General features: G+C 43.1%; 4 protein-coding genes across 9 annotated transcripts; 1 reads left to right on the plus strand and 3 right to left on the minus strand.

The window, feature by feature from the left end:
* The first annotated feature begins 26,746 nt into the window (after positions 1 to 26,746).
* On the plus strand, positions 26,747 to 90,281 carry tns2a (tensin 2a). 6 transcript variants are annotated; one of them, XM_085261245.1, is made up of 28 exons: positions 26,747 to 27,521; positions 46,433 to 46,538; positions 46,685 to 46,722; positions 66,433 to 66,471; positions 66,880 to 66,921; positions 68,337 to 68,386; positions 68,697 to 68,880; positions 69,179 to 69,229; positions 69,316 to 69,438; positions 71,558 to 71,622; positions 73,029 to 73,112; positions 74,750 to 74,862; positions 75,589 to 75,649; positions 76,007 to 76,082; positions 76,407 to 76,536; positions 78,738 to 78,803; positions 79,046 to 79,162; positions 79,340 to 80,911; positions 81,135 to 81,300; positions 82,066 to 83,186; positions 83,273 to 83,404; positions 83,509 to 83,604; positions 83,700 to 83,777; positions 83,887 to 83,964; positions 85,532 to 85,700; positions 85,786 to 85,854; positions 86,147 to 86,176; positions 86,487 to 90,281. In XM_085261245.1, exons 1-28 carry the CDS (start codon positions 27,396 to 27,398, stop codon positions 86,623 to 86,625), a joined length of 5,121 nt encoding a protein of 1,706 aa, XP_085117371.1. In that variant the 5' UTR covers positions 26,747 to 27,395; the 3' UTR covers positions 86,626 to 90,281. The 6 variants fall into 6 exon arrangements, with proteins under 6 accessions (XP_085117371.1, XP_085117372.1, XP_085117373.1 ...); XM_085261248.1 differs by lacking the exon at positions 26,747 to 27,521 and adding an exon at positions 36,029 to 36,164; XM_085261249.1 differs by lacking the exon at positions 26,747 to 27,521 and adding an exon at positions 36,177 to 36,193.
* A 2,869-nt stretch (positions 90,282 to 93,150) lies between these two features.
* Positions 93,151 to 103,395, minus strand: LOC146550515 (transmembrane protein 106C-like). Its single transcript, XM_085260034.1, has 7 exons — positions 102,692 to 103,395; positions 100,967 to 101,030; positions 100,676 to 100,835; positions 97,755 to 97,895; positions 96,348 to 96,397; positions 96,191 to 96,244; positions 93,151 to 93,491 (listed from the first exon to the last, which is right to left on the minus strand). The coding sequence occupies exons 1-7, from the start codon at positions 102,903 to 102,905 to the stop codon at positions 93,326 to 93,328; spliced, it is 849 nt and encodes a 282-aa protein (XP_085116160.1). The 5' UTR covers positions 102,906 to 103,395; the 3' UTR covers positions 93,151 to 93,325.
* A 118-nt stretch (positions 103,396 to 103,513) lies between these two features.
* On the minus strand, positions 103,514 to 106,215 carry LOC146550516 (PTB domain-containing engulfment adapter protein 1). The gene is made up of 7 exons (XM_085260035.1): positions 106,148 to 106,215; positions 105,972 to 106,047; positions 105,677 to 105,748; positions 104,604 to 104,702; positions 104,361 to 104,498; positions 104,117 to 104,221; positions 103,514 to 103,980 (listed from the first exon to the last, which is right to left on the minus strand). Exons 2-7 carry the CDS (start codon positions 106,014 to 106,016, stop codon positions 103,915 to 103,917), a joined length of 525 nt encoding a protein of 174 aa, XP_085116161.1. The 5' UTR covers positions 106,017 to 106,047; positions 106,148 to 106,215; the 3' UTR covers positions 103,514 to 103,914.
* Positions 106,216 to 107,103: 888 nt separating this feature from the next.
* On the minus strand, positions 107,104 to 114,515 carry sars1 (seryl-tRNA synthetase 1). The gene is made up of 11 exons (XM_085260261.1): positions 114,293 to 114,515; positions 113,264 to 113,334; positions 113,063 to 113,143; positions 112,803 to 112,961; positions 111,716 to 111,859; positions 111,435 to 111,590; positions 110,889 to 111,110; positions 110,590 to 110,719; positions 109,033 to 109,190; positions 108,706 to 108,835; positions 107,104 to 108,001 (listed from the first exon to the last, which is right to left on the minus strand). The coding sequence occupies exons 1-11, from the start codon at positions 114,426 to 114,428 to the stop codon at positions 107,835 to 107,837; spliced, it is 1,554 nt and encodes a 517-aa protein (XP_085116387.1). The 5' UTR covers positions 114,429 to 114,515; the 3' UTR covers positions 107,104 to 107,834.
* Between the last annotated feature and the right edge of the window lie 10,694 nt (positions 114,516 to 125,209).

Below are 125,209 nucleotides of genomic sequence, written 5' to 3' on the forward strand. Positions count from 1 at the left end.
CTACCTCAACCTCAACAGGCTGGAGGAACTGCAAGGAGGGAGCAACAGTTCATATTCCCCTGCAACCTTGATCATTGGAATATTGAATAGTTCTTTTGAATAAATGGTTTTGAACTGGTGGTTTGTTTAGAAACCACCAGTTTCCAGGTTTGTTCTCACAGGTTTACAACTGTTAAAATGGTTTGTTTTCACAATATGATCAGTTTTACATTTTAAAAACTACATGGTCAGTTTGCCCCAAGATGGCTCAGTTTACCCACTGACTAGGTTCAATTTACCCCTAATCTGGGGCAAGTTGAGCCAAAGGAGCATTTTTTTTTAATAGGTCATTATTTTGGGCAGCGTCATCAGACATAGATTCTGATCATTACATTTGAAAGGAGACATCCTGAAATAAAGGAATATGTTATCATTCTATTTCTGTGTCATTTTTTTCTCACATCCAGGGCAACATGAGTAAAAAGTGGCTCATCTTACCTCACTCTCCCCTACGTGTTTTGGAGTTTGCACGTGTTTTGGAGTTTGCATGTGTTCTTTAGTTTGCAAGTGTTTTGGAGTTTGCATGTGTTTTGGAGTTTGCAAGTGTTTTGGAGTTTGTACGTGCTTTGTCTCTAGGGGCCACCGTAAAAAAGAGATTTCTACTATATCTGTGCTGTTGATGCCTTTTGAAAGCATTCCTAATAGCATCTATCAAGTAATATGCCTTGCTCAATGGTTCATGGAAGTATTAACAGTTTTGGTAACTGACTTTGTAAATTGAAATTCTACAGACTTACACTAGTAAACGCTTGTGCTACACGCAGAAGACAGGTATAGTCAGCTCAGTATCCAGTGGAAAGTTTTCTCTTTGGCATCCACAGATGCAACAGCTCATAACTAAATGGTGCAGAGGTGAATCCACCTAAGCAGCACTTGTACGATTGCCCCCCCCCCCCCCCCCGCCTCTAAGTTGTCAGCAGTGTGCACGGTCTCCGCGCACAGAAAACCTGCACTGCGCAAAAAAAAAAAAATCTAACCTTGATCGAAATTAAAATAAATACATAACAATTGATTCTGTGCTGCTTTGTAGTGTGAGTCAGTGACAGTGATGGGATTTCCGGTTCTTTTTAGAGACCCGGCTCTTTCGGCTCCGAACCGGCTCTTCAGGTTGTTTTGTTGCTTTAATTAATTTATTATTAACAATAATATAAAATTATGCACAAAAGGAATTACTAATGTAAAAAAAGTGGTTTTATTTATATATGTTTATATATAAATATATGTGGTGGCCCCAGAGACAAAGCACGTACAAACTCCAAAACACATTTCTAGCGTTAACTGAATTTCCAAAACAGAGCTACCTAGATCACTTAAATTACACAATTGAAAGCATGAAAGCATATGTGTATTGTTTGTGTATTTATACACAAGCACTCATATATTTAAATAATTTTTTTTAAAAAGTTCATTTACCTGTTACTACCACACACCAAATCCGGTCGTTGGTACTTGCTGGCTTGTGTAGCCACTAGGTAACAAAAGCTCAATACTGCGCCCTAGCATCCTGGAGAACTTCTGTTGTGTTTTGTACGTGTTTTAGAGTTTGTACGTGTTTTGGAGTTTGTACGTGTTTTGTCTCTATGGGCCACCGTAACTGTACTTTTATTTATTCACTCCACATAAAATGTAATAAATAAATCATATAATACAAAAACCAACTAGTCAAAGTTCAACTTTTAACTATTTAAATTTTCAGCTTTTTCCTTTTAAACAAATTTAATGTGAAACAACACAAAACACTGCAAACCACAACACAATTAAATATAAATTACAATATGAAAACAAAAAGAACATGCATATTCTCTGTCATATGGGCCCGCATGAATAAACTTTCTGAATCCTTTATCATCCGCAACTGAAAATAGTTGTGGATGATTACTATACCTTTCTAATGTGATATTGTTGTTCCTGGCTCTCTTTCTCTCCCTCTCCCTCCTGCTCTGTTCCTGTGCTACTGCCAGTGTAACTACCACCCCTCCCCCCTCTGCCCAGCACAAGGCTGGCATGCGGAGTGAAGCAGAAAAAAAGTGCGAGAGAGAGGGTGAGAGAAAGAAAAGAAAAAAAAACCCACGGCTTGCGATAAGGAGCCGGCTTGCGCACACAAAAAAATTCTAACCTGAATTTAAATTAAAGTAAATATGTTAACAATTCTGCTTTGCAATGTTAGTCAGTAAGTGACTGGCTGCTCCCATATGGGATTACAACGATGCCACCTTATCCCATAGTCCAGCCAATGATGCGATTCACATTCGTATATACGCAGCTAATCAACGTCGTTGACAGGCTATGACAGCGTCCTCATGTGCCGACACCGGTGTTTTAGCTAGCAAAGTGGCGTGGCTGATGTGGAGTGAAGCCACGTTAATGACAACGTGTACAACCATTGGAGATGTGAGCAGGACAGACGGAAAACGCGTGGACTTTATACCAGTTTTTAAATTGTGTTGATAGGTCACATAAAACCAGAGTTGTGATAAAAAAAGAAAGAAGTGTACAATGTTTGGTTTTCTTCTTCCTTCCGAAAACGGTAAAAATGGTGTTTTATAAGGAAAACGCTCCTACGCGCTGTGAGCAAAGACAAAACCAAAACACCCACCCTTTCCTATTGGTCGAAAAATGTACCATGTCAATCAATCAAAACATGGTATTTAGTTGTTAAGAAACGGGAGGAAGTTTTAGAAGTGATGGCGGTTTTGAGATGTGAGTGATTTGGGACGTTTAGCGCAAATATTGTGTAGTTAGTGTGTAGTGTAGTCAATAGTTTTGTTTTGTGTGTCAGAACTAAATGTTACAGGTGTTACAGGAGTGATACATCTCCTGTTGTCAGGCCTGCAGGTATCAGGCTGTTGTTCTCCTTTATCTCATAGTGGACAGAAATTTTTTTTTTTTTTAGTGGCACAAATAATTTGTGTGGCATCAAATTTGATGCAGAACAGCTGATTGTTCTGTAAATAGTTTGAAATGTTTGTTTAAAAAAAACCTTGGCAGCATTTTAGGTAAACAGCTGCAAAAAACTTTGTTGTATGCAAAACTCTGTAACTTTTTTGAAGAAGTAACTATATAATTAATTGCCCAGCATTGGTCTTTATATACTGTATTTTGCAGGCGTGACTACAGTGCACATGTCTGCTGTTGCTCACAGTGGTCCAAGGGATCGCTCAGGGAGTTTGTGTTTTCGCTCAGACACATGAAAAATTAGAGGGAACATTGGTCAGGAGTATCAGAACAGTTGAAACGCATTTTTTCTAAACACCGCGTCTCTCTGGCTTTTAAACCCCAAAACACGCTGCGCCAAAAATTGGTCCACTCCAAGGATCGGGTCCCCCGACACAAACAGAGTAACATAGTGTACGCCGTTAAGTGCCAGGAGGATTGCCAGGATTTATACATCGGGGTGAGTGTGCGCACCGCGGATGACGTCAGTGCGCACACTGTGTCTGAGGAGGATGTGCGGAAGTGCTTCAGGAAGGTGAACGCACGCAAAGCTACTGGTCCGGACGGGATTCCCGGCCGCGTCCTCAGGTCATGCGCGGCTCAGCTGGCTGGAGTGTTCACGCACATCTTCAACCTTTCCCTCTCTCTGTCTGTAGTCCCAGCCTGCTTCAAAATGGCCACCATCGTCCCTGTACCCAAATCCTCCACCATCTCCTCATTGAACGACTGGTGACCTGTAGCCCTGACCCCCATCGTAAGCAAATGCTTCGAGAAGCTGGTCAGGGACTTCATCTGCTCTGCACTACCCGACTCACTGGACCCTCTACAGTTTGCATACCGCCACAACAGGTCCACTGATGATGCCATAGCCCTGACACTACACACTGCCCTGTCACACCTGGAGAAGAGAGACACGTATGTGAGGATGCTGTTTGTAGATTACAGCTCAGCATTCAATACCATCGTTCCCTCGAAGCTGGACAGGAAACTGCAGGATCTAGGACTGAGCAGCTTCCTCTGCAGCTGGATCCTTAGCTTCCTGTCTGACAGACGCCAGGCGGTCAGACTGGGCAGCATCACCTCATCCCCCATCACACTGAACACTGGTGCTCCACAGGGGTGTGTACTGAGCCCTCTCCTGTACTCACTCTACACCTACGACTGCACGGCCACTAACAGCTCCAACATCATTGTGAAGTTTGCGGACGACACTACAGTGGTGGGTCTTATCACCAACGGTGATGAGACGGCTTACAGGGAGGAGGTCAGCGCCCTGACCCACTGGTGTCAAGACAACCATCTCACCCTCAACGTCGCAAAGACAAAGGAGTTGATAGTGGACTTCCGGAGGTGCAGAGAAGTACACACCCCCATCACCATCAACGGCGCTGCTGTGGAGAGAGTGAGCAGCTTCCGGTTCCTTGGAGTACATCTGGCTGAGGATCTTACGTGGTCAGTACACACAAACAAAACAGTGAAGAAGGCGCAGCAGCGCCTCTTCTTTCTCAGGAGACTGAAAAGATTCGGCATGAGCCCCCGCATCCTCAGGACCTTCTATCACTGTGCCATTGAGAGCATCCTCACTGGATGCATCACCACCTGGTATGGCAACAGCACCGCCTACAACTGCAAAGCTCTCCAGCGAGTAGTGCGGTGCTCTGAACGGATAATTGGAGGTGAGCTTCCCTCCCTCCAAGACATCTACAGGAAGCGCTGCCTGAGGAAAGCGGGGAGGATCATCAAGGACTCCAGTCACCCCAGCCATAAACTGTTCAGACTGCTTCCATCAGGAAGGAGGTTCTGCAGCATCCGGTCCCGTACCAGCAGACTGAGAGACAGCTTTTTCCATCAGGCCATCAGACTGCTGAACACGTCATAGACACCTCAGCTTCACTACTGGAACTTCAACATTATGCACTCCACACTGTATATAAATGCCACTTGTTTTGCACATATTCAACTCTGTATATTTTATATATTTTATTATTATTTTTTTTTTTTTTTTTTAACTATTTAATTTGTAAAAGTGTGTATACACACACACACACACACACACGTAGGAAAATATTTAGTATACACATCCAGAAATGCATACACTATTATATATTGTACATATATTTATTAGTTTCAGGTTGGCCATTCTTGTATTTTGCTCGTTTGTGTTGTTGTGTTTGCACATCTCTGTTGCTTGTGGGGCTCACACACAAGAATTTCACTCGCATGTGCTGTGCCAGTGTGCCTGCACATGTGATGTGACAATAAAAGTGATTTGATTTGATTTGATTTGATTTGATTTGAACCTCTGGCAAAGCAGATGGCACAACACAGAAGAGCTACCTCGTCAGGCCAGGACTCTGCAGTCTATTTACACCTACAGGCCAGTGGACACTCTTTCAATGATGAGGATGTTTGAGTGCGGAGTCAAGGAGGCCATTTACGTGAAAAGGGAAAGACCATCTCTAAATTGAGGAGGGGGCCTAAGGGTACATCTTTCACCATCTTACAATGCTGTCATTGCAACCATTCCCCAACTCTCTGTGAATGGTACTCATGGCCATTGATCGGCAGGCTTTGATTAGTGGTTGTTGATCAATGGTCATGAGAATTTGCATATTAATGATCAGCGAACTGACCTCCCAGCCCATTGTTCCTTCACTGGGCTGGTTTCAGTCATTATGCAAATGTACTGTTTACAAGACTGGGGAAACCTGCAGTCAGCTGAGACTGAAGAAGTCACTTAGATGAGTGTTGAAATGTTTCTCCCACAGAATCAACTTTTGGGGATCAAGAATACATGATTCATCACATCATCACTTTTTCCATTGCTCTCTGGTTCAGTTTTGATGCTCACGTGCCCATTGGTCACGCTTTCAGTGGTCGACATGGGTCAACATGGACACCCTGATTGGTCTATGGCTATGCAGCCCCATTACTAAACAGGCACAATGTCAGTATGTGACTGAAAATTGTAGACAGGAGAATTTTTGCAGCTTGTATTTGTAAGAGTTTTCCTTAAATGAGTCACGCAAATGTGAATTACAAAGTCTGTGGCATGTAATTTAGTGCAACAAAACACCAAAAAATCATGTCTTATGACTGTTGTGGCTGTGATAGTTGTTTATTTTAGGAGGTGGCAATGTTATCAGAACGAGTATGTAATCAGCACTTTGGGTGGATAAGAACTCAACAGGTAGTAGTTTTTATCACAGCAGTGTGGTGTTCACAGTTCAGCTGTGCGTTTAACAGGCTGATGTTGTGGCGGACCACCAGGTGGCTCCACTCACACCCAAGTTGAAGGGAAGTGTTGGGGTGGAGATTTTGGCGCTCACTATATGTGAAGTTCTGAGAGTCAGTTAATAAAGTTGGAGTGAGACACAGAGACCTCTCCTGTCGTTATTACATACCTCCACATTGGTGACCCCTTTAGCAAACATGCTAAGGCTCGACGACGAAGCCAGCTCCAGCCTGGAAGCATCGGCTGCCGCCGGACTTTCACCTCCGCCGATGGCTGCGTTTGCTGTGGCGCTTAAATTGCCGGATTTTTGGCTTCACGATCCTCCTTCATGGTTCGTGCACGTAGAAGCTCAGTTTGCTCTTCGTGGAGTTTCAGCCGACGATACTAAATACCACCATGTGGTGGCCTCACTTGACCCGCTGTCAACCCGCCGCGTGATGACTCTCCTCCGGGACCCCCCAGCCCAAGGCAAGTACACCACCCTCAAGGCGCTGCTGCTGCGGCGTTACTCCCTCTCTGATGCTGAGCGAGCTGAGAAACTCCTTTCCCTCGCGGGCCTGGGCGACGGCACCGCTCTCGAGCTCTTCGAGAGCATGCTGTCCTTGCTGGGCGCGGATGATGGAGGATTTCTCTTCACCCACCTCTTTCTCCGACAGCTGCCGGCTCCAGTGCGCGCTGGCCTTGCCAACTCCCCGCTATTGGCCACGAAGGATTACCGCTCCCTTGCGGAAGAGGCGGATCGCATCCTCCTGGCTACCAGGACTTTCGGCGTCCAGGCGATTGTTCAGGACTCACCAGCGTGTTCCCCCGCCACCTCACCGATGCTCCAGGGGCCCTCCGACTCGTCCACGGTGGCTGCACGCTGCACGGCGGCACCGCGGAAAGGGGCTTTGTTTTGATCACCAGCGTTTTGGAGCAAAGGCACGGCGCTGTCTCCCGCCTTGCAGTTTCCAGACCCAGGGAAACGGGCATGTCAGCGCTCTGTAGCAGCCGCGACCGCTGGCAACAAGGAAAGGCTGGTTTTCTTAGAGGACTCACGCTCGGGGAGGCGTTTCCTGGTGGACTCCGGCTCACAGAAGAGCCTTCTTCCCCCGGCTGGCTCGGACAGGCTAGCTGAGGGCTGCGGGCCATTGCTAACAGCGGCTAATGGCTCTCCCATCAAAACCTTCGGTGAAAGGTTGGTGACTGTTTGCTTTCACGACCGTGACTTTCAGTGGAACTTTGTTGTTGCTGCTAGCTCTGTGCCTATAATAGGCGCTGATTTTCTTTGTGCTCACGGACTGCTGGTTGATGTTGCTAACAGACGTTTAATTGATGCTGTGTCATTTTCCTCATTACCCTGTTTGACTCGGGGTGCTCAGCCCGTGGTGCATGCTAACTCAGTAGATTCGGGTGACGTTTTTCAGTGTTTGCTTTCTGAGTTTCCCTCACTCTCTGTCCCCACTTTCTCGAGCACGGTGACGAAGCATGGGGTGGAGCATTACATAACTACAGTAGGGCCTCCGGTGTGCGCGCGCCGCCTCGACCCTGCCAAACTGGCTGTCGCTCGGGAAGAATTTGCCACCATGGAGCGTCTGGGCATCGTGCAGCGTTCGAACAGTGCCTGGGCTTCTCCGTTACGCATGGTGCCTAAATCTGATGGTCGGTGGCGACCTTGTGGGGATTTCCGCCGTCTTAATAATGTCACAGAGAACGATCACTATCCCATTCCCCACATCCAAGATTTTTCCGCCCATCTTGCGGGGACCTCGGTTTTTTCGAAGATCGATTTGTTACGGGGATATCACCAGGTTCCCGTGCGCGCGGAGGATGTCCCCAAAACCGCCGTAATTACACCTTTCGGCCTTTTCGAGTTTCTGCGCATGCCGTTTGGCCTGAAAGGGGCCGCCCAAACCTTCCAGCGGTTGATGGACTCGGTCTTGCGCGGGGGCTGCCCTTTGTTTTTGTATATCTTGATGATATACTGGTGGCCAGCAGCTCGAAGGAGCAGCACATGTTCCATCTGCGGCAGGTTTTTCAGCGTTTGGCGGAGCATGGACTGATTATTAATCCGTCTAAATGCCAGTTTGGGTTGCCCGTTCTCGATTTTCTTGGGCACCGTATTTCCGCCGAGGGCGCGGTTCCGTTGCCTGACAAAGTCCGAGCTGTTTCGGAATTTCCACGTCCCACGAATGTTAAGGCACTGCAGGAATTTTTGGGGATGGTGAATTTTTACAACCGTTTTCTCCCCAGAGCGGCACATCTGCTGAAGCCCCTTTATGGGGCGTTAAAAGGTAAGAAAGCTAATGACTCCGTTGACTGGTTTCCGGAAAGCATCCAAGCGTTTTCTGATGCTAAGTCAGCGTTAGCTAATGCTGCCCTTCTGGTCCACCCATCCCCCTCAGCACCGATTGCGTTGACCACCGATGCGTCGGACATAGCGGTGGGTGCGGTGCTGGAACAGCGGATCTCGGGTGTCTGGCAACCGCTCGCCTTTTTCAGCCGTACGCTACGTGACAGCGAACGCAATTACAGCGTTTTTGACAGGGAGCTACTGGCGCTCCACCTGGCGACTCGTCATTTCCGTTTTTTTCTCGAGGGTCGTCACTTTACCATATACATGGACCACAAGCCCTTGACGTTTGCCATGTCCAAGGTTTCTGATCCATGGAGTGCACGCCAGCAGCGCCAGTTGGCAGCCATTTCTGAGTTTACCACGGGCATTCGGCACGTGGCTGGTAAATCCAATCATGTGGCTGACTGTTTGTCCCGTGCGCTGGTTTCTCCCGTCTTTCTCGGCATAGACTACTCCGCCATGGCTGCCGATCAGAGCGATAACCCGGACATCCTCGCCCCAGACGGGCCTCATACTAGAGGACAGACCCGTGCAGGACGGTGGTCCCCTCCTCGTCTGTGACGTTTCCACCGGCCGCCCTCGCCCAGTGGTTCCCGCTTCCTGGCGTCGTCAAGTTTTTGACTCGGTACATGCTCTCTCTCATCCAGGGGTCCGGGCCTCTGTTAAACTGGTCAGCTCTAAATTTGTTTGGCCAGGCCTTCGCAAATCTGTTAAGGAATGGGCGTCGGCGTGCATCCCCTGCCAGCGTGCGAAGGTTCATAAACACACCAAGGCGCCCCTGGAGCCGTTCTTCATACCCGGCAAACGTTTCGATCATGTGCATGTCGATCTGGTGGGTCCTCTGCCGCAGTCACACGGTTTTACGCACGGTTTGACTGTTGTTGACCGGACCACCAGGTGGCCGGAGGCGGTCCCCCTGGTGTCCACTACCGCAGCAGTGGTGGCCAAGGCGTTTTTGTCAAGCTGGGTCTCGCGTTTCGGCCCACCCGCGGACATTACGTCAGACAGAGGCCCCCAGTTCATTTCCGAGCTTTGGTCGGCCATGGCTGATGGACTGGGGGCTAAAGTCCACCGCACAACCGCATACAACATACGGTCGCTTAAGGCTGCTTTTCGCGCCTCCTTAAAGGATGGCAATTGGGTTGACCTCCTCCCGTGGGTTTTGCTTGGGCTGCGCTCTGCGGTTAAGGAGGATCTCGGCGCTTCCCCAGCTGAGCTAGTGTTTGGTCAGCCCCTCCGCGTGCCTGGAGAATTCTTGCCCGAAAATCCTCCTCCCTGCTTCGATCCATCGGTGCTATCTCTCAATCCGCTGTTGCACTCGCTTCGGGTTCCTGGTCCGGTGCACCATTGCGTGCCTGACACCTTTGTTCCAAAGACTTTAGAGACTGCTAAGTTTGTTTTTGTCAGGCACGATGCCCACAGGACACCGCTGCGGCCGTTGTATGACGGCCCATTCAGGGTTATTGAACCGGGCCAGAAACATTTTGTTTTGGATTTTGGGGGTCGAAGGGAGACTGTGTGTGTTGACAGACTTAAACTTGCACATGTTCTTCCGGACAGTAATGTAGTGCCGGCCCAGGCCCCTCGCCGTGGCCGCCCTCCTTCGATGGGGTTGACAGACTCTGGTTTTCCCCCCAGGACTACCCCCGGACCACCGGCGTTTGAGCCTCCTCCTGCCTTTCCTGCTCGCCTTCACCAGCCTCGTTCACAGGATGGACCTTCCTCTGCCTGTTCTCTCCCTCCCAGGTTCAGTCGTTCGGGTCGTTTGCTTAGACCCAGGGTCCTGGACTGAATAGAGACCTAACTGTGTGTTCGGGGGGGGGTATGTGTGGCGGACCACCAGGTGGCTCCACTCACACCCAAGTTGAAGGGAAGTGTTGGGGTGGAGATTTTGGCGCTCACTATATGTGAAGTTCTGAGAGTCAGTTAATAAAGTTGGAGTGAGACACAGAGACCTCTCCTGTCGTTATTACATACCTCCACAATGTTAAGAATTTGAAATATATCAGTGATTTATGGCATCAAATGGAAAATGCTGTTATAATTAGCATTAACATAATCTGCAGCAGTTTATTATACTGGTTTTTTTTATGGATGGTCACTACGAATTATGGGATGGCATTTTCTCCTTTCCTTTCAAAAAGGATAGTCTTAGTGTATTTTATTGTAAAGGGGCAGTAAACACAGCATTATAACAGTATTTGGAGAATTGGAACAGAGACTTCTGGGTCACTTCTGTCAAGCAGAATGGAATACCGAACTCTACCCATAATCGTTTACTGATATTACACACTGGAAATACCAGTGTAATACTGGTACAGCTCTCCCACGTGCTGTGGCAGAGTTGGCTTGCTAAGGCTGGGGTGATTGTTGGCCTATTCTGTACAGCGCGGTGGGTCTGGGAGGATAACTGCTGCTCCCTGTTGAAGTTGTCAGCGTGTGGACTTGTGATTTGTGGCACAGCTGGCCCTGTTCTTGAACTGTGTGTTTTATCCCTTTGCAAGTGGAATGCTGGACTGTTTTATTCCTCAACTTTTATGTGACAAATGTAGCTGGGATTGTTTCCCACTGATCTTAGTAATGTGAGTAATAAATTATATTGTAGAATTTTTATTGGTTGTCATTTTTTTTCTGGGACTGTTGGTCAGACCTAGAATCTGTGTGTTACAACAGCCTTCATGGCTTGTCCACACCCATGAGTTTAGTATTTGAACCAAAAAACAAAACAAAACCATGGGTGGCATTAGCTCCTGGTTTACTATGTGGTAAGAAGAGATGCAACACTGGAGAATAAAATCCCCTTCCACATTACGCCTTATGGTCAGGCGTACCACTTAACTTCAATATTTCATAATGAAACAGCACAACACGCCATCAACCATATAAACAAATATATAAAATGTTTGCTTTGGTCACAAATATTACAATTATGGTTTCTAGTATTTCTTGTAAGGGACCTATAAAATATCATGAACCTTTTTCTTTTTTCTTTCATTGAGCTGAGACAGCCTGCTGGTGCTTCTGCAGAACCATGCATGGATCAAGCCAAGTACAAGACTGGATCATTTGTTTCTGATGTTGTTTGCATTGCAGACTAATTCAGCTCCTAACCCATTATGCAGAGACGAGAGACTATTAAAATAAAACAGGAAGCCTAAACACTGAGATGGAGACTCAGACACAAACCTGACAGACCAAAGTAAACACAAAGACAAAAATTGATGAAACATGGGAGACCGAACAGAAACAGAGACTACGCACAGGGAACATAGGAGGAAAGGAAAACCCTGAGAATAACTAACAAAGAAAAAACTATGACTATTAAATATGAACGAAAATTTGCAATGTCTGAGTTCAACCACAAGACGGAGCAAGATACTTTCTTACAAAACAGCTGCAAAGGACAAACTTTCATCCATCCATACATCCATCGCTTCCACTGGAGCCTATCCCAGCTGTCATAGGGCGAGAGGCAGGGTACACCCTGGACAGGTCGCCAGTCTGACGCAGGGCTAACACACAGAGACAGACAACCATTTATGCTCACATTCACTCCCATATTCACGCCTATGGGCAATTTAGATTAATCAAATAACCTATCCCCACAAACTGCATGTCAACCACAAGAGGGAGCAAGAGACTTTCTTACAAAACAACTGCAAAGGATAAACTACATTTCAGTTCAGTTCAATTCACTTTTATTTATATAGCGCCAAATCACAGCATCAGTTGCCTCAAGGTACTTTATATTATAAGATAAAGACCCTACAATATCACAGAGAACACCCTAACAATTACACAGCCCTCTATGAGCAAGCAGTTGGCGACAGTGGGAAGGAAAAACCTTTAACAGGAAGAAAACCTCACATTGTAATTAGTCCTTTTTTCTTTTTTTTTTGAAAATCCCAGTTCAAAGATGTTTTATAAACAATTATTAGCATGATTAAAAAAAAATAACATGTTGGCCCCGGTGCATTTAGTTATTTCGCCCTACACCGAGTTGCACATTCAGTGTTCCCCAATCAATACCAATGGGAAAAGCACATCACACATGGGAATTTACAAAATTCATCTTAATCACCTCAACATGAAGCTGTTTTGGAGTGACGTGGGTTAACCAAAATGGATGTAAGGAATTTATTACTTACTCGTCCTCTGAAGGAAAAGGGTGACCACATACGCCAGTCATCTTGTGAAAGCCTATTGAAACCTTCAAAAATGAGGGAAACCACAGCCAGCTGGGACTTTTGCATGATACCAAGATATTCAGTGCTTGTTGAACCGCATCATACAAGTCAAGAAGATGGTTTGGGGGGTATGGGATCCTGCACAGTTAGACGGCAGACTTTTAAATTCCCGGGCAATTTGTCTGCCACAGTACTCTTTGTTTTCACTGGGACAACCATCCCCACGTTTTCCTAGTTTCCTTTCTGTTTCCCATGTTGTGGCCAAACCCCTGGAGGCACAGCGTTAACACATCCCAGGCTCTCATCTCCCAAAATAGAAATGCCATTGTAACTTCTTTTTTATTTAATTTTTTTATTATTAAAAGAAGAAGAGTTAATCAGCATTCATTTCCCCTCAGATTTAGGCTTTGATTTATGTCCCTGTATTACAGGGACATATTTCTCAGCTACATCTGAGGAATTTGAGGGGATAGTTGGGGAGCTGTGGAACTTTTGGTATGTGTTCGAGATATGCTTTGAAGTTAGGATTTTTTGTTTTGATGACCTACCATCATAGTTGGATTTAATCTGAGCACATTAGTGGGATGCTCGAGGCTCATCATCCAGGAAATCTTGAGCATTTGGGCTTTTTTGTGGCTGGAAATCTCTTTATTCATGTGAAGGGGGAAAAATGGAAACCAATATTGGTTTCATATATTTGATCCTCTATCACTTTTAATTAAATAATTATTCCTAAAATTTCCTAGTTTTTACTATAGCTGCTGAATTGACGTTAATATAACCATGATTAAACTTCTGTCTTCTTTTGTGTTTCCAAGTTGAAGATGAATGAGGGAGAGTCCTGAGCTAACAGGCTATGTTTTTGAGGAACCTGACGATAAACTCCATGACCCTAAATAAGCGGAAGACAATGATGGATGTATTGTTTTAGCCAAAAAAGCAGAAATACTTGAACACCTGATAAACTGTGGCTCCAGCCTACTCGGCTGTACGTCTTTCTTTTAAAGTGCGTTGATATCCGACCTCCTCCCCAACCTGCCTGCATGTGCATGTTGCCAGAAAAGAGGCTGTGCGACTGCTGATGAGATCACACCACTGTGCGGTTGAATGTGTGTATTTGTGTGTGGTGGGGCTTATTACCACAAAAGATTCAGCGGTTTTGTGAACTCATACTTGAAACTCATATTCTGGGATTGAGAAAAAGGCCCATTCTTGGAAGAAAAAAGAAAAAGACCCACCCCGGCCTGATTCATTCTTAACTGAGTAATGTCATAGCAGTTTTTCTAGTTTTCTAGAAAACTAGAAAAACTGAGGACTGCGACAAACACAGTCTAAATGTGTGGTGGTGGTGTGAGTATGGGCTCTATCACAAAATGGCTTTCTGTCTCACCTCTGTAAACAGCTTTCCTCTTTATGGGCTGGGTCAGTCATTTCAAGCCATACTGGGGGAAAAATGGGTATATTTTGTAAATCTTGGTCACACTATGTTTCAAATGAAGGCATACCTATGCTATGAAACTGCATGCACACTGGATTAAAACTTCTCATTCACAAGTCTTTAGCCAATGACTGTGTAGCTTCACAATTCAATCCACCCCGCCCTGTCACATCCAGTTTTTTGCAGCCAAGATGGTGACAAAGTACTCATCTCGAGACTTCAAATCCAGACTTCAGTAACCAACAGTGATGTCACTGTAGCTGTGTAATATATGTATATGTATATAAAATGTGTTAATAACTATATATATAAAAAAAAAAAAAAACACCCAGCACGCCCCTGCGGGCGGTTTATCCTTCAAGCTCGGGTCCTCTACCAGAGGCCTGGGAGCTTGAGGGTCCTGCACAGTATCTTAGCTGTTCCCAGGACTGCGCTCTTCTGGACAGAGATCTCCGATGTTATTCCCGGGATCTGCTGGAGCCACTCGCCTAGCTTGGGAGTCACCGCACCTAGTGCTCCGATTACCACGGGGACCACCGTCACCTTCACCCTCCACATCCTCTCGAGCTCTTCTCTGAGCCCTTGGTATTTCTCCAGCTTCTCGTGTTCCTTCTTCCTGATATTGCTGTCATTCGGAACCGCTACATCGATCACTACGGCTGTCTTCTTCTGTTTGTCTACCACCACTATGTCCGGTTGGTTAGCCACCACCATTTTGTCCGTCTGTATCTGGAAGTCCCACAGGATCTTAGCTCGGTCATTCTCCACCACCCTTGGGGGCATCTCCCATTTTGACCTCGGGACTTCCAGGTTGTACTCGGCACAGATGTTCCTGTACACTATGACGGCCACTTGGTTATGGCGTTCCATGTATGCCTTGCCTGCTAGCATCTTGCACCCTGCTGTTATGTGCTGGATTGTCTCTGGGGCATCTTTACACAGCCTGCACCTGGGGTCTTGCCTGGTGTGATAGACCCCAGCCTCTATGGATCTTGTGCTCAGAGCTTGTTCTTGTGCTGCCATGATTAGTGCCTCTGTGCTGTCTTTCAGTCCAGCTTTGTCCAGCCACTGGTAGGATTTCTGGATATCAGCCACCTCCTCTATCTGCCGGTGGTACATACCGTGCAGGGGCCTGTCCTTCCATGATGGTTCCTCGTCTCCCTCCTCTTTCTTGGGTTTCTGCTGCCTGAGGTATTCACTGAGCACTCGGTCAGTTGGGGCCATCTTCCCAATGTATTCTTGGATGTTCCTTGTCTCATCCTGGACTGTGGTGCTGACACTCACCAGTCCCCGGCCCCCTTCCTTCCGCTTAGCGTACAGCCTCAGGGTGCTGGACTTGGGGTGAAACCCTCCATGCATGGTAAGGAGCTTTCTTGTCTTTATGTCAGTGGCTTCTATCTCCTCCTTTGGCCAGCCTATTACCCCAGCAGGGTACCTGATCACGGGCAGGGCGTACGTGCTGATGGCCCGGATCTTGTTCTTACCATTCAGCTGACTCCTCAGGACTTGCCTGACCCTCTGCAGGTACTTGGCGGTTGCAGCTTTTCTAGCGGCCTCTTCATGGTTCCCATTCGCCTGCGGGATCCCCAAGTACTTGTAACTGTCCTCTATGTCTGCAATGTTGCCTTCTGGTAGTTCAATCCCCTCAGTTCTGACTACCTTCCCTCTCTTTGATACCATCCGACTACACTTCTCCAGTCCGAACGACATTCCAATGTCATTGCTGTATAGCCTGGTAGTGTGGATCAGTGAATCGATGTCTCGTTCACTCTTGGCATACAGCTTGATGTCATCCATGTACAGGAGGTGGCTGACAACTGCTCCGTTCCGTAGTCGGTATCCGTAGCCAGCCTTGTTAATGATCTCACTGAGGGGGTTCAGGCCTATGCAGAACAGCAGTGGGGACAGAGCATCTCCTTGGTAGATCCCGCACTTGATGGTGACTTGTGCTATGGGCTTGGAGTTGGTTACGCCAGGGGGACCGCCTCCTCTTGTGTTGTACGCCACATCCCCATTGAGTTCCTGATGAAGGCTCTTAGGGTCCCATTGATCTTGTACAATTCTAGGGATTCCAGTATCCAGCTGTGGGGCATTGAGTCATAGGCCTTCTTGTAATCAATCCAGGCAGTGCACAGGTTGGTCAGTCTGGTCTTGTAGTCTCGGCTGACTGTTCTGTCTACCAGTAGCTGGTGTTTTGCGCCTCTGGTATTCTTGCCAATTCCTTTCTGTGTCCTGCTCATGTATTGACCCATGTGCCTGTTCATCTTAGCCGATATGATGCCTGACAGGAGCTTCCATGTAGTACTGAGGCAGGTTATTGGTCGGTAGTTGGAGGGGACCGGTCCCTTCTTGTGGTCCTTGGGGATCAGGACCGTCCGACCTTCGGTTAGCCATTCCGGGTGTCTCTCGTTAACTAGCAGCTGGTTCATTTGTGCTGCCAGGCGCTCGTGGAGTGCAGTCAGCTTCTTTAGCCAGTAGGCGTGAACCATGTCGGGCCCTGGTGCTGTCCAACTCTTCATACTGGAGACCCTTTCTTGGATATCTGCCACTGGGATGGTTACTGGACCCTGTTCAGGGAGGTCGCTGTGGTCTGCCCTCAGATCCACTAGCCACTGAGCATTGCCGTTATGGGTTGCGTCCTTCTCCCATATGCCCTTCCAGTATTGCTCCGTCTCCAGCCTTGGTGGTGCTGTTCTCTTATTGTTCCCTTGCCACTGAGAGTACACCTTTGCTGGTTCTGTGGAGAACAGCTGGTTTATTCTCCTGCCTTCTATCTCTCTGGTGTACCTCCTCAAGCGGCTGGCCAAGGCTGTGAGTCTTTGCTTGGCAGTTTCCAAGGCCTCAGGTATGGACAGCTTGCTGTATTTCTTATGCACCTTCTTTGTCGCACCTTTCTGCAACTCCGTTAGTTGGCTAACCTCCCTCCGTGCTACTTTGATCTTGTCCTCTAGCCTCCTTCTCCATGGAGGGTACTGCCCCTTGTGGCTGTTCAACTTGTAGCCAAGCATCTCACTGATCACTGCTGCCGTATTGTAGATCAGCTTGTTAGTGTCGGTAATCGTGGTTGTAGGTATTGTCCGTAGTGCTGCATTAACATCATCTAGCAGACCTTCTGTGGGTACTTCACGTAATCTTGGTAACCGGCTACGGGGGATCCAGGTTTCAAGCTTGGCCATGATCCTATTTTTCAGGTCAGTTCCTCTCGCACTCAACGGTCCTTCATGTACCCAATCTCGGGTGGGGGTGATGATATCTCCCCCCTGACCTGGCATCCTGACTCCTCCTTGCCGTAGCATTTGTGTTGTACCTCGTCAATCTCTAGCTGTGAGAGCAGTCCCTTCTTTCGAATGTTGGAACACTGAGCTACTAGTTGTTTCGCCGTCATTGTGGATGTTGGGTATATGTATATATATATATATATATATATATATATATATATATATATATATATATATATATATATATATATATATATATACCAGCTACTGGTAGACAGAACAATCAGCCGAGACTGCAAGACCAGACTGACCAACCTGTACACTGCCTGGATTGATTACAAGAAGGCCTATGACTCAATGCCCCACAGCTGGATACTGGAATGCCTAGAATTGTACAAGATCAATGGGACCCTAAGAGCCTTCATCAGGAACTCAATGGGGATGTGGCGTACAACACTAGAGGCCAACTCCAAGCCCATAGCACAAGTCACCATCAAGTGCGGGATCTACCAAGGAGATGCTCTGTCCCCACTTCTGTTCTGCATAGGCCTGAACCCCCTCAGTGAGATCATTAACAAGGCTGGCTACGGATACCGACTACGGAACGGAGCAGTTGTCAGCCACCTCCTGTACATGGATGACATCAAGCTGTATGCCAAGAGTGAACGAGACATCGATTCACTGATCCACACTACCAGGCTATACAGCAATGACATTGGAATGTCGTTCGGACTGGAGAAGTGTAGTCGGATGGTATCAAAGAGAGGGAAGGTAGTCAGAACTGAGGGGATTGAACTACCAGAAGGCAACATTGCAGACATAGAGGACAGTTACAAGTACTTGGGGATCCCGCAGGCGAATGGGAACCATGAAGAGGCCGCTAGAAAAGCTGCAACCGCCAAGTACCTGCAGAGGGTCAGGCAAGTCCTGAGGAGTCAGCTGAATGGTAAGAACAAGATCCGGGCCATCAGCACGTACGCCCTGCCCGTGATCAGGTACCCTGCTGGGGTAATAGGCTGGCCAAAGGAGGAGATAGAAGCCACTGACATAAAGACAAGAAAGCTCCTTACCATGCATGGAGGGTTTCACCCCAAGTCCAGCACCCTGAGGCTGTACGCTAAGCGGAAGGAAGGGGGCCGGGGACTGGTGAGTGTCAGCACCACAGTCCAGGATGAGACAAGGAACATCCAAGAATACATTGGGAAGATGGCCCCAACTGACCGAGTGCTCAGTGAATACCTCAGGCAGCAGAAACCCAAGAAAGAGGAGGGAGACGAGGAACCATCATGGAAGGACAGGCCCCTGCACGGTATGTACCACCGGCAGATAGAGGAGGTGGCTGATATCCAGAAATCCTACCAGTGGCTGGACAAAGCTGGACTGAAAGACAGCACAGAGGCACTAATCATGGCAGCACAAGAACAAGCTCTGAGCACAAGATCCATAGAGGCTGGGGTCTATCACACCAGGCAAGACCCCAGGTGCAGGCTGTGTAAAGATGCCCCAGAGACAATCCAGCACATAACAGCAGGGTGCAAGATGCTAGCAGGCAAGGCATACATGGAACGCCATAACCAAGTGGCCGTCATAGTGTACAGGAACATCTGTGCCGAGTACAACCTGGAAGTCCCGAGGTCAAAATGGGAGATGCCCCCAAGGGTGGTGGAGAATGACCGAGCTAAGATCCTGTGGGACTTCCAGATACAGACGGACAAAATGGTGGTGGCTAACCAACCGGACATAGTGGTGGTAGACAAACAGAAGAAGACAGCCGTAGTGATCGATGTAGCGGTTCCGAATGACAGCAATATCAGGAAGAAGGAACACGAGAAGCTGGAGAAATACCAAGGGCTCAGAGAAGAGCTCGAGAGGATGTGGAGGGTGAAGGTGACGGTGGTCCCCGTGGTAATCGGAGCACTAGGTGCGGTGACTCCCAAGCTAGGCGAGTGGCTCCAGCAGATCCCGGGAATAACATCGGAGATCTCTGTCCAGAAGAGCGCAGTCCTGGGAACAGCTAAGATACTGCGCAGGACCCTCAAGCTCCCAGGCCTCTGGTAGAGGACCCGAGCTTGAAGGATAAACCGCCCGCAGGGGCGTGCTGGGTGTTATACATATATATATATATATATATATATATATATATATATATATATATATATATATATATATATATATATATATATATATATATATATACACACATTTTTTAGCCAGTGACCCTCCTGAGAGCTGCAGTTTGAAGCATTTAATGTTTATACAAGAGGCCAGTTTTTAGAGGCGCTCCTGTTGTCTTTAAGCCCAATGATTTATGCTGCCCAGACAAGAGAATGCAGCACTGGAATGATTTTCTGTCTGCAGGACCAGCCACAAACTATGAACATGTCACTTGTCCATCCTGGCTTTCCTTTTTGTTTCCTCTCCATCTTTTCCATGATGACTAAGCTAGGCGTCTTTCAAACTCAGACACTCTCTTTCCGGCTTTTGTATTTGTTGTGCGCTCATTGTAAAATTTGACGTCAATTACAGAGATCAAGGCAAATCTTTCTGACCTTGCAACATGAGCAAACGTTAAAATGCAAAGCTCGCCTAAGCTAAAGTTTTCAGTTTTGCACAGTTTCTCTGTACGTAGGCTCTGTAGGCTTTCTGTAGGCTTCTTTTTCATTTCGTTCCTGTTCATGAGCCTGTGGTGTTAAGTTGGCACAATGCCACAGAGGGCAGCCAAGGTGTGAAACGTTCATCCTGCCTAGCTTGAACCCATTATTCTGTCTTGTGCTGATTGTCTAACTTTTTGTCCTAAACCTATTTAAACCCTCTTTAGTTTTACCAAAAACATTTGGTGAGAATTAAGTGTGATTTAAAGGATAAGACTGGCAGCACTGTACAGTTTTCATATTGTCAGCAAATCCAAGAAAAAGCTAAAACAAACAATTCCCTACATCTCTTAATACTTCTCACCTGCCTACTAATGGTTCTTATAAAAGATGGGAGCCATTTTTCATTTTTCTGCAAGTGCATAATCTTTTAATGCTCAGTAATTGTTCTAAAACAGCAGGGCGCTGTGTTTTCAGCAAATAAGAAGAATAAGGAGAAACTCTTTTTAAGGGGGTGTAGGTTAGTTTTGGCAGTGGACATTAACATTTCTTTGTAACAGCAAAGGGACTGGAATTTATACAGGGCTAATCTATCGCTACACCTCTTTCCTTAACCAATATTCAATCAGGTTACACAGAGCTCTTTACTATAAACTTGGATCGGTCAGAGAGAAACTGTTCACAGCTACAGATAATTTATTGATTGACCATAACACACACAGCAGATGTTCAAAGGGTAGTTTTATTGCTGGCTTTGGACTTGTAATGGGTTTTGATGCTGATGTGAAAACTAAAAGGATGCTACCCTGCAATTTTGGTTAGCCAGTGATATTGGGCCAGAGTTATCTAATAAACACTTTTGCCAAGTGGTTGTAAAAAAAACAAATAAATTGATAAACAAACCTATTAAAAAGTGTATCAGTGCTAGGAAAAGACCCAAAACATTCACTTTGCAGCCCAGATGAATTCAGGTTTTATCTGGGCTGCTTCTGGGACTTGCATGCCAGTTACTGGCAAGTGCTTTGTGGGCCAGATGTGGCCCAGAAGTCATGAGCTTGGCTTAACCTGGGTAACAGGTTAGATGTGGCCGTACTGCTATAACACACCTGAGATTTTCCCATGTAAGATGGACTTGCGGCTGAGCTGAGGCAGAAATACCCTGAGGAAACCAGTCAAGTCCGGTTGTGGACCAAAAAAAAAAAAAACTACAAATATGGACTACACTTTGTCCAAACACAAAGTGGAGGTGATCTGAATTGGGCCCAAGTGCCTGTAAGTGACATTGCAATAGTCTTCCTTTGATTTCAGTGGTGTGGTGTGGATGTCTGGATGGGATCTCAAAGCTTAACCAGTGCACACACCCTTGGCACAGATGTCCTTGGTTAGCCTGTGGCCTGACTAACATGTTATTGCTGTGTACATTTATCATACACACACAGTGTAGCTGTGGAACAGTCCAAGACTGACCCACAAAAACAGATTCTTGAAGAGGCCAGGGAGAGGGCGAGAGAGAATCATTTAGCACAAGAGAATGATCGTGTGCACACACTTCTATTTCACAACTTCCAGAAAAACAAACTACTGGAGATGACGAATGTCATCAACTTTAACGTTTCAGTAAACACCGTGATGTCTATGAAGCCTTCGGGTAGTATAATACGTGACATCATCACAACTGTGGCTATTTCTGTACTCCTTTGTTACTTCAGCTTTTGTTTCCTCACATTACAATCCCTTCTTTTTCCTGCTGCCTCTCTGTGGAGTCGGTTGATCATGCCTTTCTGAATTTGCTGACTTCTTGGGATCCATTCTTTTTAAATATGGTTCTGTTATTATTTCTGGTGATTTTAACATTCATGTCTGTTGTATGGATGACCAATTGGCTAACGATTTTCTAGCACTAACTGCTTCTTTTAATCTTACCCAGTGGGTGAATGAGCCTACCCATGTTAAGGGCCACACCCTTGATTTGGTTTTTTCATACGATGTGGATATATGTATTAAGGAAATTAGAAACACTGGACTTTCCGACCATTCTCCGGTTATTTTCGATCTTGACCTTGGCAACACCGGATCACGCTTTGAGGCTCCTCTTTGCCCTACGCGTACTGTGAATGCTGATACTCTGTTGAAATTTTCTAATTCTTTTGTGAACTTTTCATTTACTACGTCAGATTGTCTTACCCCACATACGCTTGAGAATTTCGCCAATACTCTATTAACTACATGTTCCTCTATCCTTGACATTGTAGCACCGATCAAAATGAAACGCCCCAGAACCTACTCACAATGTTGGTTAAATGATTCTGTTCGCGCCTTACGACGTATGTGTCGACGGGATGAGAGGAGGTGGAGGAAAGATAATCTCCAGTCATCATATGACATTTTATGCATTAGCCGCTCGAAGTTTCAATCAGCTGCCAGAGCGGCTAAAGCAGCTTTCCTATCTAAAATTATCACCACCAATGGAAACAACCCTCGAATTTTATTCAAAATTTTCAACTCTGTGGTCAACCCCTGCCCCTCTATGCCTCTGCCGTGCTCCCCGGGCCTTTGTGAAAAATTTTCAAGTTATTTTTTGGATAAAGTCGCATCTCTTAAATCTACCCTTCCTTTGGTGACCGACCGTATGCCCACCCCTGATTGTTCTACTACTTTTTGTCAATTTGAACCTGTTTCTCTCTCTACTCTGAAGCATCTAATTGAGAAACTGAACAATACTAATCTTGTACATGATGCTCTTCCATCCCGTATAGTCAAGGATTGTTTTAGTGCAATTGGACCTTGTCTATTGTCCATATTGAACTCCTCCTTGCTGTCCGGCTATGTACCATCAGCTCTTAAACATGCTATAATCCAACCTGTTCTTAAAAAAAGTAATCTCGATCAAAATGATTATGCCAATTATAGGCCGATTTCCAAACTTCCCTTCGTGGCTAAAATTCTTGAGAAGGTGGTTCTGCTTCAACTTCAGACCTACCTAGATGAGAATAACATTAATGATAAATATCAATCAGCCTTTAAACAACACCACAGCACTGAATCAGCACTGCTCCGAGTTTTTAATGACCTTTTACTAATGGCTGACAATGGACGCCCCTCTGTCCTAGTGCTATTGGATCTTTCATCGGCATTTGACATGGTTGACCATAACATACTATTGGCGAGACTAGAGCACACTGTAGGCATCAAGGGCGCTGCCTTGGATTGGTTTAAATCTTACCTCTCCGATCGGCTCTCTTCGGTTCACTTGGCCACCTCCTCCTCCTCCGCTGTACCTGTTTGCTGTGGTGTCCCCCAGGGATCTGTGTTAGGCCCTACCCTGTTCTCACTGTATATGCTTCCTTTAAGTGTCATTTTTGAGAAATACCACATTGCCTTTCACTATTATGCCGATGACATCCAGATCTATTTTGAGCTGAATGATGATCTAGCTATGTCCGTGAGTAACTTTCGAGAGTGCATGTGTGAGGTCAAGCAATGGCTTCTGGCAAATTTTCTTATCCTTAACGATAAGAAAACTGAAATTATGATCTTTGGCAGTGACGCTCTTCGTGCCAAACTTCATGATGCTTTTGGTTTTCTCACTAGTTCTTTCCCTGACACTGTTAGGAATTTGGGTGTGCTACTCGACAGCTCATTTAAACTTGATAAACAAGTATCTGCTGTCGTCAGATCTAGTTTCTACCAACTTCGCCTTATTTCCAAGGCCAAACACTACATCCCGCACAATGACCTGGAAAAGCTTATCCATGCCTTTGTAACGTCAAGACTAGATTACTGTAATTCACTTTATTATGGTCTCCACTCTACCCTTTTACATAGATTACAGACAGTCCAGAATGCCGCTGCACGCATTCTAACTAAAACTAAGAAGTTTGCTCACATCACTCCCGTCCTTGCTGATTTGCACTGGTTGCCTGTGAAATTTCGTATTCAATTTAAAATTCTGTTGTTTACTTTTAAAATTACTAATAACACAGGGCCAAGTTATCTTAAGGAACTCTTAAATTCATATCTTCCTACGAGGGCCTTAAGATCTTCCTCACAGTCATTGTTGGTTCAGCCCAGATCTCGCTTGAAGTCTAGAGGTGATCGAGCGTTTGCTCTAGCTGCACCTGAGCTGTGGAACAATCTCCCGATTGGCATCCGGGCGTCTGATTCTATTCAATCTTTTAAATCACGGCTTAAAACATATTTGTTTGAACTTGCTTTTTCTACTAGTTAAATTCTCGCCTCGCTTCTAGTGAGTTATTCTATTAATGTGTCTGGTTGTTTTGCGTTGTCCTGCGCTGTCAATGTTTTCTATCACTGTGTTTGATGGTACAGCTTTACTCTGCTATAGCTGTGTGCTATAGTTTATTCTTATTAGTGGTCTTTACCTGTGGACATAATCTCACACTTATATGACTCTGACGTTATAGTGCTAATTATTTTTATTATTTTATTGTTGCGTTGTCTATGTTCTCTATCACTGTGTATGATGGTACAGTTCTACTTTGCTATAGCTGTGTGCTATAGATTATTCCTATTAGTGGTTTTTACCTGTGAACATAATCCCACACTTATATGACTCCGATGTTTTAGTGTAAATCATTTTATTGTTTTATTGTTTTATGTAAAGCACTTTGGCATGCCCCTGGCTTTTAATGTGCTCTATAAATAAAGATTGTTGTTGTTGTTGTTTCTCGACTCTTCTTGAAGATAGTAGCGAGCTCAGTCATCCTATCACTCTGTCTGTCCCCTCCTTAACAAACCTCCATCCAGAAATCTGTCATTTATCTTAATCACTGATCCAGACTGAGAGTGATTCCCGCCAAGTACACTTACAAGTGCCAAGTATTCTGCAGTGGATGGCGGCCATGTTTTTGCCAGAAAGCCCGGGCTTTCGGCTTCTTTTAGTACCATATTTTCTGTAATCAGATGATTATTTTTGTGGTGGGGGTGTGGGGGCTTTTAAATTAGCCGTAAATAATGGCTCACTCTGAAAACTACTGTGTCCTTCCCCATATTTTCCAGATGCAAAACTAGCCGGACCTCACTTGATTAGAAGGAGTTAATTTCACGGCATGTAAAACCAGGAGGGGGCTTGTTGTAAACACTGTCTACAGCCTGAGCTCATGTCTGAAACATTGCCTTGAAAGACATACATAAAGAGGAGGGGATAGAGTAAGAAAGGGTTGGGGTCAACTGGAAGGGGGACTAATGCACAAGGCTTGGGGGAGGGATGGATCAATCGTAGGGTACAGGAAGGGAGGAAAAGAAGGACACCTGGTAGGTTTCTCAGCCAAAGTACCTCCAACTAAAAAAAAATGGCTCACTAGTAGTTTTAGTGTGAAGAGAGAGGCAAGGGAGACAATGAAAGAAAGAAGAAAACAAAATGAGAGGAATGGGGGGTGGGAGGAGGGGGTGTAAAAGAGTCATTACAAAATTGGGAGGAGCGAAGGGGCTTTTGGAGGAGCATCAAGAATTTGCCTTTTAAGGGGCACTGTCTCACTCTTCCAAGCCTTGCGCAGCAGCCAAAAAGGGAGAAGAAATAAACAACAGCAAAGAGACTGCGAGGAAAAAAGAAACACGAGGAATCCTAAGATCTTTCACACACCAGCCACATTAAAAAGGCACAGGAGCACATTGTGCTTGGAGTTTTCTTCTTTATCCATAACTTATGCAGTAAATGGGGAGAGTCCAACACATGACTGTTTTTGTTACTACAGTTATAAGATGTTCGTTAAACTCATCACCTACAGGGAATCATTAAGTCACTGTTTTCAGGAAAGGACGCCACACGGATACACTGAATGCATGTGTGTGTGTGTGTGTGTGTGTGTGTGTGTGTGTGTGTGTGTGTGTGTGTGTGTGTGTGCGTGTGTGCGTGCGTGCGTGTGTGTGTGTGTGTGTGTGTGTGTGTATACGTGCAAAAGAAGATTGTGAGCCGCAGCTTTCTTGGGAGACTACAGGACACAAAAGCCAAGATAAATATAATTTAGTAAAAAGCACATCCACCTGCTTTTGTGAGAGGCAGTTTTAAGTTTAGACAATCTGATTGGCTAAATACTATAAAGTTCAAACCTTCTGGCCAGGTCACATTTTTCACACTTTGAAGGCGTGTTGGAGAGTGCAAACGTGCTTGTAAAGTTATAATTAAGGCTCAGGGTAGGGTAAAGGTAAGGCCTTAGCCGTGAGAATATACTCATGTCAATAAATGTTCTCACAAAAGTAGAAAACGTGTGTGTGTGTATTGGTCCCCTTCCCCCTATACAGAGGGGAGCAGGTAGTCACTGTAGGGGGAAACCACAGACAGCAACGATCTCAGTGATGTCAAGCTCAGCATGGTTGTTAAGGTAGGTGAAGAAAAACAGGCAAAGATGCAAAGATTTTTCTAGTAATATGAGTAAGATGATGGCATAATATATCTGACATCCCTTCATTTAGTTGGTTTGCATTATGTGGGAAAAGCAATGTTGCCTCACAGTTTCAACAGACAGGGTCCTGCATCATAAACAAGGAAAGGCTCAGTCTAACAAAAGCTAAGAGCACTCTGAATCACTACATTGCACAGCAGCATCCTGACAGCTGCCCTCACTGTTGAGAGGGTTTTTCTTACTTGTTTTCTGGACAATACCAACAATGTGCTGCACAGGCTAAGGAGAGTCTGTCTGTATCTGGGAGCAGGAAACAGAGGGGAGCTAAGAAGGAGAGATGGGTGGGGGTAAGAACAGAGAGGTAATTGTATATGTAAGAGTGAGGCAACACTGGCAGAAGAGGTAGAAGAAGGAGGAATGGGAGTAAGAAGGAAGGGAGAGACGTGTTCTTGGGATGGGAGGACTGCAAAACAACAAGAGGGAAAAAACAAGAGGAAAGAAGAGGCATAAGGAAAAAACAGAGGAGCTTCACAAGATGGGAAGATGAAACATTGAGTCTTCATATCTGAACAGTGATCAAGAGTGAGAGCACAGAGCAGAGGGATGTGAAGAGTGTGATTGAGTGGCACAAAGAAATAGGGTGAAAAATTGGAGGCCTAGGTGTGCTCAAGAAAGTTGAGTGGTTGCAACTGCGTGTGGGAAACAAAGAGGAGCAGTGAGAGGGGGCGGAGGCAGGAAAAATGGGGAGTCCACAAGCAGCAGGACAGAGTTGGAGAGAGAGGTGTTTTTAAAGTGAGCAGAGAGGGGCAGAGTGTATCCTTCCCTCTGTCCCCGGAGCAGGGCTGATCAAGAGCCAGGAAAAGGGGAAGGGCCTCCGTCTCCTCCTCTCCAGCTGACAAAAACAGCTGCCCAGGAACCCAGGGAGCCTGGAGCCTGTTTAGAGGACGAGGGGACGAGGACACGGAGAGAAAGTGGAGGAGGTGGAGGAAGGACAGAAGGAAGAGAGAGTGAGAGGAGGTGAAAAACAACCCCAAGTCCAGGTCCCTGTCCACCTATATGGGTTGCGTCCTGAGTTCAGACTGGTGCGGGGAGGAAGAGGTGCAACCGGTGCCAGTGGTCAGAAACTCATCTCTGAAAAGGAGCCTGGAGAGGAGTGAGAGTGGCAGGATGAGACTTACAAAGGTCAGTGTGGTGATGTTCATGAAACTGTACATAAATCTCTGTGAGCATGCCCTTCCTAGATCATATACAAGACGTCAGGTGTCACAATGCAGAGATTTCTGACTACGGTAGCTTGGTTCTAGTCTGTTTCTTATTCCCACCATGGTCTAGACTAAAATGTCTTATTACTTCAATATTTATTTGATACAAATATCCATGGCCATCTGAGGATGAATCTTAACGTCCATTACATTTCTAACTTAAAATTAGGTTAGGTTTCTACTTATCCACTAAAGTATCCCAACAAATGTTGCTAAATCACGGTTTCCATTTTGACCCAGACTAAAATATATCAAATGTTAAATATTTATCTTATTCTTTTAAGGATGAATCCTAACATCCCTGAAAAACGACAGGCCCTTTCTTCTGTCACTAATATTAGGATCATACTAAACAGGTTCTGTAATCATTTTGATTAGCCCCTTACTTTTCAATAGGAGGGCATTCATGAGCAAAAACCTGCCTACTGTAGCTAATAATATAGCAGCCTACCTCAGCTATATGCTGAACTTGTGCTAATGAGAAAATATTAAACTGCCTATAGTGACAGGTTCACATTACACCTGCTAAACATCAGCATACTGTCATTTCACCATGCACCAGTTAGCATGTAGCTTTAGTGCAGACACATAGAACCATGGCCTCTTTACCTTTTTTACACACACATAACATGTTTTTCTGATCACAGAAACAACAAAACAGCATAAAATCATCATTATTATTATTAGTATGCCGATTTAATAATTTTAGCATCCTACTGCAGTTCCCTCTCAGAACAGCACAAGGGCTCTTCACTTGTTATACTTTTAAAACCCACTGGCAAGCAGAGGGGTCAAAGGTCAATGTGAACTGCAACGTTAGTGTTGCACCACAGTGAAATGTTTGTTGATTGAGTCACAGACACGTGCTGATCCAAAGATAGGAAAAGTGGCTGTTTATATTGGTTCCCTACAAGGAGGCTCTGTATGTGTGTGTGTGTGTGTGTGTGTGTGTGTGTGTGTGTGTGTGTGTGTGTGTGTGTGTGTGTGTGTGTGACTTGTCTTAAAAGATGATGAGGATGACACTGGCATCTTCAAGCTGTGCAGCTACAATAGCACTTTTGTGATAGCCTCCACTGCTTGGGAGTTACCATCATGTAAACAGAGGCAGGCTAGCTGGCTGTAGGGGGGGGGATCTTAAAGGGCCACAGAGAAGCTTGATCTCTGATCACTAGTTCATATCATGCTGGGGCTCGTGCAGATTCAAACACTTGTTTACAGTGCCCAAGTCTGCTGGGTTGCATGCATCCATCCCCTTTTGTTTTGCATCTGTGCATGTGTGTACAAGCTTTTGGTCCCAGTGGCTCCATATCACATGCTGAGCAGTGTGGGAATGTGGAGCCCTCTGGATTACGTCATCCTGCTGTGACTGACCCCACTGCATGGGTGTGGGAACAAGCTAGATCCCAATTATCCAAGGAGTAGGAGGATGTAGTTGCCTTATCTATTTTTATGGTCTATTTTTTTTTTATATATATAAACTTGTTTTTCACTTCTTGGGGACTTTCAGATTTGAACTAGCATCCATGTGACGGGTACTGCAGTCCAGATGCAACTATGTGTGAGAGCCTGACGAATATAAATGAGGTTTTAATGCCTTTATACTCTGGCAAGAATCACGCATATACATTCCTAAGCAAACCCATGCCAAGTACTTACTGGAAACACTTAGCAACAAAAAATATTATGGTCCACATGTAGTTCTCAGATTCTCATTCACTTGTGCTCAGAATGCTCCAAAAATACTCGACAGAGCCAAATTGACCTCCTCGTCCAGCGATTATTGGACAGTTGCAGATCTTGAGAGTAGCTCAGCGTCAATAAACAACATTCTAAAGATGATTTGTTGAACTAAACAACTCCTGGCAGCGAGAGTCAGCAGTACATGTGGTTCTCTTTAGAAAAAAAGCAAAGCAGCAAGCACTGTTGTTGTGTGATGATCCTGAGCAGCATGATTTCCATATAATAAAATTACCTTTCTGAGTTGTCTCATAGTGTGTTGTGATTGCATGCTAGAGCATACTGGTGCTGAAAGTTAAATGTCTTATTATCTTGGCAGGTGTCTTGATAAAGATGTGTTTAATTTACCCACAGGCACAGCCAAGGGACAGAGTCTGAGAGTCATTAATGAAATCAGTTGGGAGTTAAATCTAATATGACATGTACTCTGTGTCAGCTTCCTTTGACAAAGAAGGGGAAAAGCAGGGTTTCTTTGAGCCACGTTAGCAGCATGACTACAAACCAACAGTCTGTCAGCTACTTTGGTCCACAGTGAAATATTTCAGTTTGGTGTTGAACAGTGCATTTAGATGACATATCATGTTACTTCCTCTTGCAATACAATAGCTAATGCACAGGCATCGTTATCACATATATTTTACATATACTGGCAATTTAGTAGTATTTTTTAATTCTTCAGTTAATGTGATACAACATAAAGTTGCTTTATTGTGAAACCTCTTTTATTGAGGACAATATCATCAGTATTGTTTCTTTAGTTAGTCTATGATTCCTACCCTTCATTTCAGTACCTTTTGCAGGGATTCAAGGGAATTCTGTTGTCAATGTTCATGGTTCCTGGAGAGTGATTCCTAATGACTTGGTGGTCCTCTGACTTTTCCCCTAGCTACACCAGCAGGCCAAGTTTCCCACTGATGTAGCCAAATATCATTTTAGGTTCTGAGTGAAACCAAGCAGACACAAATACTCAGGAAGTAACTGTAATGACAGTGACGTATCCGTGTTCACAGGGTCCTGTCTTCCCCGGTGCAGTATTTACCTTCCTAAACACAACAATTTCATATTAGGTCAAAACAAAGCTGAGGAACATGTTGTTCAGGTTCCACTTATATGACATAAATGACACAACCTTCAGAATGTAGGAATGATTTTTCATATAATTCGGTGTTATTTACAGTTAGGTCCATAAATATTTGGACAGACACTTTTTTTTTTCAAATTGCTGTTCTGTACATTACCACAATCAATGTTAATTGAAACAACTCCGATAGAGTTGAGTTGCAGACTTTCAGCTTTAATTCAGTGGGTTGAACAAAACAATTGCATTAACACAATCCTTTCATTTCAGGGGCTCAAAAGTAATTGGACAAATTAAATAACTGAAAATAAAATCTTCATTTCTAACACTTGGTTGAAAACCCTTTATTTGCAATGACAGCCTTATTTCTTGAACTCATGGACATCACCAGATCCCTTGTTTCCTCCTTTTTAACGCTCTGCTGTTTAGTGTTCACCAAGTGAAATGTAGCTCAATTGGGTTAAGATCAGGCGACTGACTTGGCCATTCATGAATATTCCACTGCTCTGCTTTAATGAATTCCTTGGTTGCATTGGCTGTGTGCTTTGGGTCATTGTCTATCTGTATTAGGAAACGCCCCCCAATCAATCTGAGTGTATTAAGCTGGATTTGAGCAGACAGTATCTCTCTGAACACCTCAGAATTCATTTGGCTGCTTCTGGCTGTTGTGAAAGAGTTTCTCTTCAAAATGGAAATGATTCTGCGATCATCCCCACTGTTATCTTCCGTGGGTGTCCAGGTCTTTTTCCATTGCTGAAGTTCACCAGTGCTTTCTCAGGATGTACCAAACTGTATATTTTAACACTCCTGATATTGTAGCAGTTTCTCGAATGGGTTTTTTCTGTTTTTGCAGCTTAAGGATGGTTCGCTTCACCTGCAAGGAGAGCTCCTTTTACCGCATGTTGTATATTCACAGCAATATCTTCCAAATGCAACCACCACACGTAAAATCAACTCCAGGCCTTTTATCTGCTTAATTCATAATGACATAACAAAGGAGCTGCCCACACCTGCCCATGAAATAGCCTTTGAGTCCAATGTCCAATTACCTTTGGTCCCCTTAAAAAGAGGGTGGAACATGTTAAGGAGCTGAAACCCCAAAACCCTTCATCCAATTTAGATGTGGATACCCTCAAATGAAAGCTGAGAGTCTACACATTATGTCCATGTCCAACAGCCAAAAGGTAAATACCCTATAATAACAGAGAGAAAACCTCAATAATCAGACAACGCCCCCATGACTAAGCACTCAGTGAGATCCATCCATTTTCTCCCGCTTATCCTATTCAGGATTCTGGGAATTCTGAAGCCTATCCCAGCTGCAATAGCACAAAGGTGGGGGCAGCCTGGACAGGTTGCCAGTCTGTCACAAGGCTAACACAGAGAGACAGACAGCAATTCATACCTACAGCTAATTTAGAATCACCATTTAACTTAACCACTAACTGCATGTCTTTGGACTGTGGGAGGAAACCAGAGTACCTAGAGAGAACCCACACAGACATAGGGAGAATATGCAAACTCCACACAAAAAGACCCTGGATTAAAACCCAGGACTTTCTTGTTGTGAGGCAACAGTCCTAACCACCACACCACTGTGCTGGTTCCACAAAGAAGTGGCCTAAAGGCTGAAGTCTGCCTCCATTCTGCAGTTAAATATCCTAAGAACCACGAGTAAGCCAGCAGTCTGAGAGCAAAGGGCTCTGTTGGGGTAATATGGTACTATGAGGTCTTTAAGATTAGGTCTGATCATTCAAGACCTTATATGTGAGGTAAAGGAGTTTAAATTTAATTCTGCATTTATAACGGAGTAAATGATAAGAAGCCATTGTGTCATCTGGCTTCATGGATAGATTAAGCTGAGTATCATCTGCATAGCACTAAAATTTCATGCGATTCCTTCTAATGATAGTTCTTAGGGGAAACATGTTTAATTTATATAGAATTGTTCCTAGCACTAAACCCTGTGGAACTCCACAATTAACCTTGGATTTAACAAATGGAGTCTATTAAATAGATATGATTCAAACCACTGCAGCGCAGTCCACTGTTAGATTATTTACCTGCATATGATCAGTTAGCTATTTTAAAACTAGACTTTCACAATATTTGAAATAAAAGGAAGATTGAAGACTGGCCTGTAGGCTAATTAGCTAAAACAGCTTGGTTGACGGCTTTTTCTCCCCCTGATGGGACAGAGTATGTAATCCATTCTGCTTGTTTGTGTATTTGTTAGCAGTCTGACATCAACAGGTTTCAAGATATATCATGTTCACATTTTATGTGATGGTAGATACCAATAACAGCTTGGGATGATGGGCCAAGGTCGAAGTTATAAGGAAGGAGATTCAGAAGGAGTCGTGCTCTCTGAGTGCTCTTGTTAAGTAATAGTTTCATTACTAGATGTACAATTGTTCTTAAGAACAAGTTTTATTCATCTGTGACTGATTTCCCAGTCAGTCCTATGTTCAGTTCTTGTAGTTTATTTTGTCAGTCCCAGTGTCTTTGTTGGACTCCCTGTTTGAGCTATTGTTTCCTGCGCACATTTTATTGCGGTATCTTGGTTTCACCTTTTTTATTAAATAAACCATTTTTTCATTCAGTTTCTCTGTATGCATTTGGGTCCTCTTTTGGATTCTTGACAGAAGTACTCCATCTGACATGTAACAAAAAGTAGCTTTTTGAAATGGTGCAACTCAACCCACAAGGTCAAATGAAGTGTATCAAATGAAGTTCATATTGTGCAATTACAGAGGGGCAATGGTGCAAATATGAAACTGCCTATTTTGGAAGATTGTAAAAACAATCAGATATAACCCTCGCAGTTGAGAGTGAGTAATTTAATTTGTTTTTTTCAGCCAGACTGGGGGGAGGGGGGTCAACTTCTGAGAAAAAAATGCAATCACACTATTTTTATTCTTGTGTGTGTTGTTGGCTGTTGAAGTACTGTATATATAAACCTGGCATTGCAACAACACTTTTATATGTATTTGTGTAGCTTCCCTATAATTTCTCATGAGCAACAAAGTTTAGATTGGCCATGACCAATACAGAGGCTGTGAGCCACAGGCATTCACTACAAACACACACCCAACAGGGGAAGGAACAATGACTGGTTGGGGTTAAATATAGACACCCCCCAAACCCAGAATAGACTGGAAAAGAATAGAGGAGAAATAGAATTGTCACACTCCTGCCTTTAAGGAAAAAGGTAAGTTCCTGTGTAAAGTCCGGGCTCAGGGGGTGGCTGTCGTAGACTAGATTGCTGTGGCTTGCAAACAATGATCTGTCCCAAACTCTGCGCAGGCTTTGAGGAATGCCTTTTTGTGTGTATGTGTGCGCGCGTGTTTGTGCATAGTGGTCATGCAGATGAAAGCTGATGGAGGGAAAATGGGAAAGACATAAACCATTTCCTCCCTCAGTAAGTCCCCAACAAATCCCAACACCACCCTTTAAAGAAACACCTCCCAGCAAAGTATGCACAAAATATTTTCTTAGCTTCCACACAAAAATGTTGATGCCCGACTCTCGGGTAAGTTCCACAAATGTCTAAGCAGCTCTGGCTGACAGATAGGATTTTATTGAATTCATCAACGCAATAAATGCAAACACGTGCTCTTTCGAGTCTTCGGGATCTCTGTGTCTCGCTCTTTAGCTCCTTCAACAGCTGCACCTTATCAGGCCTTGGCTTAGCACTGTCTTACACAATCCATCGTCTTGCCACACAGCCCCCATTTTCTAGCCTCCTCCTCCCTTCATTTCCTCTTGCCTGGGCTCCCCCGTTTGTCTCGTTTGCCTCCGAGTATGATCAAGCCTCTAAAATTCTGTCCTTCTGCAGGTCAAACGAACGCGTGCAGCACCTTGCATTAAAAGCTTGCTGATTTGTTTGAGTGTTTGCCAGAAATGTTAGAATTCACCTCTTCTGTTTCATCCCCCTCTTTTCTCCTCTCCATCTTTTCCCCCAACATGACCCTCCCCCCCCACTTTGCCCGACCCCTCATTCCAATCCCAAGCACCAGTTTCCTGTCTCTCATGATCCCTCGACATTTTGTTAGTCTACCTTTTTTCACCTCACTGCTTTGTTCTTCACTTCTTATTCCATCTCCTCCTCTTTCCCTCCTCACCTCCCTCCAAAGAGAGGGAGCTGAAAATCTATCAAATATTTAAACTTTGCAAGAACCCCCACTAAAAAAAACCAATCCTCACTTTCTATTATGAAATTCTTGGAATATGAGCTAATAGAATTGGCCGCACTACTGCACGTGCTGTTTAGTTGGTGATTGTGTAGGTAGGTGGGTGACTGGAGGGGTTGTAGCACATGTCATGACTCACAGTTGGATTCTGCACTGATTGGTAGGGATATACTGCACAGCCTTAATACCTGAATGTCATTCTAACATATATGGAAGCGACTACAGGACTGAGGCAGCGGGCAGACATGATGCTGTTTGGATTTGCAGTCTCAGGCAGGAGAATATTATGGATTACAGTTTAGGGCAGAGGAATCCACATATAAGAATATATGGGCATGTATGGGGTGTAATCCAGAAAGTTGGTTGTTTTCCTGTTTTAAATAGATTTAGAACCACACAAAACCAGACTTCGGTCTCCTTTTGAGGTTTAATACAAAAAACAAGCCAAAAACAACAAAAAGAAAACACACAAAGAGAAAGAAAGCTTGAATAAGAAGCTCAAATACTGAAACAAAAGACACCCTGCGTTTTCTCAGCTGCAAACACGTTATGTTCATAAAATACCTGGAAAAGAAGCTGGCTCACCTGCTGTATTTCTTTTGTTTGGCCACTAGGTGCCGCTACTAACACACGAGTTACTGTTTAGCAGCTGAGTCGATACTGGTGCGCAGGGAGGTTTAGTGTGGGGCACAGGGGTGCTGACCACAGACACATTTCAAGTCAAGAAAGAAACTTTTAAACAGTAGGCTGGGTTGGATTTGTTTTTAGAAAGAAAAAAAGATTGATAAGAACGTTTTTGCACAATGCATATCCGCGTGTTTACATTGCAAAGAAAGGTCAAACTGGCGAAATGCTGATCTGTGTATTTATTGCTAAAATAACCCTCAGGATATGAAAAGGTTGACAGCACAACCACAACTTTAGGTCCAAGTAAAGTGCAGGAAATGTGACAGTTATTAAGCTGGAAGAGCTAAAAATACAAAGAGCCAAGGCTTGCAAAAATACTGCTGCAACACTCGCGTATGTGTCAGAAATACTCGATTAGATTTAAACCCTTTCAACTGCACACATTTACAACCGTACTGATGTAAACTGTGTGTAGATGATATTCATTTTTGTCTCCATTCATGTTCTGCTTGTTTACATGCTTGTTATTAATCAAACGTATTAATGCCTTAATAATCAGTAAATATGCACTATTTGATCAAATAAACAGCTTGAATTGTAATTTGCGGTCTGGATTAAACACCTCAATCACTCCAGAGCTTCTAATGGAAATATTAATATGCTTAATTCAGCCAATCGGGAGTTAGGATCTTTACGCTCCCCTCCAGAAACCGACCAATCAGCGGGGGTTACAAATTCCAGTAATAGTACTCCACACACGCTTTCCCCCGCTTTGCAGCTCCACCCCGCAGTTCCAGCTCTGGAGAGGGTGGACCGGAGTAAAGAAAACAAGTTATCTCATAGTCCCAGGCCATGTTATTGATGGCCTTCCTGAGAATGAGGGGCAGCCTTTAAGCCTGCGGATATGATTAGCGGGAAAATGAGCAAGGTAAGAGGAGAAGGTCTACTAAAGCCCTGGTAAGAAAGTTTCGAGGGTCTGATCTAGTCTGTCTTGGCTCATCGATCTCCTGATGATTTAATAGTCAGTATCTGCAGTGTAAGTGTGCGCGGAGGAGTTTTGGGTGGGTGTATGATGCTGGGTTTTCATGCACATGTGTTGGCTGAGCAGTTGCGCACTTTTGACAATTTGACTGGCTTAGATGTAAAATTACGTTAACTTTCGTCTGTAGACTGTTTTATTTTTATTTATGTGTTTTTTTTTTAGAAAGTCGGTAACTAATAAGTTTGTGGGATTCATTAAGAGTTTCAATACACCTTTGACATACCTATCTGCGCGTGCTCTCTGACAGTCACATGTTCGCTAATGTTTTTAGCTATTGAGTCAACATTGAAGTTTCAGTGATTTCGGGGACTTTGTGCTTTTCTCAGGGAAGTTTCTTGATGTGTCGCACTTCATTAAACGGACATAAAATGGTCTTGAATAGGGTCATGTGACGCATTTAGTCCCCCCCCCCCCCCCCCCCCCCCACCCCACATAGCCCCACCGCTTCTGCGTCAGCGCCAGCCAGGAATTATTCGGGGCCCGTGGCTCAAGGGTTGGGAGTTCGTCTTGTAATCGGAAGGTTGCCAGTTCGAGCCCCGGCTGTGTCCTTGGGCAAGACACTTCACACGTTGCCTACTGGTGTTGGTCAGAGGGCCCAGTAGTTTCCAGTTCCATCCACAATCTGTAGAACATAAAGCTGTCTTTCCTTACAGCAGTGATTTCCTTACACTGTACAGTCCCTTACAGTGCAACTGGTATTGTTGCGGCAAGACTGCCACCCTTGCTGGTCCGGTGTCCACCTCTGAGAATGGGAACTGTACTACTACAGCAGCTCCAAAGAAATGGCACCGTCAGCACTGTAGAAGTCTTAAGGGTTAGCAATATCTAAGAGTCTGCACACATAAATAGCCGGGGAATACCTGATCTTGAGTATACGTGATGCTTTTTTAAAAGCAATGTACATTTTCGTTTCATTTGAAAAGCTGTCCCATACTTTCCCAACTTTCTTGGGTAAACAGGACAAACCGGAAACAACACAATTCCAAAAAAACAACAAAACAAACAACAAAAATTGGTTTAAGTGTTGTTGTTGTCATTTTGGTTAAAAAACTAGCTTGAACTTTTCTTCAGCCTGTGTTTTTCAGTGTCTGCTCCCTGCTTGATGTGCGCTCCATACACCAATGCATGTCCCAGTGTGGACATGCAATTTTGATTGTCGTTTTACAGCTGCAGAGTTATACTGTCCTGTTCAACCATGTGCGCCGTTGAGTTTTGAAGTTAAATGAAATCAGTATTTAAAGTATTTGAAGGTTTACTTTCTAAACGTGAACTAGTTAAAAGAATTTGAGGAAAGCACATAGATTTTATTAAAAATGAATTCCCAGTGTATTCCCAGCTGTGTCAACATAAATTGGCCAAGAACAACAGCTGGAAATGCAACTGGGACCTTCAGTCTGACTTTCCTTTTGCTTGTTTTTCTTCATTCATGACTCACAAAATGACTGTTTTACAATGATTTCTATCCAGTGGAATATACCGTCTTTATTTTAATAAAAACTAATTTCTTGTATTCACACTGGAGTAGGCTTAAATCACTCAGGCGAATATAATTTGCCGCTTTCAGTCTCGTGGCAATGAGCCAATGCGGAGCCTATGCATGTGTGTTTGCAGGGATGCTGTGAACAAAAATCTGTCACACAGGCTTCATCGTGCAAACTCAAAAGCAAGGTATAGTGTGCACACAGGTGATTGATGATTGTTCATACAATTAGCTTTGGCTCCACATCGTGATTCCTGCTTGTCAGAGTTCCTATCTTCCTTTGCAACATGAGGGAAACAGCCACGCATTAATAACAAGATAACATTGTGCGACCTTTCCTTTGGTCACTTTTCTCCTGTGTGAACTATATTCGGTGCAGATAAGTGGAAGTCGGGCTGCATTTCGATCAGATCAGAGAGGAAGCTGGTGATTTAAAAAAAAACGTTCCAGCATTCTGGAAAAACTTGAGTAGCTTGTTCAAATAACTGTCTCGGTGTAAGCATGTAAGCCGGCTGCTCTAGTGGAGATGTTCAGTGACCAGCAGTACAGTGCTGTGGTTGTTTTCAGTGTACAGCAGCTATACTATATTTATAATTACTGGGTGTAACTGAGAAGCTTGAAGGCCCAGGAACGACACATTCTGTGTGCTTGCGGCACCTCCTGGCCACTGCCAAGTCAAGAGGTTGAAACAGAAGCTGTTTCACGTTCCCCTGGATATAAAGCCGCAGTAACAGCTAGTCACTCACACCTGGAAAATTCTTCACCGTAAACACAGGATGAATCTAAGTGACTCCTTTATACTCTAGCAGATGTTGCAACAGGGATTCTTAAACAAGTGTCAGATCTGGAACTACGGCAGCATACTTTACATCCCTTAATGTCGTGCACTGGCTGAGGCCACATCGCAGTACAAGGGTAACATTTTTATTTAGCAAATGCAACAAAGGGTGTTGGTGGTTTTGCTGCAATAAGACCTTTCTGTGTTTGTGTGTACGCTTGCAGCAGGAGTTCCACAAGAGAACGGAAGTGTATCATGGCAGCATGTTGACATCACCTCTGGAACAGGGAGTCACTCTGTTCCCTCCACTGCCTGTCCCACCCTTCGGACACATGCATGCACACACGCGCTTATAACACATGCAGGCTTTGATGCCAACAAATAAGAAGCAGGAACTCAGATACCCATGAGATGTTCTCAGTAGAGGGTTGGATTTAGGTTTACAGTTAGTCACAAACCGACCATTAAGCCGTGTGATCTGGTGCATAAAATGAACATAATGTAAATACTAGATGCCCACAATTGAACAAATTTGGGTTATTGTGTTTTGTAAGGTAAACTCATAATCTGATAGACCATAAAGAGAGGTACAGTCCATCCAGAAAACTTTACTTGTTTCACATTTTGTCTTGTTATAGTCTTATTACAAAATGGATTATATTTGTTTTTCACCTCAAACCCCCCCCCCCCCCCAAAAAAAAATAAATAAATATGCATTTGCTTGAAATTCTTGAAAATGTATTAAAAATGAAAACAAAAACAACATGCACATAAGTAATCATAGTGTTTGCTCAGTACTTTGTTGAAGCACCTTTGGCAGCTATTACAGGCTCATTATTTTTGAGTAAGATGCTACAAGCTTGATCCCAATATTTTGGGGCAGTTTCTACAATTCTTCCTTGCAGAATCTCTGAAGATCCACCAGGCTGGATGAGCAGTCATTTTCAGATCTCTCCAGAGATGTTCAGTCATATTCAAGTCTGGGCTCTGGGACATTCACAGAGCGGTCCCAAAGCATTTCCTTTGTTTCTTGACTGCGTCCTTAGGGTAGTCGTCCTATTGGAAGATGAACCTTTGCCCCAGACCAAGGAACGGAGCACTCTGGAGCAGGTTGCTATCAATGATGTCTTTGTGCATTGCTGCATTCATCTTTCCCTCAACTTTGACTAGTCTCCCAGGTCCTGCTGCTGAAAACCATCCTCACAGCATGATGCTGCGACCACCACGCTTCACTGTAGGGACGGTATTGGTCAGATGATGAATAGTCCCTGGTTTCCTGCAGACATAATGCTTGGCATTGAGGCCAAAGAGTTCAACCTTTGATTCATCAGACCAGAGAATTTTGGTTCTCATGGTCTGAGAGTCCTTCACGTGGCTTTGGGCAAACTCCCGGTAGGCTGTCGTGTGCCTTTTACTGAGGAGTGGTGTCTGTCTGGCCTCTCTACCATACAGGCCCGATTGGTGGAGTGCAGCAGAAATGGTTGTCCTGTGGAGGAAGCATCTGGTTCTTGGTCACCTTGCGTTCTATCTCGATCACTCAAAAATTGGCAGCATGGCCAGTTCTTGGAAGAGACCAAACTTCTTCCATTTATGCATGATGAAGGCCACTCTGCCTTTCAAAATCATGTCCAATTAACCAAATTTGACAGATTGACTCCAACCAAGTTGTAGAAAATATGTGAAAGATGATCAGTAAAAATAGGATGTACCTAAGTTCAACTATGAGTGTCATGGCAAAGGCTGTGATTTTCAAGTAAGAATATTCACTTTGTCATTATGGGGTATTGTGTGTATAATTCTAAGTTGAAAAATGAACTTATTTGAGTTTCCAGATAGACTCTAGATGCTGAGAACTGTTTTTATTAGTATTGAGCATCAAGCCTGAATTCCTTGTTTAAAGACCCTTCCATTTGAGTCGACTGTAAATCACCAAATTAAATTTTAAATTTACACTCCTCCTTCAAAAACAACACTAAATATTAAAAATGGTTGCCTCTACTTTTTGTTTTTTGTTTCTCTAGGTCGTAGATTTTCTAAACCTGTTAACTCCCCTGCTCTAAGTCACTATAACAACACCAAATTATCTGGTGATGCTATAGTTGGCTTTCTTTTACAGTCTTTTTATATAGTCCCAGTTATTAATTGATTTGCAAGTATGGCAAAATTAATGATGAACATTCATTTTTGTAGCTCATTAGAAAAGCAGTTTAAATCAATGAATGTGTTGTTGGGGTTGGTGAATACAGTCCAGGAACCAATCTAAGTCTATCAGATTAAAATCACTGATGTACAAGTAATACTGAAAACCCAGGCGTATCTGCGGGTACTTTCCAGATTATACTCTGAAACACCTGCTCCTTTTTCTAGTGCAGATGTCATGTGCAGCAAAAAGGCTTTAATAATGATTTAAAGATGTAAAGACAAAAATCCCATTTCATCTAAAAGCACTAGGAAGACTTTTCCCCCTCTGGGGCATGTTCAATCTGTCCTCTTACTGAGGCCATCTGCATCTGATGCCGAGGTCACAGTCACCAGTCCTGCTGTCAGGAATGAACCACTCCCACACAATGCCCATCATTGTCCAAATATCAAGACTATTTTTAGTAAGAAACGAAAGGGTAGGGGCAAGAGAGTTTCCAGAGATGTGTGGGTGTGTGTGTGTGGCTGCAAATGGCTTGCTCTATGTGCGCATTTGTTTTTACATTTGTAGGCCTGTGTTCATGTCTTGTTTGTGTGTTCAACCCCTCCCTCGTTCAATCCAGCTACTGTTCTGTGGTGGTGGACAGGAGGTGCAGTGAGAAAGGGGAGGGAGCTCTGGTTAGAAAGCATCTCTTTGACAACATTAAACTCCCCGTTCCTTATTCTGCCAAAAGGCTAAAAATATTAGAAAAAGGACCCACTTGTGCGTAGCAGATGTTGCAGAGGGGGAGGTGGGGTCTTTCCTGCAGCACACGGGGACGGGAAGAGGAGAGCGGACGTGTGTCTGTTTTCTCCAGCTGTCTGCAGGGATACACGTCTGCACGTGAGTGTGTATGTGTGAGCAAAGTTTTTCCTCTTGAGGTCTCAGGTAGATGTTTGCAACTTCTGTTAGTGCTTTGGAAATGTAGACAGGCCTCAGCTGGTTAGGACTGGAGCTTGAATGGCCACATGTAGCCTATTCTTATAAGGGTTTGTCCATCAGTAACTGTGATGATTAAAATGAGCATCTATAGTGAGACGGAGTCAATCGATTTGGTGGTATTATTATTATTATTATTATTATTATTATTATTATTATTATTATTATTATTATTATTATTATTACGTTCAGAGAGTTTTGTGGTTCTTTTCTCTAACAAGTTGTTTCTTTAGGGGCTCTGAGTACTAAATGGTGGATAACACATGCTTTACCAGAGGAAGATGTTTTTTATCCAGTGCAGCAGTGACAGTAATTGCTATCCTGGGGACCAGGCTCCGCATCGCAGGTTGTTTTTAGTGCTCATGCACTCAGACTCTACCAGCTGTTTTCTGTTGTAATCCTACACAAAGTTGTAAACCTCCTTCACTGTGGTTTCCTCTGCTGGACTCCCAAGTTGAGCTGACGGGAATGTTTCAGGAGATTTGAGTTTTGAACTCAGTTTGCACACAGCTTTCCATCAGTGCAGCGGCATGTCTTACAAATACATGAAAAAGAGATGCTAACAACAGATGGACATTAATGCTTTTGGCTAATGCTTAGCTCTTTCCTACGATGCAGTCATTTGTTGTTGAATAATGGGAGATATAAGTTCCCAACTTGGAAGAGCCATCGAAAATAAAGAAAAACTTCAGAGCTTAGGAAAATGCTGATATTATGTAGGTAAAAGCAAATTTAATCTGTAATATTGTTTTAGATTGTGACTGTCAAAATAGACGTACTAAGCTCGGTTAGACAAGTTTTTTTGTTTTTTGTTTTGTTAAATAGTAGCTAAACACAGTTGTCACAATAATTAAGGCGCTACATAGAGCAGAACACTAATGTTATTAGCAAGATACACTGTATCTCTGAGGAGTCAGGTAAAGCAGTATCTGTCATATCCTGAAACTGCCTCAACATATTGTTTAACATACAAACCATCTTCTTAAGTGATTTTAAACTCATTTTTTGGGTAAGGAAAGATAAAGGGGCTAAACTGAGCTTGCTAACACAGTATAAAACATTTAGCTTAACAGCTACATTAGCTAGTATTTTCCTATATACTCTATATATTCAATGTTTATTTAAGAAAGCAAATATAACATTTTTCTTTTCTATTAAATAAGCCTCAAAAAATGACTGACTGTACCTTTACCAAATTTCATTATGTGGGATTATTAATTTGAGATTAAAACATTCTTTAAAATACCAAAAATTATCAACAGGTTACTGAGTGTTATGGAGCAATATTAGCCTTGTGTTCCAGAAGCATCAACTCAAGTTAGCATGTTAGCCAGCTAGCATCGGCGTACCTGTATGCTGCTTTGTGTCATTTGTGTCATACTTTTAACCAGCTTATGTAGGAAAGGGAGCAGTGTGTCACGATTTATGAGATGAATCACTATTGGAAATTCTGAACACATTTTAATGACCACTAAATCTGTTTCCATGATAATTAGTTATTGAAAAAAAAACAGACCTTTCAGCTTTTAGTTATTTGGGGTTTTATGGAGACCTGGAATGTAAACATGCCTGTCTCTAAAGCACTTTGGGTGATATTCTGTTGTTTGAATGTTCTGTAGGACAGCGGTCCCCAACCTCCGGGCCACGTACCGATACCGGTGTGTGAGTCGTTTGGTACCCGGCTCAGGTGTGAAATTCATGGTTTTCAGGGTTTTTGTTGTTATGTTTTATCTTTCTTTTCTTTTTTTTAATCTATTTTATTGTTAACTCGGTTTTCCTGGGTCTTTTCCCTTGTGTTATGAATAAATCTTCTATTTTTGGGTACCGGTACTGGTTTTATTTTGTTGAATTTATTAGAAAAAACACCTTAAAGGCCGGTCCGTGAAAACATTGTTGGACATAAACCGGTCCGTGGTGCAAAAAAAGTTTGGGGACCGCTGCTATAGGACATCGATAAAACAGACGTGTGACAGCTGATTTTTAGAGTATGTCTGATGCATAATGTTTCATTTCTAAAACATAATTAATTTCACACAATTCAGTGGGTTACATCCTGGACTGGATAGAAAGTATGATATCATTACTGGCTTTGATATTGATTAGATTGATATTTGAATTGAATCGCCCACCTCTGCATCCTTGTAGTGTTGATTTAAGGAAAGTTGGCTAATAAACAAAAGTAGCAGCTGCTGTGTGCAACTGTAAAAGAACATCATTTTTACAGTAAGATATTACACATATTTAACTTTTCGATTACTATTTATTATCTTTGTCTCTTCTGTTGGAGGCATATGGTGCCATCTATTGTGGGCTCTAATGAAACAGCAGTTATTTGCTGCTTTTAACAGCAAACAGACGAGTCATAATAATTACAGCGTGCAAAACCACCTCACTTCAAGTCAACTTGGTACCATGACTGAAGCTTGTGATCACATGGGTAATGAGTTTGCAGATGGTCATGTTTTACATAGTGCTTGAAAGACTTTTCATCCGTGTTGGCTTAAAGCATGAGTTTGTTCTACTAAATGATCCTTGGGATGAGATTGCTTGGTCAACAACTGCTTCCAAGTTTGAAGAAGGACATTGGAACCTCTGTGAGTTAATCAGTTAATCAATCTTAAAACCAAGCAAATGGCACACTTCAAACATTTGGTATCCATTCATTGCCCTTGTTCTTGTTACACAGAGGTTATTCTGCATATAGAATCACCATATTGTGTTGCCTTTGTTACACTTTCTTGGTTTTCATGCTTTTACCCTCAGGTCCTCTCGCCTGAGAGAGGCTTTTTAAACACCTTAACAAAGAATTCAGTAGCAGAGCCCCGTATCACTGTCTGACCACGATTGCCTGTGGTGGGACTATATAGTGGTCTTGATTGTGTCTGGAACAGGAAGAATGCTGCCAGCCTTTCCTCAGTGTGTTTATTTCTCAGCCCACATCACCGCTGTGGTTCAGCTGACAGTAACTAGTTGTTTTTTTAAATTTCAGTGTAGGCCCCCTTGTGTACAATGATGTATATTTTAAAGGTCTATTGCATACTTTTATAGATGCATGCTAAAGTCCAGGAGGAGTTTAACTAACTTGCTTTGTCAGTGGGCTTGAATGTCACTGCGAAGCAATAGAAATAGAACGTGCATTACATAAAGGCAGCAAGACTGGTCACGAGGAAAGGCAAAGGAGCGTTTGTTGTATTCAACATTGTATTGCGTCAGAAGATACGTCAAAACAGGACTAGATAAGATGATGCTAAACTGTAATGAAATCTGAGTGGATTTTGGTCTGCTAATGTGATAAAAGCACCAACAAGAATAGACCATATGAGTCAAATAAAATAAAAAGTCCCAGCATTTAAAATGATACGTCACCCACAAGTACTGGCAAGATGAGCTTTTCCAGCCATGTGTTATTATATAACATACACCAGCCCCTGAGCCACCCACCCTATCCTCCTCCACCATCCAAGGTGCTGCGGTCGCAGTACACTTGTACAGCAGCAGGCCAGCAGCCGCTGCACACAGCAGGCACGAGGGTGATGCCAGGCGAGGCAGCTGTCCAAACACTGTCCGGTCCCTAGAACAGAGCCAGGGAAGCAGGATAATGGAAGAAGTGTGCAAACAGCTCCCTTTCTTTGTTGCCAAGGAGTAAAAGCACAAGCAGAGGCAACAAAACCCTTTTTGTCTCTGTATCACTTTAATTATCCAAGGCTATGGACACGTTATGGACACGTTATGGACACGTTAGCAGCACGATTGCTTTCTTAAATATAGCTGTTTACTCTGGGTGACGACAGCACTGGTGCGTGTTCGGTGTATGTGTGGGGGGGGAGGGACTCGTATTTGATGTCAGATAAGACCCATTATGCAGCAATCCTCACACTTGGCCCATGGATTCGTATTGCAAACCTCCACAGAGTCATATGCAGATTTGATCCCATGTTGAGAAACAAAGACTCCGTGGGTGGAAATGACAACACGACACACATTAATGTACCCACACTGGCACACACGCATGAAATCAAACACACATACATGTACACTTGGAAATGTAAGAAAGAAAAGATGGGATTTTCTTGTACTTTCACTTTAATTAGCTGTCTAGTTCGATACGTTTGCTTTTTCCCCTCTCTTTTCACAAATCTTCACACACACACACTAAGGATTAGAGTTGGTTATGGGCGGGAATCTCATGGATTATTACTGGAAGACAGTTACACAACCAGAACAGAAGTTTGAGAGGCAAAGGGAGTAAAAGCAGCACCTTCATTCATACACAAGTCTGCATGTTAAAACTTTAAGCTTCTGCTACTGTTATAACCAACTTACTCACCCAACTTTTATTTGATCTTTTATTTGTCTCTAATTAATTAATTTACACTGGACGCTGCAGTGAAATGACTATAATTCAAGAGTGTTGAACTCCAGGCCTCGAGGGTCGGTGTCCTGTAGGTTTTAGATGTGTCCTTGATCCAACACAGCTCCTCAACATGTCTTGAAGTTCTCCAGAGGCCTGGTAACGACCTAATCATTTGAATCAGGTGTGTTGACCCAGGGGGATGTCTAGAACCTGCAGGACCCCGGCCCTCGTGGCCTGGAGTTCGACACCCCTGCTATAGTTGGTGTAAGGATGACTGACTGAAAACATTGAACGTCTGCCAAGTCGAAACTCTTGGATGAAGGTTAAACAAGGACTCTTAAGTGTTTCTAACAGTAGCATGTCTAGTCCAGTATTAGGCATGTAATACAGTGTAAACCTTTGTTCTGTGTGTGTTTGTGAGCAGGCAGGCAAAGGAGAGCCCCACGTCTTCAAGGAGAAGACTTTCAAGAAGAAGCGGCAGTGCAGTGTGTGTCGGCAGAGCGTCGATAACGTGGGCTCCTTCTGCAGAGGTGAGAGTGCTCCTGTGTTGACTTTCTCCCACTAATTTTGTTGTTATTAAAAATAAAACCAAAGAAAGAAATTGGACACAACTGTAAGGTCACTAATCCTAACCTTTGTTTTCTTTTCCCCCTCCCACTTGACGTGTTTTTCTCAGTATGCAAAACAGCCACCCACAGGAAGTGCGAGGCAAAGGTAAGGATCGACCGCCAAAGGAAATAGTTTCAGGCTTGACTTAGATGGAGAAAAATAAATTCTGTATCGCTAAACACAAAAATTACAATACAGAGGAAATTTTTATGTTACTTAATGTTTCACAAAAAACTGCACACAACAAGGATAAATGCCAGTTTTCCATGATGTGTGTTATTCACATTTCATGGCATCCAATTGTAGAATTAGTGGCAGCTGGTTGTGTCAGAGAGCCCAGTTTTTAGGGCTTGATTGACAGCAAATACTTTGGCAACAGTCCTCATCCTAACCCTGATGTTTTGTGGAAAAACAAGATTCCTGTCCCCTGATTGCAAAGACGGGGTTAACACTGAGGTGAAGGCTACTTCAGCAGCTTTTCAAAGAAAAATCCCAAATATTTGTTCAGTTTTCTGAGGAGTTTTGGGGCTTTGGACTTATGGCTAAACAAACAACACATGAATTTTTTGTGAGAATAATTACTATTAGCATCCCTTCTTAACCCCAAGTCTACCCAACACTGTGTTTTGGAGAAAGATAAAAATGACTTTTAGTCTTTTTTAAATGTGAATAGTTTTTGACGTGTCATTTGAATGATTATTGTCTTTGTTTTTTTAGAAGAACAATTTCATAAGAACAAAAATTACATATTCTGAATGGCCAGAGCAAGGATTGGGGAGAGGTCTAACTTAGATGGATACAGATATTAATTGCTGTAAACTTGACTCCTATTAAGGTCACTAAATTAAATGCATTTGCATGTACTCATTAAGCCAGTTCCCAGGCACTGAAATGATAAATGACATTAAGGAAACTCTTTGGGGTTGTCCAAACACAATGCTGTCACATTCTGAGCTGAAGAGGATCATGGGAGTGATAATAACATGAAATAGACTTCTTTTTTTGTTGTTGTTTTTTTAACGACGTGCTAAATAAATATCACAAGTTTATAAAGCATAACAGTGAAAGGTAATGTTACTTTATGATTAACTTTTACCTCAAATAAAGGTATAGGTACATGACAGTATCTCTATAAAAGCAGACATCTCAGGAGCCGTTCTAAAAAGAAGCCTGTTCATTTGCATTCCTCAATGTAAGCTGCGAGCCTTCCTTCGAACACCACACTGCTGGCTCTGTGAAAGAGTCATTGATGGAAGTATGGCATAATGAATGGACAGAGTGATGCTGAGGGAGAGAATGTGAAAGGCGCAGAAGGCTGAGGCAGGGAACCTTGGCAGGCAGCAGCTGACTGAGATAAAGCTAAGGGGTGAAGGCATGTGGCAAAGACGAGCATCATTCCTCTAGCATCCCTCTGTCCTCTTGTCTTTTATCTGCGGAGAGCCTTGGGGATGAGTTCAGAGATGAAAGGATGGCTTTGAAACAGCACACGCAATAAAAAAGTAAAATCAGCTTTTTAAGGACAGCTTGTGGTGTTGGTCGCACAGAGTTATAGGTTGGTTATGACTCTAGAGTGGACATAGACCAGTAAGCCACAACATTAAAACCACCGACAGGTGAAACAAAGAACAATAAAAATGTCTTTACAATGGAATGCTCTGCTGGGAAACAACCTTTGTTACATACTATCCACCTAAAATATTGCTGCACCACATCACTGACTACAGTAGTCTCCTATACCAGTGGAACTACCCCTCCAAACTGTCAGAGGTGAAGGAACAGGCCTTATCTGTGTCTATGCTTTCACAGTCAGAGCTGAGAACCTACAGAATATAGGAAGATGGTTTTGATGTTGTGGCTGACTGAAAATAGTATTTGTTTTCTTCCATTGTAGGAACTGTCTGTCTGTATGCGTTGTTGTGAAAGAGAAACTTCAAGGATTAGATGAGTTTTCAGTAACGCAGCTGGTTTCTTATTTTAACTTAAAAGTAATGCAACATAGCATTATAGCAGCACAGCTAGCATGATTGTGTTTAGATGTAAAACCACAACTTGAAATATAACTTTACTTTTTAATGACTTTAGACAAACAAAATACAGTACAATGTGTTCACTGGTTAATTAAGAGATACAGTTAACTTCACCTTTAGACATAATCAGAGATTTAATCTGTTTTTAAGCTAGGCTAGGTGCTAGCTAGAGCGCTATGTGTTTGTATAGCCATAAAAGGCTGTGTCAGTGTTCTTGTTTATCTTGTCATGTGATTTTTTTAACCACAGTTCTAGCCCTGAACTTAAACCCTAACCCTTTGCTCTGGACACGAGCGACAATTATTTTGGGAAAAATGTAAATAAAGACTTGGGAGAATAAAATAATTACAATGTTTGTGTCAATTTGTACAAATCAGCAGTTTGGCTACTTATGCTCCTCATTTAGCAGTACATATTTTAAATGGTGAGAAATGTTCCAGTGTTTTCCAATTTATTAGGAAAAAAGTTGATTATTCCACAGATATTTTATATTTTTAAGATTTATTACAAAAAAACAAAGATCGGGATGTTCTTAAACAGCCTTACTATAACTGTTTGATGTGTGGTTGTTGACTGGGAGTTAAACTGTGATATCCATCGCTGCTGCCCAGGAAGGGAGAGGTCGGATAAGGGAGGGTGTGGAGGACTGGCTTCTCTGTACATATTAGCTGTTATCTAACCTTATGTATAACGCAGAGACTTGAGGAGGGATGAAGGATTGGCATTGGTCTTTCCTAATGTGAATTCAGATATTTGAAGTAAAGACAGTGACACAGCAAACTGAATAAAAATGAACAAGCTAATGCGTGTCACCTGGTTTGTGGTAAACAGGTGTAGTTACCTGTGTTAGAGCAGTTACTTTGCATGCCATTCACGTTGATTTTGTTAACAATTACATTGTCTTTGAATCGCCCAGCTCTCCTCTCCTCCCGTTTGTGTGTGTCTGTGTTTGTATGTGTGTGATATTCCTGCATACACACACGCCTAAGCACTTCTGGAGGTCTGTCATCTGTAAGGCATCCTGTTTACCACACCATTCAGTATGTTGTCAGAGTAGAATTCAGCTCTGTGACGGTGGGAAAAAAAGAAATCATAAACCTACATCTCATAAAGATTGACTGGTAGTGATTGTACTCTGCATGTTTTTAATTTCAGTTATTCTGCTCCCTGCTCTTTGCCCATGAGGTCAGCAGCCTCCAGCTGCCTCGTCTCTGTCTCTATTAAAAAGAACAGACTCTCACAGAGACGAGCAGAAGGCCATAAACAGTTTTACTTCACCATGTTCTCTCTCAGAGAATAGTCTCCCTTATCTTTGATCCCAAGTGGAAAATTTAGTCCGAAGGGAATTTGTAGGGGGTGGTGGGCAAGGAGATGGCGGGGAGAGAAGAGAGAGGGGGGCGAGAGAGGAACAGTGGGAATAGGAAGGATTAAAATTAGTGAAATGCAGCCCGTGACGATTTGATCGACCCGTCTGGTCTAATTAGGCAAGAAGAGGCATTTCCGCTGGTCAAACTACGGGCTGGTGGCTAACTACTTGGTTCCCAAACCGAGTCACGCCCACCAGTGATCAGTCAGGCAGGATCAATGGATGTGTGGCTGACTGCCAGATGTGCTGTATCAGACAAAACAGAGCTGACTGAAAAGAGCTCCTGTAGATTGCTGATGGTTTCTTACTGTAAGCAGTGCTTTGAATTGACATCTGAAACCAAAGGCAATCTAAAAGTTTTAACTTTGTTTAAACCCTTCGTATAAGGTCATAAGAGGTCAAATCTGATAACATTTTTTCCTAACTGGTGTTGCCAACCATCCATTCATCTATCCATCCATAAATACTTTTTCTTCAGCTTATCCAGTTAATGGTTATGGGGGTGCTGGAGCTTATCCCTGCTGTCATGGGAAAAGAGGCAGGGTACACTCTGGACATGTTGCCAGCCTAATATTCCAAATTAAATATAAATTAAATTGCACATTTCACAGTTTCATGCGTGTATTGTTGTACTGCTTCATCCACATGAAGCAAGATTTCTCAGCAGAACAAGATAAGCGTTATTCACTTTCCCTGTTTTAAGTATTATTCCACCACTGACTGTCTGCGACTGCAGTTCAGTGAGTAAAGGAAAACATTTCAGAATGGAATTTCATTGTTTTAGGGGTAAGTCGTCCTGCAGATGGTGTATGCTTATGCTGGTAAAGTGGGGCTGCATATCACAGTAATTACACTCTCTGGCCCCGCCCCCCACATATTGGGATTGCTTATTGTCTCTCGTCCTTGTCACAGCTCTCATCCACTGAACATGTCAAAATATATTTTACATGAGGCTAAGCTGTGTGCCGTTTGCATTGCCTGCTGTTCTCTTTACAAGAAGAGGCTGTACAATCAAGTACAGATAGAGTGGAAGTGGGGGAGGACGCAGGGATGGGGGAGAAGAGCAACATAACCCGCCTGATGTTTCTCTGAGCCTTTCATCAAGACAGTTGTGGTTGCTGTTGTGCTCTTTTTTTCTAATAAGGAAATTCAAAACATAGAAGTACTTTCAGGAAAAGAACCCTTTGAAGTGTCTCCTGCGCACTTCCTCTACTGTGACAAATTTCCTGAAGGATTCAAAAGACTGTGTTGCCACTTTCTTTCCTTTTTTAACTTTGCATTAACTAACGTGACACTCTCAAAAACATCAAGCAGTTGCAGGCTAACAGAAGCGATGAGTGGATGGAATTTTAGAGCAATGTCAGAAACAAAAAGTCGACCAGATTCCCTGTTTTCCCAACATGCAGCTGACCCCGACATCCCTGTTACTCTACAGACTTCCCGTCACTATAGGAATATGTCACTCGTTGCTATTAGAGCATGCCAGCTGCAGCATGCTTTTAAGCAGTCTCCTGTAACAGGGAGGCTTAAATAAGAAATATCCATCGCAGCAGTTTACTGTAAGAAACCTTTTAATTGTTTCAGTAGGTTGTTTTTGGGGGGCCTCAGTGACATCAGCAGCAAGTCATTCTTGTGGCGTCTAGCCCGGGCCTCTGGTTCCCCCCCTGCAGTTCCAGTATTTCACTAAATACTCGTGTAGTCAGCATGAGTCATTCAGGATAACAGGATCCAACTGCATCATTTTAACATTACTGGGACCATGACCGTCTCTTCTGACTCAACGAACTTTATCACAGACAGCTCTGGTAATTGCTGAGATAAGTTGGCATGTTTTCAGTTCGTGTGTGTGTGTGTGTGTGTGTGTGTGTGTGTGTGTGTGTCCAGTACAGACTAAGCGAGAGAAGGAGCGAGTGAGCATTGTTGATGAGAGTTAAAACCATAAGCATGACAGCTTACTTAGCCAAGTTGGGACTAAGCCAGTCCACTCTGTGTGTGTGTATGCGTACATGTGTGTGCGTGTGTGTCTTAGCTAGGACATAAGCTGTTCTAATTGGCCGATGGGTTTGTTCTCAGAACTTTTGCATATTTCACTTCACTTCATTTGTATCTGGTATTTCATACATCATTCAAGGAGCCTTCTTATAGTGAGGGCAAGACCCAAGACTATTATAGAGAATAATTATTAACTGTACATAAGATAGACCATGACTGTGAATTCTCGACTTCACAGTTTACAGCCTTAACTTTGCCATTTTTCAACCATTTCAATCATTTTCAATTAATAGGAAGATGAAAAATATATATATTTTTTTAATTTCTACCACCATCATCAGCTCACATCTGTTTTGATTATAAAATCTGAAATCTGTTTAAATATGCCTGTCTAATACACAATGTTTCTAATTATTTAAAAATCCCAAAGTGTGTGTGTGTGTGTGTGTGTGTGTGTGCTTGTATTTTTTCACTTATAAAGAAATGGGTCCATGAATTAGCACAGGCAGGGCTGGGCTGGCACAAAAAATATCGGCAATTTCATGTTTGCGTAAAAAACATCTATAGTATGTGACAATTTAAAAACTACATTTTAGCTACTAGCAGTTGCTCATGGTTAAAGGAGCCATCCCAGTCCAGCCCTGAGCACAGATGAGGCTGAGCACACTGTTGGCGTCGACTGCCTGTATCTGCACACCTGTTAATTTGAAAGTTACAATAAAATTTTCACTGTTAGATGTCATTAGATTGCAGATTGAATCAGGTGAGTTCTGTTTTCTTACCCCTCCCAATCAAAGTGCATAATCCTAGCTACGGTGGCTGCTATAGGACAACTCACTTGGCTGACAAAAGGTTAGTTGTATAATGGCTGCATGCGTTTTTCATGTTTCTACTACTGTTTGTGCAAAAAGAAACATTTGTCCACATTATATTTTAACATGTCTGAATAATATCAACACTTAAAACTAAATTAGGAAAGAAAAATGGACTTTTGTACATTTGGTATAAAAGAGTAAATCGTTCTTAGAGACAAACCATCTTTATAGCAAGTTGAATACTTTCCGGCAGGGTCTGTCATATGTGTGCCTGTGTTTAATTGGGTTTTCCTGTCTTGCCTCTTTTGGCTGTTGTACCCAGTCAGTTCACCTCCCCAGACCTCAAAGAAATAACTGAAAAAAACCTAAAAAAAACAAAAGTCAAAGGAAGAGATGGAAGACTGTGACCACAGTGGCGTCTATTTTGTGAATTGTGGTGTAGTACAGGAGGAGATGGGTCCTAAAACGGTGGTTGACATTGCCCATCTGAAGAATGCAAATGCATTTTTGTGCATATGGTAAACAATGCGAAGACTGCAAATATAGAAAGAGGAGGAGACACTGTGCTTTTGGGAATTGTGCAAGTGCCTGCTTATCGACAAGATGAATGAGAGACGGCGCCCAGCCGCAGAGCATAGACGTGGAATGAAGATCTGTAATGATGCCCCACATCGGTTGGCTCACAAGAGGTTTTTCCATTGTTGATCTCTCCCAATCACATCATGACCCCGGCCTTCCTGTGTTGTTTATTTACCCATGTTTATTTTTATCCAGCTTCAAGCTCTCCGCGCTTGTTTGGGTTGGGTGGAAGTTAAAGATGGGTGGATGAGAATGCTGTGTGTGTGCACAGCGTGTGTGTGCACAGCGTGTGTGTGCACAGCGTGTGTGTGCACACGCGTGTGTGTGTGTGTGTGCGCTTTAACCTTGAGCATGTACCTAGCAACCCTCTGTACAAGCAGCATTCCTGTTTGTGTTTTCCATCTGCTTAACTTTAGTCTGTGTAGTCAGAACCTCAAAATCCATAACAGGGATTTGCATCCCACTTGGTCATAAAAGCTCCACCACAGGGACCCATGTGACCTATGAGATCTTCAGCCGCCCTCTCAGCTGCTTGGACCGAAAATGTAACCGTGATAGACAGAGACCTCTTTCTTTCCTTTTGGGGTCAAAATAAAGTGTGGGAACAAGAGACAAAGAGTGAGGAGGGGGGAAGGAAAACACAAATGCTTTGTTAGATGGCCTCGTATAAAGACGAGCACAATATTGCACTCCTAAATCTGCTGGATGTAAGTCTTTCACCTATAGGTGTTGTTTTTGCTTAGCTATGGTCTTGAAGCCCTCATGAGTTAGGTCGGGTTTCTGGTTTTCTCATGAAGACCATCTTGTGATGATTAAGAGGCATTGGACATGTGGGTTGCATTTAAAGGGCAGTTATACAGCTAAGCCAGGTAACTATCAAAAGTGCCATAGCATAAGTCAGGCAGGTTTGTGCTAAAGAGTGACCATCTGTGTTTCTGACTGCCAAAATGGTCTTAAAACAAAACCCAGTCTTATGTGTCAGTTTTACATTAGTTACAGATGAGGACAAAGTTATTACCCCCCAGCTCAGGTACAGATAGCAGAAGGAAAATACAAATAAAATACAAACAAATAAAAAATAAGTAAGATAATACACTATATACAACAGTAGCATACACAGTATGTGATTAAGGATATGGTTGTGGAAATATGCAAAACATAAACTATATAGCTTAACATAACTATTCTACCACTACTAAGCGCTCCTTTAACAGAGCAAGGGATTTTCAACATAGCATCTTTAAACATATAAGTTTCTTTAGAAAGCGTAAATTATTTCTATTTGCGCACAATAACAGAATAAGCCCTGAAAAACTGACCTTTTTGTTGAGCTATAGTAAAAACAACTGGTGTGCAATGATGTGCTTTAATTTGGTGAACTTTATATATCCGTATTTGTATATCAGTGAAGGATTGTGTAATTACCCCCTTAAGTGCATTAAAGGGAGCCTTTGTTTAAAAAAAATCTAAATAAATTATTATTACAAAATGTCAGATTGAGCAAATGAGCACAGACAGTTCAAGCTTGCTGCTGTATCCGTCCTGCTTCCTCGTTTCTGTAAGTGCTTCAATGTTTCATCAGCATTTGAGTGTAATACATCACTTTATAAGGCCCCCTGCATTCTTCTCAGGCTCGCTCACTGATGTAGGTGATGATGGTGATCACTAAAGCACACAAGGTCACAGCCAGCATTTTGTTGGACAGCTGAATCTTTGCTGCTTTCATCAGTGTCCTCTGATTGGCTCTCCTAAGGGAGCTGAAGGAATGAGGAGCCTGTTAGGCCTAAGGCTTAACATCAAAGGAAATGGTGCATGTGAACAGCGTTCATATGTAGCTGGACGTGGCTTGATTGGGGTCCGGATTGGTTGGTACAGTTTGCTTTGCTCATAGACGTAGTTTTTGTTGGTTTGTCATAAGGACAACAGACACATCTATTGTTGGGTGTCTGTTGCAAAAACCCTACAGACAAAGAATGTAATTGGTATGGCTCCCACACCTTAACATCTGCGATCATTTGAGGTCTCCACTGCTTCCCTTGAGTCATGGTTTAGTGTCACTGTGGGTTTATATGCTTGGGGAACTTTGTCCACAGTTTCCTCATCTGCACACTGATCTCACTTGCATTAATCCATTGATTTGATGTTTTCCCGTTCAACACTACCTGAGGGAACACCATGGTATTTTAAGATCTTCTTTGCTGCCATTAGGCTTGATGGCAAGGGTGTTGTTGTAGTGGTCATTAATGTAACTGAGCTGCCTCCCCATCTTATTTTGTAGTGGGACATACTCCAACTCCCCCTGCAGCTGGCAGCAACAGTGCTCCTCCTGTCAGATCTGCTGTGAGCTGGAAGGGCTACGTGTAGTCACAGAAGCACTCATGAGGATACCCCAAGGAAAGAAAGCCCAAATGTTCCCAGCTAGCCTTAGAAATCAATGCTTATCAATGCCTCAGACTGATAGCATCATTTGCTGGGAGAATACTAAAACCCCGGTGTTCTGGGTTTGGATTGGTTAGAGAAAAACAGTCACCAAGTACTCAGCTAAATGTCAATCAGATGAAAAATATTTAAAGTAAAACTTACGTTGCTTCATTTGATGTATCAGAATGAGCAGTGAGTGCTGCTGTATGGCCTTGTTGCTTGTGTGTGCTTCTTAAAGGCACTGCTGGTTATTTATATGCAAGGAAATATTACAAGCGGCAAAAAAGTACTTTAGCTCGTAGCTATTCACGCACAGACTGTGTCTGACGCTGTTTCTTACAGTAATGACATACCAAGGCTAATAGCTCACTCTGTAGTTACTCCTGTCACAGCCCACAGCTCTTAAGCAATGCATTGAGAGGAGAGACCTGTGCTTTATTCATTTACTATGTTTTTTCTGGTTTTGATGGATCAAAGGGCAAGTTGGGAGGTTTAGGAGCCAGGGCCACTACAGGCAAGAAGAAGATGGAGAGCTAGCAGAAGGAGATGGTGGAGAGGGTTATGGAGGTCAGAGGTTTCTGGACATTGTCAGCAGGACACATTTGAAAAGAGGCAGCAGAGGCAAAACGACAGGCAGCGTTTCACTGAGTGTGTGTACATGATGGAGTACAGAGAGCAAGTATATTAGTAAGACAGAGTAGGCATATTGATTTTTGTCATTTTAATAACATTTGTCACTCGTTATGACTTTCCTTTGCTTCAAACACACAAAGACAAGGACTGTAAAGATGTAAGAAAGTCAGAAGTTCAGAAGCAGGGTGCAGGGAATAAAAAGATTCCAATAAAAGTAGGGGGAGGCACAGAAGTTGGAGATGTGAGAGGAAGACAAACAGGAATGGTGTTGTCAGAAACAGATTAGAGAAGAAAAGGAAGGAAACACCAGGATTGTGAGAGGATATCCAAGGGAAGAAAGTCTGCGATTAGGAGAAAGTTGATCGAGTAGAACTGAGAAAAACAGAGGAAAGAGAAAGGAAGAAGTTAAAAAGCTGGAGAGGAAAACAGATATGGACCAAAAGAAAAGGGAAGCAGAAGAAAAACAAAACCGTAAAGAGGGAAGTGAATAAGCGTGGAAAATAAAGGGAGCAAGCTGAGAAAGGAAAAGAAGGAAGAGGAGATAAATGAGCAGATAAGAAGGTAACAAGGTAGGAGAAAAGCGATGCAAGAAGGATGAAAAGAGAAACGAAGTGATGGGTGGAGGTCTGTTAGCAGGAAGTTTGTGCGTAAGTGTTGGCCTGGGGAGATGGAATCTGGTGCGGTGTGGTGTGTTTGTTCTGGCTTAGCGGCCACCCTCAGCAGGCCCCTTCACTGGGCACTGTGGGAGAGAGGGATGCAGAGGGCTAAAAACTGAGAAAATGGTTTTGAAAAGTCGATAACCAGTGCGCAAGCGCCAAAACGAGGTACAGCCTGCTTTGAGAAACAAAAGCACTAAAGGGTGCGGGTTGAAAATCGAGCAACTGTAGTCATAACAAATGGAAATCTGAAACAGTGTGGATCACTTCCAGGACTGCAAACTGGAAGCATTGGATGATCCCATAAGGCTTTGATTTTCTTGTTGAACTACTAAATTTATTTTATTTTTATTCATTTTTTTGTTCCAGTAACAGCACCAATTTTATATCTTTCTTTAAACCTGTGGCATCACTCGTTGGACGTCACGTTCAAGCGATTAAAGTATAATTTGATATTTGAATGATGATCTAATGAGAAGAGATGGAACTACTGTACTGCATTTTATTACATAACGTGAATAGATGCACAACATTTGTACTGTATAATACTGGCTTGACCATATTAAAGATCCTTTCATGGTCTTTCATGTTATAGATCATAATTTTTGCAGAATTCCCCCAAATTTCCAGCGTCAGACCTAAACAGCTTACGGACACTTGCTATGGTAACAGTAATGCCATCTTGTTCCCTCCTACCGACTGTCAACTTCTGCAGTATGAGACTGAATTATGGACAGTGTCTGAAATGTACAAAAAACTGAGCAAATGTGTGGACAGTACAGTTTGGTCAGGCCTCATGCTTAAGATGACTCATCACATAAAGAATGTGAGTCACTTCAGGGCTCGCAAAAGTTTAAAATCCCTGGTAGCCCTTCGGGCAGGCACTCTTTAGTTTTTGGTAGCCCGAAATAAATTTGAGTAGCCCGAATAAAAAAAGATTATTTTTATTGTATAATATTGTAAAGGAAACAAAACATCAATCAAAAAATTGTTAAAACACAAATTACAACAACTGTGTAAACATTACAATCAACTCAAATATCTGGTTCTAATTAAACAGAATTTTCTGTGAACTTGTTAGAACTGTGTAGAACATGAATTAGTCTGTGTCAGATCCTGAATCTGAAATTTCCACTGAAGTCTCGGATGAGAAAATGCCACTCGACGTTGAGGGCATAGCATCTCCTTCATCAGCTTTCTCTTCCTGTGCATTGCCCTCCATTTCACTGCTCTTTGTTCTTGTCGGGGTTTTATGATCCAGGTGTCTTGAACCTTTTCCAGAAAACATCCAGAAACGAATCGACTTGTCAGGGCAAAAAGATTCAACTGTTTCCCCATTAATGGAGAGTTGCATGCAGTCATTCAGTGTTTCAGGGTGTAGAGAGGTACGATGTGTTGTCTTCACTCGGTTCATGCAAGAAAATCCTCTCTCACAGATGGCTGTCGATGGACTAAGTGTCAGCATTAATTTCAGCAGCAACAAGATATGAGAGAGATGTTCTGGATTCTCAGAGAGGAGATCTCTGTACAAGCAATCTACTTTGCGACCCCGGCGTTCTGCAAGCCACACTTTTAGATCCATCCATTCTTGTGGAATTTTCTCTTTCTCTTCTGCATCTAGCAAACAGGCAAAATGTGTGACAAGATAATCCACCTCTTCATCCCCATAATTTGCTAGTTCTTCTCTGGGGTAGGGAAGAGTGGAAGGGTCAAAAACCTTGAAACAAGAGAGAGGCTTTTCATGGAGATTTTTAAATCTGTTGTCCATGTACTTGACTGTGTTGTCAATAATCTTCTGGATCTCTGCACCAAAGGTGTCTTTGTCTGTTCCCTCACCTCTTCTAGCAGGTCGCTGACTTTTTGTTAGCTGAGTTCCACAGTAGCAAATGCTACCATCCTGGTTCGCTGTGAACTTTGTGTCCAAGGTTTTCTGATATTCTCCTGGTTTTGTTTTTAGGCTGAGTAAGCGTGATGTTGTGCTCTCAACTAACTGATTTGTTCGTGTGATGTTTAGGTTATCATGCTGAAAATCAGTAGAGCACTTGGATAAGATGGTACTGTAGTCCAACATGAAATGCAGGAAGCGAACAAATTTCTCAGTCTTCATCTCCTGCACCACCCCCCTTAGCCTTGGCTGCATCCTCGGCTTTGACATCACTTCCTTCTGCCATGTTCTCCATATGAACAACAGTGGGAGTGTAATTTTTTTCCACAGCCTTTAGACATCTCAGCCGGCTTGGAAGCCACCGTGTGCTCTTCAGCCCACTGAAATGTTCCAGCCTCTCATTTAGCAGTTCACTTATTTCTGTCAGCTCTCTTCGCTTCTTTGGGGAATAGTAGTACATCTTAAAGATGGTTTTCAGTGTATCTTCAAATTTCACCAGGTACTCACAGCCTTTCACGCTATCCAGCACGGCTAGCTCTAGTTTGTGTGCCACACAGTGGATTGTTATGATGTGGCGTATCCTCTGTTTCAGTCTCCCAGCTACTCCTGTTTTCTCACCCATCATCACTGCAGCACCATCAAAATTTGCACACACTACTTTCCATGTGTCCTCTCTGATACCCATGGTGTTCACTGCTTCATCAATAGCCTCTAAAATACCTGCAGCATTTGCACTCTTGACTGGCTGACATTTGATCATGTATGTGGCTATGTCACCATTATCCCTCACATACCTGACGTGAACCAACTCCTGTTCTATTATACCAGTGTCTGTACTGCCATCTGCAAGAATGGATAAGAACCTGCTTTCTTGAATTTCCTTTTCAATCTGGTCTCTTGAAGTTTGTGCTATTGCTCCAATAAACTCTCTGCAAGCATGGTCATTGAGGTAAGTGGAACCAAGATCTAGGCCATTTGCTTTCTGAAGTTTGCAAAGACTGCTAAATTTTGCCAGTGGTAGTTCACTCTTTGCCACATAGTACGCAGTTCTAAACAGCTTTTTCAGGACTTCTTGTTGTGCTTGGTTTATTTTTAGTATGGTTTTTGCAATTGGTGTTTGTTCTGGGACAGATGCTGCAGACTGAGCACCAATGCATTTCTTGTGATGCAGAGATTTCTCATGAGTTCTAATGGGGTCTTTCCTAAAATTACTGGTCCCAGTAACAAAGGCGCTTGTCGACTCAGCAATAGAGGGAAACTCACGACACACCCGGCAGAACATCATGTTATTTACCTTGTCATATTCCAGCCACAGAAATTCTTTTGTCCATGAATCCAAAAAACTGTGCTTTCTTTTTGCCTCGTAATCTGATTTATCATAACTTTTCCGCTTTGTGGTAGGCCTTTCTTTGCCTGTCCCTTCTTCATCCTGACCTGTCTTTTTTGGCTCAGCAGAACTAAAATACCTGCGTAAATCCATCTGTCTTTACACATGCCAGAGATTTTTTTTTTAAATTCTCTGCGCAGTCAACCTCTAGCACGTTTAAGCTTGCTGCGGGAGATTTCACGTGCCACGTTTGAAGAGTAAGCTAGTGAGTGATGTTGTGTCCTGTCTGACTATACCATATTGCACCACTAGAGGGTGGTGTCGTGAAATAAGAGGAAAGTGCAGTCGGGAAATTGTAGAGTTAGAATATAGTTAAGACGGCTATCTGATAACTCGATATGTCTCCCTGTTACCTCTACGATGTAAAGTTATGTGCTGCATTCATTAAAGAGCACTGTTCTTTGATGAGGACTCAGCTAATTACTCAGCTACATTTGAAAGAAAGCAAAGGCATTGTCATATATTTTTACTTCCTATGATAGCCCGACGGGCAGGGCTGAGATAGATTTTGGTAGCCCGACTGGAAATATCACTAGCCCTGGGACGTCGGGCTAGCGATTTTGCAAGCCCTGCACTTATTCAAAAAAATAAAGTAATTTGTAATAGGGCACGGTGGTGCAGTGATTGGCACTGTTGCCTCACAGGTCCTGGGTTTGAATCACCATTCAACCAGAATCTGTCTGTGTGGAGTTTGGATCTTCTCTCCATGTCTGTAGGGGTTCTCTCAGGTGCTCTGGCTTCCTCCCACAGTCCAAAGACATGCAGTTAGTGGGGTTAGGTTAACTGGTGATTCGAAATTGCCCATAGGTGTGAATGGTTGTGTTAGCCCTGTAATATACTGTCCAAGGTGTACCTGGCTGCTGAGATAGGCTCCAGCTCCCCCACGAGAAGCAAAAGAGGAGGAATGGATAGAATATATTAACAGATTATTTTTACTGTTTACATCCATTCATCTAAAAACAAATACTAACATCCATATCCATCAACAGGAAGAAATTTATGGAAGAGTTGTGTGAGAGGACAGATCTCAGATCTTCTTGTTCAGCCCTGTATCTAAAAAAAATGGCCGACGTATGAACTAGATTTTTAAGATTTTCAGATATGGCGCTTGTTTTTTTTTTTTCATAGTAGCCTAAATTTTGAGCCCTGAACGTTGACTCTGAGTTCAAACCCACACCCAAATGAAGGGATGTAGAAATTAATGCAGGCAGTGTCTATCTTAAACGCTTTAGAATATGTCCCGAAAAGAGAATTTGATAACATGTGAAAAGAATCATTTCTCTTCCATGTGAGAGCCAAAGATATATTTGACTGGGGCTGTAAGAAGACTGTTTTGTGTTATTTAAGAATAGCAGAATGGACCACACAGTAGAAAATGTGCTGCTTCACTTGCTCTAGTTGGGGGAGAAAAAAACGGGAAAAAAGACTCTTTTAAAATGAAACTGACCTTCACCAGCCAGAGGGAATTAAGAGAAATTAGATCCTGGCCCAGCCCAAACTCTGCCTTTTGATGCAGTGGGTTCAGACTCAGCTTTAAAAAAGTACACAGGAAAAGATCTGAGATTCAGTCCCCTGTGGACATGGAAAAGAAACATTAATTCTTAGAGTGAGTCATACAGGAACATTGTCCAGTTAGTCATTTGATAGCCGCTGTTAAACCTGAACCAGTTTCCTGCAACTTATCAAACAACGTTGTCCCTCAATTTAGCTCATTGTCTGCTCCTCTGCCTTCCTGCTGATGTCTGTGTCACACACAGGCAACACTAAGAGACTGCACTTTATTCTAAAGAAAGAACGCCTAACACAAACTCCACAGCACATAGTCACTGTGGTGACACGCCACCTGGGTTCAGGGCCTGTGTAACTTCCCCTTTGTGCACAATGAGATATACACAAGCCCTTGCCCTTTTCCTGTGTCCAAATAAACAGTCCAAAAAGGGCTCTTTCGGTGGAACATTGCCTTTTGCGTATGTGTGTGCGTGCACACGTGTTGTCGTACGTTACGTAAGCTTGACTGTGGCCCTCAGCCCCCTTCATTAGGGCTGCTGTTCAGCCCCTGCTTCCTTTGGTCACAGTTCATTGACCTGTAGGCCCATAACAGACATGGGAATCGGATGTGTCATTCCAAGTGTGTGTGCGTTTCTGTCTCAGTGCTCCTCCAGCTGTGTAGCCAGGATATCTGGCTTCGCGTTTGCACATGCTTCACATTTTGTAAACACACTCTCAAAAACGAGTTGTTCTTGTAATTACTCGGAACTCAAGGACATCTCGATCTTGTGCTGTGTTTATCATGTGCATTGGTTTTGTCTTTGCATCCTGCGTGATATCAGTGATCTTAAAATAGGACGGGCAGTTCTCCCAGTCGTGGTTAATACATTTAAACACCTGATTAAAATGTGGGACTTTTGGGCAGTTACATGTTCTTTCACAAGAATACCGAGTTGGTTTGTTGTTGATTAAGGATCCAAAGTCCTGTTGACATTATTTCTTCTCTAAGATTGCAAAACAGTTTTGCCTCATCACGATGGTCAGAGACACCTTCTCATCATAATGAAACCTTTCTGAGGCACAGCTGAGTTTCAGTTTTATTTCTCATAAGTAATTGACCACAACGTCGGCTGAGGAGCATGATGGCTCGGCAATAACAACCGTTGCTGTTCCAGCCTGCCTGGTGGTAATAAGGAGAAGAGATTATGTGCTGGATGATCCTTGATAATAAAGTGGACTCACACAGGGACCTTGGAGGGAGATGTTCTTATAATAGCAGGAAGGCTCTGTTGGTAGATTTATCCCTATACCAAAATGTGATGTAGTCTGTCAGCAGGCTCTCGCTCGTACTTCTTTAGCATGCTTTAGTTTTTCAGTCTAGCTTTTCTGTTTGTTTGTTTGTTTGTTTAGTTATAGCCATTAAATAATGTACTAAGCTGCTTGCTCACTAGTTAACATCCAGTCGTAAAAAATGTTACTAGTGAAAAGCAAGAATTTGATCACCTTAGCAGGTCATCTACTGATCGGAAGGTTGGTGGTTCGATTCCTGGCTTCACCTAGTCTGTATGCCAAATATCCTTGGGCAAGATACAAATTGCTCTCCGATGCATCCATCGGAGTGTGAATGCTAGTTAGAAAGCACAAAGAAAAAGTGCTTGTGTGAATGGGTGAATGCACAAGTTGTGTAAAGCGCTTTGAGTGCTCAGAAGAGTAGAAAAGTGCTATATAAGAACCAGTCCATCCAGTCCAACTCACCTCACAATTAACAAACTATAAATATATAAAATCAATGTCAAAAACATGTTTAGAGACATAAAAACAAAAATGAGTAAACTTATTAATAAATAGATCCTCATTCATACCTGTTGGAAATAAACTCTTTAAATGGAATATCCACAATAGCTCTCTCTTGTTCCTGATAAAACTGATATCTCTTTGACTGGGCTTAACAGCTTTAATACCTATAAAGAATAAAGATGAGCTACAGTGTTTTTCATTAAAATGTCTTGCAATCATTCCTTTAAATAGAACTTCTGTATTGTTTATTTCCTTTTATGGCTACGTTCACACTGCAGGCGAAAATGCATCAAATCCGATTTTTTTTGACCCTATGCGACCCATATCCGATCATGGTATGACAGTGTGAACGGCACAAATCCGATATTTTCAAATCCGATCTGGGTCACTTTCGTATGTGGTACTGAATCCGATACATATCCGATGTTTTAGAAAGCGACTGCTGTTTGAACGGTCATGTCGCATTAAATCCGTCTTTTACGTCACTGACACAAGACAGACGGCAATTATCAGCTCTGGAGAAGCGCCCGATAAGACATCGCGAATGCTTCCTGGGCGTCCAGCGTAGATGTCAGTGAAACTGTTGGGAAGATAATGTTGGAGAAACGTGAACATTTTATTTATACTGTATAATCTGCAGATTCTGACAGAAATCTGCAACTATCCTTTGAAGCACCGCTCCTCTAAAACAGCAATAAGGATAATTATTAGGTAATTTACATTATTATGTAAATAACAAAATAACTTAAAGCAAAAACTGGGAAACGTAAAGTCCGAAGTCTTTATATTAAGGGCCATCAGTCAAACAATATTGTTTGCTCTGGGTCTAAACCTCTTTTGCGCATGCGGGCCGCTTTGAGTGTTCACACTAGAGCGTGTTTGCTGTCGCATTTTATTTGCAGTGTGAACGAGCAGACAAAAAAATCTGATTTGATCAAAAAATCAGAATTGAGCATTAAGACCTGCAGTGTGAACGTAGCCTTTGAGAGGACACAATATATATATATTTTATTAATAAAGCTTTTTACATAAATAATCTTGCCACTTATAGGGTCTTTAGATGATTTTAAGTGTATTGGTAATTTATGCAAGACCCAAATTCAAAATTACCTTGTAGGCTATGTAGGTTATATCACAGTTGTTGTTGGGCAATCATGTGAAGCTCTAACAACCCGAACCCTAATGTTTTACCTTTTTTCATAAGTTGCCGTTTCGTGAGGATTCTTTAAACATCTTTAAATCTGTAATGAGTCAGTCCAGACCCTTTGGTTTAACCAGCCAGCAAGCATCATCCCCTTGAATGCTGATTGTTCAGCCTATTTATGCGTTAATGGGTGATTGGTTTATTTGATTTTTTTCTGGAGTCTACTGTTTTATTTTTAACACAAACTCTTCTTTCCACCAGCTCTTTATCTTTCTCCGTGTCCCTTGGAAGTAGGTGAAGTTGTGCCAAACCTTTGGATATATACCTGCTGCCCAGTCTGTGAGTCAGCAAAACGATCCCAAAACCATGTACAACCTTTTTCCTTTTGTTTTTTTTTCTTTTTCTAAAGGCCTTGTTGAGTGAGATCTTGGCAAGAAGACACCATATACCAATCAAACATAACATGGCCTAATGTTGTGTTTGTCCCCTTTATGCTGCCAAAACAGCCCTAAACCAATCTAGGCATGGACTCAACACCTCAGACTCATTGGTGTGCTCCTCAAGCTATTTCTGCTTTGTGGCAGACCAGATCATCACACAGGCAACCTTCTTCCTTTGCATTAGTTCGAATGCCCACATGCCCATTGATGGTCCTTTAGTGGTGGACAGGTTGTAGCATGGACTGGTCTACAGCTATGCAGCCACATACGCAACAAACTGTGATACACTGTATAATCTGATGCCTTTTTATCAGAACCAGCATTTTATTTGTTATTTCTTTCAGCAATTTGAGCTACAGTAGCTCAAATTGGACCACATGCACCAACCTTCACTCCCCATATGCATCAGTGAGCCTTGGCCACCCATCACCCTGTTATTGGTTTACCAATGTTCCTTCGTTGGACCACTTGTGATAGACACTAAACACTGCAGTCAGTGACCACTGCTCAGATCCTTACATTTGTCTGTTTTTCCTGCTTCTAAGACATCAACATTGAGGACAAAGTGCTTACTTGCTCCCTGTTATATCCCACCCACTAACAGGTGCCATGATGAAGAGATAATCAGTGTTAGTCATGTCGTCCATCAGCGGCCATAATGTTGTGTTTGATCAGTATATAACTGACTGTGAGAATGTTAAATAGGATTTTAATTGTGTGGATCTTGAGTGTGATGCACGTTACATCTTCTCGAGTACAATTTTAATACTTTTCACAAACCTTCATTATGTCTTTGTTTGTAATTTGCAAAAACCAAAATGGAAATGTAAGTGTAGAGCTTGATGAACATAGCCTTGCAGTCATGGGACTAATCATGTCGCAGCTTAATCTTCATATTAAATACAGATGCTGTGTATGAGTGGACTGTATCATCGTAAACCTTCCAGCTTCTACTTAACGGCTTCTCAGTTTTATTTGTGGATTTTCCTCCCTATCATCTTGTTTTAGGAAGCAATTGCTTCCCACGTCCGACCTCATCACTCTGTCCTCAAGCGAAAAGGATGTTTGGTTTTGTTGCTTTTTTATCCTCTTTGTGTGTGTGTGCGTGTGTGTGTGTGTGTGTGTGTGTGTGTGGGCATGTGTGTCATTCATGTATTCAGATGTGTCTGCATTTGTGTGTTCTAGGTGACCTTTGCATGCACCCCAGCTCCCTCCAATGATCTGGTAAGTCCCCTCCATTTCCTCATTTCTTTTCCTCAAAAGAAACTTTTCCCACCCTGTCTGTCCATAGTTAGGAGGCATGGCTCCCCAAAACCACTGTATGGTTTCCTCTTGCTGAATTCCTTTTGGGAAGCCGAGCCCTCAGCCCAGTTAGTGCTCATTCCTCGAGCTCTGTGGGATTTCAGTCCACAAGAGGAAAAAAAAAAAAGAGTTGATGTAGGAAGTAGTAATGTTTACCTATTAGGGAGTCTGTTTGTTTAATTAACTCTCCTTTCCTTCCTCTGTATTGCCTCCTCTTCTCTCCCCTTTCTCCCCACTCTCACCTCCTTTCAACCTCCTCCCTTTGCCCCTCTTCTTCTCGCTTTCGTTCACTTCACCTTCATCCTATCACCGCTCCTTCCTCACATCCAGCAGCGTAGAGGGACGGCTCCTTCTCGACACATCCAACACCTGGTGAGCATACTTTGACCTCCATGCTCTCTCCTCGTCCTCCTCATAACCCTCATGCTTTTTCGCTCTGTATCTTCCCCCTTTTTCCTACACGCCGCCAGTATCAAGCTGTCTGTCTGGGCAATGTCCAAACCTGTCAAGGAATAAAAAGTTTGTGGCTTCACTCATTTTGATTTATCACATACTAAACAAATCGAAGAGAGAGCGATGGCAGATACTTTACTAAAGGCCATGAAGTATGTAATTGAGCTCAAAGTGATTTATCCCTTAAAGAACTAGTGTGTTGGGCAGATTTAACGTGACATATTTTAGCTTTGTAAATGTGCAAACAAAGGATCAAAGTGCCTCAGAACAAGAAAGGGTTAATAATAATCTGCAGATTAGATTTTTTAAAATTCATCCCATAGACTGTAAATAAAACATGGTAAGTGCCTTAAACCTAAAGAGCGATCAAGGGGCTTTGGTCTCAAGAAGAAGTCTGGTTCTAGAGAAACCCGTGGCAACATATTATATGTAATGTATAAAACATTATGTTTATTATGTTATGTTTATTTTGTAACATTATTGGTCAACAATAGAACAAAAGGTTCACAGCAACAAAACCTCTCACTAACCAATGGCTGAAATCACTGTGGTTGTGACCGTCTTTCATGTACAGTCTATGTTCTGGAGCTGTTCGCTTTAAATGGCCTGTATTTATATAGCGCTTTACTAGTCCCTAAGGACCCCAAAGCACTTTACACATTCAGTCATCCACCCATTCACACACACATTGGTGATGGCAGCTACATTGTAGCCACAGCCACCCTGGGGCGCACTGACAGAGGCGAGGCTGCCAGACACTGGTGCCACCAGGCCCTCTGACCACCACCAGTAGGCAACGGGTGAAGTGTCTTGCCCAAGGACACAACGACCGAGACTGTCCAAGCCGGGGCTCGAACCGGCAACCTTCAGATTACAAGGCGAACTCCCAACTCTTGAGCCACGATCGCCCTGCCTTTAGGCTGAAATCTTGAAGGAGGATCGTGGTTCCACAACTTTAATGCCATACCTTTGCTCTCTGCCGTTTTATCTCAGTGTAAATTATATCTCCAGTGGAACATTAAAACAATGCACAGGTCAATGCGATGACATGATTTGACATCTTAATTTATTATAATTTACTTAACTTACTGTGTACAAGATTGACTAGAGAGTGTCCAGTTTACTGTGAGAGAAGAGATGAACAAGCTTTCAAAGGAGGCCTGAAAGGCAAACTTCAGGGACTTGAGGGTAGTCCATATCCAATGTGGACAGATAAGTAACTTGCTCATTTGTTATCATTATCAAAAAGGGCCCAAAGTACATCATTGTTAAAGTGGTAATGAGGTATAGATGAGCTTTGACTGTGTCTTATTGCATATTTGTTTTTTCTACAGGGATCCACCAAATCTTTAACCTACACCAAACAGAGAAACACCCTGCCAAGGTAACACCATTTCATTCATTTTCCACGTTGGGGAAGTTTCTACAGAAATCATTAAATACAAATGTAAATAATGTCTCTACACTGGCACAACGCTCTGCTTGCTCTGAAACTTGCACCATCTTATACCTGTTCCTTAGACAAATGTTTTTATTGCGTGACCTGCTTGTGAAGCACTACCCAGTTTCTCTCTTACGTGATGGTTTCTCTCCATTCATCCAGTTAGGAGCTTCTTCAGAGTGCGTCTCAGGGTCTGTGCTAAGCTACCACAAACAACCCACTGACCCCTGCTGTCTCTTTTCGGTTCCTCCAGGAGTTTCAGCGTGGACCGTGTGATGGAGCGAGTGATGGAACGAAACTACGACTTTGACCTCACCTACATCACCGAGAGGATCATCTCCGTCTTCTTCCCTCCGAAGCTGGAAGAGCAGAGATACCGGCTGAACCTGAAGGAGGTGGCTGCCATGCTCAAGTCCAAACACCAGGAAAAGTTTCTGGTGAGTGAAGAGAAATGCAATACACTCATCAGCTGAGTTATACCGTAAGTACAGAAGCCTTTGCAAGACATTGTTTACTCCTGGGAGCATTCAGCTAAATACATTTGAAGCATTTGAAGCATTGTTGCACAATACACTTTGGCATATAGCCACAGGAAGCGACAAAATAGAAACCCACAAATAAGCAGTCTGTTTGTTTTTTTTCTGTCACACCCATAATAAAATAATAGTGATGACAGCTTGTTACTGTGATGCAGTGTAGTGATGATATAAAAAAAACAAACCTTTCTGTTTTCAGCTCCTGAATCTTTCTGAAAGGCGCCACGATATCACCCGACTGAACCCAAAGGTAGGACTTCCTGTAATTCTTCATGTTAAGAATTCACTTCAGAAACGTTCATTTAATCTGCTTCTCCCGTCTCCACCCACCATCAGGTCCACGACTTTGGCTGGCCCGACCTCCACGCCCCACCGCTGGATAAGATCTGTGCCATATGCAAGGCCATGGAGAACTGGTTGAACTCTGACCCCCAGCACGTGGTGGTCTTACACTGCAAGGTCAGACTTTAGGGGCCCTCTGAGGTTTCTCAGACGGACATCACACCATTTCCCAGGCTTTAAAACAGGCACATGCAATGTTCGATGTGGAGCAGCAGCTGCTCTACTCTGAGTCCCTCCCGGATGGCCGAACTTCTCACCCTATCTCTAAGGGAGAGGCCAGCCACCCTTCGGAGGAAGCTCATTTCTGCCGCTTGTATCCGCGATCTCGTTCTTTCGGTCACTACCCACAGCTCGTGGCCATAGGTGAGGGTAGGGACGTAGATCGACCGGTAAATTGAGAGCTTCGCTTTTACACTCAGCTCCCTCTTCACCACGACGGACCGGTGCAGCGTCCGCATTACTGCAGCTGCAGCCCCAATCCGTCTGTCGATCCCCGGCTCCCTTCTCCCATCACTCGCGAACAAGACCCCGAGATACTTGAACTCCTCCACTTGGGGCAGGAACTCATCCCCGACCCGGAGTGGGCACTCCACCCTTTTCCGGCTGAGAACCATGGCCTCAGATTTGGAGGTGCTGATCCTCATTCCCGCTGCTTCACACTCGGCTGCGAACCGTTCCAGTGCGAGCTGGAGGGCCTCACCCGATGAAGCCAACAGAACCACATCATCCGCAAAAATCAGAGATGAGATTCTGAGGCCACCAAAGCGAAAGCCCTCCGCCACTTGGCCATCAGAACGTATGTATCATTACAGCATGTGGAGTAGAAGTCCAGCCCATTCATCAGACCAGCCCACCTTCTTCCATTGGAGCAATGGAAGTAGGTGGGCTGGTCTGATGAATCACATTTCTTTGACATCAGCGTGGATGCTCAGGTGTGTCACTTACCTGGTGATCACAAGGCACCAGGATGCATTATGGGAAGAAAGCAAGCTGGTGGAGGCAGTGTGATGCTTTGGGTTATGTTCCAGGAGAAACCTTGGGTCTTACCATCCATGTGCACCACATTTATAAATCAGCAGCATTTGTGAATTCTAAAATCTCAACCAGCAGCTAGTATTAGGATTCAGCAAATTAATTTAATGAATAAAAGGAAAACGTTTTCTACTGTAGCGTACCATTCTAGAAGTGTGAAGTAGTATAAAGATGAAATAGTGAAGTGAAGCATATCCAAATTATACTTAGCAGTATCGGATCCCAACACTACCAGATGCCTGAAACAAGCCTGTGAAACTGTGAGCAGCAATATTATAGAAACAAATGGCTAGCTGACCTTTGGGCATGTGACGTTACAGTCTAGTATTTCTCTTGCTTGCTTGTGCATGTTTAATCAGACATAATTGCTCCGTAAAGAACACTTTATTAGATACTGCTGTTCACACAACTTGACTAGAACCAAAATTGCAGAGTGCACCATATAATTCAATAAGCTCCTTCCACCCATGGTAAAAAAAATTAACCATGCAATTAAGATCAAACTCTGTCATCCTGACATTTAACTTCCACGCCTTTGCACATCATTTAGAGACTCTTTTCCATCGTCCAATCAGAAGAGAGGTGGTGATTTGAACGCTTGGACCATTACTGAACAGTCACCAGCTAATGCTGGTGGTGTCTGAGCTCCCAGACCTCGTCTAGATGTTTTATTTATTGGTTTTGGTCAGGAGAATTGAAATCCTAAAACCAGACTACTTCTGTGGTCTGCCAACTTTCCAGAACATTCCAGCTACAAGCAATCCTTTGCCAGCTGCAGATCACGCCAGGGACGTGAATAAACAAGTTGTTGTCAATGAAACGTCCTCCGCTGAGAGATCTGCTGTGCAAAACAAGCTTTAATTTGTGCTCAGCGTGTGGAGGTGCAGCCTCCCTACTGGGATCTGGAAGGGTCACTTCAGGAATTCGGAGCTGGAATGTCTTTGGAATGTGTCAGGAAGTAAAGAGCAACCAGTGTGAAAAAAACACCACAGGGAGCTTTTTAATTTGAAGTCAAGCAGCCTTTTTCACATCTCGCCGTGACACTCCCATGTGTCCTGCTCTTCTGCTTTGCTCCTTTTTTTTTTTTCTATGAAAAATCTGTTAAAACCATCTGGTCTTATAAAGCGTGAAAATGAGCTGTCCATAACACCTGAGGGTGAGATCAGCACATCGTCATCATTTCTTTGTCCTCTCCCTCTTACAGGGTAACAAAGGTAAAACTGGCGTCATTATCGCAGCCTACATGCACTACAGCAAGATCTCTGCAGGGTGAGTATGTGTTTGTTAATGTCAGAGACAATCAGAGCAATCAATCAGAGTATCTGCACATTTAATGTGTTAAAGACTGTCTGGGGCAATAACCTGTTTACGTTCAGTTCCCAAAAGCAAACAAACACAGTTAAAACAGTCTAAAAGTGGTCAGTGTTGTTGTGCTCCCAGATGTTCCAATCAAGAGTGCTGTCCTGGCTTCCATTTGGGGGGAAAGAGATCATGTGCAGGGGCTGCAATGACTGATATGCTCCGCTGCATGAAACACTTGCTTTGTTTTGGTTGTTTAGTTTTACCTTTAGGATGTTGTGGCCCAGACTGGGGTGATCCAGTATTGTGATTGTGACAGATTACCACCACACGTCCCTCATGATTTGATATTATTGCAATGTTTAACATTATTGCAAGTTTTGCAGTATTGCTATTTATAACCTTTATTCAACTGTAAATTATAAAACCTAAAACATGCCATAAATCTTGCCATAAGTCGGAGTCTGTCTGCTACTGGTCTGTTATCAGTCTGCAATTGAATGGGAACAAGCTGGCTATTACATGCAGTCTGTTTGTGATGATACAGCAATTAACTGTGATAAATGGTTAAAAATCACATATATCATGTTGTTTACATGGACAGAAAGCCACATGTAATTATCACATTTGTGCTCTTCATCCTTCACGTTTTCTAAGAATATAACAGAATACAACCAGCCGACAGCCGGTTAAAGTCGAGTCCCCTCGAGTTGTGCTCGTAATGTCTCTGAGCAACTGCAGTCAGTCCACGTTTGCTCGACTAACATTATCTGAGGGTTTTGGTGCCCTCTGATTCATATTATACTAAGAATATTTTAATGTATTCAATTAAATGTCAATATTTGGTATCTCTATCGATATAAAATCGCAACATAAAATATCGCAATACTTTGCCGTATCGTTCTTTGTTTGGGCTCAGGTATAATAGACTGCAGCACATGCAGTGGAGGCTTGTACCCAACAAGCAATATTATCGGAGCATCGATGCGTCAGCACTTGAAGTTTGAAGCAACTAGCAAAAACATGTTCGGCTTAAATTCAGCTACTCAAACATGCATAACCTAAAATGCTTTTAAACATATTCCAGCAGTGAGGCTGATGTGTGCAGGTTTATTTACGTGCAGGACAAAGATTTCCATTCAGACTTGGATGATAAGTCATTTGATAAATGAAGCCCTCCGGATTTTGCACAGGAACAGTGGAAACTGGTTTATCCTGTGGCCAATGCCAGCTGTATCCTCTCCATGTACTTTCTGGCATCTAGAGAGTCTGGTGCAAGTCCCATGATGGAAATTGTTGGCTAAAAGTAAGTGTGTGTGTGTGTGTGTGTGTGTGTGTGTGTGTGTGTGTGTTTGTATTTGTGCATTCATCTACAGGGCGGACCAGGCTCTCAGTACTCTTGCCATGAGGAAGTTCTGTGAAGATAAGGTGTCCTCGTCTCTCCAGCCGTCCCAAAACAGGTAGAGGCCACGGGATGATCTGAGTGGAAAATGAGTGGGTGTGGGGGTGGGGAGAAGTGGTGAGTGTGGGTTTCCCACGTCATACTAAAGTTATTAAATGCATCATCCTTCCATCCTCTAGGGGAAAGAAATGTATTTTAGGATTCTGGATTGGATTTATAGCTCAACAAATAATATAATGAATCAGAGCTCCATATCATTTAGCTGCCTCAGCTTCTGGCTCCCTGTCAGAGTTTTGGGCATTTAAATAGAACAACACAGCTATTGTCAATCTTGTTAGTAATAATCATGCTTTTCCTAGTATGAAAATGATTTTAAAAGGTGAAATGAAAGAAAGATGGAGCTTGTAAATTGAATAAAAAAGTGAATTTGGCTCCTTAGATGGAATATAATCCTTTCCCTTTGACATGGAATAGTAAGTACGCTTACCCCAGACACTTTAAAGGGGACCTCATTTGTTTTTCCTTATTTTCTGCCAAATATCTAATTTTACAGTATTGGATATTAATAATAATTCCATCCCCAAATACTCAAATAATCCTGTATAAAATGAATCCCTATGAGCAAAGATCTCAGGGTTCAGATTGCCCTGAATACTGGCTTCTACTGATGCGATGAGCTGACACTTTTACACGGTTATCTGCAGCATGCACAGAGCACCCGACTACCAAGCACCAGGTGCAGCTCTTCAGGAAGCTTACGTTTAGAAGAAAGTGGAATTTGAAGGCGGGTGTTTTTTAAAAATACAGGAGCTAAAAGGGGATATTTCACTGAGAGGGAGAATCCATGGGTTTCAGGAAGGTCCAACCAGCATAAGATATAGAAGTGTGAATCATTTAGAGCTACTCTACCAAAACTCTACATATATGTCCCCTTTAATAAAATGTTAATACTTCAGGAAAGAGTTTAGCATTTTCTGACTTATCTTTATGTGTATATAACATGTATTTCTGTATGCTTACAAAAAGAAACTAGAGCCAGAAGTTGTGTAGGGTGCAATCCACTTTAAACAGAGGGAACATTTCATACTTCTAATCAACAAACTGTCCATGTACATGCTGTAACTGGATTTAAGGTGGTTTTCTGATGTTGTGCTGTCTTACTTCAGAAAATGAAAAATGTATCACTCCCAGTCATTTTTACCTTCAATTATATAAACAGATTCAATTTGAGGTCAGCACAGTACCATAATAATTTTATTTTGTCTGCAAAATTCTTATTGAATTAGTTTCCTTTCATATTTGTCACCTGGTTGCCCGCTTCTTTTGGAGAACTGCTGAGTTGAGCTCTTTGCCTGCTGAGTGTGCAGCTTCACACATAGATACTTTTAAAAGAAACTCGCGTCTTACAACGATTAAAGGCCAACACAGAGCTCAAGGAAATGACAACTGATTCAGGAATATCGAATCACTTCCAGCTGTGTTGGAGACAAGAAGACAGATGGGAAATGGAAACGTGGAGTCCACACAGCCGGCGTTAGATATTCCTTGCTGCTTTCGTACCTGGCTCTCCGCTGTTGGGGGCTGTCTGACAGCAGCATGGCTCAGCGGCTGTTTTACATTTATCATTTGTCCTCAGAGGTGGTAAATGTAATTTTCCATGATAAGAACTTCTCATAATCCCTCTTTATATTCCAGGTATATATATTATTTTGGAGGCCTTCTGTCTGGGGCGATCAAGATGAACAGCAGCCCTCTCTTCCTTCATCAAGTACTCATCCCGTCGCTCCCCAACTTCCAGGGGGAAGGAGGTGTGTTTCCTGACCTTTTGGCCAAATCACTGAATAAAAATTTTATTTCTGCCTGTTCTTAACCCCAAATCTCTCTCTCATACTCAGTGTGGAATTTTGATTCTGCATTTTGAAGCTTCAGTTTTAACAGTTTGAGCATTACTGTCTATTTAGATAAAAAAAGGCATGCGCTTGAAAAGGTGTCAACTGAGCAAACGTAGTCGAGAGGTCCAGTTCAGCAAAGCCTAACATCAAAGCCAAAACAAAATCCAACTGGATTATTATAAAGTACTAAAAGTATATTTGTTTAGCTGAAGAGATCCGAATCGTTGCTGTAGTTGTGTTCATTTTATGGTCGAAGTCAGGCATTGGGGATGGCCTCAAGTGGCCATTGGAGGAACTGCAGTTCACCCCTCAGGGTGTACCCCGCCTCAGCTGCGCTTTTCTCACTTGCTAAAATACAAGTGAGAAAAGTGTAAACAGACTTGAGGTATCTAATCTCCTGTCTGATTATCTCCAGTCCGTCCTCACTCTGCTTCCTTACGCAGATAAAATGCACATGCGGCGCCATGTTTTTCTTGGCTAGGTGCTGGGACAGTGTTATTGAATGCAGATGACATGCACGGTCACATACAGCCTCTACCCACACACGTTAATCTGATGATCGAGTCCACAAGGAGTCAGCGCATTCCTGTCTTCGTGCTGATAGTGCCTGCCATGTCTAAAATCTCTCTCTCCTCTTTCCAGGTTACTACCCTTTCTTGAAAATCTACCAGTCCATGCAGTTGGTCTACACTTCAGGCATATAGTGAGTCTATCTTTCTGTCGTGAGGCCAACTGATAGCCCGGATAAGCTGAATGTATTTGTTTGCTCTGGGATGTTTTCTTTCATGCGCTGAAGTTTCAGCATCATCACAGCGTAATTAAAGAGACGGGAGTAAAGGGATGCGTTTCTTCTCCTTTACTCCGCCTCCTATCATGTTTTCATTTTTACCTCAAGGCTTTTTCCAGGTTTAAAAGTGTTGAGAGAACATGGTCACAGATTGTGGTAGTATAAAACAAGTGTAAACAATCGATCTTTCACACTCCTTACACCCCCATGTACACCCCCATGCTTTCCGTGGATACGTAACAGGCTCGTTTGTGTACCCTTTATTGTCCACAGTGATCTTCAAGGCACTGGAGGCAGAAGACTGTGTGTGACCATTGAACCAGCACTGCTGCTAAAGGGTGACATCATGGTGAGTCATATGGGAAGGAAATGACAACCAGAAGCCCCCAGTTATGGGTGGGGGTGGGATTATGACTAAATGACTTGTTTCATGTTTGTTGAACATAAATTAACTGTGGTAAAATCTCTAAAATATACATTTTGGTCTGGAAAAGTTTCTTTTCCCTTTGTTAACACGGAGTCATAATTTGTTTTGTGTGCTCCGCCATTTCCAAAGTTGTAGGTGTCACTCATGTGGAACACAAATCCCTTTATTTACTGCGCCAAGCTATCATTATCCCACATGCACTTTATTCTGCAGCTCTTTTTCCTCACTCTCTGCTACCCTCTGCAGGTCAAGTGCTACCACAGGCGAGCTCAAAGTGCTGACAGAGACACCGTGTTCAGGCTGCAGTTCCACACCTGCACCATCCACGGATCCCAGCTGTGGTTTGGCAAAGGGGAGCTGGACGAAGCGTGTACTGGTGCGTCACTCTGGACCACTCTGGGAAATTCGTTGGCGGTGTTAATTTAATGATTATTAATGATTAGCATTTAAATACAGCACTCTGATTATAGTTCTAAGAAGGTTACCATAACAACTCAGAGGAACCTGTTTCAAAACCTTGATTAAGACAGCTACGTGTAGTATGTGCAGTTCAGTAAAAGTGCATGCACTCTAAAATTTAAGCTAATTAAAGCAAAATGACAATTCAGGAATTTTCATTTTAGAAAAAAGAAAATAAAAGATGTTGTTTATCTGGACTATGCAGCCTATTCTGCCACAAAACTAGCTGCACATGAAAATGAAGCTTACTTTTCTTTGCTTTGTGCTCAAAGAAAGACATTTTGCTGTAGCTGCATGCCTGTTTTTCAGTTCAGCGACTTTACAGTCCACATTATTAAAATTTAGGTGGCATATTTTAAAATTATTGATTCAAGAATGAAGATGTTAAATAGAAATCGTGACAAATGGATCCACAGATTTCTGTACAGTCAGTTCTGCTTGGCTTCACTTGACTGAATTTGATCAGGAGCACATTTCTTTGGCGTTTTGTGTTTGGTAGCTTCTAAGCTTGCAGGTGCCTGTGCACACTGTGTAGAGCACCGCCTGATGGGTCAAAGTTTGAGAAACTGAAGTGATAAGTAGAAAATTTGCAGGTATTATATTATATTGATAATAGCAAAAGAGCCAGTAATATGCAGTGTCAGCTGAGAGCCCAAAAATCACTGTTATCCAATATGTACATCCAGCCTTTTCGCTTGCACACAGACATTTCTGTGCATTTTGATGATGTTATGTACTGTAGATGATGACATTTACACGGATTTCAGTTTTATGTTGAGAAACGTTATTCTAAAAAAGTCCCATAGTTTGTGCTTTTCAGATTGTTGAACCACTTCGAGCTTTACTTTTGAGAAACTGCCTCTCTAAGAAGCTCTTGTTATACCCATTCATGTTACTGTCATGTTGCCAGTTAAACTAATTAGTTGCTAAGAGTTCCTCCAGGTGTGTTTTATGCTATGTTTTATGAGTTTATGAGATTTCAGCATCCCAGCTTTTTGGAATTAGCTTAGTATAAAAATAATCTCACTTTAAACATTCAGAAACAAATGATAAAGCTCCCTACATGCCCGATTTTGCTTCTGTGGATACTTTGAAATTGTCACTCTGGCACGACTTGTTAGTGGTGGTTGGATAATCACCACTTACAACTAACTGACATAATAGCAGCTCTTTGAATTGGCATTGTGGGAATATATTCACAGCGGTTTGGCTTCTTAATGTCATGGTTAAATAAATCCCACAATAGTAGTAGCTTAATCCACATTGAGGATATAATAGCAGCTCGCTGGAGGAGAGGGTAGTGAGCGTGAGCTGTGCTAATACCGTACATCGCCAAATATCCCACAGAGAGATTGAATCATATCTAATAAGTGCTTATCTGCTGCCTAAGCCCATAATGAATATGCTCATTACTTCATTTCCGCATCGTTTTTTTTTCCTGAAATGACAGAATATGTGTGGAAGCATGTTCTTAAAGCTCTGTGGCAGTCGATCCGTTACACATGAACACATGACTGTGGGTAAATACAACTCCAAACACATCTGTGAAACGCATTAGTGTGTTTGATATCCTGAAGCAGCAGTTTGTTTCCTTCAGATATACTCTACATGTCTCAAAAGCACCAGTATGCTTTCATGAATCTGGATCTCATGTGGAGATTACGCCGATATTTCAATTCAATTCAACTTTATTTATATAGCGCCAAATCACAACAAAAGTCACCTCAAGGCGCTTCATAGAGACAGAGAAAAACCCAACAATCATGTGACCCCCTATGAGCAAGCACTTTGGCGACAGTGGGAAGGAAAAACTCCCTTTTAACAGGAAGAAACCTCCAGCAGAACCAGGCTCAGGGAGGGGCGGGGCCATCTGCTGCGACCGGTTGGGGTGAGAGAAGGAAGACAGGATAAAAGACATGCTGTGGAGGAGAGACAGAGGTTAATAACAGATATGATTCAATGCAGAGAGGTCTGTTAATACATAGTGAGTGAGAAAGGTGACTGGAAAGGAAAAACTCAATGCATCATGTATATTTGTAGACTGTGGGTATATTTCTTAAGCTAGGAACAAAAATATTTATCCTGATCGCGGGGAATATCCTTTTTCCTTCTCCCCAGATGAGCGTTTCCCATCTGATGCCACAGTGGAGTTTGTCTTCTCCTCCGGACCAGAGCGGATCAAAGGTTAGTTCACAGTTTCTTCTGGGAGGGATAATAATAAATAATCAAGCCACCCACAGTCCAAAGACATACAGTTGGTGGGGTTAAGTTAACTGGTGATTCTAAATTGCCCGTAGGTGTGACTGTGAGTATGAATGGTTGTTTGTTTGTTAGCCCTGTGCTGGGATAGGCTCCTACAAAAAGGAAAAAAATGTTTTGATTATATTTTGAGGAACAGAACTACACGGTAATATATGTCTTCTCAGGCCGTGAATACCACAAGAATGATCCGGCTGTCACAGTGGACTACAACACCGCTGACCCCGTGGTTCGCTGGGATTCCTATGAAAATTTTAACCAGCGATACCAGGATAGCCTGGAAGGTAACCGATGTCTTCATAGTCGTCATGGTGGAGCGGTAGAAGCCTTTAACAGCAGCACTCATGGTGCTAGCCATTATTAAGACAGAGTTCAAGTATACTTAAGTCTACTAAAGCTCCAACAGTAGCTGATGTTTATTGTGAGATTAAAAACTAAGTTTATCTATCATTGCGTCGTAGATATTGCCCACACCAGAGGTCCTCTGGATGGTAGCCTCTACGCTCAGATAAAGAAGCGGCGAGGTCCAGGCTCTGGTTCTCTCACCTCAGCCAACGGCAGCATCGCAGGGGGAGTAGCTGCAGAAGACAGGCCCGATCACCGCATCACCCAAGGCTCTGACTCCGGCCTTTCAGCACATTCCCTCCATTTGAACCAGTCTTCTATCCATCCAGACCATCAGGAGGAGTCCAATCGTCCGCCGCCGCCCACCAGACAGGAAAGGGAGGAGCTCGAACGTCTTCTCGGCGGCATCGAGGGAAGCCGAGATGGAGAGCGAGAGACCGCCATTTTGGATGATGGAGATTCTATTCAGTCTGAGAGAACGGGCACGCTGAGGCTCAGTCGGTCTTGTTCCTGCCGGGATGGTTACCGGTCGCAGCGCTGTGCAGAGCCAGGATGCGACCGCACCCTTCTCATGCCTAATGGCTACTGCCTCGATCGGGCTCCAGGGACCAACGGCCATCACGGGGCTCCTCCTTCAGCTAGCCCCAACCCCGCTGCTCCACCATCACACATGGATCTGTGCCAACACTATAGCCCCCACTCCCACCAGTCCCTCCCACCTCCAGATCTGGTGTGGGACCGTCAGAGTGGCTCGCCACACTACCTGCACCGCTCCTGCTCAGAGGCTCCGTCATCGCGTCATACCTGTCCTTACCCATCAGCAGACCTTACCCCTCATGCTCACAACCACCCCCATCACCACCCTATGTCTGCCCCAGGTCGCCTTTGCTATCGGGAAGATGAGTACACACCCTATCACCACCCTCCTCCACCTCACAGCCACCACCATCCCCACCAGCACCAGAAACCAGCCACCAGCCCTACTTACCATGACATCATGCTAATGGATGGTCTGCCGCCCTCTGGCTGTCCCTGCAGAGACTGCAGCATGAGGAGAGAGGACTCGGTGGCCTATCACACCCTCAGGATGGAGCGTGGCGACAACTTCCATTGGGACAGAGAGGCGGAGCTTCATCAGAGGGAGGTGGGGCTTAGGAGAACGAGGGAGGAGTTACCCAGGGGGTCAGAGCTCCACTGGGAGAGGGACCCAGGGCTGAGACGAGGCAGAGAACTGTCCCTTCACTGGGAGCGAGACAGGGAGGCGGAGCTGCAGTGGGAGAGGGACAGACAGGCTGAATATTGGCACAGGAGAGCCACCGTAGCCTCCTATGGCCCACAGGGCCAAGATCTTCTAGCCTTTACCTTTGACCCCTTGCCATCAGGTCACCCAGCTTATCCAGAGGCATCGAGGTCCCACGCTCATTCCCACCTGGACATGAAGTACAGCAGCAGCAGCAGCGGTTACCAGACACCACGTCAGGTGTGCCCCTGCTCACCTTACCAACCCTCGCCATCTGAGAGCAGGGGCTACGCTTCAGGCTACCAGTCCGAGTCCACATCCCCGCTGCCTCCTGCTTCCGCTGTGATGGGCCACTGCGGCCATAGCAGCGGACCAGCAGAGCATAACCACAACCACCATCATCACCATCCAGACTCACAGCAGTCATACAGCTCTGACTCACACACTGGTGAGTCACATTAAAAAAAAAACACTCAGTAATGTAGGAATAATGAGGAACAGCATGCACTGAAAATTTGGTTTTAACTTGATACATGCCTTAAGCACAGACTGGGTTTTTACAGGGAACTTGCATAAGAATCAGCTGGGAACATATTAACTAAGTAACAGCTGATGCTGTTTACTGAGGTCATTTTTAGTAAAAATGCTTCATTGTTTCCATCCTCTGTCAGATGGCCTCCGTAGTTCTGGTGAAAGCGTGGGCTGGAGGGATCACATTACCCATGGTTCTTTTAAGAGGGTGCACAGAAACGGCCATGCCGCGTGTTCCACACCATCCGACATGTCTGGATCGCCCACTCCCGTTCACACCAGCAGTCCTCTACGCACACAGGAAAGGTATTCCACTGCTACCCAACCTTGGTAGTGTCGGATGAGCTGTTTCTCACAACCGTAGTGGAAATAAATATGTAGCTATGACAGTGAATCATAAATAATGTTAGTCTAATTAGAACACCATAGTCAAAAGCTTATTTCTTTCTATTGGAATTTATATTTGGTGGCATGGCTCATGGGGAAAGTATGATGAAGACACAGCACAGAACAGAGCGGTCAGACGCCATGAAGGAGCGGGGGTGCCAGCTAACATGCAGCTTGTTTTTGGGATCACTCGCTAATATCCTGGTGATGTGATGTTCACATATGGGGACACCAGGTCCTAGGAGGTTAAATGTGGGGTAAAAATAACAGTAAACGTGACAGTCAACACACAAAGGTTCAGATAGTTCTCATAGTGGATGTTTGAGGTTTACTTTGTCATGCTCCAAAAAGAAAAAACACATTTCAGTGTCCTACATACTGAACTGGATGGAAACAAAGTAATCACCCTGACGCCCTAGTATCAATTTATTACCAATACCAGTGTATCGATCTGCCCAACTCTAATTTACAGACTGTTGTTGAAAGAAAAGGGGATTTTCTTCTGTTCAAGCATTTCACGCAGGGTGCCCATGTTGGGGGCTTTGGGTTTGTATTTGTTCTTGATTAATTTACATATACAGTATATCGCTCAGGTGTTTTTAATATATGAGAGTTCACTCTGATATTACAGTGAAGAAATTGCTAGTCTTTAATAATAATAATACTCACATGTGTCCATTTTAGCCCCAGTCCAGGAAGGAGAGAGTATGATATTCGAACCACAGACATCATCAGTGACTACGAGGCTCCCCAGACTCACGAGGCCCACTGTCACACTAACGTCATCCAGGAATCACCAGACAGGCAAAGAAGCAGCACAGAGCGCCTGGAGCCACACACCAAAGAAGCACAGTCACACACAGCCTCACCGAAACAAACAGAATCCACCAATCAGTGCCCTGCACCAACAAACCTGTCGCCAGCTGCTCCTCAACAGCAGCACTGTAGCTCAGATATGTCCTCAGCTCGTGATTCTGTGACACCAACCACCACAAACCAAGCACACTGCCAGACACCTTCTTCCCCTGTCCATACCTCGCCTATATCAGATGCACACCCTCATCCCACTGGCCCACTGCAGACCTTTTCTCCTGCAGGAGCTGGTGGTCCACCATCTGAAATGTCACAGCCTCAGAGCCACACCCAAGCTACCAGCTCTGTGGGACCATCTGTAGCACTGGTTAATGGATCCTCTCCGACCAGGGAGTCTCACGCAGAGGTTCCTAAACACACCAGCACCACCAACCCAACATCTTCTCCTGCACCATCATCCCCACAGCCTGGGCCCAGCAGCATGGACGGCTCCCCTGTGTCTGATGCACCAGTTCCCGGATTCGCCACCTTGGGTAGAAGGTTGATGCTGAGTGGGTCCGACCCCCACAACCACCTAAACCACACGCACGGGCCCCCACATCACAACTACCAAGCCAGCACGGAGCACAGTGCAGCTGTGGACACCAACAAGAGGCCCTGCTACTCTCCTCACACCCCACAATCCTATTCGAGCTACACCACAATCTCCATCCCTCTTCCTCACCCTCAACCCCCCTTGCCAGAGAAGCGGCATTTGCCCGGACATTCGGGTTCACCTAGCAATGGGGTAAAGCCAGCTGTGGGTCACGTGCCTGCCTCCACTGCTCCTCAGCATCAGCACCACGTCACGTTTTCTCCCACGGTGGGGGAAATTGCACCCCCTGCTGACCAAAATGACCAAGTAGAGGCAGAAACTGCAAACAGGGTCAGTGTGAAGTTTGTCCAGGATAGTTCCAAGTTTTGGTATAAGCCCAGCATCTCTAGAGAGCAAGGTAAGCTCTTTAGTTCATACTTGTTTCTTTTTCTTCAAAAGCCTACATAAGTAAATTTCCTAAATTATCACTGTGCTTGGGCACAGCAATCGCAGCACTGAAGGAGAGGGAGCCTGGCACTTTCCTTATCAGGGATAGTAACTCGTTCCAGGGAGCCTATGGGCTGGCTCTGAAGGTGGTTACACCTCCTCCCAATGTCAGCAACCACAGCAACAAAGGTGAAAAATGATTGCCTCCATCACATAGATGTCTCATTTTGACAGATTTGTCCCTCTGCTCTGTTTTTGTTCCTTTATAACTTTTTATGAATCTGGTTTTACAGTGAGCGACCCTCTGGAGCAGCTGGTGAGACATTTTCTGATTGAAACTAGTCCTCGAGGAGTGAAGATTAAAGGCTGTCAGAACGAGCCCTACTTTGGTACGTTTCATTCCATCTATTTCCAGTTAGAAATGGGCATTCCTGTGCACCTTGCTGTCTCAGATCTATTAATGATTTCCTCTGTTTTTTCACAGGGAGTCTGTCTGCACTCGTTTACCAGCACTCCATCACACCCATCTCTTTGCCCTGTGCTCTTAAAATCCTTGAGAAGGGTAATGGAATATTTGAAGGCCACACAGGCCTTCAAATAAATAAATCATGTGTTTCAAGGTATTTTGTAATCTATCAGATATAATTCATGGTTTATCTGTCTGTTGTCAGATCTCATAGGAGAGGTGCAGGAGGTTCAACCAGTCAGTAACATCAGCACAGCTGCTGACCTGCTGAAGCAGGGAGCCGGTAAGTTCTCTCTTTCTCTATTCCTGAAACACACTGTGTTATGTATTCATGTATGAACAGTTAAGTGCAAAGGAAGACTCTTAAAGTTTAAATCTTATTTTTTAGATTACAAAATAAGTACCAAATTGGTACTTTTTTTCTTTCCTATAACGTCACATTTTTTAGTTTTCAGTTTCTAAAACCTTTGCACAGGTCAAATAATAGGAAACTGATGCAATACTGGACATAAAGCCTGGCTGAGAAATGATGTAACATGCAAGGAATAGATGCACCAGAGAAAATGCAAGCACTTCTGTCCGGTTTAAAAAAAGAGGAAGCCAAAGAGGAAGTGCCAAACAGTCGACCAGTAACTAACGGCTGTCGAAGAAAATTCGCCTTGATCATTGTTCCTCAATAAGAATGCTCTGCATGCTGCCGAATCATCATATTACTCAAACTGTACACAAGCTATTCAAGCCCACAGAAACTACTTCTCATCTCGCCTCCATGACACAGTGTGCAGTATTCCAGAATTTATTCTCCAGTAATATTTCCAACATCCATTTTCAGCTGAATTCTTCTCGAACCCACTGTAACATCTCAACTCCAGCCCTGCTTAGTTAATAACAGCCTCTGAGCTGAGTACTGAAACAGCTCTTAAACGACCTCCTCATATCTGATGCTGGCCTTCTCAGCATCCTCCTTTACCTCAGAGATGCTTTTGACACCACATCGTGTCGTCTTCTGTTAGAACGACTGGCTAACACTGGATTTAGTGACGCAGCCCTTCAGTGGTTTACAGTTTGTTCAAGGCTAGACTGTTCACTCTCCATCAGCCTGAGTCACACAGGGATCAGTGCTGGGACCCCTGCTATTTATAACTCATCCTCTCAGAAATATCTTACATCACTTTGGTTTACAGTTTCATTTTTATGCAGATGACACACAACTGTATTGGTCTATAAAACCCAGAACTTGTTTTCCCCTTACTATCCTCACCTCCTGCCTACAGGGCATCACCACTAGGATGATGGTTCAAATTCAGTGGCAATAAAAGTGACATTACCACCCATTTTCATCCAGCGTTGGGTCCCCATTCCTCAATGGATCCAAAAGAAGATTTTGCTTCTCGTTTTCAAATGTCTCAGTGACTTGGCACTGCCATACCTTTCAGACCTCCTTCATCCTTACACTCCTTCTGCTCAGCTTCAGCTGCTCTTCTCACTGCTCCTCGCTTCAGATTTAAGACCACGGGTGTCAGAGCCTTTAACTGTGCTGCGCCTCATCTTTGGAACTGTCGTTTTTTCATTAGCATATTGGCTATAATCATGTATGTTTTACAATCATATTATTCCTGGATTTAATTGCTGTTCCTTGAATGGACACTTGAGTGTGCTTCCAAAAGTCTGCCATGTTAAAATGCCCGACTTTACTCCAGAAACGAGCAGGCGGTGATGGCTGTGAAGCTAAGGGACAGGTTTCAAAATGCATTTCCATAAACCAGTGATGTCACGATGTCTTCTATACGTCCATTGTTCGTATACAGTCTGTGGTCAACACGCTGACCTCTCTGTCCTTCTTCCCTCAGCCTGTAACGTCCTCTATCTGAACTCTGTGGAAACAGAGTCCCTGACGGGCCCCCAGGCCATTGCCAAGGCAACAGATGCCACATTGGGTCGTAGCCCGCGTCCTGCTGCCACAGTCGTCCAGTTCAAAGTGACATCACAGGGTATCACGCTGACCGACAACCAGCGCAGGTAAGAGATTCCCCCCTGGATTCTTATTTTTAGAAAACTATTTACATTAATTTTGGCACTTCTTTACACGTCTGTCTTCTTCCAGAGTTTTCTTCAGGAGACATTACGCAGTGAACAGTGTGACCTTCAGCAGCATCGATCCAAAGGACAGGAGGTGGGAAACTCAGAAGAAAAAGACATCTTTGTGTCTTGTAGCCTTAGTTAGTACTGTCGCTAATGAACAGATCACTGCATCATGATCATTCATTGCATTCGTTGCCTTGAGTCCTCGCGTGAGTCTGTACCCGTGTGGGGCTAATGAATGTGCGTGAGCGTCCACGAGAGACGCGAGCATGCGGACTGCGGCCGAGGCTGCGGATGCATCAGCTTGTTTGGCAGCTCTGCCTGTGTGAATGTGCACGCCTGAGTCTTCTGTCTCTCTCTCTTTGTCTGTCTCTTGGATTTAGGTGGACTAACTCAGACAACACAACTGTTAAGTAAGTGCTCTGTTTGTGTTTTAAAGGCTGACAGGAAGTATAGACGTGTGTATGCCGCTGCATGGCATCAAACTGTGTGTGCATCTTGGCAAAATTTATCCTGCAAACTTTTGATGATTTAATTAGTAAATTATAAGTCCTACATGATCACGCCATACGTTACACTAATTGTTTCATGGTAGTTTTACGCAGTAGGCTGTCACAGACTGGACAAACTCAAGAGTCTTTGTGTGATTGCCTTTGCTTCTCTTTTTGTTGTCTCTTCCTTTTTTCACATCCTCTCTTTTTTTCTCCACCCTTCCCATCTCAGGGTGTTTGGTTTTGTCGCTAAGAAGCCCGGCAGCACGGCAGAGAACGTCTGCCACTTATTTGCTGAGTTGGACCCTGACCAACCTGCTTCTGCCATCGTCAACTTCATCAACAAGGTCATGCTGTCTCAGCGCCGATAGAGGGAGACAAAGAGAGGAAAACACTCTGAGAAAGAGGCATGGGCAACATATACAGTCACCCTGCCAAGGCCGTTACTGTTCATTTATGACTAGGGATGGGTATTGATAAGATTTTCACGACTCCGATTCCATTTTCGATTCTGTTTAACGATTCGATTCTTTATCAATTCTCTTATCGATTCTTTTTAAAAAAGGAGAACACTAAGGTCGATTAGCTTAGAACTTTGTTTTATATCTTCTCTTTGAACAAGGTAGAAATTTAGGAGTAACATGGCCTTACAAACCCAACAGTGAGATCTTAAGAGATCCACAGCCTACAGCTCTTCAATGGGGTGTCACAGGGTCCCCAGGAAAAAAAATGTAAATGTAAAATAATAAAATAAATATTCTTCTGTAGCAATAACAAAGTGTAGCATAAATTATTCTGTAGCAATTACACAAGAATATCCAGTAATGTCCCTGCCAACAATTAAACACATTCACTTACCAAAGTGAAATCGGGGGCATCTGCTGTGGCAAATGGGTTCAAGCCTTTTACCACAAACTTAGACGAATGTCACCGAGCAGTGACTATCCTGGCCTGAAAGGAGACGCTACCGGTAGACTGCAGCGAGAACTGCCAGCATCTGAGCCAGACTCTGTCTGTCTGTCTCATCATGGTCACTAAACGCACAGTAATGGCAGGTTTTGTAATAAGGCAGATCGCGCTAACATAATATGCACTGTTAGTTGATTATTTACCTGCCGCATTAACGGGAGAGGACGTGCAAACGTTAGCGCTGCTGCTGGGTTGAGATTCACGAGTCCGGAGTGGAATTAAAAACACGACATTCATTTAAGGTCATCGCGTGTTTTGTGAGCAAATGCTTTTGTATATTCATAGTGTTTCCTCCCTTAAATGAAATATCTACTTTGCAAGTATTGCAAGTTGCCCTGTTGTCATCCGTTCTCGTAAAGTATAATCAAACTTTTGAGCGTTTGAGCCGCCGTGTTTCCTGCCAGCTAAATGACGCTCCGCAACGTGGTGACGTCCTTCGGGATGACTGGAATCGATAAAGGAATCGTTTGCAAAAATGGCAAACGATTCCAAGGAATTGAAACAGTGGGAACCGGTTCTCAACAAGAACCAGGTTACGATACCCATCCCTATTTATGACTCTGTGCCTTTGTGATGAGGAATGTTGTTGAGTGTTTAAAGCCAACTTAAAATCAGTGTGAGATCCCTTCTGGTTGTTTATTTGTTTCTTTTACAAGCCATGATGTACAGTGTCACAACTCCAAGTTTGAGGAGGCTTCAGAGGAAATGGCTTTCCAACAAAGCAAACAAGCATCTACCAAGGGCTGCTATCACGAAGCAAGCTACCTTTAGGTTTGCACTATCACAAAGTCAGCTCACTTTTACCTGTCTTAGGTTTTTTTGTAGCTACAAGTGGCCTATTTGACCTACACAGAAGCAGCCGAAACAGGGCTCCAGAGTCCAGAGGCCCTGGGTCACATTTGTCTTTTGTATCCCATATATGGACCTTGAGGTGAGAGGACTAGTGTTGTGAAGCCTCATTTAGACAATACTTGGATAAGAGGGCAGAGGATACTCCACGTCCATAGGCTTATTACTTCTCAGTCATAAGACTGAGCCCAGAAAAGTATGCCCTGCTTTATCACCTGTTTCACTCTAAATAGTACCGTAATTTACAAAATGAAAATTATTGCAGGAGAGCTAAAATTTCCAACTGATATCACAAACCTGTAAGGGAATTTCAATTCTGTACCAAATCACAACAGCAGTCACCTCAAGGCGCGTTATATGGTAAAGAGCCTACAATAATTCAGAGGAAACCCAACAATCAAACCAACCCTGTGAGGCAGCAACTTGGCAACAGTGGGAAGGAAAAATTCACTTTTAACAGGAAGAAACCTCCGGCAGAACCAGGTTCAGAGAGGGGCAGCCGTCTGCTGCGACCAGTTGGGGGTGATAGGACAAAAGAAACTCTGTTGAACGTTCACTGAGCTCTTGAATCAAGGCAGAGGAAGGGTCGGTTTCTCTAAGAGTTGTATATTTGAATCTGATGTTCGCCCCCTACTGGCCATGAGAGAGAATACAAGTTTAAAGTCCATCTGGATTGTCCAAGTCCTCTTTTTTTTAATACAATCTATGGTACCTCGGTTTCATTAAGGAATATTAATAGGTTCTCAAGGCTTTCATAAGAGCATCTTATTCCATTGTACTAATCAAATTATTTGTTTTATGTTAGGGGAGGTCTCACTGTTTCCTTTATGTTGCCATGAAGTCCTCCATGGTTGAATACCATCTAAAGACTTTTTTTTGCCATTTAGCCTTGATAATTGCAGAAATACACATGGATACAAACCATTTTATAACTGGCTTGTAATTGGCCTCTCCTTTCCTGCTCTATGATGAATAGACGGGAAACCAGATTTAGCTGAGCTGGCTGATAATGAGCTTCATGACTGTGGGTATCCAGGCTCACTGAACCCTGTCAGAATGTCTTTGTTGGTCCAGGCCCGTTTTAATGGTTAAGCTTTTATGACCTCAGTCCTGCCAGTTTCCAGTAAACCAGTGACAGCGCTGAAGTGCTGCAAACGGCTTTGTGGTAGCAGTTACAAAGACGATGCGTGCTTGCACCAGTATAGGCTGTAAAAGCTTAAGGAAGGTCACCATTCAAATATAATGATTTCCTTTAAAAATGACTGGTGTTCATATTTTGTACTGATACAAAAGCATGTATTTTTTTCTTTGTTAAACCATGACCAAAGCCCTGATGATGTAATTTACTCTCTGTATCTTTGAGATGTTCAGGTGTTCACATGTATGTACAGCACATTTACAGTCACGCCTGCCTTCAGTAGCTCGTTTATCAGTGTAATCAGAAATTGACAATCGTGGGTTTTTGTTTTTCGTTTTGTTTTCCACTCATACACTTCTAGTAAAGCAGACAGAGGAATAACTAATGAAAGGAAAAAGGAATGTGAGGTTTTTTACCTTTTAACAAGTGTATGTGTTAGGGAGAGGCGTGTGTGTGTGCGTTGAGAGTGTTCAGGTAAATATGCGGGCAGGTATTGTTACGTCCACTGTTAAAGACTTGTATGTGAAAAGGGGAAAAAGCTAGTTGTGGGAGGACGTATAGGATATAAGCACACCATTGCCGTGAAATGCTTGCTGGGTTTTTTACTTTTAGGTTTTTTTTGGGGGGGGGGTTGTCCCCCACCCCTCCAACTGCTTCATGTCATGACCAAAGGCAGTATAAAAGTTATTCACACAAATATGTAACAAAGAGAAGACACACACACATAAGACAGTGACCTAAAGAAAGATGTACTTAACCAAAGATGAAGCACTCCTGTATTAATAAGCTTTTTATCAGTTATATTTTTGTACTTATTGCTTCTTTTATTTTTACTATGCATTTATTTAGTGTGTTGCCTTGTTTGGTAGAGGAAAAAAACACTACTTGTATTACAGCGATAATATATTGTGGTCTGTTGATCTATTATGTAGTAATATATTTTCACATGCAGCTATAGGACAGTGTATAAGATATAAAACAGAAACATGTTTGTCTGGAAAGGTTATTACGCTCTTTTTATATGGAAGAAGATGAAGAATAGAATTAAACTGAAGTGATGTGGTACCCGAACTCTCCTTGTGTCACTCGTTATTTCAGTCATGACTGCTGTACTCAAGATTATTCCCATGAGCAGATGTAATATGATATTGGCCCAACATTTCCAGGATTTCAGGGGCCCAATCACGTTGGACACCCAGTGTTGATCTGTGGGACCAACAGGCAGCGCTTAGATCTGGGCTTCAACACTTCTGGGAAGGCTTTCCACAACATTTAGGAATTTCTGACCATTCTTCCAGAAGTCCATTTGTGAGTCAGACACTGTTGATGTGGTTTGCAGTTTCCACTCTAATTCATCCCAAAGGGATTCACTCAGGTTGAGGTCAGGACTCTGTGCAGGCCAGTCACGTTCCTCCACACCAACTCACTCATCTGTGGTTTTTTTGGGGGTTTTTTTGTGCTTACTGCACTGCACTGGTGTGCAGTCATGTTGGAACAGGCAGGGGACTCCCCAAACTGTTCCCATGTGGCATTGTCCAAAATGTCTTGGTATGCTGACCAATAAGAGTTCCTTTCACTGGAATAAGGGGCTCAAGCGCAGCTCCTAAAATACAACCCCACAACACCAGACTTTACACCCGGCACGGTGCAGTCAGACCAGTACTGTTCCCCTGGCAACCAAACCCAGACCAGTCCATCAGATTGCCAGACGGAGAAGTGTGAGTCATCTCTTCAGAGAAAACAATTCCACTGTTCTGGAGTCCAGTGGCGGAGTGCTTTACATCACTGCATCCGACGCTTTGCCTTGCTGCTTGGCCATGGAAACCCACTCCATGAAGCTATCTGTACACTATTCCTGAGCTATTCTGAAGGCCACATGAAATTTGGAGGTCTGTAGTGATTGAGTCTGCAGAAAGCAGGTGGCCCCTGCCCAGTATGTGCCTCAGCATCAGCTGACCCTGCTGTCATTTTACGTGGCCTACCACTTTGTGCCTGAGGTGCTGTTGTTCCCAGTTGCCTCCACTTTATTATAATACCACTAACAGCTGACTGTAGAATATTTAGTAGTGAGTAAATTTCATAATTGGACTTGTTGCACAGGTGGCATCCCATCACGGTACCACGCTGGAATTCACTGAGCTCCTGAGAGAGACCCATTCCTGCACAAGTGTTTGCAGAAGCAGTCTGCATGCTTGCTGCTTGATTTTATATACCTTTGCCCAAGAAAGTGACCGGAACACCTGAATTCAATGATTTGGATGGTTGAGTGAATACGTTGGGCAATGTAGCTCATACGTGGTGTACTCTGTCCACTGTAAGTGGTGGGCAAGAACAAAACAATTATTGGTATTCATTATTCATTTTATTAATTCACAAATCCCTTTAATGTCTTTTCTTTTTTTTTGATAACTTAAACCAAAAGGTTAATTGGTGCAATAAAAAAAAAAAAAAAAAACCCACAAACAAAATAGGTAAAAATGTTTCAGAAATTTACAGCATTTGTCCCTTTAAAGTAAAAATCAATCTATCAAACTGCTTCCACACTGAAGCTGGTCTAAAGGCAAAGTTACAGTCAGCCTCCAGGCAGCGTGAGAATGTGCTGAAATCCATCACACAAGGAGTTAGAAAAGCTGCGAACCAGAAGGAAATGCATGTGACGCTATTACAGTCAGTCTGGCAGAAGCAGGGTAAACGCTGAGTGCAGCTGCAAATCCTAATTGTTAAGACCAATTTTCAACAAAACACTAATTTCACACAGCAAGATTCTATTGCAAAGTTTGACCAATTAACCCATTAAAGAACACCTGTAACTCGAATCCTAACATCAGTTTTATATTAAGGTGGCTGAAGATTTTGTTGATGCCCAAATACCTGCAGCCTTTTTAAATCTACTGTGTGCACTACAGTTGAAGATGTTTGAATGAAACGCCCCTCAGACGTCTCAGAACATTACTGCAGGTCTCACAGACGGTCACTCCCTGCACAACCCTGGCTGTGATTGTAGAGGACGTGCCGTCTTCTGGTTGGGACGCTGCATATTATTCTGCACAAAGAGGTGGGAATCACAGGGAACCGTATACAGCAGGATATACTACCTTTATAATTATTAGCATTGGTACGGCCACTTTCTAAATCCTCTATAACAGTCTTCTCTGAGCCTGCCTGAGATTTATCTGCATGTGTAAAGCTTGGTGGGTTCAGCTGGAAATAATGTCTCACTGCAAATAATCAGCTCTCTCACTATCTAAAGGCATTGTTTTTCATTTTTAAATTGCACTCATGTGGTATGGTGGTGGGACTTCTTTTTGTAGCTTAACTGGATCTGTATTAAGGATTCTGTGAGTAGATTTCTACTAAGTGAATAGTAAAAGCAGTTAAATGGAAGAAAACATGTGATGTTATCCCTCTCTCCTTATAGATGTGCTCAAATGAGACTTAGCAAACAATAACTTATCGAACCATTAAAAAATATCTACAATCCACACCAGTTTCAAGCTGCCAAAAACAAATAAACAAAAAAACCCAACAACAGTCAGTAGTGATCACAGTGTAACAGTCATTCAAGCCACACTAAGGAATTTTGATTGAATTCTAATGACATTGCAGCAGCAGCACAGAGAGGGAGCTCTGCAGCCATAATTAACACGAATAGCATCCTGGCTGAGAATGTTCCCTTAAAGAAAGAGCTTTCTGTGACCTTTGTCCTGCTTACAACACAAGGAGTGCTCGCTGCTAGTGACTCATTCAGTTCTCCACTCAGACTCGTGTTGCTCTGAAACAGCAAAACTGCTCTCTGGACTTGGACAGGAAGTCAGGCAAGAACATTTCACAAACACAGTGCTGAGCTTGACATTACAGGCCATAATTCCACATTTCACAAGTCCATCAAAGACCCTTTATCTGTTGATGGCTAGAACAACATTCCCTTGTCAGAGCCCTTGTTTTCCGAGATACAGCCAAATCCTGGATGAGCACGAGATAACAGCGGGTCAATGTCGGCTCTTTTTAGCAAGTGTAGAAAATGAGACGATATTAAGCATTTCCCTGCTGCCGAGCTGTTAGTCCATCCTGCAGTGTACACTAACACAGTCCTTGTAGTCCCAGATCTGCGCCCCTCACGGAAGTGAGTGACGGAGGGATAGGGCCGTTGTGTCACCAGAGGAGTGGATCTTGTAATTCTCCGGCTGCTGGTACGTGGTGTTGGAGCCGCAGTCGATGTAGCGATAGGCCTCCAGGCTGTTCTGGGACGTTCGCACCATGTACGAGGTTTTCACTGAGGTTCTGAAAACAGGAGAGGACAGAGATGTAAGAATCAGGCTGTTTACCATGTTGCTGTCACATCTCAACCAGTTAATTGCTCACAGAAGAAAAGCACGTTGCCACAGTAATGATTTCTCACAGCTCTGTAAGTGTGATATCGAGAACCACAGGGCACGAAACTGCACCTGCACAAATGACTTCTCTCTAGACTGCAAAACAAGAATTAAAGGGTTTGGGAAAAGAAAGAAAAAGCAGTTTCCCCAAAGTACCTCACCCTGACAATGTGGTTTATATGTTAACAGCATCTCTTATCTAAGGCTGTGTTTACACTACTCGTGCAGAAGCCACTGGCTACAAGACAGAACCAGTGAGAGCTGAAGACAGGAAGCTTCAAACTGACCCTTAATAACTGTTATGGGGCCATTATGCTCGCCGTTCTCGCCCTGACAAACTGCACGGCACGACAAAAGTTTGATCACATGTGCTAGCGCATGCAGACAGCAATAGGTGCTGTCCCTGATTTTAAATCCTGTAAATCTGGTTCAGCTCAGTGATTTCTTTCAAGCCCCTCTTCTATGAAACCAACTCCCATTTTTGATTCACGAGGCAGACGCCCTCTGTACTTGTAAGACTAGGCTTAAAACGTCTTGATGCATGCTCAATCATCCAGGTAAGTAAATCTCCAAAAGTTGATTCATCTGGACGTCGCACTTTCAGTGGGAGAAACGTTTGATCACTCATCCAAGTGACTTCTTCAGTCTCAGCTGACTGCAGGTTTCCCCACTCTTATAAACAGTACATTTGCATAATGACTGAAACCAGCCCACTGAAGGAACAATGGGCTGGGAGGTCAGTTCCTTAATCTTAATTATGCAAATTCTCATGACCATTGATCAATAACCACTGATCAGTGGCCATGAGTACCATTCACAGAGAGTTGGGGAATGGCTGCAATCACAGCATTGTAAGATGGTGAAAGATGTACCCTTAGGCCCCCTCCTCAATTTAGAGATGGTCTTTCCCTTTTCACGTAAATGGCCTCCTTGACTCCGCACTCAAACCAGCGTTCCTCCCTGTCCAGGATGTGCACATCCTCATCATTGAAAGAGTGTCCACTGCCCTGTAGGTGTAAATAGACTGCAGAGTCCTGGCCTGACGAGGTAGCTCTTCTGTGTTGTGCCATCTGCTTCGCCAGAGGTTGTTTGGTTTCCCCGATGTATAAATCCTGAATCCTCTAAATATATAGTTCCTGATGGATCAGGTGACCCTGAACCCTCCCTAGGCTGCTGGGGGCTTCCCATGATGCACTCTTTCTCCTTCACTCTTGATTCATTAAAACGTCCTTATTTATGTGGGCCTTTGGCACAGCTCATCAGATCATCCACTCTCTGAAACAAGCCATTTTAGCTCCTCCCCCTTTTAGACCAACTTATTCTGATTGGCTGCCCCCGCATGCTGCTTCATATGACCATATAGACCCTGTGCACGAGAAAATGCTAACTTCCTGGTTTGAGACCAGATGTAGGGGTGTACATTTCCGGTAGCTTCACTTTGCGATCAATCGCTACTGCGAGGATATACTCCAAAATCATGTCCAAAACTCAAAAACGGAAAGATCATGTTAAGTTACAAAGAGGAGAAGGTGGGAACACTCACCACTGTTGTGTCATAAAAAAATCTAATGATCGATTTTGACGTTTAAAGAGTTTAGATCGATCAGTTGTTTACATCACTCAACACAAGCAGAACTGCATTACTGCAGCAGAAGACACATCGTCCACATTCAGAAGCACATCTCTGTATAGTTATTATGATTTAAACAGGCAAAATGTTCAGCATTCAAACTACAGGTGAAGAATAGTCAAACCAGATGTTTCCCCCGTTATGTCAATATCAGCTATTCAAGTACACACCTACACAGCATGTTAACAAACCGTGAAAAAAAGGCACACAAAAAATGAATGATTGCTGGTAACGGTTTCTATACATTAGTATTTACGAAGGGTATGTTGTGACTTACCTTCAAAATTACAGTGGTCCCTCGCTATAACGCGGTTCACCTTTCACCTCGCTGTTTCGCAGATTTTTTTAGTGCAAGTTTGCATGCTTATTTTTTTTTCTTATTTTTTTTTACGTCACATTGTGTCCTGCGTCCTGATCGCTGCAGTCGATCTCCTCCGTGACGTCTCTCCTGTACAGTACAGAATCGCTGCATCGATCGCTAGCAGTGTGACTCTGAAGTGCAGTGCTGTATGTCGACGAAACATTTTGCACCGTCAAAAAATAAAATTGGCTACTTGATTTCACCTATCGCTGGTTATTTTTAGAACATAACACCCGCGATAAACAAGGGACAGCTGAGAAATATAACAGTTGAATCCCTTTTCTCTTTTGCCCTGAGGCGCGGGGAAAAAATATAGACAAGTCGATGAACATCATTTACAGATATATTGGGTAAATGCCAAAGACATCTATAGAAATGTAAATCGCCGCTTGATTCATTCATTTGCTTAACTTGTTTTGGACTGTAAACAAGGCGCGAATAGGACACCGGAAACAAAGCTCCCCACAGGAGTTTCCGCACCGGAAGTAGCATATGCTAACGTGCACATAGTCTATTAGACATCACAGTGATTTTTCTGCTGCAAGTGTTAAGATAAAAGACAGAAGTAACAAAGTAAAATGAAGATAAAGATATCTGTCGGGGTAAGGACACTTACTGCATGAGTACGAGAATGTTGTGAACCTTGATGCTGGACATGGTGCATAACGTACTGAAAAAACAAAACACAAAGGCTCAGATTACTGAACTGGAATTCATGTGTAGGTTTGCAAAGAAGCTTAATTTCCTCTACAAGCTCAGGCGCAGACACTTACTAGACGTACGGAGCGTTACTGCCGATCTCCACGCTGACAGTGTAGTTCACCTGCAGAAGATTGACACAATACGTCACACCAACAACAGAAGTATTTCAAGAGCAGCACAGGAAGACAATTCAGGCCATTATCAGCAGTGAAACTACAGAATGAAGCAACCACAGCAACTCTTTGAGCTTTGTTTACTGCTTCAGCTGAGGTGATCTGCAGACAGAAGGTTGTTAAAACAAGAGGGGAAAACAAAACAAAAACACTGATTTCCTGTAAATGCTGGGTAGATAACAACAAACATTACTCAAAAAAAAAGAGGAAATGGTGATTTTATCTGGCGTTTACTTTTAGCTAAAGATCTGCTGCTTCATTGAGCCACAGCGCTGTACTGAAGCAGCAGAGCTGAGTATGTGGGCTGTGTGAAAAACTGGCCAAATCTTCTCTGCCAGTGCCAAATGGCTTATTCAGTGACCAGCACATCCAGTGTGACAAATGCTGGTTGAAGCCATCCTCAGGCTGTGTGTTAGAGGAATAGTATCAGTCGTCTCTTCAGATTTTAATCATTCAGTTCTTTAGCACAAGGAGTTTGACTGCTTTGGTACAGCGCCTGGTTTACTGAGGCAGACCTGTTCTCGATCACATGTGGGGAAATGATACAAGAAAAATTCTGGGCTACTAACAAGTGTACTGTGAGAAGCACTTCAGCGTGAGGTGGATATGTGCAGCTGCGGCCGCTCCACTCGAGCTGACACACAACAACATACGGTGAACAGGCCCAGGCCACGATGCCATGAAGACAGCCAAGGGTGGAGTTAGAAATGTTCTTATTGATCTCACTGTAAATCAAAGGCCAAAAAACAGTCCTAATTATCAAACTGCTTGTGTGATTGAATGCTTAAATAAGCTGCCATCCAGCATCCTGTTGTAGCTGTACACAACCACAGAAGTGTGATGAATGAATCATGCTGCGGCTGCTGTGCTCTGATCTGCTGTCGATATTCAGTGTGCCACTTGTTTGTAAGCCTGACACAAGCGTGCAGGGGCGTTTGTATGTATCCCCCTCTAACTTAGTTAACTTCACCTTACCTGCTATGAAGTTAGAGTGAGCGGTCCTGACAACCACTGATTATTAGTTCTGTCATGTTTATGGTTACTATTTTCAGCTGTGGGGAGATTAGCACAGCTGTTGGCACCAGCTGCCACACACCCACACAAAAAACCAACAACACTAATAGGGGAGCTTGCAAATTGCTTAAAAATAGCCATAAGAGTGATATGGCTTATATGGAAAGGAACACTGACAGCAGTAGTGATAATGTATCGGCATCGATGGAGCGGAAACATTAAAATTGTGTAAAACAGCAAAGGAGACAAGCATCTTGATTGATTGTACTTTGAGTGGCTGAAATCCTGTACCTGACACGCGCTGAGTGGCAGCACTGTGGTGACGTTGTGGAGCAGCTCAGTCCCGATCACCGACTTCATGTAGAGGACCTGGGAGCTGATGCTCTGCACATGCACCGAGAAGAAGTTGGGGTTGCTGAAGTTGAGCGTGCTCTGAGTAAAATAAAGAACAAAAGACACACAGAGGAATAAAAAGACAGCACCTACAACACAGCCTGTTTTTGACACTTCTAGTTAAGTTTCATCAAAAGACACTCAGATGGCAGAAGCTATTATTATTATCAACATCCATTTACTACACAAGCAGAAAGTGGCAAAAGCAGCAACATCAACATGTTTTCTAAACTAAATCCTAAAAAATGTCAACGCTGTTGCCACGTTTTGCGGTTTCATAAAGGAAGCGTGGCCTGCAGAGTGCTTCAGTGCACTAAAGTGCAGATCTGAACTAGACTAGTGAAGCAGCTCTTACACAGTGCACAGCTTAAATGAAACCTGACGATTGTTTCACATCCTCAGATGGTTTAGAACCACTATCGTGATGAGGGAGACAACATTTTGTCATTCACACGCTCAACTTTTACATGAAGATAGTCACATAGCAAAGTACGACTCTGAATTAACCTCAACCATTCATTCTAAGATCTCGTATGTATTCAAGAGCGCAGGATTTGCTCTTCTGTCAAAAACAAGGAAAGCAAATGTGTATACTGATCAGGTATAATATTATGACCACTCTCAGGTGGAGTGAATAGCACTGATTATCTCTTCATCGTGGCACCTGTTAGTGGGTGTGATATATTAGGGAGCAAGTGAACATTTTGTCCTCAAAGTTGATGAGTTAGAAGCAGGAAAAATGACAAGTGTAAGGATTTGAGCGAGTTTAACAGGGATCAAGCTGTGATCGCTAGATGACCCGGTCAGAGCATCCCCAAAACAAAAGCAGCTCTTGTGAGCTGTTCTGAGTCTGCAGCGGTCAGTATCTATCAAAAGTGGTTCAAGGGAGGAAACAATAGAGAACCAGGAATCATGGGCACAGATCCATGGCTGGTCTTTGTGGTCTGACCCAACAGATGAGCTACTGTAGTTTAAATTTCCCCCAAAAAACAAAAAAAAACATAAGTTACTGTTTGTTCTGAAAGAAAAGTTGTGAAAATATAAGGTTCATCACAGTTTGTTGTGAATGAGGCTGAACAGCTGCAGAGCAGTCAGGTTGCCCATAACCACCAGCAAAAGCACAACAATGCATATGCAAATATAAGAACTGGACCATGGAGCAATGGAAGGAGGAGGCTGGTCTGATGAATCACACTAACGGTTGGTACTGCGTTTCTATCGCTTAAACTCGGTAACACCTGCTACAAGGATGCATTATGGGAAGAAGACAAGCCAGGAGAGGCAGCCATGGGCCATGTTCTGCTGGGAATCCTTTGGTCCTGAATCCATGTGGATGTTACTTTGACACATACCAACTACCTAATCATTGTTGCACATCATGTGCTTCCTCTCATGGAAACCATGTTCCCTGATGGCTTTGGCCTCTTTCAGCAGGATAATGCACCACAAGACTCATTCCAGGAGCACAGCGATGAACCTGGGGTGTTGACTGGGCCTCCAAATTCCCCAGATCTCATTCCAATAGAGCACCTGTGGGATGTGCTGGATAAACAAGGAGGCCCCACCTTACAGCTTACAGGACTTAGAGGGTCTGATGCTAACATCTTGGTGTCAGATACCACAGCACACCTTCAGGGGTCAAATGGAGTTCATGCCTCAAGTGCTCAGGGCTGTTTTGGCAGCACAAGGGAGCATACACATTTAGTAGATGAAATCAAACCCTTCTTGTCAAAGTCATTTTTGCACACTAAATATTTATTTGGTTTTATAAAGTGGAGCTCCTCCAGGTCAAAAAAAGAATGGAATCTTTTCCCTTCTTTACAAAACAACACGAGAAAGCACTAAAATGTGTTTAGCTGTCATCTGTGACGTTTGATGTTTTTTGTTACAGTTTTGGGTTTTTTGGGGAGGTTTTTTTTTTTTTAATCTTGTTTGTGTGTCTATATTTACAAAAGATAAATGTCCAGATGTTTTTGGACACTTATTCAAGCTTTGCCTCTGTACAGCACCACAGTGAATCTGAAAGGCTCCGATCAACATGCAATCAAAGTACCAAGTGCTTGTTAGACAATTCCTCTATTTCCACAGACTCTAAAGCAACCAGGCAGGGTAACATAATACATTTCACCACTTCATTGTGTTTTGTTTGCTTTTTAAAAGAACATCTGTCATCTTCCTGATACAGTCTGTTTTCTATCAGCATCATCATTTCCTGCCACACCTCCTTGGACTTCAGACTGCGAGATATCAGGCTCTGAACAGCAAACAAATGCTAATTCAACACTCGGATTCATCTCCTGACCACTGTTTACATTAACTTGTTGTGGAATAATAAGAAAGCAGGGCTCTTCTAGCCATGAAACTGCCAGACTCATTTGTCTGGTTAATGCTGAGCAAGTGAAAACAGACAAAAAATGACTCCTAAGGTGTTAATGTGATGTTTTAGTTGTAGCAGCTGAATTCAAGCCAAGACTCAACACTTGAATCACGCTATTAGCATTTCAAATTCACTGTGGTCGTTGTGTTGCTTAACTGGCTGTACTTTCCCAAAGTTGAACTGAAATAATGAAACTGTCTAAGTATTTACCCACTGACCACATGTGATAAAGAAGAGCGTTACAGAAGCTGAAGATTGTTGCTAGCTTGCAAACCCGTCCTTCCACTCATTAGTCACTTCAGACACATTTGTATGGAAACACATCGGTGCTGATCCCACAGAGGAGTTCTTAGTGAAGTGAGACCTGAGCCTGCAGAGGCTGAGAGTTATGCTTTGTCATGCTGTTTGTGTAGATTATTAGAAGCTGTGATATGAAACCTACCGTCATGTTCATCAGGACCTTTGTGTTGTTGCGGTCGAACGTCACCGTCACCGAGCGGATCCCTCCGTCCACCACAACCACTGGACGTGGGAAAAGGAAGAAGGCAACAAGCGAAGAGGCCAGCAGGCAGAGCACAACTGACAGGACCACGTAGAGCTTCCTACGACACAGAGAGGGAAGGTTCTCTCCAGACAATGCACTCACCTCCTACATCACCTCAGACAGAGTGAGAGACCCACACGTCCAGAGGGAACAGACACAGGAACACATCAGTGTGCTGCAGTTACTCACGTTCTTTGGGGTTGCAGTCTTTGGTCATTGTACGGGATCAGTGCAACCAGTTCATTCACTTGTTCTGCAGAGCAAGAAGAAAAATGATGTTTAGCATTTCCCATTAAAACTGTTTTTTTGGAAACACGACAAAGACGGAGAAATTAAACACAGGACATCAGCTAAAAGTGCTACCCCTCCGCCTCCCAGGTAACACACCTGTGGTATCAAGTTCAAGATCCTGTGTCACCTTGTTTACATACAGAAAACTTACTCTGACCCTAATGTTGAGGTCACTGAGATTCAAACTCATCTGACATCTTAGTAGAAACACAAATGGTATTTGAATTTGAAGCTCCTACTTCCCCTCATTTGTGCGTTATTGCATTCACAAACTTGTCCATACATCCTGCCTGCCCGCCCACTTGGCAGGGTGATGACAATACCCCGTCAGCCTTTTACAGCTAAGCAAACGAACCCCCAACTTAAAATAATAGCTTCTGTTTAACAGATTCACTGGTGCAGCTCTTCATGAATCTAATCATTACTCTAACACATTTTCTTAGGTGAGACACAAAATTGTATAAAACATACAGCATAGTACCAAGTTATTTTATGTTGAGCACAGGGAACCATGCATAGCTATATGTCATTACTTACATTAATCTGCTCTGGGAGTACTATGGACAAAAAAGTACCAGATGTATGAGGTACATCTCATAGACCATCATCCTCAGACATTAGCCAAGCAAACAATGGGACTCCTGCCTCTGTGATGGACAAGGTGATTATGCTTCTGAAGATATTCCAGATTTGGAATTTAGAAGTCAGGAATGTGTGATTACAACAACTCATGCGGTTGTTTCTGTACATGCAGCTCTTTCACTTTCACCTTCTAGAGCAGTTTTTCCATACGGGAGGATCAGGGATGGTGAGAGAAAACAAAAACTCAATAAATGGCACTTAAATGCCGACATCACCCCCTGGCCTCTCTGATGTCTGACAGGCTCATAATTGTACAGCTGTGCCCCTTCATATCTGTACGAATGTACATTTTCAGCATCTTCTAAACTAGTGTTTGCGCCCACGTTTCTTATTGCTGGTGTCACATGGCCTCATGTGAGGTCAAAGTTCTGCGTTATGCACGGTGGGTCATAAACTCCATTAAAAACATTACTTTAAGTGTTTTCTTAGTGGATAAGTGCAGACCAGTTTTCTGGACAATCTAGTAATTTCTTGATTTTTCCATTTGTTCAAAGAGCTTCAAAACCTTGCAAAACAAACTCAATGTGTCTCGTTCAGAATTACCAGCACAACTTTAGCTAAATGTCAGTATGAGCCAACACTGACCATGCTGGCTGATATCTGCATCTTTTATGTCTAATATATTTTCTTATATTAGTAACTAGACTGTAGTCAACAGGATTTATGAAGGGGTTAAAAGTAAAATAAAGAAATTAGTTGTTTTCTCTATATGGCTCTGCTTTACTGTACCTACATTATACACAATCCAGTCCTTCTTGGTCAAACTTTAGGACATTTAAACGTCACAGATTAGAGACCAACAAGCCTTTTACGACACTTAAAATGTTGACCGTGTTTTTTTCCGTGCCAAACACTTGAAAACACCTTTTAGGAATTCTGCGCCTCATCTCTGGCGTTAAATGAGCAGAAACTGTCCTCATATCAACACAGACTGACTGTCCGACACTAACGCTTACTGATTTATCAACTCTTTCTACTCACCTGAAGGTATGCGTCCAGTGCCTTGGCAGGTCGGACAAGTTACGCTGTCTCTGCCGGTGAACTCCACGTACGGGAACTGGGCTATGTCCTCCCGCCGGACTAGTCCATCCAAAGAGTCGTTATCGGAGTCTCTGCGTTCAGTGTACCGCGTTACCCTCTGCTCCTCCGGGAGGAGAGACTGGCTGCTGCTGCTACGAGACCACCGCGTCCCCATGGCGGGTGTTTGTGGGTGGTAAAGACAGCAGAGCCAGAGTCTCCCGTTCGGAGGTGGATAATAAGGAGCCCCCCCAGAAAAGTGAAGACTCGGTGATTTACAGATAATTGTGTTCGGTAAACGAAAACACACCAAATGTCGCTGAACGCGCAAAGTTTACGCCGTGCCTCAGAGTGACGTCTCTCGGCTAGCTAATCTGCTAACGCACAATTTCTCGGTTAGCACCTGTGGTGAGTTATGGGAGACGTCCGTAAGCATGACTGAGTAAACTTTAAATACCCTTTAGACAAAACTAGCTGTCGTTAGCATAAAGTCACATCTTCCAACAAAACAGCCTCGGACTCCCGCCGCTCCCTGTTACTTTCTCAATAAAGTTTACATATTGTTGCCTTCACGTAACCTAAGTGTCCGATCCAATACACAGCAAATGCATAACAAATGCTACTGCTACCAATGGTAACGAAACGAATTTTCAATTTTCAATTCAGTTATGTCGTGTTTTACAAGTCAAGCATTATGACATTTAGCCATAAATTATTTTGGAAAATTGAACTTAATCTATTATTGACACACAGCACAGTTTGAAACATCTACACTACAAATGGCCGTTTAAATGAAACACATTTTTATTTCTTACAAGACAGCTCTTTAAAATTACAGACTTCATCAAACATCTCAGTGTTCTGAGTGATGTTAAAGCATTTGTTTGTTTGTTTTTTATTTTTAACTGTAAGTGAAACAATTAAGTGCAATATTTATTATGTTTTTAAAACACTTGAACGCATCCAGAGACTTGCCAACATAGTGAGAATGACAACTCGCTGCTGCCATCTAGTAGAAAGGATTTGGGTAAAGCAGCTAAAATGGATTCTACGCTGAATAAGAAAAAAAAAGAAAAGAAAATTACAGACATATTTATTTCAGCATCATGTAAAATTTAATAGGAAGCAGTCTCTCACGCTCGTTGTGTACTTATATGTACCCACAACAGCAACATTGTATGCAATCATCAGTCATCAGTTTCTCCTGCAAGCCTCCTCTTCAGCTTATCATTCTCTCTTTGCAGCATTTTATTCTGAAAAAGAAGTATTAAAAAGACTGAGAGACTCATTTAAAGCTTTCGTGAATATTGGAAATATTTAATTTCATAAGCTCTGTAAGTTCTTTAACAGAAATAGAAAAAAAAACAGCCATGACAACTCAGGACTGACCTTATGTTGGAGCGCCTCCACTTTTATGTCTCGTCCTACTCTGTGTGTCTCCTCCTTCTTTGAAACCCGAAAGGCGTCCCCAATAACTGAGACCAGCACGTGAGACTAAAAAGTAATTCAGAAAAAATCACATCTGGGACACTAGAAGCCAGAATATGTCATTCAGCTGTGGATTTGTAGTCTTCTGCTCTACCAACATCAAACTTCAAAGTTGGTCTTTAGTTTCAGCCTTGGGAATACTCACAAACTTTGCGCTCTGAAACAGATAACAGTGGTACGTGTCCGCTGCAGGGTGCTTGGCCACAAACCCAAAAACTTTGGGTGAAGAAGGATGGACAGCACAGAAGGAAATAGTAGAGAGGTTGCACGAGTACAATAGGAACTGAGGGAAGGGAAGATGATGAGAATTAACATTTTAAAACATCATGAAAGCTGAATACATCATGAGAATGAGCAGTTTTGTAATTAGGACACTTTTGTCACACACCTTGGTTTTGTTTTCCAAAATGTCTATCCCACTCAGAGACAGGAACAGATGGACTTTGCTCTTCTTTGCAGCTTTCTCAGAGGAGAATTCATCTGAAGTCTAGGAATGACAAAAACACACAAAATTGTTTCATTTAAACAGTATAAATAATCCTGCAGATGCACACAAAGTTGGCCTTTCCCTACTAGAATACAAGACTATTTTAAAGGGGTACATTATAGACAATAATGAGAGTCTGCAGCCATGTTAGCAGCCCTGTAGGAGCTGAAGCGGTGGCTCTAATAGCTCAAGCATAATTAAACCAATATATGCATGTCTGCAAGCTAGCACTTACCAGCTGCCCAATTAGGTGGAGCAGAGGCAGGTGGTATTTACATATTTGGTCATGAGTCAATGCACTGGATACATTGACGCTGCTCTATTATTATGAGCAGTAAAAGGGTTTATGAGACTTGATATGAGTATAAAGAGACAGGACATAACAAAATAGGGATACAAAACAACCACAAACACAGAGAACAAATCATAAAAGTGAGCAAAACAAGTACAAAGAGGAACAAGACAACCACTCACACAAAATAATCACAGAGACGCAAAGCAACAAAGAGGCATGGGGCACTACAAATAAATACACAGCAACCATAAAAAGGCTAAAATGGGACATCAAAGGGGTACAAACCAACCACACACGGAAGAATAACCACAAAGAGACGCAAAATGACTACAGAGTGCCACAAAACAAATACAAAGTGCTGAAAAACAACTACAAACAATGAAAACGTACAACAAAGCACTAAACAACTTAAAAGCGACAACAATAGCCACAAAGACACAAAACAACTACAAAGTTGTGAAAAATGATCTCAAAGTTGTGTAAAACATCCACAGAGCAGTGTAAATGATTTCAATAACAGTTTCTCATATGTGGCGTGGCAGAGGTGTTGGGCGCTCTTTTCAACACTTCATGTTGTCAGTGTGGAGCCGATGGTCGCTGACTACATGAATGCATGATCTATGACACCAGCACGACTAAAAATAACATTGTAAATGTATTAAATATGTCGGTGGCTCACCTTGAGGTTCTGAGCGGCTTCTTCCAGGATCTGTATTCCATCGGGGCGGACCACCTCTACTCGACCGAGAAACTACAGTTTACAGAAACAAGTGTTGTTTTTGTTTTTAATAATAGTAATAATAAGAACTTTACTTAGCATTTTACTTTACACAGTATGTTTTTTTTATATATATATTTGGTTGCTACCTATCAAGTATACAAATAAAGTTGAATAAAAAATAAGTAATCTCAGAGCTGAGAATATTTTTCAACACTCTGCAACAAAACTGTGGCTGTTAAAGATCAGCATTTACCTTTACTGGAAAGGAGATCTCAACGTCGTCTTCCACGTCATTCATCTCAACACTCGTACCAAACTAAAGCCTGGATCTGTCAAAGACAGACATAAATTAGGTTTAAATAAATATATATTATACAAATGATCTAATCAACTATATAAAGAAAAGAAGTGCTGGAGATTTCTTCTTACCTTTTGTAAATATACCGCAAACGGAGTGAATTGGCTTCCAACTGCAGGGAGTGTAAAGTCTGTCAGAGTTAATGAATAACTGATTTGTCTTCCTTATTGCTTATTGCACATCTATCTGATAACCAGCCAGCCAGACATCTAAGCAAGATGTTTTATTGTGTTTAAAAGCTCTTTCGTGACACGAAGATCAGGACAAAAATAATTAAATATAAATATAAATACATACATATGTGTGGACTGTTCTAAAGTAGAGGTAGACTAACTCTTCTCTTTGCTTAGCTAAGCTTTTTCTTTAAGATATTTTATTTTTGGGATGTAATTGAATAGTTGCTGTAGAAACAGACAGTAAACGAGTAAACACAGGTAACAAAGGTGCCGCTGGTTGAGAGTGAAACTGGGGATGTGGCATGTGGTAGTACACACCCTAACACCTCTGCAGTATTAGAAAATCCAGACCGGTGACAAGTCAAAGGAAAACCCTGAACCTTTTGACACTGAGAGCATCTTTAACATATCTATTTACAGCCATAATATTATAGAATACTGAAGTTTGTGTTAGAAAAAGCTCAGAATTTGTTTTCATATGGTTACTGGTGATCTCATATTGACACCTTAACTAGAGATTTGATTTAGCCTTCTTTACTGCGGTCACAGCTCATTACACCACATTCAGATGCTTTGATAACTTTAATGCAGTCAGGCTTGAAGTCATTAGGGGCACGGCTGCTTGGACACACATATATACAGGCAAACAACTGCTACCATCTAATTTGCCTTCCTAAACCAGATCTCTCCACTTTGTGAACTGGGTGCCCATTAAAGCATTTTGAATGTAATTGGTTAATAAACAGCCTGGCTTGCTGTATGGTTAGTCACATTACCATCACCACTGATCTAGTCTGCTTTGTGCATATACTTAAAAACAAACAAACAAACAAACAAACAAACACAAGAACTTCCAGTTCAACTGTATTTATTGTTTACAGTGCGTGCCACTTCATCAATGCGCAATTATATATATATTTGTCTTAGCAAGTACATACAGGAAACATCAACGTCTCGAGGTGGAGAAGAGCATCGTGTTAAACAGTGGATGAAAATGATGATTGTGGTCAGACAACGCAAAGAGAAGCCTAAACCAGACAGTTAAAATACCCAACCATTCACTTCTCACAGTCAACAAACGGTGAGTTCAGACAGTTTTTGAACACAATATCAACAATGCCCAACATCCTGCAAACATACTTTTTATAACATATTCCCAAAAGACTGCTTGTTCCCAAAAGACTGCTTGTATCAAATCAATGACAGAAATAGACAGAAAAGAAGCCTGACTCTCAGCACAGCTGCCGACACGCTCCATGAGGTGTCGGCAGCTGTGCTTTAGGCTTCGTGTTCGTGATGTCATACAGTGATAGAGGGGTGAAGTGACCTGGGGATGGCTGACTAAAGGATCCCTTTTTGTGGCAAGCTTTATGTGAATGATGAGATGACATAACACCACCCACTCAGACGGACACAGATGGAACAGAGCCGAGCGTTCACATTACCGTTAAGTGCCAATTTCAGGTTTAGTTTGTGAGACGTGACAAACTAATCCCTGATCATTACAATTCAAGCAACAGTCTGTTCTATTAGTGTGCATCTGTGAGGCTGGTGAGGCGACACTGCTGCTGTGTGCCGGGGTCTACGAATCGTTCACGGACATGTTCTCTATGGCATCGGGCAGGTTCTGGTCTCCGCCGCCTCCTCCCTGCTTCTTCTTCTTCCCTCCTTCCTGCTGTTTCTTTGATTTCTTGGACATTTCCTGATCAATGGGAGCTGGCTTGACAAACTTAATGATCTCTGTCAAACCTGAAGATGGGAAAAACAACAAAAACAAACATTTAATATATCCAATATTTTACATTTCTTGTCTTAAAAACATATTTTCCCTTGTTTTTCCAACCATCTGGTAGAATGCACCAGAGGGTGACAGCTACGCTCCTGCAAGCTGTTTGCTGACAGTCACTGAACAAGAATGTTAATGGCGCACAGACTACATATAAAGTAAATAATATAAATAATAATAATAAATAATAAATATATAAAGCATGGATGCAGCTTCTGGGTATGAGAAGTGAAGTCTGTGGTCACGTTTCTTAAACTTTAATTTTTTTTTAAATGGCCAGCAGGGGGAAGCCTTGAGCCTTTAAACTAACCATCTCTAATATAAACAATCACTGTCATGACACTGTGTCAAATATGATATGTAGAGATGTTAGGAGTCATCTTAGTTTAACTTGGGACAGAGGCAGGGTAGCAGTCAGTCCCTGTGATCAGCTTCAAGTGTTGGATACACATACGATTGACGGATATGGATGTTAACATGTACCTCTCAGCTGGACAGCACTTCCAAAAATGTCAATTTTTTTTCCTCTAAGAAAGCTGCAAAGCATTTGAAATTTGTTCCAAATGCTAAGTATTATATGGAGACAAACGCAGTTGAGATGATAGTGTACATTAACATCAAAAGTCTCTAGGTGCAGTAAACAGGTAAGAAAGCCAGCACAGCTTACCAGGAGGCATGAACTCCCTGAGCTTCTCTGGAACAATGATTCCTTCTTCAGTTTGGTAGTTCTCTAGGATGGCACACATTACACGTGTGGTGGCGCACATGGTTGCATTCAACATGTGCACAAACTCCGCCTACAAAACACACAGACAACGAGAGATATGAATTTAGAGTGTGGCTACAGAAAAGTGAAACGCATGTGCAGGGGGAAGCAAGTTAAGATTTTTCTGCTTCCCAGTAATTCGCTTTATCTTTGATCCCTTACGAAATAGCAGACAAGACACACAAACTGCATTAGTTCTTGTACGCTGTGTTGGAACTGAGCACTCACCTTGTCCATCATTTTTTTGGTCTGTCCGTAGCGGATGCGCAGCCGCCTGGCCTGGTAGTCTGTGCAGTTTGAGCAGGAGACCAGCTCTCTGAAGGCCCCTGAGCCGGGGAACCAGGCCTCCAGATCCAGCTTCTTACTGGCTGCATGGTTCAGGGCACCTACAGTACACATGAAGGAGAGAGCAGTTAGTTTATGTCAGGGGTGCCCAATCCCGGTCCTCGAGAGCTACCGTCCTGCAGCTTTTAGATGCATCCTTGTTCCCACACACCCGAATCAAATGAATGGCTTGTTATCAGGCCTTTGCCAAACACGATGGCATGCTGAAGAGGTAATCAAACCATTTGATTCAGCTGTGTTGGAGTAGGGATGCATCTAAAAGCTGCAGGATAGTAGCTCTCGAGGACTGGGATTGGGCAGCCCTGGTTTATGTCATGGTTGAGTTATAAAGAAATCATCTAAAACTCTTTCTGCTTGTTTGAAGCACAGTTAGGTGAATGCCTAGCAGGTAGTGCTGGATATTACGTTTATCTAATTTATCTACAGAAGGAATTCAGTTTGTAATGTTTCAGTTCCATCAGATAAACCACAAAGAAATTCATGAAGCATTTTCATACTGTCTTCATTTTTCCACATACAAATGCAGGTGACCCAGACGCAGCCTGGTTGTGTCATCTTCAACTGTCTGCTGTGCATGTTTAACTCAACTCTGTTCATGCTGCTTCAAACACTTCACCCCTAGTGGATGTTATACAGAGTTATACTGGACTGATAGTTCAGATAGTGTAAAAATCTAATTATTGACTAAATGAAGAACACATTTATCCTGTTTGTAATGCGTTCTAGATTTTGTAGGCCTACATGTGCAAAACAATCATTCATTTTTCAATGTCTGTCCACTGTGCTGAAAGTAATTACTGAAGTGGATAGTTCAAGTCATGAATGACTGTCCAACTGAGGGATGGTATTTATGTACAAACATGCATGATGATTGGTTTGGTGAAGGTCAGTCCATGTGTCTTTCTTTTCTTCTTCATGCACAATTTAAAAAAAACAACAACAAACTGTTTGTATTGGATTTCTTTTAGTTTCCAACACAAACAGACTTGATGCTGTACCTTCAAGAATGGGCCACATTCACGTCTGATATTTATTCCGTCTCACTTTAGGGTGAGACTGAATGTGTGTGGATATAAGAAATCGGTAATATGTAGTACACAGGATGGCCCAACAGTTGTGTTTCTTCCTTCCTACCAAAACACTTGGATATGTAATATTTATAATATATTTAAAGTTGTCACTTTCAATTGTGGTATGGTTAGCTGTAGTCTCATGGTATAATATTACTGTATTGCAATACAGTGATTCTGTGATATTCACAATGTGAGACCATCTACAAAATATAAGATCTGAGTAAATGATGGAGAAGAAAAAATATCCCTAAAAAATAAAAAGACCTGAATTAAATATTTATTCCTTGTATTGTGTTGTCTGTGTGTGTCCAGCAACTAAAAATGCTCAGTGTGGTATGAGGAGTGAGAGTGCGTGTATTTGACCTACCAGAGACAATGTTGACGATACGATAAGGAATTCCTAGTGACTGGTAGAACTCTTCTGCTGTTCCTATCATCTCATCGAACATCTCCCATGATTTGCCGTCATGCGGTGAGGCATAGACAAACTGCTCAATCTACAAGCAGACGTAGAAGAAACAATGTTTAAAATTAAAAGCAAAAAGTACTTTTGTTATTAATGTTTTTGAAACTATATTAGTGTTAATCTGACATATTGTTTTTGAATAAAAATAAATGTAAAAATGTAATTATACAAAAAAATATCACAATTTCAACAAAACTGACCTTCTCAAACTGGTGCACTCTGAAGATCCCACGGGTGTCTCGGCCATGGGAACCCACTTCCTGTCTGAAGCAGGTGGAGAAGCCAGCGTAGCGGATGGGCAGGTCCTCTGGTTTGAGCCATTCTTCCCTCAGGAAGGCAGCGATGGGCTGCTCTGAGGTGGCGATGAGGTATTTCTCATCTATGGAACTGTCATCTGATTTCTCACTTCCCTTTCCGATGACCTGACAGAAACACGTAGAGAGGTTGAAGAGGGAACCTAAATCCATGTATAGACATATTTGTTGGTTGCCAATCTTCTTTTCTGCCACACTCCAATTATCTTCTACTGGATTCAGAGCAGGCAGGCTGCCCAAGTCCACTCAACTCACTGTCATCATCATCAGGATACCAGTTTGACACGGTTGGGACTGTAAATCTAATAACGAGAACTATTCACACAATATCTACAAAAATGCAACTGCTGCATCTCTAATGCACAGGTTTTATATTTTTACCACTTTGGAACAAGTATACTGCATGCTCCAATTCAGAGACAGTCTCCATACCTTGTAAAGCTCTTCATCAAACTGGCTGAGCTGGGCGACTTCCTGCATGACCTCCTTCCTCATGAAGAAAGGTGTGTACAGCATGGTGTAGTTCTTGCTGTAGAGGATCCTTAAGGCAAAATTGATCAGAGCCTGCTCCAGGAACACCAGGGGACCCTGAACACAGCAGAGAGGAGATAAACAGCTGGTCAGTAAAGGAAAGGAAGAGGAAAGGGAAACCTGGTCATGCTACTATGTGTTACTTTGTTTCTCTACTTACTTTTCTTCATATGAAAACATACCTTGAGAAAATAACCTCTGCTGCCAGCTACAACTGCTCCCCTCTCGCCATCAAAACCATCGATCATGACCACCAGGTCAACATGGGAGTACTTCTTCTGGGCAGTGCAGTCACCCCAGGTACGCTCCACCTTATTGTCTGCATCCTGACAGCAAACAATAAACAATTTGATTGTATGATCAGAAAATCTTGAACTGACAAGACATTTATCATACTACCAGATTCTGTGAATTACTAATAAGGAAAACATGTGTTTTTATTTTCAGATTCACAAAAAGCTCAAAGTTTATTTGAAGGTTTTAATGAGGTGTTAAAGCTGTATTATGCTGCCAGAATTGCCTGAAAGCCACACTCTCCAAACCTCTGGAACTCTGAAAAACTATTGGAATTATATCAGTGTTTTTATGTTGTTTGTGAGGAGAGCACTGTTTATCTGGGAAGACTATAGCATATGAATAACTTTCACACGAATGGTGAGTGACCTTTCACTTTTGGGTGATGTGGACCCAGATTAAGCCAGCAAATACTCCCCACAGCACAATACATTAAATCAATTATCAGGACTTGACAGCGAGACACCCTGCTATTTGCTGGTGATCCAGTCTTGTGTCATCGAGTTTTACTTTTCACTTTATGGGTGATCAGCATTAGAAGGTGCAGCTGATAACAGGAAGGGTTAGCTAAATAAATGATTATACTTTTCTTCCCCTGCCTGCAACTTTTCAGTGTACAACACCAGCTCACTGCTGGCTTACAGGACCCCTCATGGTGGCTCTATTTCCCTTGCTATGGATGTGGTAAATGAACAAGGCAGAAAATTAGGACAGAAAAATCATCATGATATGATGGTGTTTTGATCTGTGCGTGGGCTGTGTCCATTTAATGGATGATAAATCAATAACCACATTCATTACAGACATGTGGATGTTATTTACAAAGAAAAAGCTGCTTCTAGCACTGACCATGTAAAAGACCATGTAGTACGATTGATGCCCAAACCAAAAAAAAAGTCTAGCGGTCTTCTTTTCAGACATTCAAGATCAATGTTGGGCTCTAGTATTAACCCCCCCTCAAACCAAACCACACACCTCATCATTGCTGATGGGTACAGAGGGGTGCAAAAGGTTGCCGATCTCTCTCAGGTACTCGAAACGTTCCGCCTCCAGCTTTACTCTCTCACTGTCCATCTTCTCTATCGCTTCATCCACCAACAAACGCACCTTTTTAATCTGGGTTACTGTCAGGGCCTGGCACAGGACAAAAAAAATGCAAACAAGCTTGTTAGATCTGTTTGCCATCTTACAAACAGTTATGCTGTGTAGACAGAAAAGAGTGCAGTCAGTCATACCGACAGAACTTCAGCCGTAAGAGACTCCAGGTTCTGCGCTTCTTCAGGAACAGCCTCATCCTCTCCAACTGGTTCCTTCTTCTGCATGAGCAACAAAGCAGAGGGTTAAAGACAGACAATGCTAAACCTTGTTTATTTCTGAAGGGACTGGAAAACAAATACAATGCTCAACAGTCCCCATTTAGTGTTATGTTGAAATACCTTCATTTTTTCCCCGATGCTTTTGCTGCAAAGGTTCTTTGCTTTGTTCAGGTTGTCTGCAGTGAAGCGGCCTGTCAGGGGGTAAAATCAGTGACTCAGTGCATTATGAGATTGTGTGTGTGCCACAGCAGCTGGTCTAATAACCTGGTGACATGATTTACAGTAACTAAGTATTAAACAGCCCAAAATAATAATATAAACATAACACTATCTTGGCAACTTTCATACCTGTAATAATGTACAGAAGAAATTATTAAAACTGGATCATGTTGACTATCTCAGTAGTCACACTACAGGGCGACGTTGACTTGACATGTTGCTGGCTGGGATTGCATCAGATTGACTACCCGGCATCGTTTAGCTAACCCGGCGTTAGCCAGCGTTTCCCATTAAGCTAAGTCAACGGAATAATGGGAACAGGAGGTTAACTAGTGACTCGTCTTGTGAAAATTTGGTCTTAAATAACTAGGTACTTATTAAATAACAACCACAATGGCTTTTCTAGATTTGCTGAATTATGCTAGCTGCGCTAAGATTAGCGTGCTATTCACATCTGGTTATACTAAATAAAATGACAGACAAACTTCAATGAATTGCTTAAGAAACAGTGTACAACATCTATCCACTAATCAATACGGCGCAAATATAACACACCAACCAGCACGTTTACCATTTAAATTACTGACTTTCATAAGTGAGATCAGACCACTGCAGTGCAGTGAGCTTTTAGCTTGCGCAGCAACACAGTGAAGCTAACAACCAAAAGTATTCCCTAAATTTATTCTGAAGATTTTATATTTAGTATTACAATGAGCCGAATAAACAGGTGGACCCTGAATAAGTCAAAAACCTTGTTCGGTCCCATTTCGGATCAAACAGTTAACCACAATTAAACTGTAACAGTTTAAAAAAGACATTTTGTTAAATGGAGTCTGGCGTGAACTCTTCTCCATTATAAGATTCATTGACGGCTACGCTAACATTAGCATCGTTAGCCACCGCGTTGACGTTAGCTGCAGAGTGACTTACATTTTCTCCACTCTGTGTCTGCGGCCACCAGCTTGTCAACCAGGGTAACATCTTTAAACCTCTTTCTTTGAGTCTCACGGACGACTTCGGGGTCGCCGCCTTTGTCGGTTCGAAACAGGTCCAAGTCGAGCACCATCTTTCCACGCTGGCTGTCAGAGAAGAAACCGATAGAGCTCTCGCCGACGTCGCCTCCCACCGAGTTGCCAGATTCTGTTGTTCACGTAAAAAAAAAACAAAAAAAACCCTAACCACGTAATCCTAGTTGTACGGAGTCCCCGACGTCCATTGAGTTCTTTTGTTACTCCAATGCAAACAAGTATTTTAACTTGAATGAGATCAATATTTTGTTCATGATAAATACAATAGACCCAAATGCTCATGTTAACTAGGGTGTATTGTCAGTTTTTAAATACATTTAATTTATGAAATTAATTGTTAAAAAACATTTATACAGAAATTATCTCTGCTGGCTAATATGTTATTCAACAATGAAGTGCCACAAACTGCATTTCCTCTTATGTCTACTTGAGGCTACCTTGTGTGAGATTTCAAGTGCTGTGGGGGGCTGCCTGGTTAGTCTGCTTATCCCTGGAGGTGTTGAACAATATCAAAATGCATGCTCCACCAGTAGATCACAAAGCAAAACCAGATCAGGGAATTTCTAATTCATCGCCTGACGATCTGCCTCCCATCACAGCTGTTCCCTGCACCAAGCAGAATGAAGTTTCTCAAATACTCTTCAAAAACAGACCTTCAAAACACAGTTTAAATGTCTGGCAGAGCAGAAAGTGAAGACCTTGTCGATGGAAGCAGATCCTGATGCATTGTTAAAATGCTTTGAAAAACCAGGGTATTCTAGAATTCGAGGACAAACTCGGGGAGCATTTAACTCAATGCATAATCGTGATAAATGACTGTGATCTCAAATTTGATCAAAATAATTGGGCCCTGATCATTAAGTTTTTCTGGTAGAACCATTCAAAAAAGCTCTGTAAAACTGCTGTGGTGCAGCTCTACATAAGAGTCACTCTTGCATTTGCAAATGCAGAAGAAGTGAGTGACCAAAAAAAAAAACTAACTAACTAACTAATTAGCCAATTGAGATTGGCACACAGAAAAATAGCATAAATAAGAAAACATCAGCTTCTTCTTCCTCATGGGGAATAAACATCTCAGTTGGGACACCATAAAAACAGTATGTGTAAAACATGGGAACAGGGGCTGTCGCAACTGGTAAGCACCTACTGTGTGTCCAGATGTACAAAAGAATTGGAAAAGTATCTGGAAACCTAAGCTCAGTGACTCACACTTGATCCCTGAAGCAAAAGCCTAAAATGTGAGTAATATACAACCTGGAGATGGACTCCTTTAGCTCAGATAATATGGCTCTCAAAATCTGCAGCACCTGAGTGACCCCTTCTTTGAAACACGTTCCGTTAAAAATAGGAAATACCGTATATTGCAATTATATTAGCAGTAATTATAATCATAACTGACCATTTATATATCCTACATTTGGAATTAGATGGTGTGTTCTCAGGGGTGAGAGACTGGTGGTTGGAGAAGACTTCAGAGGACATGTACCTGAAGGGAACAGAGGTGATGAGAAGGTGTTGCGTAGGTAAAGTGTAGAAGGACAAAAATACATATAAGAGTGGAGGAAGGTGCACACAGGTGAACTATTCTGTGCACACAGGTGAGCTGAGAATGTGCTGCCTGGCTTCCTTCTCTCCTGAGAAGAAAGCTAGGCAAAAATCGAAGTCACATTTTTCCTCTGGGGAGAATGTGACAAGGCAGCATCAGGTGGTAGTATGTAGGATGAATTTAGTCATTAAGAAGAGAAAACAAGTTAAGGCAGTCAAAGATTAAATGGTGAACATTGAAGAAAGAAGGATGTTGCAGAGAGTTCAGAAAGGAGGTGAGATAGAATTACTAGACGACTGCAGATGTACGGCTGAAGTAGGATAGTCAGAGAGATGAAGAAAGTGGACAGGGGTCCTGAGAGGCTAGGATTACAACAAAAAAAAGAGAGGTGACTTTTACAGAAAGACAAGCAGAGCCTGGACTTGCAAGAGAGTAGAGTGATTAAGGATCAAGATGGAAATGTACTAACCATTGAGGAGAGTCGCTATCTTTCTGCTGCTCCCTTTAGGGGTCGCCACAGTGCATCTTCTGCCTTTATCTCAGTCTATCCCAAGCATCCTTCTCCATTTTGTGTGACATGTTGTGTGTCCATCCTGGTTACTTTCAATGAAAGAGTTAGCATCTTAACATCTTCAACACAGACACACATACACCTTTGTTTTATTGGTAAATGTAAATGGGATTGCTTTTTCAAACAGGGCTGCTTGTTGCTTCAGGACCTGGACCTTCTTCTTCCTGGCGTTTGTCCCATGTGACAGGGTCAGCTTTGCGAAAAATCCGTCTCCATTTGGCACGATCGAAGGCGTCTTCTGGGGCGACATTGACGATCTTCATGTCAGCAACGCGGTTACTGGCCACCGGGCTCAAGCCTCATTGCTGTTTTTGCCACTGAGCTGTCGTCTAAGCGTACCACCTTAGATAGCTAAGGTCAGGACCTGGACCCCTGGCCATAATTGATGGCTCTGGCTCTCTACCAGAAAGCATGAAGGAGATTGAAATGCTAAATATAGATGATTCTTTTATTCTTGTTCTTTTGCCAAAAAGAATACACTCAAACATGGACAGACTTCTTTCATAAACCCCAACAAAGAAAGTAATTTCCAGCGTAGCAGAGGGTGTAATGTGAATATTTACAATAGACCCTTTTTCAAGTTTTCTTTGTTAGTTATTTGTTGATATATTAACAGTAAAAGGAAGTTCAACTTCCCATAAAATAATTTGTCCTTTTAAAAACACCTACTGGTGTTATGGAGGCATTTTGAGAATCCTAGAATACTCTTCTTAACCACGTGGAGGAAAAACTTTGTTTAATCATAGATGCTGATACATACAGAAACAAATCAAATCACTTTTATTGTCACATCACATGTGCAGGTACACTGGTACAGTACATGTGAGTGAAATTCTTGTGTGCAAGCTTCACAAGCAACAGAGGTGTGCAAAAATACAATAACATAAGACAAGCAACATATAAGAATGGCTAAATCTGAGAATTATATGAATAAATATATGTACAATATAAGGGTGTATGCATATTACTGAATGTGTATACTAAATATGTATATCTACGTGTGTGTATATATATGTGTGTGTGTGTACATATTTTACAAATAAATAGAGTAAACAATAAAATAAAAGTATATAAAATATACAGAGGTTGGTAGTTGGATATTGTGCAAAACAAGTGGCATTTATATACAGTATGGAGTGCATAATGTTGAAGTTCCAGTAGTGAAGGTGAGGTGTCTATGAAGTGTTCAGCAGTCTGATGGCCTGGTGGAAAAAGCTGTCTCTCAGTCTGCTGGTACGGGACCGGATGCTGCAGAACCTCCTTCCCGATGGAAGTAGTCTGAACAGTTTATGCTTTCCTCAGGCAGCGCTTCCTGTAGATGTCCTGGAGGGAGGGAAGCTCACCTCCAATTATCCGTTCAGAGCACCGCACTACTCGCTGGAGAGCTTTGCAGTTGTAGGCGGTGCTGTTGCCATACCAGGTGGTGATGCATCCAGTGAGGATGCTCTCAATGGCACAGTGATAGAAGCTCCTGAGGATGCGGGGGCTCATGCCGAATCTTCTCAGTCTCCTGAGAAAGAAGAGGCGCTGTTGCGCCTTCTTCACTGTTTTAGTTTATGTGTACTGACCACGTAAGATCCTCAGCCAGATGTACACCCAGGAAGCGGAAGCTGCTCACTCTCTCCACAGCAGCGCCGTTGATGGTGATGGGGGTGTGTACTTCTCTGCACCTCCGGAAGTCCACTATCAACTCCTTTGTCTTTGCGATGTTGAGGGTGAGATGGTTGTCTTGACACCAGTGGGTCAGGGCGCTGACCTCCTCCCTGTAAGCCGTCTCATCACCGTTGGTGATAAGACCCACCACTGTAGTGTCGTCCGCAAACTTCACAATGATGTTGGAGCTGTTAGTGGCCGTGCAGTCGTAGGTGTAGAGTGAGTACAGGAGAGGGCTCAGTACACACCCCTGTGGAGCACCAGTGTTCAGTGTGATGGAGGATGAGGTGATGCTGCCCAGTCTGACCACTTGGCGTCTGTCAGACAGGAAGTTAAGGATCCAGCTGCAGAGGGAGCTGCTCAGTCCTAGATCCTGCAGTTTCCTGTCCAGCTTCGAGGGAACGATGGTATTGAATGCTGAGCTGTAATCTACAAACAGCATCCTCACATACGTGTCTCTCTTCTCCAGGTGTGACAGGGCAGCATGGAGTGTCAGGGCTATGGCATCATCAGTGGACCTGTTGTGGCGGTATGCAAATTGCAGAGGGTCCAGTGAGTCGGGTAGTGCGGAGCAAACGAAGTCCCTGATCAGCTTCTCTTTTTTTTTTTTTTTTTTTTTTTCTTTTTTGCCTGTCCCGTTTGGCTCTTTTGCCATCAGAATTATTGTCTAAAGGCAAAGAAAGATGCCCAACGGATTTACTTTACCAAATTGACCATCCCAGCCTTGCCGTAATGGTCCATTTGATTCACCTTTTATTGTTTATTTTATTTTCACTTGCTGAATACGGGACAGACTGGACTGGAGGAAAGAAGGGGAGAAAGAAAGAGGGAAAGAGAAACAGCTGAGAAGAGGGACGGGGAAGAAGGGCAAAAAACAAAAACCAACAGAATGGGCAGAAAAAAAAATGCATCTATCGATCACCTGGATCACCTGTTGAGAAAGAAAAAAGAAAACAAGCAGAAGAGAATAAACAACATCACAATGATATATGGGAATATGACAGTAAATACTAAATATTAAACATTATTGTGTAGCACATAAGATCAACAGAACACAGTGTGCTTTGAGGTAGGAGCCAAAAAGGGTGTAGTTTGTGGGTGTGATCACCCGTGTGTACACCTGTGAGCATGGACGCGCTTGTTTTTTGTTTTTTTTAAAAGGTTCCTTCATGTAACGATCTGCTAGAGGGTGTGGTGGGGCCACAGCCCCGTCCTCCAGGGCATGAAGCAGGTATGGAGGAGATCAAAACTCCAGACATCCAGAGGCCCCCAGAACACAAGAGACATGCAATGTTGCGTGGAGATCAGGGGCAGTACACCTGGACTGGTGGTGGTCCCCATCTTTAAGTAGGGAGACCGGAGGGTGTGTTCCAACTACAGGGGGATCACACTCCTCAGCCTCCCTGGGAAAGTCTATGCCAGGGTGCTGGAAAGGAGAGTTCATCCGCTAGTCGAACCTCGGATACAGGAGGAACAATGCGGTTTTCGTCCTGGTCGCGGAACACTGGACCAGCTCTTTATCCTCTCAAGGATACTTGAGGGTGCATGGGAGTTTGCCCAACCAGTCTACATGTGTTTTGTGGACTTGGAGAAGGCATTCGACCGTGTCCCTCGGGGTGTCCTGTGGGAGGTGTTGCGGGAATATGGGGTGTCTGGCCCATTGCTACGGGCCATTCGATCCCTATACAACCGTTGCAAGAGCTTGGTTCGCATTGCCGGCAATAAGTCGGACTCGTTCCCGGTGGGTGATGGGCTCCGCCAGGGCTGCCCTTTGTCTCCGGTTCTGTTCATAATTTTTATGGACAGGATTTCTAGGCGCAGCCAAGTGGCGGAGGGCTTTCACTTTGGTGGCCTCAGAATCTCATCTCTGATTTTTGCGGATGATGTGGTTCCGTTGGCTTCATCGGGTGAGGGCCTCCAGCTCGCATTGGAACGGTTCGCAGCCGAGTGTGAAGCAGCGGGAATGAGGATCAGCACCTCCAAATCTGAGGCCATGGTTCTCAGCTGGAAAAGGGTGGAGTGCCTACTCCGGGTCGGGGATGAGTTCCTGCCCCAAGTGGAGGAGTTCAAGTATCTTGGGGTCTTGTTCGCGAGTAATGGGAGAAGGGAGCCGGAGATCGACAGACAGATTGGTGCTGTGGCCCCAGTGATGCGGACGCTGCACCGGTCCGTCGTGGTGAAGAGGGAGCTGAGTGTAAAAGCGAAGCTCTCAATTTACCGGTCGATCTACGTCCCTACCCTCACCTATGGCCACGAGCTGTGGGTAGTGACCGAAAGAACGAGATCGCGGATACAAGCGGCAGAAATGAGCTTCCTCTGAAGGGTGGCTGGCCTCTCCCTTAGAGATAGGGTGTCTGGGGGTGGGCGTCCGGGTACACACCGGCTCACTCCTTGGCGGCCGCTTGTCGGGGGCCTGGGGCCTGGGGCTCGCTCGGGCCCCTTTGGAGGTGGGGTGCCCCCCCTCCAAAGGGGGGGGCGCGTCACTGCAACTCCCCCTGACTTCTGCTCCGCGGCTGCTGGGCGAGCCCTCATCTGGGACTCTCCTCAGCTCTTACTGGAACAGTGGCGCGGCTGCCCCTCTGTTGGTCTTCCATGGTCTCTTGTGTTCTGGGGGCCTCTGGATGTCTGGAGTTTTGATCTCCTCCATACCCACTTCACACCCTGGAGGACGGGGCTGTGGCCCCCCCACACTCCCTAGCAGATCATTACATGGAGAAACCTTTGGAATGCAAGCATGCTGATCCACACAGGTATGCACACATGGGTATTCACAGACGCGGACTAAAGCTTTCTTGGCTGCTGCCTCAAAGCACACTGTGCGCTGTCTATCTTGCGTGCTGCACAATATCGTTTATTATTTAGTAAATATTGATATCTATGACTAGCTAGTTTATTGTGATGGTGCTTTGTTTTCTCTATTATTATGTTGCTCTTTGTTGTTTGCTGTCTCCTCTGTTTGTTTTTTTTGTTTGTTTTTTTTTTTTCTCCATACAGGTGACCCAGGAGTTCTTTTTTTTTTTTTCTCTCTCTCTCTTCCCCCCCCTCTCACCGTCTCTTCTCCCCTTTGGTTTTCTTTCTTCCTCTCCCCCTCTTTCTCTCATTCATTCCCCCTGTCCTATTTATTAAAAAAAAAAAAAAAGAAAAAAAAAATGACAAAGGATGAACTGAAGCTCTGCCATCACGTAATGTCGCATACTGCTGTTTCTGATGTCATTTAGAAAAAAAAAAAAAAAAAAAAAAAAAAAGAGATAGGGTGAGAAGTTCGGCCATCCGGGAGGGGCTCAGAGTAGAGCCGCTGCTGCTCCACATCAAAAGGAGCCAGCTGAGGTGGTTCGGGCATCTGACAAGGATGCCTCCTGGGTGATAAGCATCGGACAAAAGACGTTGGACTTCTGGGACCATACGGCGCACCGGATTATAAAGTGCATTAAGCTGAAATTAAGCACTTAAGTTTAAAGGTAAATTGATTCGTTCTAAAATCCGTCATTATTATTTATAGAAAAAAAACAAATATACTGTATGTTTATTTTTCAAATAAATATTTGGGACTGAAAACTGGTTTTGATCTTCGGTTTCATTCTATAATACTGGACTTTTTTTTTTCTTGAACTTTGAGTGTTTAAACGAGAGAGAAAAGTGGGACAATGTCGATGCCTGTCTGAGAAAAGTGTATAAAGTGAGTGTCACGGTTTGCCGGGGCAAGCCGTGTGAATAATAATGGATCCAAACTGCAGGCTGCTGAAGTGGAGGGTGAGTTTATTTGCAACTAAAAGGTACAACAGACAGGGTGGCGAAGAACAGAACGGTGAAAACTCTAAACTGGGAAAACTAAATAAAACACTAACCGGAATACGAACGTGATTTGCAGGGAGAATGACCAGAGAAACAACACAGAAGGGTGGAAGGGAAATAACACAGACGAACCAGCAATTACTATGACAGAAGACACAACTTAAATACAATCAGAGAACACAGGGAGATTACATACAGGTGGGAACACAGCTGGGAGTGATTAACATGACGAGACTAGGGAGGCAAACTGAAAACACTCACATAAGACACAGACCTTCACAATAAAACAGGAACTTACTCAAGAAAAGACACAAACTAAGAAACGCGGACTAGATACAGGAACACACGGGCAGAACAGAGTAGGCTAAACACTAACCAGAGAATTAACAGAACCACAATCACGAAGAGAAAACACAAAACGCTGGGTCAAAAGGACCCAGGATCATGACAGTGAGGGGTTTTACAGCCTTAAAACATCTAAAATAATTGTATAAAAATAAAAATAAAGTAGGCTACTTTGCGGATTTCACCTATTGCTGCTTATTTTTTAGAACATAACACCCGCGATAAACGAGAGAACACTATATACAAATACTGAGAAATATAGAATTTGAATCCTTTCTCTATTTTGCTCTGAGGCCAGGGGGGAAAGTATCACAAGTCGATGAACGCCATTTACAGATGTAGGCCCTATTCGGTAAATGCTCAAGACATCTTGAGAAATGTAAATCGCTGCTTGAGTCATCCATTTGGTTGACTTTTTTTTTTTTGGAAAATCGACCGTAAACAAGGTGCGAATATCACACCGAAAACGAAGCGCCTTACAGGAGTTTCCCCACCGGAAATAGCATATGCTATGGAGGAAAGGCTAATCAACGCCGTAGCAAACCCGCAGCTGTACGACACCAGTTCCTTTCTGTACCGAGACAGGAATAAAAAGGACCGAGCTTGGAGGAAGATATGTGAAAAGATCGGGCAACCTGGTAAGTTCATTCATTTCTCTTTTGAAATTTTTGACTGAGCCGAAGCCGCGCAAAAACTATTAGTACAATAGTACTAATAGGAAGGAATAATAGAGTTATGAAGATACTTGAAAAACACATAATTTTTGAATTCTATATACCCCTTTGTAACCCCTGTTCACCAAAGTCTATTTACCAACAAACGTAAAGCTATTACACATAAAAAATACACAGAAACATTGGAAATCACTTTTTGGTGTAACAGAGTCATAAATCACATTGTTATAATTACACAAAATGTGTTCTAAACCACCAAACTGCTCCTTTTATACCTGACTTTTAGGACCTCCAAGCCTGTAGTTGTGTTCATTATCAGTTAGAGCCCCTCCTCATTCTTTTCTTCTTCTTCTTTGGTGCAATACTATAAATACAGTGTACCCCTTTTGCCTCTCCCCTTTTCCTACAATTCCCCTGTGGGAGAGGAGCTGGAGTGGGCAAATTATTTACTTGGAGGTCTTTCTTTCTTTTACCTTTTTTTTTATCAGACACAACGCAGAATCACACCGGTTACATTGGCACAACACCGGCCTACTGTCTCGCTATTTTCCCACTGATGTACAAATACCTTTCTGCTTTTATGCATGTTGTCATATAGGAATATATGTTATTGTTTATTAATAAACAGCACACAGTGGTCCCGCTGTTCATGTTGCCTCGCTTTTTCGCAGATTTGTTTATTACACAGTACAGCTTTCAACAATGCGCATTGCATTCTGCAGCCTGATCGACAAATCTCCTCCGTGTCGCGTCTCCTGCACTTGCCAAATTTACCGTGTTTGGTTTTGATAACCATTACGTCCAATAGAAAAGACAACACAAAAACACCCATAAATGACCCTCATAACTTTTAATAATTTGTTATTTCTTACTCAGTTCAAACTGTGGGTAGAAAATGCTGTGCTGCCATGTGACCTGTTCTCTCTGTCTCTCTGTCTCTCTCTCTCTCTCACACACACACACACACACACACACACACACACACACACACACACACACAAAGGTTTGATTAAACAAAAAAAAAAGGAGCAATTTAAAAAACACCAGCATGCTCTCACCCAGGTGATACTTGAGCATACCTGACAGCTGCTGAGGGTCACCTGGACACAGAAACACAAACAGGTCTGATCTCATTTCCTTCTTCATGCTAAGCTCTGCTATAAGCCACAACTTGCTTTGCCGCGTGTTTGTAGATGACTGGAATCAGAGCAGAGTCTCTGCATGTCTTTATTAGGGTGGAAGCTGCTACTGATATTTGTGCAGCAGACTAAACAAACAGTTTGTGAACATTCAGCATGTTCAGTCCAATCAAAAAGCAGGAAAATAGCCCCACTGAGAAATCTCTACAAGGCACCTCTCAGCATAAGCTGCTGTAAAGAAGAGAGACGCTTTACACACGTGTGTGGAAAGTGTCCATGTGGATAAATTAAGAAAGTGAATGAAGAGAAGCTGTGTAGTTGAATAAAACTCACACATCAGCCTGCTGAGTTCATCCTGCGGCAGTGCATTGAAGGCATCGTCGTTGGGAGCGAAGAAGGTAAACACCTTCTCCTGGTTCAAAAGCTCAGTCATACCTGCTGTCTGGATGGCACTGACCAGCATGCAGAAACAGCATTAAATGATGTCAGCTTGAATAGAAACTACACAACAACACACTAACACCTGTTTGCTTTCAGTCCATATGCTACACCTGTGGGAAGCAGAAAGCTTGATGTGGTCTGCAGAGTTCATTACTAAGCAGACAACCACCCACAAACCAGACCTGGGACATGTTTCCTTTAGTTAGTTTGCCAAGTTCACACAACACAATACACAGCAAACTACCACTGAAAATATAAAAAAAACTATTTAAAATATTTTAAATGAACTAACTGAAGCAAAATTGACTCCAAAACAACTATAAAACTATAAAAACAGACGATTCTGTCCACGGGTGCAAGAAGAACAACCTCAGTCCTTGAAATTAAAACAGGAGTACCAGAATTAAAAGCCAAACATCTAAAATCTTCAACGTAAAAACCAAAAAACCAACAGGAAGTATAACTGAAGAAATCGACTTTCTCCCTGGAAGGGCAGGAAAAGTCTCCTGTATCGGTTACCTGTGTCCTCTGGGCTTTGCTGCATGTATTTAGTGATTTCATGCGAAGACGAGGATCAATTATTGTCCTGTGAAGGTCTCTGTAGCTTACAAAGAAAAATGAATTAAAGAGACACACACACACAGAGGCAGCTAGACGA

The sequence above is a fragment of the Mchenga conophoros genome, linkage group LG20, assembly GCF_057382185.1.
Source record: "Mchenga conophoros isolate Kocher_MC1m ecotype Shallow Benthic linkage group LG20, M_conophoros_male_GT1.1, whole genome shotgun sequence".
Taxonomy (NCBI): Eukaryota; Metazoa; Chordata; class Actinopteri; order Cichliformes; family Cichlidae; genus Mchenga; species Mchenga conophoros.

Excerpts from the sequence above, each read along its gene's own strand:
- tns2a (XM_085261245.1), top strand. The coding sequence starts at position 27,396 with ATGGGTTGCGTCCTGAGTTCAGACTGGTGCGGGGAGGAAGAGGTGCAA. Across the intron at positions 80,912-81,134 it reads CAGCTCTGACTCACACACTG|ATGGCCTCCGTAGTTCTGGT; the intron begins GTGAGTCACATT and ends ATCCTCTGTCAG. Across the intron at positions 83,778-83,886 it reads TCTTAAAATCCTTGAGAAGG|ATCTCATAGGAGAGGTGCAG; the intron begins GTAATGGAATAT and ends GTCTGTTGTCAG.
- LOC146550515 (XM_085260034.1), bottom strand. The coding sequence starts at position 102,905 with ATGGGGACGCGGTGGTCTCGTAGCAGCAGCAGCCAGTCTCTCCTCCCG. Across the intron at positions 97,896-100,675 it reads AGGTCCTGATGAACATGACG|AGCACGCTCAACTTCAGCAA; the intron begins GTAGGTTTCATA and ends TATTTTACTCAG. Across the intron at positions 96,245-96,347 it reads AGTAACGCTCCGTACGTCTA|TACGTTATGCACCATGTCCA; the intron begins GTAAGTGTCTGC and ends TTGTTTTTTCAG.
- LOC146550516 (XM_085260035.1), bottom strand. The coding sequence starts at position 106,016 with ATGAATGACGTGGAAGACGACGTTGAGATCTCCTTTCCAGTAAAG. Across the intron at positions 105,749-105,971 it reads AGATCTCCTTTCCAGTAAAG|TTTCTCGGTCGAGTAGAGGT; the intron begins GTAAATGCTGAT and ends TGTAAACTGTAG. Across the intron at positions 104,703-105,676 it reads AAGCCGCTCAGAACCTCAAG|ACTTCAGATGAATTCTCCTC; the intron begins GTGAGCCACCGA and ends TGTCATTCCTAG.
- sars1 (XM_085260261.1), bottom strand. The coding sequence starts at position 114,428 with ATGGTGCTCGACTTGGACCTGTTTCGAACCGACAAAGGCGGCGACCCC. Across the intron at positions 113,335-114,292 it reads AGACACAGAGTGGAGAAAAT|GCCGCTTCACTGCAGACAAC; the intron begins GTAAGTCACTCT and ends ACCCCCTGACAG. Across the intron at positions 111,860-112,802 it reads TACCCATCAGCAATGATGAG|GATGCAGACAATAAGGTGGA; the intron begins GTGTGTGGTTTG and ends GTTTGCTGTCAG.